Source organism: Eptesicus fuscus, chromosome 4 (assembly GCF_027574615.1).
Source record: "Eptesicus fuscus isolate TK198812 chromosome 4, DD_ASM_mEF_20220401, whole genome shotgun sequence".
In the NCBI taxonomy this organism is placed as follows: domain Eukaryota; kingdom Metazoa; phylum Chordata; class Mammalia; order Chiroptera; family Vespertilionidae; genus Eptesicus; species Eptesicus fuscus.
In genome coordinates, this window is record NC_072476.1 from 107,561,925 (window position 1) to 107,706,103 (window position 144,179).

Here is a 144,179-nt window from a genome sequence, read left to right on the forward strand (position 1 = left end):
CTCATTCATTTGACTTGTTTAAAACATGTAAGCAGGAATCTCATATTTTGATATGCAGACTTCCTTGGGGAATGTTTCTGAACTGAAGAGAAAAAGTGTTTCTGGTTAAGGAAAAAAAAAAAAAAGAACCTCTTTCGTTAAAAAATTCTTCCTTAAAGACGACCTCTATATAACCTTGATAGTGAAAAATCCTCTCTGTAGAATGGTCTTCCCTAGCTGGCTCTTTCGTGGTCCACAGTAAGGCCATGAGCACCCGTGCTAGTTGCTAGTCTTACATTTTAGTTTCTACACGTCTATCGTCAGTTGAGGCGTGGTGGGAAATATCCCAGCCCAGCCCAGGGAAGGGTAGAAAGAAGGGAAAATGCCCCCTTGTTGGGACGAACTGAGTGAAGCGATTGTGAGCAATTCCACGCCTCCTCTGGCCCGGGGACGTGCACAGCTGACATTTTGTGTACGGGACCTGGCCACCCGCGCCGCGGCCTGCCCCTCCTCAGAAGCGGTCATTCCCCCTCAACATCCAGGGGACGATGCTTGCTCCTGGATGCTCCCAGGGGCGATCGAGGACAGGCTCGTTCGTGATGCCGCAGGATATCCGGGCTACAGCGACCACGAAGGCGGTTAGGGAACTCACCCATTTTACAGATGAGGACACTGAGGCCTAGAGAGAACACGTAACTTGCCCACGGCCACGTGGACATGTCACTTTATGCACCTCCTCACAGCTGTGCTAGGTGTGGATTCATAGGGCCCTTCTACTGATAAAACACAAACACAAATCAGGACAGAAAGGGAGGAGAACCCTTCCGTCCAACTGAAAACCAAGGGCAGTTTATCAAGTTGTTCTGTTTTGATCCTAAAATTGAAGTGTGTGTTCTGAGGGACTTTGAAAGTTGAATTAAGCACGTGTTTAGCCTACTCTTTGTTTGACTCTGTAACGTATAAAAATATCACATTCACAGGATTGTGTGTCACATACACTTGCAAAATCTGATCAAGACTTTTTTTTTTTTTTTTTTTTTGTATCTCGGTACCTTCTTAGATAAGACCAACACGGAAAGACCTGGAACTTTCGGATGTGGGATGAACACCACACACGCTGGCCGCTGCCCAACCCTCCCTGGTGTTGGAAGCGCACTTGCAAATCCTACCGGAGTTGGGAGGACAAGGGAGCAAGGGGCTGGCGGGGGAGGATAAGCTGGAACGAGATGGACGCGTGTTGTCACGGGGGTCACACCCTGCTGCTCCCGAGAGCGTCTCCTCCTGTCGGCCTACATCTTGGTTTCACTGTCGATGGGCTTCTCCGTGTCGCTCTCCTGGGCAATCAGCTGGTAGGGCTTCTTCACTTCGTTCTCCTCGATCACGGAGTTACCCATCTCCACGTCGGGGCTCTTCAGTTCGTGGCGGGATAAGTGCTCCACAATGCCGGCGCCCAGCGAGTCTCCCAGCACGTTGGTGGTGGTGCGCAGGCGGTCCCTGCGGGGAGGGGAGAAGGAACAATGGGGCTCCATCAGGTGACGCCAGCTCGCATTTTGAACCCCCAGGAAGTTTGGAAGCATCTCTTAAAGTTCTGCTTGGGGTACCCCCCAACCGCCGCATCACATCACCTGTACGTCACCGTTATGATGGCAGTTATTAAAAGTGAGGAGGACTTATAGATGATTAATTCTCAGTTGTTAGGGTATCAACAGTGGGGAATGACCCTTCCCTTCCTCCTTTCATTTAAGATTTCTCTTGGATTCTCTTTCCGACAGCTCACCTTCCTTTACACCAGCGGTTCCCAAAGTGTGGTCCAGAGACCCCCTGGGCGTCCCTGAGGCCAAAACTCTTTTCCTAATAACGCGAGGAGGCTATGTGCCCTTTTTACGCTCATCTCCTCGAGAATGTCTGGCAGCGTTTTTGCAAAGACTATGCAACAGGACGCAAAAGATGCACCTGACTGAACACAGGAGCAGTTGGGAGGCCCCGGCTGTCCTGCAGGAAAGCCAGACATCAAGGCGATTGGTGCAAATGGGAAATGATACCATTCTTTCCACCTCACGTTTGGTTTGGAAAATGATTTTTCTCCTAAAAAGGTTATGTATGTTGACATGGGACGAATTTATTCTTGTAACCTTTAGATGAAAGTCAACATGTTAAGATTTTCTGTTTTTTTTTTTTTTTTTTCCTAATCTGCTACATATTAATGGAGAGGACCCAGACACAGGAAAGCTTTTTTGGTCCCCAATAACGTTCAAGTGTTGGGAGTCCTGAGACCCAACACCTTGCGGACCACAGCCGTCTGCGAGGAAGGGCCTCCCATCAGGTGAGTGCTGGCTGTGGGGTCACTGCCCTGAGTCCCCCCAGCATCACGGGGAGCGAGGAGGGTCGATGGCATTATCGTCCCCATTCACAGAGGAGAAACCAGGGTGGCTGGAGAACCTGCCCCGGGGCAGTGTCACAGAGCCGGGATGTGAGCGCAGATCCAAGTGACGTGGAACTCATGCTTGCAGCTGATCTCCCCCCGCCCCTGCCCCCATCCTGCCTTGGGCACACGGTGGGGCTCTGTGGTCATTAGACCTGGTGACATCAACCTGTGTTGACTATGCATGGACTGTATCTGTGCAGGCATTCACGTTGGGAACCCCGGGGAGGCATTGCTGCAAGGGGACGGGGACTTGGGAGAGAAAACAGGCGGAGGACGTCAGCTGGAAGGGTGAGGGCTGGGGCCTGGAGGGTACTGGTGGGCACCTCCCCCAGAGCCAAAGTCACTTCCGCTTCAGGATGCTACTCTCTCCCGGGGCCTGCTGGGCTCCGAGGGGACCACGTGTGCTGCCTCACGCCACTGGATGGGAAGCACAGGAGGCAGGGCCGGCCAGCATGGAGGCCTGCCGTCCTGCTCCCACGTGGGGAAGGTTGTGCAATGCAGGAGGGCCTCGCTGGCCGTGCTGGCTCTGCGGACGGCGGGTTTCCCAATCCCGGAGCGGCTTTATGGAGTGAGAAGGGCAGCAGCCACCTGTGCCCCACAGGCCGATGAGGGACTGGACGCACACGGCGTCTGGGGCTCGGGCTCACGCAATAAAGGCAACTGAATGGCTGGTCTGGCTGCCCCTCTTGGGGGAGCCCTTCTGGCAGGCGTGCCAGGTGCCCCGTGCCCTAGGCTGGCGGGGGCCCCGTGGCGGCGGGCCGGCAGCCCCAGTGTACTCACAGGAACCAGTCCACGGCGATGATGAGCGTGATGTCGTCGGTGGGCAGGCCCACGGAGGTCAGCACGATGACCATGGTGACCAGGCCTGCCTGCGGGATCCCAGCCGCCCCGATGCTGGCCGCCGTGGCTGTGATGCTGTTGAAAGAAGTTCCCGAACGGAAACCATTAGTACGAATCTCCCCAAGTGCCCTGCAAACACCCAGCATGCAATGTCCGACTGGCCAAGCGAACAGACGAGGGTGTGCTTTAAGAAAATGTGAGCCCGTAGGGAACCCGCTGAACTAGCCATCACATTCACCGACATCTCTGAAGGGCTTACGGGTGCCATCTGATACGCTAGACATGGCTGATCGCATTGGATCCTCACCCACCCTCAGGACGTCGGTCCCATTATGATTGCCATTTCTAAATGAAGAAACTGGTGGCTATAGACTTCTCACGTACCTGGAAATATTTTATAAGGTCTAAAATACTGTGTAGCCCTAACCGGTTTGGCTCAGTGGATAGAGCATCGGCCTGCGGACTCAAGGGTCCCAGGTTCGATTCCGGTCAAGGGCATGTACCTTGGTTGTGGGCGCATCCCCAGTGGGGGGTGTGCAGGAGGCAGCTGGTGGATGTTTCTCTCTCATTGATGTTTCAAACTCTTTCTCCCTCTCCCTTCCTCTCTGTACAAAATCAATAAAATATATTAAAAAAATAAAATAATGAAATACTGTGTAGTTCAATAACAAATTGTTTCTAAGAATTTCTCTGTCCAAGTGGAGGACTGTAAACATACTGAACTTGCATGGTTAATGAGGTCAGAAAAAAAAATCAGATTTATCAATGAAAAAGCGAAGTGATGATGAACTAAGTTCTGTAGCACTACAAATATTTTTTATGGAGAGAGTGTGGACCTGGTTTGTGAGGCACAATCCCTGTCTGGGGCTCAGTTTGTTAAAGACCTATTTGATAGGCGGGTGTGAGAACGTGGACATGTTTTAAAAGTAGTTAAGTCTTACGTAGGTGTAAAGTATTGATAAAGTGATAATAGACTGTTCATGGCTCCCCCACATTGGTCCTCTTTCACGGGATTGGGATTTGTAGCTGGTGTGTGGCTGCTCGGAGTGAAGACTACATTTCCCAGCCTCCCTTGGACTCCTTTAGACACAGTTCTGGCCAATGAGACATGCATGAAAGCGATCAAGCGACTGTGCGCCTCCTCTTCTTCCCTGTGGCTAAAATTTGGAGGTGGCGATGAGCCACCTTGGACCCTCTGGGTGAGGGTAACACCCCAGGGATGATGGAATCACAGGCCTGGGCCTGGTACACATGGGACACCTCCCAGCCTCGAGGGCTTGTGGAGCAGAGCCCACACAAGAGAAACGCAGTTCTGTCTCATTGCGTCACTGTTACTTCATTTTTTAAAAACTGAAGTGAGAAATATCCATGCTATCTATTCTGCAGAAAGATGTATTTTCCTATTTCTCTATATTACATATTTCTGTGTATTCTTCAGAGAGAAAGAGCGAGGTATACTTATAGATGATATGCTAAGAAGTACATCAATCAAGTGGCAAGTGCTAAGTGCGGTGTGATTCCATTAACCACAAATAAAAGGATGTGCATGTCTCCGCATAAGCAAAATTCTTTATGCACCAAACATGAACAGTGCCACCTACAGCATGATGGGGAGCGATGGTGGCAGGCACGTTTCATGGTTGACCTTATACATTTCTATATTATTAGAATTTCATTATTAACGAATGTGCACATCTGTAATTAAAAAAAAACAATAAGTAAAAATAACGAAATATCAAAAATACACCTATTCCCATAAACCCCGCCCTCCCATTTATGTGTGAGTCCCTTCCCACCAGTTTCTTCACCTGATCCCGGATCACTGTCTCATCATTGAAAGTGATTCTTAAGAAAATGTGTAGAACTTTCCTTGTACCTGATCGTAATAATCTGTCCAAAGTTCAGGTCGAAGTTGTTGACTTGGGCGATGAAAATGGCAGCCAGAGCCTCGTAGAGGGCGGTCCCGTCCATGTTAATGGTGGCCCCCACCGGGAGCACGAATCTGGTGACGCGTTTGTCCACGCCATTGTTCTCTTCCAGGCACTTGAAGGTGATGGGCAGGGTGGCCGAACTGGGGACAGTAACACAGGGCATGTCAGCTGACCAGCCTGACTGTGTGGACTGGGCCTGAGGGTGTGGTATTTTGGACACAGAGTTCCTTCCTGTTCAAGGAACCGAGTCAGCACCCATATACTTAGGGAAGCCTGGTCAGGAACAGTGGGGGTCCTCTTATTGGGTCCCCTGGCAACTCTCCCACTTCTGGACCCTCTGTGAGGCCTCATTTGTCATCATTTCCCATCACCACAGCCTGTGCCAGGTGATGCCATCTCTCCCTCCGGCCAGCTCAGCGGGAAGGAGAGTCCATTTCCATTTTGTGCCCCCACAGGGATATAGCCAGCCATTCCTTGAATCCCAAAGGGAGTCTGGTTAGCATCCGGAGTGAAAAAGTCAATTCCTACGCCTGGAGGTTTAAACCCGCCCTCCCCACCAGGGTCTCCCTCCACCCGAACCCCAGGATTCTGGCTCACAGTCCAGTCTGAGGTCCATTTCCTGACGGGAGTAGGCCACACACACCTGGAGGAGGTTCCCAGCGCCGTGATGAGCGCCTGCAGCAGCCCTCCGATGAAAACCCACGGGTTTTTCCGCGTCACCAGGAAGTAGAGGAGGGGCAGGACGATGACGGCGTGGATGAGCAAGCCGATGATGACGGTCATGGTGTACATGGCCAGCTGGCCCCCGATCACGCCCATGTCCTCCATCTCCACTATTTTGCCTGCAATCAGGAAGAGGATGCCCAGGGGGGCGTACCTGTGTGGGGGACACGGGACAGTGGGGAGTCTGGTTGCCAGCAGGCCGCGCTGCCGCAGGTGCCCGGGGAGGAGAAAGGGTGACACGGAGTTCTAGCCACACCTTCCCACCCAGGACGCCTGCTCGCACTGGGAGAAACTGCACTTCTTTCTTTTCTCTTTTAGACATAAATTTAAATGTAAACGCTGCGGAATCAGGCCTTCCTCTCACCCAGAACTTCTCTAGGCCAGTGCTCGGCAAACCGCGGCTCGAGAGCCACATGCGGCTCTTTGGCCCCTGGAGTGTGGCTCTTCCACAAAATACCACGGCCCTGGGCGAGTCTATTTTGAAGAAGTGGCGTTAGAAGAAGTTTAAGTTTAAAAAGTTTGGCTCTCCAAAGAAATGTCAATCGTTGTACTGTTGATATTTGGCTCTGTGGACTAATGAGTTTGCCGACCACTGGTCTAGGGCACATTGGTGAGAGAAGACGAGGACAGAGGCTTGGTTACCCGCCTCTTTTTCCCCAGATCATTCTCACCACCTGGGTCCCTTTCCCGGTCCTCGGATGCCACCCGCTGCCCTGCTCGGTGCTCTGAACCGCCGGAATCCACCCAGACCCAGACCTGAGGACACAATTCCCCCAGCAGAGCCCAAGCCCCAAGCGACAGCCAGAGGCGCCCGCTGCCTGTCAGTGTTTTAGACGTGCCATCAGCGCTCTCACTCCAGGACGCTTTTATTACGTCCTCCCACGTTACACATGACTCACACTATTACTTCATATTCGGCTTCAACTCTCGTACGCAAATTTCTCCTAAGAGGAAATGCTGTTACGGTGCAAATGGAAGACCAGGACCACCTGCCATAGGTAGAAGGCGACCATAAACCAAATCCAGAGCTACTGAAATTAATAACATGCCTGTATCCACCACAGCCAGGTTGCAGGTGTTCTCATTAAGTAATTATTAACCACAGGCGGCTGCGGCCACTGGAGATCTTTCCGCTGGAGACTCAGCAAGAACGGCCGGCCGAGACAAAGCATGACTTGTGCGTGTTGGAGCAGCCCGGCTGCTTAAAGGACCCGCTGCCCGGCATTCGACTCCCTCTGACGTGGGCAGCCAAGGACAACCAAACTCGCAGTACCCGAACCCGAGAGGCCAGTGCTCCAAGGAGAGGGGGCTGCTGGGAAGTGGGGGAAACTCATTTCAGACAGAAAAGCACAATGCTGCCTTTAGAAGCCCGTTAAAAACACAGGCCAGGGAGTCATAAGATAACCTGTGTGCAGAAATGTCGAATAACTCAACGTCGAACGTGCAGGCAAAATGCACAGCTAGAAACGCGCCCTGCGAGGTTCATGCAGCAGCCTTGAATGGGCTTCTTTCATAAAAGAGGTGAAAGGTGCAGGCATTTTAATAACGTGAAGATAAATGTCCACTTCCAGCCCTGCCAGGGTTTCAGAGGAGGGCCCCCAGGATTTCATTTGGGGGCTCCTGTGGCGACCGCATTCTGATCGCTCTTTGTGCCCAAGTTTTCATTTCCATCCTGTGGAAACTCCTGGAAAATGAATGTCCCTGGGCTTTGGTGGCAACACAGACAAAGAATATTTCTCATCATGTTGGGGAGTGTTTGTCTTAGAAACGGAGGGCTTCCGGCCTCAGGTGCCAAGCGGGCGTCTGGATTAAAAACAAAGGTTAAGCCAATCAAAGGGTTTTCTCCCCGCTGGAGAGAATTTACTTTCCAAGGTCAATGTTCCTTTGGATTTCGTCTTCTCCTTTGTCCCTTGCTCTCCACTCCATTTGAAGGACGTTTGTTATAAGCTGTGGCTCGGCATTCTATACGACTGCCCAGGAGCGCCTCAGGCATCAGCAGACACTGCATTTCTTTCTCAGGGCTCAAACGGAGCAGGGGATCGCAGTTTTTCTGGGGGTCTAGGGGTCTCGATGTTTGTTTCTCCCGCTACTGGGGATGCTCTTCCCCTGCTACCTGGCATGGTTGTCTTCTCCTGGTCACTCCGGTCTTAGCGAAAAAGGTCATCTCCTCAGAGGCCTTTTCAAAACATATTTGATGCCTCCTCCCCACTTTTTAATCACATCACATCAAACAAAACCTGCTGTTTTATTTTTTATTCACAGCACCTGTGACTGAAGCATATGGTTGATTTATTTGTTTACCTTCTGTCTCCCTTAAAAGAATGTACGATCCAGGATATTCCTACAGGTTTTCTTCATGGATATAGCCATAGTGCCTGGCATGATATGCTTGGTATATAGTAGACACTCGATAAATATGCCTTACATGAATAACTAAGGAGATTTTAAATTGAGGAATGAGAGAGGGGATCCCATCAGCACGGCATAAAGGAGTTGACACCTTTCAGAAACAGGGAAGCAAATTTATTAAGAGAGGCTTACAGATGAGTTCAAGACCACTACACGCCCAGAAAATCACTGATTTGCCCAGTGGGTGTGGCTTAGTGGTTGAGTATAGACCAGGAGATCATGGTTTGACTCCTGGTCAGGGCCCACGCCCAGGTTGTGGGCTCGATACCTAGTGGGAGGTGTGCAGGAGGCAGCCGATCAATGATTCTCTCTCATCATTGATGTTTCTATCTTCCTTTCTGGGAAAAAAAAAAAAAAAAGCCATTGCTTTTCTTGTACTTATCAGAATGAGATCATTGCAATGGCCATCCTGGCTGATGGCATCTTCCTCAGACAGAACCCATGCTGATGGCCACACGCCTCTTGAGCATCGCAAATACAGCAAGCGGAAATACGTACCACATGATCACTGCCACCAGCCTCATGATGGCCTCATTGAGAGAGTCAAAGAAGTCCTTCAGGGCTTGTCCCTGCTCCTTCATGTTTCCGATCACAAAGCCAAAGCACATGGAGAAGACAACCAGGCCCAGGGCATTGACCCCGTTCACAGAGCCTGGGACGGGGATCATCTCCTCTGTGATCTTGGAAAGCGTCTCCATGGCGTCCGACACGTTGTTGATCACGGCACCCAGGAGCGTTTCGTTAGACGGAACGGGCACTTTAATGCTTCTCTTCTCATAGTTGGTTTTAAACTTTAAAGGAAAAGGCACAGCAGGGATTAAAGGTAATATTTTTTCTTCTTTATACTTTTCTGTTGTCCAAATTTTATATTATATACATTACTCTGCATTCAAATAATAGTGTCATACAAAGTATCTGTTGCCTGGCTGGTGTGGCTCAGTGGTTGACCGTGGACCTATGAACCAGGAGGTCAAGGTTCAATCCCTGGTTAGGGCCCATACCCGGGTTGTGAGCTTGATCCCCAGTGTGGGGCATGCAGGAGGCAGCCAATCAATGATTCTCTCTTATCATTAATGTTTCTGTTTCTCTCTCCCTCTTTCTTCCTCTCTGAAATCAATAAAAATATTTTTAAAAGAATCTATTATCTATCTATCTAATCTCTGACAAACCCCTACTACTTCCTCAGCACAAACACACACACACACATACACACACACACACACACTAATACACATAACAAATCATAATAGGAAAGACATATCTGGTTGAAGATGTTTGACTAAACATACATATGTGCTTTGCCTTTATTCTGAAACCCTAATAAAATGAGTATAACAGCTTTAAAAAAACCTATAAACCCAAATATTCATAATACTGTATCCCTTTACTCTCAATGGATTCATGCTATGGGATTATGGACAAATCACCTAACATCCTTTTGCTCATGTTCCACAGCTATGGAACAGGGATAACTGCACAGGGTTGTTATGATAATTAAATTAAATAGAATATATGAGAACATCTCATAAATTTTAAAGTACTAAACTAATGGTGGCTAATGGTGTTCAATAACAGAGCCCTTCAGTGACTAGACTCAGTTGGAGATTTCAGGGGGTATTAAAATTTTTAAATCTCCAAACAACAGTCTTTAAAGCATCCCTGAGAGTACCAATTTTTAAGAATAGGTGCTCAATTAATAGTTGAACCCACTTCTCTGTCCATAGTGGTATTTCTGCTTTTATTCAGCTTTCAGGGCTTGTCCCTGCTCCTTCATGTTTCCGATCACAAAGCCAAAGCACATGGAGAAGACGACCAGGCCCAGGGCATTGACCCCGTTCACAGGTGGTCTTTCCCCATAGATTCTACATAAATGTTCCAGACAGGAGATGTCAAGTATATTACTAAATAAAATGTATTACCAAATAAAGCCCCCATCCCTCTATGATTTTAATGCGAGCAGAATTCCTGGCCTTCGTGGTGATGAAGAAATTGTAGCCACAGGCGATTTCTGACCTAAGACCAGAAATAGATCTGGGAAAATACATTTGCTTCCCCTTCAAAATCCTGTAAATGGAATCCAAAACCAAGTGCAAGAAATCTACACGAGTCATCAGCACTTTCCCCAGTGCTGCCAGAAACCAGCATTTTTGATGTCCCCCAGTGCCAGCTGACTAACTAGAAGAGCCAGCCCCAGAGTACTGGTTTGGCTGGTCAGATTAAAAAGTGTTTTTTATTTATGGTTACAGTTGTTTTTGAATAAAAGAAGTTAGATTTTGGCCTCTTAGGCTCTTTTTTTTTTTTTTTTTTTTAAAGAAAGGGTTCTGTTAGAATTTTGCAGTGTGTGCATGCATTACCTATTAAAAATAGTCAATAGAATTTTTAAAAAGGGGGAAAAAAACAAAGGGTGGCTTATAAGTGTAAAACTTGGTCCTCCATGAAGTTGGGAGTTTGTTTTGTTTGCTTTACCAATCCTAAGCAGAGAGGTTAGGGAATTATAATGAGGGTAAAATGACACCATCTGGAAAAATGTTTGGGAACTATTACTGAACCCAGAAAGTCTAATTATTTCCCTTTTAATACCTGGGCAACAAAGCTTTTTTCATTCAAGTGAGGTTAGAATGAACTTTATGAAGTGTATCCCCCTAATAGTAAAATACTAGAGGCCCAGTGCACGAAATTCATGCAACAGTAGGCCTTCCTTCCCCCAGCTGCTGGCCCCAGCTTCCCTCTGGCACCCGGGACCTGGGCTTCCCTTGCAGCCCTAGCTTCGCCCGGAAGGACGTCCAGTCTAATTAGCATATTACGCTTATATTATTAAGATATTTGTATTCAAAACACAGAGGGCCAAGAGTTGCTTGGATATCCGAGGCTGAAAGGAACTGGAGCTCACTATAGCCTCCAGGTGGGGTACCCCTTCCTCGGAAGCAGATGGTTGGAGCAGAAAGATGACAGAATTTGGAGTCAATACAGTGGATTTGAATCTGGGGCTGTCATTTACTACTTGTGAGACCTTGTGCCCATTATACATATAATCCCTGAGTTATCCTAGATGAGCTGCTTCACCAATGAAATGAAGACAAAGACATCCATCATACTTATGTGGCATTCAGTTCATAAAGATTCCATTTCTTTCTGATATGGTTACTTCTTTAGAATCCATAAGCCTTTAGCAGACTTTTAAAAAAATGGCCCAATGATTTTTAAAAAATCAAATCCAGAAACTTGAATAATCTCCCTAACCTTTAAAACAGCTTGTAAATGCATTTCATATTGGAGTTTGCCTGCTTGGTGGGCTTCTGTGTGTGGGATGTGGGGGTGGGAAGAGAGAGGGAGTGTCCTGATTAGCCTTCTTATAAATAACAGAGGCTCAATAAGCTCTTTGTATGTAAGACATGCAGTATTTGGCAACTAATAAGCATTCAGTGTAAGGTAAGACCCACCCCTGCTTCCTAAATTCATTAGAAAACTCTAGTATTTTCCCATCTGGTTGAGAAGTTCTTATTGCAGAGATTTGGACAAAAATAAAATAAGAAAGAGGGCCCCGCTGTGTTGGTATGCCATAGTTGAATCACTAAGGTAATTAGTAGCTGTAGAGAGTTTACCTGTTTAAAGCAGGCTTCCACCAGATTTGGAGGGAACATATTCCTGCAAAGAAAATAACAGTCACTGGAAAATTTTTCCAAATAAGTTAACGCCTTAAATATGCTTCATTCTGCCTAAGGGAAAGACTGCATTGATCTAAGCAGCAAATGGAAAAAGAGAAAGATTTTGGTGGGTTTTATGACTTAAAAAGCGACATATGATCATCCCTAAGTGTGGCCCATGTAGTTCATATTTTTCAGGGAAGTCCCAAATTTAACTCACCTGTCCTCTTGTCAGACAATGGGATTCTTCATTCAGATATTATATCATCAAAACCCTGTTCCTTGGAAGAATCAAAGTGAGAATAGAAATGCCTTTTGTCAAAAGTATTCTGGTTCATTGCAGTTATTATTCAGTAATGGCCATTCTGGTATGGTGCCATGTCATGGTCAGACTGTGGAATTTTGTTCTCCAAGAGTTCCTCCTAGAGGTCCCCTGGGGGATGGGACGTTGACACTGAATTGCTGGAGCTTGTGAGGCTCTTCTGTTGACTAATGGGAGGAAGAACCACAAAATTTGACCTTGAGGCCTCTGTGGTCAGATCTGTCACTTCCTCCGAGCAGTGTTTGAATTTATGGCAGGGAGAAGATAAGGAGCAACACGCTAGCTGAGGAGTCTTTAACCAGATGCGTGACCTTGGCCAAGTCATGGCACCCATTTAGGTCTCAGTGACTCATCTGTTAAAGAGGAAATTGGCTTAAACTATAAGAGCTCCAAGATTGAAGACTGTGGGGGAAGGAGACATGGCCCGGGCAGCTGTAGAGTCTAAGATTGTAGCCGTTGTATGCTGTCAAAGTCATATTTGAAGGTTATAAATTGTTATCCTTTTTTTTCCTACTGCCTAGACCATCCTGTTTCCTATCCCTTTCCATCTACACTCTATGGCTTTGCTTCTATACACCTCAAGAGAAATGTGAGTTCAGGAGATTGTAGGATGAATGTTTAAGCCACGTGATTGGCTGGGGACAGGTTAGTCATATAGTTACCACTGCAGCAAGGAAGGGCAGAACATATGGTACTCTGATGGCTCAATCAGATTGGGAATGACAAGATCCCAACAGTTCAAACAAGGAATAGAAATTGTACTGAAAGAGAATATATAAAATACTTCTAATTCAAACTACCTGAGGATAAATAGTTATGAAAAAAAAAAATGGTGAAAAGCCTTAATTAACTGTATGAACTAAATTAGAGATAGCTATTGGGTGACAACTTGATATGAAATTTATAGGGTATCTTGTTATCTTCCGATCTTTGCAATTAACGCCCTGTGGGGCTGGGCCATACAAAGTCACCCATTGTATGAATTGAGAAGTATGGCCAAAGAGGCCCTTTGTTCCCCAACTCTCTGTTGAATCTACCTGTCACAGACCCGGTTGCTGAGTTGGCATATGAGATAAAATCTCTAGGAGGATCCTTTTTCAGATGATCAATGGGGATCCCCATTGGGCTGGTATCTAGGATTGGTAAACCAGTTACTTAGCCAATAAGTTTGTAAGAAAGGGAGGAAAGGACTAGGTTTGGGGTCGACAGTCTGGGTGGGGCTACATGGTGGGTGGGGGATGCTAAGCAGGTGGGAATTTAGAGGCCTGTGCTGGGATATCTTCCATTCGCCCTTCTAGATCCACTCTCCATGCTGCTCTGTGCCCTGGGAGGCTGACCCAGGACTATAGCACGTGGGTTTTCTTATGGCTTCCTGTTGGGTTTGTCCAGGGGGACGCTCTGAAAGATCAGAGTAGGAAAGAGAGAAGTGGATGTTCATATTCTTCCAGCTCTCTCTCTAACAGGTTGGGCAGCAGCTCCCTCCCTCCACCCTAGAGCTATAGCTCCTCTCCCAAGGGCCTTTCCCAAGGCCACAGCTCTTCCTGAGTCCCAGTAACAGCTCCTGCCTTTATCCCTCAGACTTGAGGTAGTAACAAAACAGCTTCCTATCGCTGTTGGTCCCCTGGTGCCCCACCATCCCTCGTAAGTCCCCTTAACTCTGCCTGCACCGGTGCAAGCCCTTTTCAATGATCCTTTCGAAAATGCCATATGCTTCCTGCCAGGACCTGACTGATGCAAGGGCAGAGAGAGCAAGCAGGGGGTTCCAGGATCAAACTTTGACATATGTCATAGTTCCATGTAAGACCAACTCGATCACCAAGTTTGCTTCAATTTTAGATAAGACTCAATTATAATCCGTGTGTGGTTAGTGCATAAAACAATGCTGAAGAAGTCATCCTTTAACCTTTTATTACTGCTCGGCCAACTCCTTTCTCATAAACAGTACAAGAAGAAAAAAAGACCTTGAAATAGGAATGACTAGATGATCTCTAAAGTTCCTTTTGGAAAGAAATGGTTATGTGTAATGAATGATAATACAGATCACAGGTTCTGAATTAGGAGAGTCCAATAAACAGGCTACACTTGAATAAAAGCTAGCCTTAAAAAGCAAGACTTGAGAAAAGTAAGTAAAGAATTATTAACAGTCCAAGGGGAGCTGCAGGGTTGAGAGGGGAACTGAGCGATCAGATTTAAATCCTAAAAGCAGGGCTCTCAAAATCCATCTATGTCCACTCCTTGCTCTTCTTACCTCTTCCTCCTAAGACTGAATATGGACCCTAACTTTAAGTTCTGTTAGGACAAAGTAAAGATGTGACCATTTTAAGCCCAGCAAGGCGGGTTCAGTTGGATCCCACTTTCAGGGCTTGATTAGCTCCCCCAAATAAGAGGGGTTGGGTGGTCAGAATGGACCCGAGGGGACGGGCTCGTGAGGACGTACCTGATCAAGTCCAGGAAGGCGTCTGCAGCTGTCACTTGTATAACCTTGCCTTCTCGGTGCATGTTCTCCTTTGTGCCCTTCCCAGGATGGATGATGATGACAATGATTATGCCAATCACCACGGCAATGATGGTCGTAGTCATGTAATAGACGACAGCTCGCATTCCCATCTTCCCCGACGCCTTTCTATCTAGAGCCGCCATTCCTGGTGAAGGCAAACAGAAGGAGATTTTCAGAAAGTCAGTCCAGACTCCAGGGGATTCTCCAGCGAAAGGGAGTGGGAACAGTTTTCTTCTACACTTCTCTACGCTCATCCCACCCGGCAATGGGATTTCATACAGGCTATGAGAACTTGGCGCCCAATTTAATCAGGGCATCTCAGGCGAAGGGGGAAAGCCATAGGATGGCTAAGCGCCAGCTGCTCCGCAAACACACAATCACCCGTTCTCTGCCTGAGAGTTGATTTCACGTGTCTCTCGAATGATTTGAAAAAGCAATAAAATTCTTTCCTCGGTTACCACTACCATTGCACCAACCACTAGTAGTTGGAGAAGCTATGAGTGTGAATAGTAAGTAGTATGTTGTGTGTGTGTGTGTGTGTGTGTGTGTGTGTGTACGTGTATGTGCTCGTGGATGAAGAGAGACTTACAAACATTTTCAGGCAGGATAATCTAAGCATATCTCAAATCCAAGCACTGTGGTGACTCACACAGATTAACTGCCATTAAATTATTATTTTTAATAATATATTTTTATTGATTTCAGAGAGGAAGGGAGAGGGAGAAATAGAAACATCAATGATGAGAGAGAATCATTGCTTGTCTGCCTCCTGCACGTCCTCTACTGGGGATTGAGCCCGCAGCCCAGGCATGTGCCCTTGACCGGAATCGAACCTGGGACCTTTTAGTCCACAGGCTGACACTCTACCTACTGAGCCAAACCAACTAGGGTTCTTCAATTTGTATTTAAAGTACAATTGAATTATAAGGCCTAAGTTCTCCAATCACTTCTCTGCTGTTTCATTTCATCTCATCTATTCAAAACCTTTTATAAAGAAGTATTTGGGCCCTAGCTGGTTTGGCTCAGTGGATAGAGCGTCGGTCTGCAAACTGACAGGTTTGATTCCGGTCAAGGGCACATGCCCAGGTTGTTGGCTCGATCCCCAGTGGGGGACTTGCAGGAGGCATCCAATCCATGATTCTCTCTCATCATAGATGTTTCTATCTCTCTCTCCCTCTTCCTTCCTCTCTGAAATCAATAAAAACATATTAAAAAAAAAAAAGGAAGTATTTGGGTGGGGTTCTCATTTTTGGACCCTGCTTTCCATCACCTTGTTCCACAGGCCTGGAGTACCTCATGTCATGTAAAACATTCTTCTCACTTTCAGGACATGTTCACAGTTTACCTCAGGCAAGGTGTTATCTTAGGAGGCATGACTTATAAGGTTACCTGTCAAACGGATCATATCTCGATGCCTCTCTGGATGGAAAAAAACAATGCAAAGGACACAAACATCTCAAAAGATATTATGGGCTCTTCTGTTTCATTAGCTATTTTCTTCCTTCTTACTTTTTCCTCCCATTACAACAGTAAAATCCAGTTATAGGCTAACCAATTATAGTTCATTGTGCTATTTAAAATGGTGTTTCTAGAAATACATGAAAAGGTTATATTATAATTAAATGATCAGTATCAGATGCTAACATTTAGGTAGTGACCTGTTCATACCAAAATAGTTAGAGTAAGGTAAAGTATGAAAAAATCATGTCCATGATTGCCAGCTAACTGGCTGGGTTTGCCCCCAAATCTTAATACAATGGTAATGAGCTTGTGTGGGAATTGAAGCCAGGAACGTCCGTTTATGATTTCATTTGTATTTGAATCATATCACTTATACTTTCCATAGTAAGCACTTGCTTAGCATCTGATATATTCTTATTTCTAACCACAACCTATGAGGCAGATTGAAAGACAATTCGGTCACTCTCTGAGGCCTTAGTTCACACCAAGTGAAATGGAGTGGGAACGTGATCCCAGGTCTTACGTGACTGAGTTTACTGTACCCTCTTCCCCTGAAAAAACTAATTACAGCTCCCCCAGACCAGGAGGCCAACCCTGGCTTTAGTGTATGAACTTGGCTTCTTGAATCCTTGCCCTAGGGGTAAGTATTCATTTATTGGGATGACGCTACTTCAACACTTCAGCATTAAAAATGAGCTAATCTGTTTTCAGAGTATCCCATGCCCCATTTCATCCTCAGGTCTGAACCACATCTCAAACATATCTTGACTTCCCTCTGCTTCAAATACTTTCCGTCAGGAGGGGCCCTCTCTCCTTCCCATCACTGGCTGAGCTCGTCACCACTGAGGCCTGCAATTCTTCGGCCGGCGAGTGGCATGGACACGATAAGCTGCACATCTCTGCCGGGAGTACCAGGCAGCAGCACGTTCTTCCTCCGCCATGCGTTCTTTCCCTCCCACCTTCTACTCTGTGTGCCGGTCCATCCACACACCATCCCTTCTCTGAGGCTCCTGCCCACTGCTCCCGACCTAGAGCTATTCCGAGAGAGCTGGGTACTGGAGGCCGCAGTCACTTTGAAAAGACTGGAATGGAAGAGAGTTTCTTGATGCAAATGGGTTCATAGGCATTTGCCCTTTTACTGATGAAGTCAGTCTTTTGGCAATCAGTTCGTCACAACATATGTACACCAAATTCATGGTTTTTGGGGGGCGGAGACGGGGAAAGTGTTTCATAAATATATACATGGAAGTCTGCAAGTCTATACTTTAAGTCAGATTTCTTCTGATATAATATTTAGTATAATAGCTTCTTGGATAAATAAAATATGTATTCAGCCAAGTATTAAAGAATAATACATAAACATAATAAAGAGCTAATATGCTAATTAGACCGGACGGCAGAACGACCATCCAGACGACCTTCAGATGAAGCTGGGGCTGCAAGGGCTGAGGCAGCCGGGGCTGCGAGGGCTGAGCCCCTTGCACGAATTTCGTGCACCGGGCGGCCTCTAGTACATAAATAATGTCAAGTTCCCAAGGCTCTGTTATTTGTATGGGTTTTATTCTCCCTCTGCTAGAACCTATGTCCTACACACCAGTGTGTCTCGCTGTGTGCCCTCCAATGCTTCCTGTCCTGGCTCTGAAACATGAAATCTCATGAAGGCGCCGTCTGTTATGAACTGTCTTTCTCATCCTCACTGCGTTCCAGCACTCGTGCAGGGCCACTGGATCCGGCCCAGAAACAACGGAAGAGGGGGGATGGCAGCTGCTGGTTCCAGAATATTGTTCTGTTTCCGTTTTTATTTTATTTTAGATGTACTCCTTCTCCACGGTGGGCTTCTCAGCCGCTCATCTGATGAAAGCCGCCTGTTCTCAGCCCTCCTAGAATTTCAAGATGGCGGACTCACAGCAAGGGGCTCCAGGGTGAGCTCTAGCAAGTACCGTATTCATTTGAATATAAGGTGATGTCTTTTTTTTTCTTTTAAATAAGAAAGTTGAACTCTAAAAACACAATACACTTTACAGCTACAGATCGAAAACTGGGGTCTTGTGTCCTAAAGCAGCAGCCCAATGCTGGAGCAAGTGCACATGGGATCCTTCTGGAAGGTGAGTGAGCAAGAGGGCCCAAGGCAGTGAGTGGCTGGGGGTTGGGCATGAAACAAATCCCATGGAATCTCTGCCTGTAGCGTATTCTTCTTTTCACTAAAGTATCTCCTTCTGGACTCCTTATAGACTAGGTTGTAAAATAATAAAAAAGTCAAGTTCTATGATTCTATGCGTCTGGTACACAAGGCAAATCTTCAAAAGTTAGGTTAGAAATTGTTGGGAATAAGTGATTGTATCTCATCTCAATTTTGAATCACAATTTATAAGCAGGCGATAGCCTCTGGGCTTAATCTAAAAGGCAATATTTCAAGTTACTTCCAGCCAATCGCTGGCAATTTTATTTTATTTTTAAACCATCATATTAATGGCTGATGTAGCTATTTCCTCTTTTAAAATTTCTTTATTGATTACGGTATTTTAGAAGCACATTCTTTTTTTAAAAATTATGTCACCGTGATAAAGAGTTCAGGCTCTGAGGTTAGACTACTTGGATGCCGCTACTGGCCCTGGTACCGTATGACCTCTGTAAGCCTCAGTTTTGTGAAACATTATTTAAGCCGTGTGTGTGTGTGTGTGTGTGTGTGTGTATGCAGGAGTGTGGCCAGGTCACAGTGTAAATACATTTATATTTTATTTGTCGGTTCTGGTAAACAAAAAGAAAAGTTTGCGAACACTGATATATATACCCCATCAGTTAATAGTAGAGGCTTTAAAAAGGAACCATGAGCTCTGGTCTTTCTAGCATCTTCTCTTCCTATGACCTTGGGTGCTCAGCGCACCCAAGAAGCCGCCTTACTGCATCTCACTCGTGTAGACCAAAGACGCGCGTGCTGATCTCTGGTATCTGGTCAATTCATCTGAGCAGAAATTCTATGAACATTGTAACGAGGGAAAAAGTTTTGGAAAAGGTTTGCTTCCTGGAATTGTGGGTAATCGGTGATTCTTGGTGAAGAGAGTTAAAACCATGTCCACAAAGAGTAGAGAACGATTCTGTGGCATTCACAGTCAATTAGGCACAAACACTTTCACATTGTCCAAGGCTTCCTTCCTGCTGTGGCTTTCTCTAGCATCACAGACCTTGCCATTTCATCGGCCTCTAACACCTCTGGTTTTATGAGGTTGGATTGCAATGACCGGGAAGCCTCCTTACAACCTCACTGCTTGAGCTGGTCAGGCAAATTGTCAGGCAAACTGATTTTTTAATCTGAACCTTCAAACTTGTCAACAAAAGTCTCCCCTCGAGCGCTGGTGTTGGCGAGTGAAAAGAAGTGGGCGGGGAAGGTGAAGGGAAACGTTCGCTTTAGGAAGATGGTTAAATAAAAACATCAGTGGGGCGGACAGTTGTATTCGTGGCAGAAAAAGTCCCATCAGTCACCTTTTATCCTCACTCTGGTAGGACCAAGCAGACGATCCCTTGTCCCTGGCTACAGGCGTCCTTTGAAAATGAACTCTCCTACAGGGAGGCAGAGAGGGGAGACTGCCGTCCAAAGTCAACTGCTGGTACCTCCAAAGCAAGGAGCTTCGCCTTAACCTACAGGGTGGGTCACCGGCCGCTGAGGTCCTCTGAGCGCCCGGCTTTGCTTTTATCCACACTAGCCTTCATCCGTCAGACCCCATCCCAGCCTAACAGAGCCTTGCAGCGGGCCCAGCTTATCGGCCCAGCAGTGTGCCTGCCAGACAGCCCGCCACAGGCCTTCCTCCTCCTCCTCCTTCCTCCTCCTCGCGGCCAGCTCCCAGGCCCCGCGCAGGAGGCCAGCTCCGAAATGCCCTCGCACAGGCCACAGCTGCCCGCAAGCCGGCCGAGCGGTGGCTGAGATGCCCGCGGGCCCCGCACATTAGCCCAGCCTTCGCTCAGGGCATCGGAATGCGCTGCACAAGATGCTTTTCTGAAGAGGAGCCGGGAGCGATTGGTCTTCTTTGTGTGCGCTCAGCAGAGCAAGAGGGAGCGGCGCGCGGGCCAGGAGGAGCTGGCATCCCCATCGGCAACAGCTGCCAGCCGGGACGGGGACCCTTTCTTCGGTTACCTCATTGTCACACCGCACAAAGGAGGCACTGTCCTCCTGCCAAGACTCAGGAGCCCGGGGCCGCGGAAAACAGCAGCGCAAAGTGCGGCTTGGGCAGCGGGGCGAGGGGCCCAGCAGACCGGCTCCTGGCTGCACCGGGCTGCCTGGCTCTGGAAGGAGAGTCTGTGGGAAGACACACCAGCGTGTGGTGGGCCAGCCACCAGCACCCACAGGAGCAGCGCCCCCCGTGGGACAGTGAGGTGACTCCCTTCCCAGCAGGAAGAGCAAATTCCTTTGATTTAATGAGAGGAAGTTCTTGGAGGGCCAGGGACCTAACCCCCGCTTCCCTTCTCCCCCAAAGAATCACGATGTACAGCCAGCCACGGGAGGAGGAGTCTGTCAGCTCCCGAAGAGCCCCCGTGGCTTTGCATCGCGTTCCTCGCGGTGGAAAAGGCCTTTATGTCCGGGGCCTGCGGGATCTGAGGAAGATGATGATGGAGACAGCATGTCCTCGCCGCAGGATGCCGAAGGGACCGGACGCTCCCGCTGGGCCGACCTGTTCAGAGCTCAGCAAAAGGCGCCGCAAGTGGCCTGCAGAACGTGGCAGCCTCCAGGGGCGCCCGTTCTTCCGACGGAAGGTCTGTCTCTCACAGAAGGAAAGCCTCACAGCAACAGATGGACATTAAAGACCCATGAGGCCCGGCTAGTGTGGCTCAGTGGTTGAGTGTCGATCTATGAACCAGGAGGTCATGGTCAGGGCACATGCCTGGGTTGCAGGCTCGATCCCTGGAAGGGGGTGCGCAGGAGGCAGCTGATCCATGATTCTCTCATTGATGTTTCTATCTCTCTTCCCCTCACCCTTGCTCTCTGAAATCAATAATAAAAAATAAATTACACACACACACACGCACGCACACGCACCCCAGTGCAGCCTGGCCCTGATTCCCAGAAGAGCTAAAGCAGAGATCCCTGGGGCCAAAGGAGGTGCACACACTGTGTGACCCTATGTCTGCCTCCCCCCACCCTCCCAATTTTTTGCCACCAAAAGATCCTGGAAGAAGAACCAACCTGACAACTCTGAATGGACTGAGGTTAAGATTGTTGCCTGAAACGGAAATGGAGATATTTTTAAAAGACCTATCCTATCCTACCCTACCCTATCCTATCCTATCCTATCCTATCCTATCCTATATAATAAAACTCTAATATGCAAATTGACCAAATGGTGGAATGACTGGTCGCTATGACACGCACTGACCACCAGGGGGAAGACTCTCAATGCAGGAGCTGCCCCCTGATGGTCAGTGCGCTCCCACAGGGGGAGCACCACTCAGCCAGAAGCTGGGCTCACGGCTGGTGAGCGCAGCGGCAGTGCTAAGGAGCAGCGAGCCGGCTTCTGCAGCAGGCCTAAACTGGCAGGCGGACATCCCCCGAGGGGTCTTGGACTGCGAGAGGGCACAGGCCAGGCTGAGGGACACCCCCCCCCACCCCAAGTGCATGAATGTCGTGCACTGGGCCTCTCATTTCTTACATAAAAAGAGACAAGTGAGAATAAAATGTGCTCACCACAGCTATTTTCCAAATTAAATCCAGAAAGTATTTGTATAAAAGAATAAAATTTTAAAAATGTAAGTCCAAGTTTTGGCCAGTTAAGGGAGTGTGCAAAATTAAGTCTTTGAGGATAGAGTTGGAGTTGATCGGAGAAGGAAGAGAAGATTGTGGCGATCAGAGAGTTGAGACATTGACAGATAAGAGGAGAGAGGAAAGGGAAAGAGAAAGAGAAAGAAAGGGAGATTAAAGAGCAAGAGGTGTGGGGCGGAGAAAAGTTCAGTAGGTGCTTTCATCTCAGTCGGCATATTTATGGGGCTGTGGCCAAGAGCCCTCCTCCCTTTCAGTTCTGATAAGTTTTCTCAAAGTTTAAAAGTTCATCAGTTGTTCTTATCTAATCTTTAAAGGAATAGTTGCACCCACAGAGTGGGAGGTTACGCTCCCAGCCACCTGACCCAAACAATGAACACAGTCTCGCTACACAGAGTGGAAAGGTCTGTGGTAAACTCGGTTCCCCCGCTCCCCCCTGCCCCCCACTCCGAACCTTCACCTCGGCCTCACTGCAGGTGAGAGAACACTCTCCCGCTGCAACAGGAAAAGCTGCATTTTTGGCCCCGACAATGGAATGGATTATTCCTGGTATATTCCACCAGCAGTAGGGCAATGCTCACAGGTCTTTCCCTTCTATAGACAGGAGTTATTTTCACATATTCTCCTTTAGTTTTGTAATATTTATGTACATAGTTTCTATTTGAGTCTTAGCTTCATATCTTGATTTTATCACCCCAGGGGTATTTAGGAATTCCCAAAAATTCTCCAAAGAAAATTAGGGGCAGTCCCTTACATCAAACTTCACTTATCCTGAATATTCTTCAGGGATCGGGTGTCAGAGAAAGGATGTGGAAATGGTATTTGGTTGATGTGAGACTGATGTAGCATGGATTGGATTGGTAAGATTATTCTTTAACTTGGAATTTATGGGTAGGGTGGGCAATGATGCAGCCACCAGTGTTTGAAAACAACTAGTGGGTGGGTACATTTGAGGAATATCTGGAAACACTAAATGATAAGACAGAGAAAGAGAGCCCAGCTGGTGTGGCTCAGTGGTTGAGTGACGACCTATGAACCAGGAGGTCACGGTTCGATTCCCAGTCAGGGCACATGCCCAGGTTTTGGGCTTGATCCCCAGTAGGGTGTGTGCAGGAGGCAGCTGATCAATCAATGATTCTCTCTTATCATTGAAGTTTCCATTTCTCTCTCCCTCTCCCTTCCTCTCTAAAATCAATAAAAATATATATTTTTAAAATTAACTGCTTCTATAATTAATTTTTTTCATTTATTTATGCATCACTCTACTTTTATTAAGGAACTTCTCAATGCTCTGGCCAAAGACATGATCATTAGGGCCCTCGTGTTTTAGTGTAATAAGTAAGACTTAAAAAGATATTAGTGTGAAACAGCCCTGAACAAATAAAATTGCTTGAAATTATACAGCAGAGTATTTGGAATGAAACTGGGAAGAAAGTAGGGATATTTGTCTCCCAAATGTGAAATTGTTAGGAAATGGTTGAAATAACCTCGATAGTTTGCTTGGTTTGAACCCAGGCTCCCTCATGTATTAGCTTGGACTGGTCAAGATAGGTGACTTCTCAGTAAATGAGAGATCATAACAGCATTTACTTTATAGGGTTGTTCTGAGAATTAAATGAGTTCAACGTGTGATGCCTCAGAACAATACCTGGCACATACAGATTAGTCATGACGATGGTGATGTTTTCGTTTTGTAAAGAATTCTTTTAGCTCTGAAGGGCTCCTTGGAACACCGCTGTAAAATGTGGGAACTCGGTAAGTGTAACTGGATCCTATACTGCCAGGCACCAGCTGAGTGCTTTATCTCCCTTAACCCACCCAAACCACCTGCAGGTCGGGCCCAACAATGGTCAATCCCCATCGATAGACCAGGAAGCGGGGAGATCACACCACTTGCCTGGGATCACACAGCTAGTAACTGGCATTGCTGGCATTTGAACTCAAGTCTTTCCGCCTCCAGAACCCACTGTGTAAACTCTACACCTACTGCCCTGGAGATTCTTTATGAATTAAGTCTTCTTTGCACTGGACCTGGATCAGTTGTTGATTTGCATTTCATTCACCTAATGGGGAATTCTCGCAAAAATCTGTTCATTTCGTATTTGAAAGGGCCGCCACGCTAGAAAAGGCTAGTGCATGTGTTGGAAAGCAAAGCAATGATGATGAGTGGCTACTGTCAAAGCACGGGGCTGCCTGGGTTGAGGGAGTCCGACATCTCATTGAACCGGAGAGTCAAGACCTGCCAGCTTTTTCCAGAGGCTGCTATACTCATGGACAACCTAACGAAGAAGAAAGAAAACTCAGCAATGGGTCACCACATGTTGGGAGGCCGTGGGTCATTCCTAGAACCCCCAGGGCTCTTGCGGAAGCCACAGCACCCCTCCACACATTCCCTGCAGAGCGTCGGCTTCAAACTTCCGCTCAGCCTCCCCACGATGGCCCTCACCTTCGCCAATTCTAGCTAGTCATTGTTGGGCAGCTTTGATTTCTTAAAAAGAACTGAAGTCTGGTTCCTTATAACCCTCCTCCCCTGAGATAAACGTTTGCTTCTGGAGGAACGCAGAGTAAGTCTGGTCCACATTCCCAGGGGGACCTTGGTGTTCTTTTCTTCAGACTCAGCGCACCTCATTTCTTCAACTGGTCCTCACCCGTCATTATTTCCAGATGCTCCTCAATTTATAGTCCCTCCCACTGCCTGCCAGTCAGTGCCCTGTGCTCCGGTCCACACCTTCTTTCTCAGCTTCATTTCCTACTAAGTCCTACCCTACTCTTCCAGGCAGTCCAGACCTGCCGTGAGTTTCCCTGTCTCTGCCTCGTTGCTTTTAAGGATTCCTCTGTCCTGTGGAAATTCTACCGCTGGTCCAGCTCCTGAATTCCCACAGCACTTCTCTTGTGCTTCTTGGCTTCGCCGTCTGCTTCGTTTTACAGTCATGTATGTACCTGCCGGCCTCTCTCTTTAAACGTTCAACTCCTTGAGGCGAGACTGGCAGTCTCTTCCCATCATTCTCCTCCACACTGGTTAGCAAACGGCCTGCCCCACACCGGAGTCCAATAAATGTGTCTTGGATTGCATTCAACACCCTCTTAGCAGCTACTCTGCTTTGTCAAAGTTGCTCCTGAATGTTCTCGGAACTAAACAAATGACTCCCGATGCAGTGTGACCGGTACAGTGAACTATTAATTCTACCGAGGAAGCACACGACTGTATTTATTCTTGTTAGCCACCGCATCCCACTGTGGGCTCATACTGAGCTTTTAGTCCCAGGAACGGCTGCCAAGCTCAGCTGCTCCCCATCCTGCAATTGCGAAATCGCCTTTTGAGTCTAAAAGCGGGAATGAACGTTTACTCCCCGCTCAATTTCATCCTGTTGGTTTCCATCCAGCACCACAGCCTATTGAAGTAATTTTTAATCGTGATCATAGACATGTGGTAGAAACTACCTTGGGGGGACTGATGTCATCTAAAAACACCACGTATAAGCGTTATAAGGAGCTAGGTCTTTAAGTTGCTGATTAAAAAAAAAAAAAAAAGGAACAGAACAGGATTTAAAATAAATCCACCAGGTACTTTACCAGGCATCTTCCCAAGCTGAGATGGAGCCTTAAGCCCCGCAATAGGTCCAAATGTTCAGCCAGTTGAAAAATCTACTTCCCTGTTTTATTAGGTTCTATTTTATTGTCAAAGGTATTACTGAAGACTCAAATATTTTCAGAATAATGAAAACAAACTGTATCAGGAATTCTACAGCAAAATGTCCTTATAGGGAGTATTTAAAAAATAGAAAGAGGTTCCTTGTAGTCCGTGGTCTGGGAGCTCACCTGCATCTACTCAGCCGTCATCCTTCAGGATGATGAGGTGAGGGTCGGGGAGAATAAGATCCATGCCCTCGTTAAAGCAGCCGGTGTGAATGGGAGCCTTTCGGGCCAAGCTTGTCTGCAAAGGCTCTGGCCAATGTCAACATCAGGAGCCTCCTCTGTGAGGAAGGGGCTGGGGGACCTGCCCAGCAGCTGGGGCTGCACCAGCAGGCGGTTCTGTCTCCTCCACCCCAGCCGCCCCAGCTGAGGAGGACAAAGTGGAGGCAAAGAAAGAAGAATCGGAGGAATCTGATGATGACATAGGCTTTTGGTCTTTTTGACCAAACCTCTTTTGTAACACGTTCAATAAAAAGCTGAACTCTGAAAAAAAAGTAATGCCTTTAATTCATCGTTACTCCTTCCGCAATACCCTATCAGCTTATGGCTTTCCAGGTTCTAGTTCTTCAACTATAAAGACACATGATGGTCTCTATTTCTATATGCCCAGTGGCTATCACAGTAGAGACTCAATAGGTATTTGGAGAATAGAGGATGAATGACAAAGTCTGCAGATTCAGCGGGTGAGACTAATTAAGCAACTGTACCCAACCCACATATCCATGGCTTCTTTATGTAACATCTACTACAACAAGAGCTCATCACTGCCACTAGTGCTGGGATGCAAATACACTGAGTGGCCAGATTATTATGATGTCTGAACACATAATAATCTGGCCACTCAGTGTATATCCTATATAATAAAAGGCTAATATGCAAATTGTCCCCTCGACCAGGAGTTCGACCAGCAGGCAGGCCGGCCAACGCCCATGTCCCCTCCCCCTGGCCAGGCTGGCCAGACCCCACCCATGCACGAATTCATGCATCAGGCCTCTAATATATATATATATATATATATATATATATATATATATATATATATATATATAAGTCCCAGGAACAGCTGCCAAGCTCAGCTGCTCCCCATCCTGCAATTGCGAAATTGCCTTTTGAATCTAAAAGTGGAATCTGATGATGATATATATATATTATATATATAACTGAGTGGCCAGATTATTATGCATTCAGAGATCATAATAATCTGGCCACTCAGTGTATACTAACAGTGGCTCCCACCCTCAAAAAGTTCTTTTGTTGAGTAAAGAAGTCATATTCTCACCAAATAACCGAATGTTCAACCACACACGGCATAAGTTAAGTGCACAGTGTGAGAAAATTGTGGACCATACTTTGCTCATGTGGAGAATAGGCTTTTTATCAGAGGCGTAAATTAAGGCAACAGATGCACTTTCGCATTATAAACTGATCCCGTACAAATGGTGCCGAGGCCACACCCCATTAGGGGTTGCATGGCCTTACAGAGAGAGGGGGCTTTAGTGACAAACGGATCTGAGTGTGAATCCCGACTCAGCACTTGCTGGCAGGGAGACCTTGGGAAGTTTCCTGGTCTGTAAAACACAGATAATAACGATGTAGCAGAAGGAATAACAAGTATGTCCTTTCAATGAGCGGCCTTTTATGCTTACTAACTGCTAGCAATTCTCATGAAGGTGAAATTAAAAAATGTCACTGACCAATCAAAGAATACATCTGCAATTAAGATGATCATTTTGCTACTTTAAGGTGGGAGAGAGTAACACAATTAAAATGGCAACACCAATGTTCTCAGACACTGACAGCAAATTATTGAGAGTTACCATGTGCCAGGCTCTGTCCCAGGCTCAGGGAACCACGTGGCGCTGTTTCTAATTTGCACACATCTGGCTGCTAGGGAACCTTGACTGTAGAGACCATGATCCCACAGGGATCTGCAAACACCCTTGGAAACGAAGTCTGTTATCGAAAAGCCAGAATTAAATGCCTGAAACTGGGGCTTAGCCATGGCTGAGGAGCTCCAGGCTCGGAGAGGAAGGACACGAAACAAGAAGTTCAGTGATGCACAGAATGACACCAGTGGCTCGTGGTGAGGCGTGGCCGAATGAAAGCTTCCCCACGGCCTTCCGCAAAGCACTTTCAAGCTCTGCTCTAACACACTAACTCGAAACGGGTCCCGTTTATGACAAATGAAGTTCTCCCAGCCTTGCAACGTCACGAGCTTTCTTGGCAAATGGGTTTTTCTGTTCTAACACAGAAAAATATAGTGACCTCGACTGTTTCCTCGGGGTCATCTCCAAGCAGTTTTCTTGTCTAGAAACACTGACAAGCTGCCACGAGCATGACTTAGGGAGGAGCAAGTCGGCTGAAAGGAGGTGAACGGACAAGCAATGCGACCTCTGAAACAGGCTACCGATGAGTACAGAGCCACGGCTTGGTCAAGGAGAATGCCACCAGCTGACCTGGCCAAGATGAGGAAAGGATCCGCCCCAGATGGACCCCAGATGGACCCTAGATGCCCAAGCGAGAAAGGCCTCACACCGGATACTCTCTAGCTGGGAAGCCACAGGCCTTTAACCTTGATGTTGACAGTACTAAAGTGAAGCAAGAGTGGCAGCCATCGCTCACATTGGGGCAGCGCCTACCGTGCACCTAACCCCCCACAGCCATGGTCGCCACAGCTCCCGTTGGGGTCTCCCATTGGGCATGGGTGACAAGTGTTCTATTGCTACCACGACTATTATTTCCACTCCACAAATGAACCTTGAATGCCGGCGCGACTTCGACTTCCCCCAGAGCTAGTCAGTGCTGCTACTGTACAGACACGAGTCTGGAAAGTTTGTGATCTTGACCCAAACAGGGATCAGCACAGGCACATGGGAATGTTAGCTGGCGGGAATGTTCTCAGGCCTCTCCCGCAGAGGAGGGAGATCCAGGGCTGGAGTCCATGTTTAAGAGATTTGAGACCCCCTTCCTCAGCACCCAGCACCCTGCCTGGAGGGGCGCCATACTGAATGAATGAATGAATGAATGACCTCAACTGGACAACAGTGACCATGCGTGACCCAGAGCCGTGCAGTGAGGACACGGCAGGGAACGAAGCTGGAAAACACATGGCAGATGCCGTCAGGGCAAGCACAGGCTGTGCCAGGTCTGCCCGGAAGTAAAGGACGTGCCCCTGAGAAGTGTACCCAGCCTCGGGAAGCCAGCGCCCATGTGAATGCCTCAGGAATGCCGTGGACCACCTCTCCATGAGCAGAAATGCCAAGTATTTCCAGTAGGGAGGTCAAGTGGGAGAGTGAGATGAATGGGAGAAGTCCACGCTGCAGACACGCCCCTCCTCATGCTGTGAGGCCGGGAACATTCCCCCGGCCCTCACCACCACTCACTGCGGACCTGCTGTTTGCTCAGGGTTCTGGGAGATCCCAGCGGCCCTGCAGGGGTGTACGAGCCCCTGGGCAGTGAGTCTGACTTCTGACGGCGGAGCTGGTGAATAAGAAAACAGGGACCTTTTGCATTTCTCTTGGGTCACCACACCTGGCTCCTTTGAGACAGATGTATTGAGCACGTGCTCTATGCCAGGCCCAGGCGGGCCCGTGGGGAGCAGTGCGGGGTGGGGTGAGCCACACTCGGGGGGCGGGGCAGGAGAAGAGGGGGAGCGTGGGGGAAGGTAATCCCGGAGCCGTGTGAGTGCCCCTCGTCCAGCTTCCGGGGGGGACGGGAGCGCGGGGCTGTATTTTGCTTTCGGTGCCCAGGCGGCATTCTCGGTGACATTTCCTCCCCTGGCCTTGGCACCCCGAGTCCCTCCGGGGAGAGCAGGGAAGCATGTGACTCGCGTGTTGGTGACAGGCGCCGTCTCGGGTTCCTTTCCTGGAACTGGGCGCCCTGGCAGCTCTGGGACCTCGGGGTGGGGGTGGGGGTGCGCTGGGGTGCATCTCGCTCTGTGCGTGCCACCGGACACCTGCTGCCGATGCCCAGGATGGGAAGAAGCCAGCAGACACACGTTGTTCTATTTCTAAGGGCTGCGCTCAGTCCCAGGGCAGGCAACCATGCCCTCCCTCTCCTTGAGCCAGCGAGAGCCAGCGAGAGCCAGCGAGAGCCAGCTGTCCGGCTGCAGGGTAACGCCGGGGCCGAACTGGAACAGCTGATCTGCGGCCCGAGGGAGAAAGTGTGGAGTGTGTGCGTGTGTGTGAGTGTGTGAATGTGTGTGTGCGTGTGCATGCGTGAGTGTGTGAGCGTGTGTGTGTGAGTGTGTGAGTTAGTGTGTGAGTGTGAGTGTGCGTGTGTGCATGAGTGTGTGCATGAGTGTGTGCGCGTGTGAGTGTGTGTGCATGAGTGTGTGTGTGTGTGAGTGAGTGTGTGTGAGAGTGTGTGTGTGCGTGTGTGTGAGTGTGTGTGTGCCTGAGTGTGTGTGTGAGTGTGTGTGTGTGTGAGAGTGTGTGTAAGTGTGTGTGAGTGTGTGTGAATGTGTGTATAAGTGTGTGACACTGTGTGAGTGTGTGTAAGTGTGTGTGTATGAGAGTGTGTGTGTGTGAATGTGTGTGTGTGAGTGTGTGTGAGGGTGTGAGTGAGTGTGTGTGTGTGTGAGTGTGCGTGTGTGTGTGTGTGTAAGTGTGTGAGTGTGTGTGTGTAATTGTGTGTGTGAGTGTGTGTGTGAATGTGTGTGTGTGTGTGAGTGTGTGTATGAGAGTGTGAGTGTGTGTGAATGTGTGTGTATGAGAGTGTGAGTGTGTGTGAATGTGTGTGTGAGTGTGTGTGTGTGTGAGTGAGTGTGTGTGTGTAAGAGTGTGTGAGTGTGAGTGAGTGTGAGTGTGTAAGTGTGTGTGTGAGTGTGTGTGAGTGAGAGTGTGTGTGTGTGTGTAAGAGTGTGTGAGTGTGTGTGTGTGTGAGTGTGTGAGTGTGTGCGTATGAGAGTGTGTGTGAGCGTGAGTGTGTGTGTGAGTGTGTGTGTGAGTGAGTGTGTGTGTGTGAGTGTGTGAGAGTGTGTGTGTGAGTGTGTGTGTGTGTGTGAGTGAGTGTGAGTGTGTGCGTGCATACCAGTTGGAGCTGGGGTGCCGGAGCACATCTTCCCTCACATCCGGAAATGCCTATCCGGGAAGCCAACGAGCTGGCACCCAGGCCCTCTGGTGCAGGGCTGCGTTTTCAGGGCACACACGCCCTCGGCAGACCCGCATGCCATGGCGTCAGCAGGCACTCCACCAACAGGAACGGAAAGATTGAATCAGCGAATCTTTCCAGCAAAAGCATGGCAAAGCTCTCTCTGCCGAGTCAAAAAGAAAAAAAAAAAAAAGCCAGCCGCATCAATCGGCAGCAGGGTGCAATATTTCTCTACGTCAGGAGTCCAGATGTGGGCTCTTCTGGTGTGATTCTGCCCAGGGAAGCCGGGGCATAGTTCCAGGAGAAGCTGGGTCACCTTGCAACTGGAATCTCCTCTGCTATGCTAACCTCCCTGAAAAGTGCTCTGCAGCGTATCATAGGTTTTTACATGAAAGCGGAGGCTTCCGTGATTCTAAAATAACGGAGGATTGCCTTGACCCATGTGGCTCAGGTGGTTGAGCATCGACCCATGCACCACGAGGTTGCTGGTTCGATTCCTGGTCAGGGCACACGCCCGGATTGTGGGCTTGATCCTCAGTAGTGGTTCTCACGCATCGATGATTCTCTCCCTCTCTCTCTAAAATTAATAAAAATATATTTTCACAAGCAAGACAAAATAACCGAAGACTCTCTGGGGTCTCGGAAAATGATTGCTGCCAGTCCCAGGGGTGAAGTGCCCAACAAAACGGTCCTCTGCTTTCATGAAACTTACAGCTGGCCGGAGGAGGCGGGGAATGCCAGGGGACCCCTAAGTCCTGGGCTTGAAGGCTTCCTGGAGGAAGTGACATCCAAGGTAAGACGGGAGGGAAGGGGGTTCCAGGGAAGAGGAAGACATGAGGGGAGATGGTGAGACATGAGATGGAAAGAGAGAAGCAGGAGCCACACAAGACATGACCGGTACTCCGAAAGCAGTGTGGGGATAAGCTCAGAGGTGAGTCTTAGGAAGATCATATTGTTTCCATGTGAAAGCGCCCATTGGAAAAGGGCAAGTCCCTAGGGGAAGGGGGGAGGCAGGGAGCCCGGAAGGGAGCTGCTGCTGTAGAACTGGCCTGAGCTGCGGTCCGCACCAGGTGGAGGCGGTGCCACAGTGAGAAGTCAGAGTCAGGAGGTCCCATCAACAAGCCTGGGGGTGGGGGAGGAGGCAGGGCAGGCGGCCAAGTTCTCCCTTAGTCCCTAGTTTCTACATTTCCTTTGATTTTATAAAATCAGCTTTTCATATTTTTCTACTCTCTTTGTAAACCTAAAAACGCTGAATTCTCCTCCATATTTGTGCTCCTTCACCAGGAATACATTTATTCTACATGCACTCATCGTCTTCATAATAATGAACCAGCTGGTAAAGTCTACTCTATACCTTTATAGACACCAGTGGGTCCTTTCTAGGAAGGGAGACGGGTTTAGAATTATAAAGCCTTACGTGTATCTTTATGCCCATTTTGCAGACAATTCTAGTTACACATACACCTGGGACTCACCATGTAGCTCTGTCCCATTTGGAAACAAAAGAAAGGATTTTTGTGAGTCTAAAGAAGTTGGTCCCAGGGATAGAGAACAACGCTAAGCAACATTAGAGAAATGGAATCAGCAAAATCCAGATTGTGGAGAACAAATTGCAAAAGAAAAGAGATTGAGATAGAGATAGAGCTAGAGATGGAGAGAGAGAGAGAGAGAGAGAAAAGGCCTATAGATTAGGAGACTTAAAGGATATGTAAAGCAAACCCAACGTACAAATGAAGCTTAATTCAAACCAACAAACTAAAAGGAGAAGGAGAAAAAGAAATGGAGATTTTTGAAAGCTGACTGGATATTATGAAGGGATTATTGCTCATTTTCAAACAACGGATAATGGGGATTATGGTTATGTTTAGGGAAAAGAATCCCTATCTTTTAGACATAAATGACTGTAACAGAAACCAGACTTTCCCAACGACTACAGAAAATCCCTGTCCTGTATCTAGGAGAGAAGGCGTTCACTCTCACCCAGAGCTAGAGGTCAAGGTAGAAGCAGTGGACAAGTTCACCCAACATTTAATCTGGCTTCCCCATCTGCCTCTACACTGAGAGCTGGGGGCCCCAGATAACAGTGAGGTAGACGGACATTCCCAAACTCTGCTTTCCCGTCTGCCTGGCAGTTTATTCCTGAAAGTCAACCGAGAGTGAATCAACGTTTGAGTCCAAGTTTAAATGCACTAAAGTAATCCTTGTGGAACATCTTATAATTTTTTATTTTTGGAAAACGCACACAATTATCCTCAATTGGAAAGATACTTCTCCCTCAAGGATTGCAGAGTGGGGGGCATGAGTATCAAGGTATCAGAAAAATCTTTAGAATTCTTTGAAACCATACAGATTCTCTCCTCCAGACACTGGTAAAAACAAAATGAAAAGATTATATTAGCTACCATTAATTACTAGGCAGAGTGATTTTTATCATTCAAGAATGCTGGGACTAGAAAAATTTTGAGAACCATTGATCTAGACTTTTCTTTGGGGTATTTTCTCTAAGTGAACTATACCATGTCTTTCAACACAGGCAAGAACTGTTTTAGAACAAACTTATTGGGTAAGAAAAGTTCCTGGAAGAGGTAGAAATATCTTTCTTTTTAATAGACAAACAAGCTAGAGAAAGGCTAGAACCCTGCTCACTTTTCAAACTTGATCCTGTCAGCCAACAGAGGGCAAGATTGTGTTTTTCTTTGGGAGGACTAAAAATAGGAGTTTAAGCCAATTGTCCCTTTTTGTGATAGACATAATTAACTTTTCAGATAATCTTTTACCCACAAGCCAATCAGATAAACTCATTCAGCTAGGAGAGACTTTCATACTTACACACACATCCTATTTAATAAAGAGCTAATATACTAATTAGACCGAACAGCCAAACAACCTTCCGGATGTCCTTCTGGACGACCTTCCGGACGAAGCCGGGGCTTCGAGGGTCCTCCGAGGCTGCGAGGACAGAGCCCCATGCATGAATTTTGTGCATCGGGCCTCCAGTCAAGAGCTGAATTGTACAATTAGGACTGTTCATTTTATATAGTACTTAAGTGTATATTTGTGCTGTGTGTTGCTTTTTTTTTTTTTTTGGCATGTGTGTATTTTCTTTTTCTATTGAAATCTTAGTACCGCTTGAACCACAGGTTTTCAACATAGTCATGGGACATTAAATCCTATACATTCCTGCATGGACTCTTCATGATGTATGTGGCTGAAGGGAAACACAGAGAGAATGGCTATCCGTAAGGGCCAGTCACACACTGGGCCTGTTCCTGCCCAAACAAGTCCTTTTCAGGGCTCTCTCCTAACGAGGCTGCACTGTTTGAATGTGGACTTGGACTGTCTGCGCATGTGGGAAGTTTGTGTCAGTAGCTCAGTGTCCCAGGAGGCCAGAGGGTTTATCCTGCAAGACCACTCTGGGTGTAAACAAAGCCTATCCGAGTCTTAATCCCCCCCCCCCCCCCCCCAGGGCAGCAAAAGGGTGCAGAAGCCAAACGTCCACCCGATGCCGAGACGACAGCAGGAGGCGCGGGACACAGAGCATGTGCAGCTCGACCAAGATCTGACTACCCACGGGAGTGGAAATGGTAGATTTTTGCAGGCGCAAATTAATCTGTGTTCCAGATTACACGAGTCATCACCATGTTAATTTTTGTTCCAAATGATGCTAGTCATCAGTAAGAAAGGTTTATTGAAACAAACCTCAAATTTCCTTGAAAAGTTCCTAAGTTAAAGTTTTTAAACTTAAGACTGTTAATCAGAGTGGCATAGTCCTGCCTGTAGATAAAATAACTGAAATCCGAATCTTTTTTATTTCCTTTCAACACTGAGACAGTACCATCATTTTTAAAAACAATAACAGAAAGGTATTTAGAAAAACAAAATACTACTTCTTGCACACCTATGTGCTTGGCCCTAAAAAGAAAAAAAGGATAAATATTAACCAATGGTAAGCTTAATGCTAAGTAATGACTTAATTAAAAAAAAACTTAATTTAAAAAACAACAAACTTCTAAGTGATCACATAGAAATGCAGAATAGCTGATTAACCCACATGGCTCAGTGGTTGAGCGTTGACCTAAGAACCAGGAGGTTGGATTCCCGGTTAGGGAATATGCCTGGGTTGTGGGCTCGATCCTCATTGTGGGGTGTGCAGGAGGCAGCCAATCAGAGATTCTCCCTCATCAATTATTTTTCTCTCCCTCATCATTGATGTTTTTATCTCTCTTTCCCTCTCCCTTCCTCTCTGAAATCAATAAAAAGTATATTTATAATGCTACAGAAAATAATGCATGATCCAAATAACAGAATCCCAAAATACTCACTACAGCAATCAGAGCCTATTTCACTCCACATAAAGTTTGGGATCAATTAAAAACAAGAAACAAAAAAAGCCACGAAGTTAACGTGATAAATTGCAATAAAAGAAACTGCTCTCTTTTAAAGTATCATAAGTGTGACTGCTGCCTTTTCTCTAAAACTGATTTTAGTTGTAAAAATAAAATAAAAGGAATGACTGGAGTCTGGATGTTTGTTAAGAAAATAATAGTCTCTCAGTCAAAATTTGAACTTTTTCTGGTGCTAAAATCTATTTCCATGAAATACTTACTGATTCTATCTTAATTTTTATATATACTCTGGTGTGAGTAGACCTATGGATAATAGAGAGGAATAATGTACCACAGTAAAATTGATTCAATTTGCTTTAATACGTTTGATCTCTCTCCTTCCTTTTCTGAGCAAAGTTTGGAATCATTCTGAATGCCAAAGGAAATATCTATCCTACTTAACAAAAGATGTATTTGAATTTGAGTGTATCTTGATTGAATGTCAAAAATGAAAATATTTATTTGGAAAGGTTAGGTATGCTTTGCTCCAGAGAAATTCATGGCAGCTAATTCTGCCTTCTGTACATTGAAAATAATTACATTATTTCACTCAGTTCTCTTAATAAGTTGCATTATGGCTGGCATGTAGCTGAAAACAGAACCTGGTCAACAGTGAGTGTTTGCTGCATACACACAGGCTCCTAGAGTATTTTAAGAGGAAAATTATTAAATTAGACTCTTACTTGACGCTACAAAAGAAGAACTACACATTGCCAATAGGGTAATCAAAGAAAAACAAATGAAAACCTAAAACTTAATTCCTCAGAATCACGAAGCATTCTCTGCATCTCTCGTGTGGGAGCAGGAGGCGGGCGGAGGCCAATTCCATTACAACCCTTACAAGTGGGTAGTTTATAATGTGGTGTCAGATGGGATCTATATTCAGAGTAGATACATTTTGGCTAGTGCCAACCAGGGCTGTGCACAGAGGCGATTTCAACGAGAAACATCCCATGGGAGCAATTCTACCTCTGATCTTACATACAAACAGCATCCTACGGGACCAATTCTATCCCTGACCTCACAGCCAGTGGTATAAGGGCGGATACAGTGCACTTTTAAACTCCTGCCCATGCCTCTGCTCTGCTCACATGGTGCCACTGTACCCCACTGAGGCAGGAATTACTTATACCCACAAGGTTTCGAGGGATCTTTTCTTTTTCTCAAAAAATACCCCACTGAGCATTATTTGTGACTACTCCTGAAATAGAAATATTGAAACAGAAAGTTTTCAAAGACTTAGAAACCACTTGGAATTTTCTCCTTAAAGAGGCCACAAATATGATGCTGAAAATGGTTTTCCTTCTAATATCCAAACCCCATCTCCCCGGAGGGAGGCTAAATGGTCACCGTCCACGTATACGCAGCATCAGGCCACTGAGCCACCTACTGAGGAGCTGACTGCCAAACCCCATCAGAGGGGGACGCGCCTCCTGCCCTCATGCAGCTTGCTCTTGGAGTGGACTCTGGCCCCGAGCCACCAGCAGCACAGCAGAGGCGGGAGCACAGAGCCAACGCACATACCCGAGTGTGCCTCTGCCAATCATGGGAGGGCAGATATTACTGAGTAATGTTTAACATTTCGTTTTCCAAAAAGCTTGCGATATTTTGTTTATTTCTTGAGGTTTTTAATGTTATTATCCTTGCGTGGATTTCCACACAGAAAGGATAATCTGAAACAGCAAAATAAACAGAGGAAACCAATTGCTGGTGAAAAAAAAAAAGCCAGCCCTTGTTTGAAGACAATCTGTTATACTTTATTGGCGTTCTTTAAAATCCCAGCGTTCTCTTGGTCAGACCAATAATCCACCCCGTCCCTGGCACCAGCACCACCACTGCCCACCTTGGCATCAAATTCAGAAGACGCGAACGTCTTTAGCTTTCCTGACCAGGATAGTTTTGTTAATTTAAATACTAGTCAGTGGCTTAAATTTAGCTTACACCGAAGAGTCTTTAGGGGTTTTCTTTAATGAACACAAAGAAATGACTTGTAATCAGCTGGTGCATTAATTACATATCGGTAAGAGGACGTCAACATCAATGCAAGAAGTTGATTGGCTGTAGCCATATTTAGGTAGAAAAATCAGCAATCATTAGTACCGTGATAAAATAGCCCAAGAATTAAAAGTAAAACTCACTGCTGGGAATCCCAGACATGAGACAGAAGCAGAATGGATGAAAACAACAACCCCCAAATCACTGAGAATGGTCAGGGGCAAGCCTCACCGTGGCTCTCACTAATGGTCAGTGTGGGAGCAGGAGGCGGGCAGAGGCCAATTCCATTACAGCCCTTACAAGTGGGTATTTTGCAGTGTGGTGTCATATGGGATCCATCTTTTATCCAAATAGGTACATTTTGGCTAACGACAAAGGAAGTAGAAGTCATTCTTCAAAGATGCGGAGTTCAAGAATGGAATTCGAGGCCTAGCTAGTGCTTTCGAAGGCGGTGCCCTAACGGACAACGGGCGGGGCTCTTCCTGCCGTCACCCAGGTGCACACACCTAAGGAAAGCAGACATTCACCTTCTGTCTGAATTGGAAACAACCGACCTGGAACTATAGCTCAAAATAAAAAGACAATAAATACATATAATTCAACAGTATTGTAACAGACGTGAACAGAACTTCCAGCCCCGGGCCCTTTCTGTCAATTGAGATGTACCAGACCCCTGAACAGCTCATAAAATCCACTTCAGGCCAGTGAGATTTGTATCCGCACTCCAGTCTTAGCATCCACATTCTTTGGGGGGAATTTGAGCATGAAATCCAGAGGTCCTCTTGCTTCGCACTGTCTCTCCCCCACTGCCAACCCCACCTACCTCCTCGGGGCAACCACGGGGGCAGCTGAGAAATGTCTCAATTTCTAGAGATTATCTGATCACTGGCCTCAAGAACCAACATTCTGGATAACCCCAAGTATCTGTATACACATTTCCAAAAGTAAAATTAGAGAGAAAATAGGGGGAAAGCTAACTGATCTTCTTCCAAAGCTTTGTGTAAAAACTCGGTGGAAGGTTAGATTGATAAGCAAACAGCCATTTAGAATGCCCATTTCAAAGGAATTGACGTTAAAAATTAATACCCAACTTACTGAAAAAAAAGTTTAATTGTGGTAAAAAACATAAAACTTACCATATTAGTCACTTGTAAATGTACCGTTTAGAAGTGCTAAGTGTATTCACATTGTTTTGTCACTGCCTTATTTTTAACTTTTATTCACTATAAAAAAAATTAACACATTGTATTTTAATGTACCAAAAAGTTCTATTTTATGCATCTACATCTACATTTTAAAAGATTACAACAACTATTTTAGGACAGCCAAGGACTTAATATTTGAATTTTACCATTTTGAAACATAAAATGTAATTATAATACCCAGACTACATATCTTACGACTTCAAAAGTTTTAGCAAAACCACAAATTTTTATAGGGAAGAGCAAGAGTCCTCCTACACCGAAGACAAACAAAATGCCACTGTATTAGACAATGCCATTCAACTATTTCCTTTTTTGGAGGAAGTTTTATTTCAAAAGAATATACTAATATAGAACTAGTCATTTTTTACCATTGTTTTATCATTTGCTTAATACTTTGTAACAAAAACCTTAAAAGTGCTTATTTATACTGGGATTAATCACAGTAAAGAATCTTTCTCAAGAATGACCATAACTATGGTTTATGATAAGCTCAGAGTCATCTCTGTATATAGTCTAGTGTCCAGAGCTTTTAAGAAGTTCAATTTTCATAGATAAGACTCAATAATAAAAAGCCAACCCAATTGAAAAACAGGCAAAGGATCTGAACAGATGTTTCTCCAAAGAACACATAAAAATAGTCAATAAGCACATGCAAAGATGCTCAGCGTCTTTAGCTGTCAGGGAAATGCAAATTAAAACCACAATGAGGTGGCTATAACCAAAAAAGACAGATTAAAGCCAAGTGTTGGTGGGAATGTGGAGAAATTAGAACCCCATAGACTGCCGGTGGGAATGTAAATATTGCAGCCACTTTGGGAACTAGTCTGGCAGTTCTTCAAAGATTAAGCACATTTACTATAGGACGCAGCAATTCCACTCCAAAGTATATACCCAAGAGGAATAAAAACATATGTTCATGAACATTCATAGCAGCATCACTCATAATAGCCAAAAGGAAAAAAGTGAACAACCCAAATGCCCACTAACTGATGGATAGATAGATAAAATATGGTATGTCCATACAATGGAATACCATCGACCATAAAAAGGAATGAAATGCGAATACATGCAACCGCATGGATGATCCTTGAAGACATTATGCTAAATGAAAGAAGCCATCACAAAGAACCGTATACCAGTATAGTATGATTCTCTTTATATGAAGTGTCTTAAACAGACAGATCTAAAGAGAAAGAAAACAGATTGGTGTTTGCCTAGTGCTGGGGGAATGAGATTCGTAGGGATTGATAACTAAGGTGTTTGGGTTTCTTTTTAGGGTAATAAAAATGTTCTAAAATTGATTGTGGTGATAGATGCACAACTTTGAATACACTAAAAGCCACTGAATTATACACTTAATATGTGTAAGTTGTATGCATGCGAATTATTTCTCAATAAAGCTATTAAAAAATAAGTGCAATCTTGAAATAAGATAAATCTGTCTTGTTAACCAATTCCAAGAAATAACTAGGGAATTTGTATAAACAAAAAGAGCCTCTCTATTGTGAAATAGATCTCTATCATTCTAAGGAACAGAGGAGCTTAGCAGTGAATGGCAAATGTTAGTAACATAAGTATGTCTGTAGAAGTGGGAAGTCCGATGCGCGTGGCTGTGCCTTCGTCTTTCACGAAGGAAAACTGTGCTTATGTGATGCGAACAGCACTTTCCAGGCACTTGGCCTCGCTTGGTGGTGCTCAGATGTGTATTTAATGGGAAATTACATAGGGACTTCAAGCCACGTTCCCAAAGAACATCTGTGCTCTGGAAGCTCAACCACAATGTTTTCTGCTAAAACAAACATTGACACTAGGTGTCCAATTCAGAGGGAGATCATGAATAGATTAAAGTCAATAGAATGAATCTTCTCAATTTAAAGATTTTTCACTATAAAAACATTTTAAATGATTCTTGCCTTCTCTTCACCCGACTGACAGCAGAATAAGGGGTTAAAAACTATGAAATATTATATCGAAATAGTAGGAAAATTGAAATTGTCACTCATGCTTAGATGTAATAGCATATACTGTTCATGAAATGTGCTTATAGTCCTGCTCTTATTCTGCATAAGAGCCATATCCTCTCACAGTAAATGTGTTCCTGTGTCACACAGAATCCAATATGCAAACATTGTTTATGTACCTATAAGAGTGTTATGAATTTTTGGTTTTATTCCAAAACATGTTTAAGAACTACTACATGAATGTCCGGCTCTAAGATTACCCTGGGGGTCCATACCAAAGGAATGCTTTCAGATACGTCATGAAGCATGGATCCCAAGATTCCAGTACAGGAGCTACCAATGTTTCCATTTTTTCTTTCTTTCTTTTTTTTTAAATATATTTTATTGATTTTTTACAGAGAGGAAGGGAGAGGGATAGAGAGTTAGAAACATCGATGAGAGAGAAAACATCGACCAGCTGCCTCCTGCACACCCCCCACCGGGGATGTGCCCGCAACCAATGTACATGCCCTTGACCGGAATCGAACCTGGGACCCTTCAGTCCGCAGCCCGACGCTCTATCCACTGAGCCAAACCGGTTTCGGCTGTTTCCATTTTTTCTTAAGTACTTAGTGTGCGTAGGTTAGGTATGCAGATATTAAGAATGTTTTGTATGTATCACTATATTACAATTTGGGGAAATTTTGCAATATCCATCCAGGAAGATGGCTTTAAAAATAATAAAACTTGAGCTCTTACCACAAACACCTCTGAGGACAATGCATTCAAATTACAGCTTAAATAGAAATAATCTAGTTGAGAAACCTTATAAAAACACAGAAACAAATCCTGGGAAAGTTGTAAATTAAAACAGAATTACCAACAGTAGAGGCACAATCAGACTACAGTGCTTCTTAGGTTTGGAAGGACTTTGGAGAAAAGAACAAACATACAAAGCTGTGTGTGTACATACACACTCATACTGTGCCATAGTGAAAAACTACCCCAAAGTTTCATAGCCTAAGCATTTTATTGCATTATTTCCTATTAAAGGCCTATCATGCTCAGGCTGCAGGGGAGCTTGGGTAATTAATGTAAAGTGCTGATAGAGAAGCCTGTGCCATGAGTGGAAGGAAAGTAAAGAACTTGGTTGGCAACACTTTCCTCAAGTGACTGACAGCTGTGTGTGTGTGTGTGTGTGTACACAAACATAAAGTATATTAAAATAATTTAAAATATTACTCCTGTCTTATGTGTCCTGGCTTTTAGAAATGTAATGAAATATCTGGTATTTGCTTCAAAATAACCCAGTAGTTGGAGGGACTGTATGTGGGGGAGGGGGCCCAGGTATATTACAGATCAAACAAGATTGTGTGTGTGTGTGTGTGTGTGTGTGTGTATACATCTATATATACAGTTTTTTCCCCCAACAGTACTGACAAGTCCTGCTAATATGGATGTCATTTTAACAGGCTGTCAATCACCCTGCTCGTCTTATAGAATCATCCGAAGAGATGAGCCAGCAGCTCCTTCTGACTGTTTCACTTGCCCCAGAGTCACAGAGCTCAGGTACTAACTAGCCAATCTGAATCCAATGGCCTGCGAGAGGAACCCTCCTTAGAAATTTGGGGGAAGTTTCTTCCCTCTGGAGAAAACTCAGATGGAAATGCAAGCACTGGTTTAGAAAATTAAATAAACACAATGGTGGCCAGACCTCCTTCCCTCATGAGGAAGTCCAGGAAAGGAACCCCTGAAAGCAGGTCATATGGCCTGCAGCCTGGGGACCTGAGGTTATCGCGAAGATCTTCTCCACGAAGAAGCTCACGAGAAGTTGATCCTGCCTGGAGAAATGAATTTGCAGACACGCCCGTAAGACTTGGGAACCTAGATTCTATCCAGACTCAACCCTGGCTGGGTCGTTTCGGCAGGTCAATCCTCCAGCGGAGAATTCCACCACCAAAACCTTCTTGCTGCTTATCATGAAATGCCACTACATATGGAGCACAGGGGAGACAGGGCAGGCACTGTGTCCCGGAAACATATAATGCATGACGCTGTCACAGAAAGCCTTGTCGGGCTTTGAAGACCTCCTCTACCCCCCCTCCTTCCTCCCCCCGCCATCTCTCTCTGTCTACCTCTCTGTCTTTCCGCTGGTAGAAATGCCAGCATCTTTTTACTTGACTTTATGAGACACAGAGAAGCCTTTTATAATGGAATACAGGTTCCCAATAATTTCCAGGATAAGCAGTTCACCGAGCAGAAGTCCCTTTAAATCTGAGTCAACAGACGGGCATGTGTGTCTAGTCCTGTGGTTTGCTCTGCGTTTTCCTGTATTATCTCATTTATACAAGTGGTAAGCATTCATTTTATTGAAGTGATTTTACATAAGACCGTATGGAATAAATAATGGAGCTACTCCTTTGGGAGCATGTGTTAGTAAGTGGGGGCCAGGGGAAAGCCAGGGGAGGCTTCCTGGAAGAGGGGGCATCTGAATGAACAAGGACCTGAGCATTCCAGAGAACAATTCTAGAAAAAGTGTAAAATGGTGATTCTCAGGCCCGGGTGCACAGTACAGTCACCTGGAGAACTGTAAAGAAACATCGATTCCCAGGCCTCATTTCACACCAATTAATTGAAGAATTCTGGGGTTGGGGGGGGTGGGAGGTGGAGTCTGGGGGCTACATCCCATGTAGTGTAACGGACCGGAATCGGACGGTAGAAATTCTCAGGTGCATGCCAGAAGTGAGAGGCACACCAGCGGGTGGCTCATGCAGAAGCACCGCCCCCCCCCCCCCCCCGACCTCTTCTAGCCCTAAGCCCAGATCTCCAGTGAGTTCCCCAGGCAGCGCGCTCTCCTGGAAACCATTCTGTGTCCACAGAAGGAAAGCATCCCTTCCCGTCACTTCCCGCAGACCCGCGGTTCCAACAGCGGTTTGACGGAAACGATCAAGTTGGTAAAATCTTATCTTTCTTAGAGAATAATTCTTTTTTAAAGAAAACCTTAAATTTTTCTTTGTAATTTTTAAAAAAGAAACGTTGAGAAGTTTCTTTCAAACCAGAACCAATCAAAGCCACAGGCAAACTTGAAGCAGCTGAACCTCACGGATAAGAAATCCGGCTCACACAGGCCCACGCTCTCTGGAAAGTCTCCTCTCACACAGAGCCTGGAGCCCGGGGCTTCTGATCTTTCAAATCAACACTAATTCCATTTTTACCACAATTATTTTTTCCGTCAACATTCATGTCTGAGGGATGAGGTGACCGCAGGCTGAATCCTGAGCCAGGGGTTTGTGGCAGCTAATGCAACAGCCGACCCAACCCCAGCTAGTATTCCCAGAGGGCTGGGTCCAGGTCACTGTCCCGACCCAGTCACGTGACATCTGGGCACTGGGTTCAATTCTGGGAACGAAGGGGTGCGGGGGAGGGCAGCCAGGGTGGTGAAGGGCCTGGAAGACCTGGGCACAGGAGAAGGGCTGGGACACCTCGGCCGTGCTCAGGTGTGTGCCCCCGAAACCATCCAAAGAACTTCATTGTCTACTGCTCCCTAGGGGGCAGTTAGGACCACGAGTGGGCCTCATAGGATGCAGACTCCCGCTCAGGAGCCTGGACCATCTGAGGATGGAATGTTCAGGAGGCGGCTGACGGCCACCTTCCAGGCTGGGCAGGGGATTCCCACTCTGGGTGCCAGGTTACCTCCACCTGCCCTCCCCGTCACACAGCCTCAGGGCCCCGGCTCCCCCCTGGAAGGGAAAGTTTCTGTGGTTGAGACCCTGTCAGGCGCCTCTTCTCCCTGACTCCTCCTCTGTGAGGCCACACTCCCTGACGTGACTTTGCTGGGAACCCCAGCTCGTATCGCGTTTAATGGTGAAAGAGTCAGGGGTGAGAAAAGCAAGGCAGCACCAAAAAACCAAAACCAAAACCAACCGAACCCACAAAAGCTTTCTGTCTGCTAAAGAGCTGTTTCCTGACTAGGGAGCCGGAAAACTGGAGGGTCAGGAAGAGGGATGGTGGCATTGCCCCTTCTCTACTTCGGTCCCCACTGGGCCTGCCCTGCCTCAGTCACATGACCCTGTGCTATGGAATCACAAGTTGGTCACATGACCCTGTGCTATGGAATCACAAGTCGGTCACATGACCCTGTGCTATGGAATCACAAGTCTATCTCCCAACCACACTTACAACGTCTGGAGGTCAGGGACCTCGCCTTCTTCATCTCGGTACCCTGAGTCCCACAAAAGGGGCTGGTTCATAAAATAACTCTGCAAACGCTTGTTGAATGAGACTGTCTGCAATGGAAAGGCAGACATTTTCTGGGACAGCTAGACTTCAATGGCTTTGTCTACACCTCACCAAAGCCCAAATCCACTAAAAAAAAAAAGCAAAAAGCAAAAAGCAACAAAAAGCAAAACAATAAAAAAAACATAGAATCACCCAGATTTCCTTTCTACATGATATAAAAAGGCCAGGTGACCTCTTTACCCCTCAGATGGGTCTTCCCATTTTACCCCACAACCCCCCTCTCCGATGGCCATTGCTTGGCCTCCTCTCCCGTGTTTCTGCTCAGCCCTGGAGAGAAAAGAAAGCGGGACCTGCCTGGGGGCTGAGCTGCTTCCTGGCTTGTGTCCAGGCGCCACGACAAGTGCTGACACGCTGAGAGACTGGGTTTGTAAGGCTTTGGTGAGCCGGAAGGCTCTGCTCCCAGCCCGGAGGCAGCGCGTGGAATTTGCTGCCTGCCGTGTGGATTCCGGGGGCCACAGACTGGGGCTGCAGTTGCTCAGGATAATAGACTGGGGCGTTGCATAACCACTGATAGTATTTAGGGCGAGGCACTGTGACGAGGGGATCACACCCAGGCTGCAGGGCAGAAACCAGTCCCCTCCAGCAGGGAGGAAGGAATTCTCTGGCTCCCATGTTGTTACTGGATGAACTTCATGGTTTCTTCAATTTCCCTTTCACAAGGAAAGTGACGGCTGCAGGGATCACAGGCCAAGGACATGTGTGGAATCTGGAGGCTTACTTACACGCCCCTGAAGTGAGCTCTCTTCTTGCTCTAGCATTTTCATTTATCCGATGCGGACCACAGGACAGCTCCTACTGCAATATGCTTACTGCCAAAGCTGCCATCACCTGAGCAGATGCTATGTGCAAATCCTCACAACCCCATGACATAGGCAGTTTTCACCTTCATTTTACAGAGAATGAAAGGGAGGCTTAAAGAACCTCCTCCCTGCCCAAGAGAGGTACCCACCCCCCCCCCCCCCAATAAAATGTATGTGTGGGGAGAGGGAATAAACCGACAATTCCTTTCCTTGTACATAAGTGCTGGAGTATTTCAAGCAGGCCTCCGCTCTCAGCAGAGTCATGGCGATGAGTAGCTTATTAAATGTTTCTTCAGTTTTGGCAAGTCCTTAGCAAACCCTCCACATGTGCGCCAAGTAAGAATGGCCCGGCTCATCTTTCGCCCTCTCGTGTTAAATGAAATGACAAAAACGACACTCCTATTGCAAACGGTGTCTCTGCGAAGCCACGGGCCATGCTTTGCGGTACGCTTACTGTCTCTAGTTTTATTTATGGCGGCTTGCTGGCTTCCAATTCGGTGAAGCCCCACGTTACAGCTTCGGAAGGAAGCTGCAAAGGAATATGTGGCCCACCCCGGAGCCTGTCACACGGAGGAGGGATTACAGGCAGGCAGGCAGGCGTTCTGTTTTGTTTGATTTTTTTTAAAAAAATGTGTTTGTTTCATTTTGGATGCGGAAAAGAACTGTTGGAGTTTCCCAAGGACAAATGGGTTCTAACGAGCTCTTGTCCTTGGGAATGCTTAGGCAGAAGCCGGACCATGACTGGGAAGGGATGACTGGGCGGGATCAGTTTCCCCAGATGGAGTGAACACAGCGGCGCTTATTTATCTATCCTGGTTGGTGCAGAAACCCCTCCTTAGTTTAAAACCACACAGTGAGAGAGTCATTCGGAATTCTCATCCGCTCCTTTGGGTTACAGGTAAAACAGAGTCTTAATCTGGTGCTCATGTGGATTTCCCTCCTCATTCACACTTGCAGTTTCGCCCCCAGGTCTCAGGCCCCGAGAGTCTTTGGCGGCCAACAGCATCATCTACACTCCCGTTACACTGTGATCTATTGTCTCCTTCATCAGACGAGTGACAGGGGGTGTCCCTCTTCCACAATGACTTGAGGCCTCAGAAGAAAAGAATGTTGATTTAAAGAACATTTTCAGTAAATGATGGAGATAGCCAGGACTCGAAAAATCAGATTTGAGATCAATTTCTTAAAATCAATCAAACTGTCTCTTTCTTGATGGGAGTCCAGAGGCCCAGCCTTCCTCCCTCCCTTGTAGTTGTAATTGGAATTTACGTAAGTTGTGTGATTTAAGCGAGGCAGGGAAATTCTCCCTCCCCGCCCAGCATACATCATGCTGGGTCCTAGCCCTTTGTACTCATGTACGCTCTGTGCCTAGCTCAGTGTCTGATGTAGTAAGAGCTCAGAGAGTAGCTGTTAATGAATGAGTGAATGTTCCCAGGTCAACTTCATGCATTCCATAACCCTACCTCCTGTGTGCTTCCCACTGGCCCCAGACATCACTGGTGCTGTTGCCAGCCCCCTAGCAACCTTTTACTTAAAATTTGCCCAACTCCACAGTGACTGCTTGTCAAAAGGGATGATCCCCCCGTTCCAGAAAACCGGTGACCCGAAAGATTTCCTTGTAGGTAAGGGACTGAAGAGGAATGGACACTTAGAACGGGAAAGGAAGAGAGCGCTAGTTTTCAGAAAAGATTCAGGAGTAAAGAGGAGGCGATAATTCCGCCTACATAGCACAACCTGAAATGGAATTTAATTATCATCTAGTGGATTCAATCAGACGAAGCCAGCCAAACCAACTCAGATTTCTGGCACGAAATATCTAGCTTGGCTGTCCATCCCAACCAAATCAACGGAAACCAGTGCCAAACTCCTGTTTTATTGTGTGGCGTATTGGCATGGACATACTCTTCTTGTTAAAAAAAAAAATAAAAAATAAAATAAAAAAGGTGCTTGAGTACAAATCCAGCAGCTTCTGGAACGCTAACACACACCAACGATGTTGGGAAGGCTTGGGCTCCCAGCTTCAGGAGAAAGAGAACACGACATGCAGGGGCTTTCGGGCCACGACTCAAACATGAGGTTTCGAGGACAAAAACCTAACCCAGATTCCCCAGAGTCGAAATGCGACGTAAGTTCCATCACAGGTGCAGCATCTTCTCCAGCGAAACACCTGACCCCAGAGATGCGAGAAGGGCCTTGTGCGTTGCAATCTCTGCCTGCACAGGCCCTGGCACGTCTGACCTTGCGAGCACGAAGGCTGTTAAGCCCTTTCCTATTGGGAAGTACTTCCTGTGAAAGGGTGACCCTCTGAGTCCTTATGCTTGGGTTCCCGCCAGGAGCCGAAAAGCCCAGCACAGCCAGGACACAAGGCGTGGAACCCCAGAGGACAGAGAGGAGGGATTTCCCGACGGCTGTTTGTTCTGTGGCCAATGAACCTGGTGTTGAGTAGCTGATGTCATGTAGAGTTAAGCTTTGACACGGGACTGTCAACAGTGGAATAAGGTGACCGATGAGACTCGGTGCGAGACCCAGTGTGACCCCATGGATGCACGAGCTAATCAGTGCATCTCTGCTTTATTGCAGACACTCAAGCCCCGAGGGTTACACTGGGTCTGCAGGCGAACCGTTGCCTCGCAGTGTTCTGTTCTGTTAGTTGTATGAACACATAAAACTCTAGAGGTTCTTAGAACGTTCAGGATTTCGGGATCCTCTTGAAAACCTAGAAGACTGGGCCCTTGTTGACACCTGGAAACGACCGGCTGGAGCTGGTAATTTTCAGGTCCCAATAGTCGCCTGGCCTCCCTCTGCCTACACTGCTCTGCCAGCCGGGCCTCTTCCCACGTATCATCGCACTGGTCCGTGCTACTCCTCCTGCCGAACAGGAACACTTCTCTGAGTCCATGACCCCAGCAGAGTAGGAACCAAACAGCAGCCGGAAATGGCAGTTTCGTAAGTGGAGTCACCTGCTTGGCCACGGGAGGCATTTGAGCTTGCTTCTCCCGTTTAGAAGAGTGGACCCTGACTCTGTTCCCTCCTCCGCAACGTGTTCCCTAGTGACATCTCCCAACACACCCAGGGACCCTCCAGAGGGTGTGTAATTTGCAGAAGTACCTCCTCCCTCTCCTTCTTGCCGGGTGATAGCCCACTTTGGTGTAGAATCATTGTGCTTAAAACTGAAGGAAATGCTCATTGAATCAATCAGGCATTCCAATGAACCCTAAGTATCTAAGTTACTGTGTAGCTTGGAAATGACTTCTATGAGGCTGACACCTTAAAAGGATCTTTGGCAAACGAAATAATCATGCCCCTTGTCTTCACCCAGGCCTGGAAAAAGAGCTGCCACTTCTTTCTTAATGGCCCCAAGTGACAGCATCCCCAATGTGTCATTAGGTTACTTTAAAAAAAAAAAAGTTTATTGGATTGTAATGTTGTCTGAATTTACCACCTTTGTTAAAAAAGCCAACTCAGCCGAAACCTGTTTGGCTCAGTGGATAGACCATCGGCCTGCGGACTCAAGGGTCCCAGGTTGGATTCCGGTCAAGGGCATGTACCTTGGTTGCGGGCACATCCCCAGTAGGGAGTGTGCAAGAGGCAGCTGATCGATGTTTCTCTCTCATCGATGTTTCTAGCTCTCTATCCCTCTCTCTTCCTCTCTGTAAAAAATCAATAAAATATATTAAAAAAAAAAAAAGCCAACTCAAAGCTTCTGATGTAGTCTATAATTCCTCAAAGTCAGCAACTTATGGACAGCTTCAGCATCTATAGTCGACCTTTCACTAGCCAGACAAACTTCCCAAAATAATCTCAGTGAACGAGTCGTCTTCTCAAATTCTCTTGCTTTTCTACTTCCCTTTTGAATAACCTCCTCTGGAAAATAAACAATTAAAAGCCTTGCTGCATTAAAGCCATAGCTTTTAGGACAAGCTCCCTTAATGAATTTATAAAGGAAGGTAACAGCCTCTTGACTGGGATCTGGTTACATTTTAAAAGTTCATTTCATATGGGCTGTTAGCAGCTTAGCATGCCTGTCTCTTTAACAACCACATTATAAATATTGATGAATTCACTGAGCTTTACCCACAAATGTCCCTTTAACCATGCAAAAGGGATTGCATCATAATATTTTTTTCCCCAGCACGATTACTCAATGAAGTCTCTTATTCCTTCCATAAATTTGACGTGTTAAGTATTAGAAAATACCGGGAAATGCCACTTCAAGTTAACCATCAACTAGGATGGCTGCTGAGGGGAAGTAGTATTTTCTCAAATGCTTCCTAGTGAGGGCTTTCCCCTCATAAAGGGTAACATGGGGTGTTGAGCACAATTACCAGAAAGCGGAAACCTCGAAACACCGATGCCACCCTTGAAGAGAGAGGATCAAGGAACCGGGACGCCTCCGTTTGTGTCCAGGTGCCAGCCCGTGGGATGGGGCGGGGGGACTCCCGCTCCAGAAAATACAACGGCGGAGGTGGGCTCTGTCCACGCATTGCTGCGAAGTGCTTGTTCCCAGCTAACAGCGGCGTGTGGATACCAGAATGCGGCTGTGCCCTCATGTGAGCACTGACCTAGCCTCTGTGATAAGGCGGCAGGGGTCACCCCTGGTCAGCAGCGGGCCAGGCCAGTTTCAAAAACAAGCCTCCCAGGGCATCCTCTCCGCATGATCGTTTTATGGGCCAGTCTCCCTCCAACGGGAGCTCCCTGTGCGTGCAACCACTCGTTTAAATACCTGGGCAAGTGGGAGCCAGCATCGATCGGCCAGGCGTGGAGGAGGAATCTGACATAGTTTCTGTCCCAGTCATGGCCAGCCCCCCAAGGCATGAAGTGGCTGGGCTTGTGCCCCATGACCTTTGAGCTGTCCTGTGAAGTTCCCATTACGCAGATGTGCAGATGTCTTGCGAGGAGATTGTAAAGGAGATTGCCCCTGAGAACTCCTTGGGAGGGGAGAGAGGCGCAGAGCCAGCTCACCTAGGAGTGACTTACCTAAGGGGGGACCGTGAGCCAAGGGTGGAAGAGAGATCAGGGTGAGTAAAACCCGAGCTCTGGGCTTCAGCTACCGCCCAGAAACCACCCTGCTGGGCAGCATCTATGGACACTCCTCCTCCAAGTCAGGATGGGCGGTGGGGAAGGAGAGGAGTGGGCAGAAGGAACGGAGACGCTTCCCTGCGGCGTCTTGGCTCCGTGTGCGCTCACCAACCACACGCACACGGGAGGCTTGGGAGTGCGTGGTGAGCATCACCTCTCGACAGGGCTTCCCAGGAGGCTCCGCTCCCGTCCTGGTGGCTCTGAGAACAAGCATTCTGCATCAATAGCTAACAGGCTGGCCAGCCAGACGCTCTCTGGGTGGGATGAGAGGGTGAGAAAACAGACCTCTGTGCGCTCTTGTCACCTGGGCTGCGGTGGTCAGAGAGGTGCTATAGGGTTTAGCAGGGCCCCTCCTTCGTGGCCAGGCAGACCAGATTATGTGCCTGTTTCTTTTCTTTTTTTTGTTATTTAAATATATTTCTTTATTGATTTCAGAGAGGAAGGGAGAGGGATAGAGAGATAGAAACATCAATGATGAGAGAGAATCATTGATCGGCTGCCTCCTGCACGCCCCCTACTGGGGATCGAGCCCACCTCCCAGGCATGTGCCCTTGGCCGGAATCGAACCTGGGACCCTTCAGCCCGCAGGCCGACGCTCTATCCACTGAGCCAAGCCGGCTACTAGGGCTATGTGCCTGTTTCAGTGTTTCCTCTTGTGATCGGTAAAACACAAGGTGCTATCGCTCATGCATTACCAAAGCCGCCTTTCCATCATTTTGAAGGAACTTTTTTTTCTTTTTTTCCTAGAACAGAGCATGCACCCAGCAGAAACCCAAAGAGCGCGTTTCCCTGAGCAACCCTGGGGCACGCGTCTCACGACCCCGCCTCCGGTACCTGTGACCAGACTGGAGATGATCAGCGGCAGCACCAGCATCTGCAGCATCCGCATCAGGAGCTCCCCGGGGAAGGAGAAGTACTTGACCTCCCGGTAGGTCATTTTGTACGGCCGGAGGGTAAATCCAAGGATTGTCCCTACGCGGGGAAGAGAAGAAGAAGAAGAAAAACGGAGTCTTTTAGAAACCGAAGTCACAGTCCTAGAAAACGGAATAAGGATCGTCTGGTGATCATGCCGGTCGGACAAGAGTAACTTTATTTAAGCAACGAATAGGTGTGCCCATCTCTTCAGTCGGTCTGGGAGGGGAAGGCTGAACCCAGGGCTCCAAGTAGAACTTATGGGAAAGCTCATTGTCTGACTCAAATGCAGTGGAATCAGCTTGGACATGGCTCAGTACAGAGTTACAAGGATGGGGGCATAACTAGGAGACAAATGATGTATGTCCGAACAAGGCCATATAAAGAAACAAAAGCCTTAGTATCATGAAGTCCCTTCGTACAGCAGATGTTTAGAACGGCCGGCATAACGGCCTATAATGGGTGGTGTAATTTTATTTTTTCCAAAAGAAACCAAACACCTCCTCTCGTCCACACTGCTGACCCATTTGCATCACTCCTGTGCCCGCACACCACTCTTTCTACATGGTCTTGGCATCGCCTGGGCAACTGTATTGTACAGACTTGTTAGTTGCTGGCAAGAGAAGACTGCAAAGTGGGCAAAGACTTTTTTCCCCAACAATTTCCCCCTTAACCTTAGAGGAAATTAAGGGAAAGAGACAGCAATTTTCTCCTTAATTTTCCTTCCGCTCCTGAGACTTTAAAACATATGTTTAACATAATAACTTTATGTGTAAATCAAATTGCACATGCTACCTTTTGAAATACTTGGAAATGAACAAAGGTAGTGAGTAAATTTTACTACTTCTCCCTTGCCCTAATTTACGTTCTTTGCCCCCCAAATTTAGTTGTTCCATTATTGTAATTTTTTATTTTTTTTTACCCAGCTATTACTAAAATGTGTCTAGATGTAGCTATTCATGTAAGCTACTGATTAGGGGATTGGGAGAGAATACTGGGTAGACACAAGCTTTTCCAAAGGATGCAAACAGTCTCTCCAGGAAGCTGCACCATCCTAACTTCTTATGATACGGGGCACAAAGTTCATTTCCATTGTCACTGCAACTCCAATTTCAACTCTTGGCTCTCAGCAGCTATGAAGCATCTATTCTTTGATGACACACTCTGATACTCTAATAAGAGTCTTTATCTATGTGACTAAAACAAAAATCTGGCTCACTCAGTGTTCAGGGTCCTCGGGAAAACATGTATTGCTTTTTTTTTTCTAATGTAACAGTAATATGTTCGAGAGAGAAAGATTGATTTGGAAAATGTAGAAAAGTGTCAGCAAAAGTCTGCCCATCTTGGTTCCACCACTTACATAGCACATAGCTCATGCTTTACTGAGCTCTTAGTATATGCCCAGCATTGTTGGCTGTGCTTTACTTGTGTTAGACAATTTAGTCCTCACAAAACCCCCAGGAGGTAGGTGCTGCTTAACCACTAATTTACTGATGGAGAAATCTAATCACAGGGAACTTAAAACTTGTCCAATTCCAACAGCTACTCAATCTCAAAGTCAAGTAGCTACTCAAGTGGCAGAGCTGGGAGGTAAGCCCAGGTGGTTTGGGCTCAGACCTCACATCCTTTTGATTTTTCTGTGTTGTTTTTTTTTAAATTGATTTGACAGAGAGAGAGAGAGAGAGAGAGAGAGAGAGAGAGAGAGAGGAAGGGAAAGGGATAGAGAGATAGAAACATCATTGATTGGCTGCCTCATGCACACCCCCTACCTGGGATTGAGCCCATAAACTCGGGCATGTGCCCTGACCAGGAATAGAACTGTAACCTCGTGGTTCCTAGGTCAATGCTCAAACACTGAGCCATGCTGGCCGAGCAGATCTCACATACTTCCTGCCTCTTCACTTAAGGGAAAGACAACATGGTCATTTCAGCCATCACGGTCACTGCTTATATATATATATATATATCTTTTTTATTAGGTGGTTTCTTCAAGAGTTATAAACTTTCATTTCCCTCTCTCTCCCAAGTTTAATACATCTTTAATTCAGTTTTACTTCTTTGATTGTTTGCTTGCTTTGTTTTAAGATATTGAACTTTTCATCTTCCTGAACTTGGATTAGGGTAAGGCATGGACTTCGGAGTTTCAGTGTGCACAGGAATTGTACAAGACTCTGGTTATACCTGGGTCTTTCCTGCTTATTCATACCGAGGCTTTATCTTCTAATAAGAAAGTAAATCAATAAAGATTTATGCATTTTACTTTACTTCTAGTCACATGTAATTTCACTAGAATTCTGTTTGCTGGCCTTTATTTAAATGCATTAAAAACTTTTGTCATTCAATTATAGCAAAAAAATATGCACAGTGAACAAGGAAACTCGCTTTGGTCACTTGGAATTGGAACATACCAAGCTATCAGAACTTTTCTATATCCTCCAAGTAACTATTTAAGACCAGGTTTGGGTTTACAAGGTCATCTCTAAGTTGGCGATTACTAGAAATGTCTCTATTCATGTACAACATTTCCAAAGGTGAGTAGGACCCACACTAATCCAGAAGATCTATTTAAGTTATAATTTAGAAAAAATGGGTAGAATAGCTGCTCTACAAATGACACAGATTCTAGGCTAAGCAAGGGACAAGCCAGTGTAGATGGAGGAAGAGATTATTCTTTCTAAACACTAGGGGCACTTGATCCCAACCCCCAAGGTCCAATCTTTGCCAACACGGACTTTACTCCCCTCTACAACCACACCCGCTGCACGCTTCCCTCCTTTTTCTCTCCCTGGTGCTCCGTGTATCGTCTCTCCTCTTCCTCCATCAAACCCCACATTTACTCAGTGCAACCAGTTTTCGTCTAGGTGTTAGGAGGCAAAGTCAGCCAGCTCAGTGAATGGATTCTGGGCATCGCATGAATGATAAAGTCTCTTAACTCCCCAATCTGCCAAATAAATATCTAACAGACAACAGCAAGATAGTCAAGGAGCCAACGTCTCAAGAGGTGGTGAGACTTTTCTTCTGTCTCCTTCCAGTCAACAAGCCGGTTTGCTTGGAAGTACAGTTCTGATAGCAACAACTCTAGTCTGTCTCCGTTTCTTTACATTCTCCAGTGCACGAACCACATTTTCTAAAAGCTCCTATTTACGGTAGGGACACCAGAGGAGATATCACTTATTTATAAGGGCTAGTTTTAAGTCAAATGCTTTGAAAACAGGAGTTATTTAGACTAATAAATATTGTTAATACTTTAAATCAGTTTTGTTCCTGACTGTGCTTTGATCTGCTTACTATTTCTGGGTTTCCTAAGTGAGCCATGTCTACTCTTGGGGAAGAGATCATGTTGGGGAAGGGGAAGATTTATTGAGCCCTTAGTATGTGTTAATGGGGGGCATGATCCTCCTCGCAGCTGTATGACGTAGATATTATCATGTCTATTTTCAAGATGAATACACGAATTCATCTTACTCAAGGTTACAGAGCTAGGAAGTGGGGAGTCTAAACAAAGCCTTCTACAACCTTTAATGCCTCTTCAACACAAACACATCCTTGCAGCCTGAGTCTAGCTGCTGGGTGTTCAGCCTCTCTAGCCTCTGACCTGTGGGAGCGTTGGAGGGATCATCTTGGATCTGCTAGAGGTGTCCTGGGGGCACCCAGCACATCTGGAAACCCATTCAGGTCCTACACATGAGGACCTCAAAATGTGGCTATTTGTACCATGTCACTGTTTAAAAGGGCTACACTAGCTCCCCTTTTACGGAACGATTTAACTTGTATGAAACTTATTGATTAAAATAGCCCGCCTTTTCCCTCCACCGCACACATTTGAATTCTTGGAAAGCATCAGCAGCAAAGGTGGAAAGGACATTCCATAAAAACTTGCTTCAGGTTCCCGTGGGTAATGACAACAGCTAACAGTCCTCAGCACATGCAAGACCCCAAGACCTCACAAGGACACTGCCTCACAGATCAATGGAGGCCAGGACTAGGAGTGCCCAGGACCCACAGATGAAGGACCAGAGCCACTGAGAGGCCAGGTAAACTGCCGGAACCGCACAGATGGCACAGGCTGGAGCGGTGGTCCATGTAGAGAGGGGTCAGTCTGCTTCCCCAAGGCCAGGTGAGTGTCCCAGGTAGTCTTCACACCCACTTATCCAATCCAGGCCCCAGACACCTACTCACTATGGTCATGCTACTAACTGAAAGAGCCCTAGTGAGTACACCATACAATGACTGGCTTTTTGTTCTATTTTGAATTAGGTTAACTAACTGCAGAGCTTAAGCTGGGAAAAGGTTTTGTTGATCTTACTTAATGAAGTCAACACCTAGCATTTTTTCAATTCAAACAAAATACGCTTTTCTAGCATTTCCAATTCAAACAAAACACCAACTTCAAACAAAATACCTTTTTCTTGCCTGGCTGGCTAGCTCAGTGATTGAGCATTGACCTATGACTCTGGAGGTCACGGTTCAATTCCTGGTTAGAGCACATGCCCATGTTGTGGGCTCGATCCCTAGCGTGGGGTGTGCAGGAGGCAGCCGATCAATGATTCTCTCTCATCATTGATGTTTCTATCTCTCTCTCCCTCTTCCTACCTCTCTGAAATCAATAAAAATATATATGTTTTTTAAAAGACCTTTTTCTTCGGCTCTCTGCTCCCACCACAGCATTAGGGTGAATTCGGGGTGATGAGGTTGGCCGGCTATCAGCAGCCAGTCAAGAGGAAATGCTCTGAATGCGAATCTGCCTTTTTGGGTGAGCACTTCAGGATTCTGATCACATTCTATCCCAGAACAGAAAGCTCTACCTGAAGCACGTTCTCACAGCCTGATGCTCAGGCTTCTCAGAGCGCCCCCACCTGCCCTTCAGATCGATTCGAGGTGGTGGTGGGGGGGGAGGCAGCTCATGGCCTCTGCAGAGCGGAGCCCCATTAGTGGGCACTTACGTGCAGCACATTGATTGACGTTCCCAGAGCCAATGAAACCCTTTGCGGCCACCCGACCTTTAGAGCAAAAGAACGGATGCTTATTATTGATTACTCTGCAAAAATAACAGTAATACGCAGAACGACTTCCCAACAGGATTTGTGAGCGCTGAAGCTAACTGTGCTGAGTTTCCACCGTGGTGACATTATGCAATACGCAGATGTCACAAGCAATGAGCAGACTGCTCACGCTCAGTCAACAGTCTTCTCTCATTCTTGTTTCCACATTTTAACCAGATTTCTAGAATCTAGGAAATAACTGGACCGCTTAAGGTGATCAAAATGAACTCTGGTTGAATGCTACGAAAAAAGATGCATTTTTATTTAAGTACTTTCTCTCTCCTACTGTGGAAAGCTCAAGAAGAGAGTCCGCCAGGGGTTTCCTGTTTCCCGCGGGGAGTCTGCACAACAAACACTTCTTTGGGAGATTAAATATCACTCTGCTTTCTAAATAAGACACAATGTGCACGCTGGAGCCTCAGGGAGGGGACATCGTGGGTCTGCTGTTGCCAGCCACACACACACACACACACACACACACACACACACACGTTAAAAGCCAAAGACCTATTTTAAGCATTTGGTCCATGTTTAACCTGAAAAACAAACAAACAAAAGAAACACACTGAAAATATTAGAAAGTTATTTAAGAGTTAAAAAATGAGGGCAATTTGAAGTAAACTTTGGAGCAAATCACCCAATTTACCTTTTGGCAAAGGCTGGAGTTTGAAATAGTGAAATATTAGTAAAGTTCCTACCTCACCTCCAAACTGGGTCATGAACAGATTGGCAGACCAGTGCCTTCTAGAGCAATTATTCAGAATGCAAAATTCTCCAGAAAACGAGAGGGTGCCCCCGGACTGCTCAGGTGCCAGCAGAGCATCTAAAGGTAACGTGGCGTTGATCTCGAGAGGCCTCACGCTCCGAGGCTGGTCATAGGAAAACCACCAAACGCCCACCGGAGATGGGCCCACTAGCTCTGCCCGCCTTACACTGCCCACCGGTCAACGGGCATCCGAACGCTGACGCAGCAAAACTTGGCCTATGGATCTTTAGCCAGAAAGGGACCATGCTGGCCACTAGTATGCAAGACGGAAATACAAGTATCAAGCATGTTTGCTGATAGTGGGTCACTGGTTTCACATGACAAAATACTACTATTTCTCAGCTAGGAATTTCCCCCCCCACTTTTGTAACAACAACAACAAAACAAACCTGGCACTACTTTGTCTCAAGGTCACAACTATCACGAGATGCAATGTATTAGGTACGCTGTCTGATGTAGCAAAATCGCCGGAGTGACATCCATCACCTTTGCCATATTCTCTTGGTTAGAAGCAAAGTCACAGGTCCCGCCTACTCTGACAGGTGAGCTGCACAGAGTGGTTAGGGGCTGTGTAACCTGCGAAGTCTCTACGCCTATTCACCAAGCCGCTTCTCCCGTGATGTAGACAAACTCGTGGAGAAGATGCGCTCTAGATGTTTGGTGAATGAGTGATGTTGGGATTTGAGCCCCAGCCCTGCCTTTACCTTTCATGTGATCTTCTGTATGCCTCAGATCTCCCGCCTCCTCCCCGAATTTATAAACAAAGAAGGGTTTAAACATCACCCTCTTTTTAGCCTGGACTACTGTGGTACCTTCTAACTGGTTTTCCTGCTTCCACTTTGGATCCCCACAGTCTAACACCCAGAGGGACCCTTGAAAACCTCCTGTCTGCTCCCTCCACCGGCTCCGCATCTCCCGGGGAGTGAAAGCCTAGGCCACGCACCGTCTGTACCTGGCCTGCCTCCCTCGCCCCACTACGCTCCGACCTCATCTCCTTTGCCCCCTCACCTCTGCTTCAACACCTGCCTCCTCGTTCACACAATCCCACTTTATGGCCTTTGCACTAGCTCTGCTCTCTGCCTAGAACTCTTCCCAGGTAGTCACAAGCTTTACTTGCTTTACGATTTCGTTCCAATGTCATCTTTCTTCATAAGGTCTACCCTGAACTTTCTTTTCCCTTGTCTCGCTTTATTTCTTTCAGTAGTTGTTATCACCTTCCAAAATACAATATAATTTTCTAATTTAGTATGCTTATTGTTTATTATTATCTCTCTCTGCTAAAATATAAGCTCCATGAGATCAGAGATTTTCTTTGTTTGTTTTTTCAGTTTTGTTCACTATATACGAAGCCCTCAAAACAGTTCCTGGCATGGCAGGTGCGCAATCTATTGTTGAATAAATGAACTCAGGATGGCTGTTGCTGTTCAGATGACCAGTATGCAGGAGTGCCTGGCCCCCAGCTGGTGCTGAACAGTGTCCCGGATGGAGGAATCATTGTGTTACACAGTAAATCTTATTCCCCACTGCCCTCCGTGAGCATAGCAGCCTACACGCAGAAACACCCCTCTCTTCCAAACTGTCATTCCTCTCTCATGATCTGTGAAACTGGCTCTTGACTGAACTATGACGACTCATGCTTATATTTCTAGATTCACAAACGAGGAGTGATAGATCCCGATCCCTAAATCTCTCACAGACAGGTTTTTGTGTTTTTTTTTTTTTAAATGAAGGCCAGCAGGTGTGAAAGACCATGGACTGAGAGTCACAGAGGAGGTTTCTGGAGCTGATACTGCCAGTAAATTATGCCAGTAAATCCTTTACTGAAGTGACTGAACCTTCATAGCCAACCTACAGGATTTAATGTCATCATCTTGCAGATGAGGATACTGGGCCCTAGAGAATAAGCCATTTGTACGAGGTTACATGGCCACTGAGTGAGGCTGGCAGAATGAGGGCTCAAACTTTGATCTGCCTGTTTCCACAGCCCAATATCTTCAAGTCACATAATCATTTTTAGCTTTTTTTTTTTAAGTCTGAAAAACGGGAGGGATCCATAGGAATAGGCAATATCTAAGATCCTCTTGAAATTTATATTCTCAGCCAAATATTCTGAGTTTAAAGGAACCAAAGAACCATGTACACCGATTAAGCATTACAAAGCTTGGCTGCATTGTATGAGTTCATCTTGTTTCTTCTAATGAATTCTACAGTCCTTGATAATGTATATGAAAACACAGAAGTCCAAAAAATGCTATGTCAGTCTGTCATTACAGTAATTACGACAGGTATGCAATAACTCATTATTTGAGGGACCGAATAAGAGCGTCTGTTTCAGAACTCGGCTAGATTGTAGCCCATTTTGGAGACGTCACAAGCCTGCCTTCTCTCAGCCTAATGAGGCCGGTGGACATTAAAGCTCCATTGGATTGTTCTCACAAAGAGGCCAAGGGCATCGTAACGAATTTACCTGCAAAAGGAGTCTGCTGGCCCCTGGTCTTCTGTTTCAGCCCAAACTTCCAGGCATTTCCTGAGAAGCCACTGTCTGAGGTAACACTTCAACCCCCCACCAACATGCAGTTCCACATCCTTCAGAGTCTGGGCCCTGGCTGGCTCGTTCTTTTGTCCTCTGGTGTTTGCTGTGGCCGGCGGGGGGGAAGACCTGTGACAGCCTGTCCCAGCCGTGGTGCCCTGAGGAGCCAGCCCCAGGACTGACGGCCAAGGAGCGCAGGTGCAGGCTCACGCCCGCACGGGCGCCCTGAGAGACACGTGCGCCCGAGGGTCCCTGGAGCCTGAAAGGCCTGGTGCTGTCTTCCTAACGTGGCACTCACACAGGCTACGCAGAATGGAAATGTAATTTACCAATAACCCTACTTGTCTCTAAAGGCCCACGCCATTGTCATTTAAAAATGTCTTCTAGCCGAAGCCGGTTTGGCTCAGTGGATAGAGCGTCGGCCTGCGGACTGAAAGGTCCCAGGTTCGATTCCGGTCAAGGGCATGTACCTTGGTTGCGGGCACATCCCCAGTAGGGGAGTGTGCAGGAGGCAGCTGATCAATGTTTCTCTCTCATCTATGTTTCCAACTCTCTATCCCTTTCCCTTCCTCTCTGTAAAAAATCAATAAAATATATTTTAAAAAAAAAAAGTCTTCTAGCCCAGCCAGCGTGGCTCAGTGGTTGAGTGTCAACCTATGAACCAGGACGTCATGGTTCAATTCCCCATCGGGGCACATGACTGGGTTGCGGGCTCCATCCCCAGCATGGGGCGTACAGGAGGCAACCGATCAATGATTCTCTCTCATCATTGATGTTTCTCTCTCTCTCCCTCTCTGAAATAAAAAACATATATATATATACATACATATATATATATATATATGTATGTATATATATATATATTTAAAAAAATATATTCTATTTGAGAAATAATTATCAGAAATAAAATACTTGGAACACATTATCTTCCTTTGTGGTAAAAAATATTGTTCCGAGTGAGTAGAAGCTGGAAATGGAAGATGTGTAAAGTTCCCAAGTTCCCCTGTACCTTCAGCTTGTGTGTCGTGTGCTTGCCAGCCCGCACATGGCAAAGCACGCGCATCCTTACCTCTGCAGTGGCAACTGCGGGCCAAACTGTTTTCTGAATCCAGTACATGGCAACCTCCATGGGGTATAAATTAGCAATATTTATCAAAATTCCCAATGTGTATACCCTCCGTCTCAGCAATTTCATTTCTAGGAATGTGGCTCACAATCACCTGGATGAGATTACTATGATACAAAATTATTCACTACACCATTAAAACATCATACCTAGAGGCTGGAACCGACCTCAGTGTCCATTCCCTGGGAACTGCTCAAAGGCGACATGGTGCACCCGTGCAACGCGGCCCCAAGGCAGAACGGGGGCCTTTCCTGGGGTGACAAGGAACGAGAGCCAAGAAATGGTGCAAAGTGGAAACAGCAAGGTGTGAAGTGGGCTATGTACGCCATGCCCCCATTTGTGTACAAAAGGGAAAAAAAAGTGTGCATTTTTATGTTCCTAAAAGAACTCTAAAGGCACAGAAGAAACTGGTAAGAGGGTACACTGAACACCCGGGGACATGCGAGGGTGGAATACTCCCACTCTGTACCGTTTGGACCGTTTGATCTGGGGCAGTATACATGTATGCATTTCATAGGTAACATAACGAAAGAAAGAAGCAAAAAGAAATGCCCACACTTTTTAAAAAAATCTGACTGAAGTGTCTTCTACCTCTTTTCTGTTCGATGCTTTGGTCGTCCTAAAACGTCACTTTGGGTCTGGGCTGGCTTCTCCTCAAGGCCGCTTTAGTTTGCTTCCACAAGGAGTTTACTTAGTTTGGGCCATGACCGAGGAGAGCCACTAGTGCTCAGATTGGGGGTGAGTGAATCACTTTCTGACCAAACAGCTTTGTTTTCTGGAGACCAGGAAGTGGCTCTAAAAAAAACTTTGAACTCAATCATTACAGATAGGCTCATGGGCTGCTTCCACCAGCTAGCCGTTGGAGTTGCAAGGATACCAAGGCTGAGCACTCACATGGCAAGCCACGTGGCGGAGGTCTCCTGCCGGCTCACCATCCATCATATTGTGCAAAGCACCGCAACGCCAGGACTTACAGAGCCCTGGCGAGTGTATTGACTCTCAGCTTTGTTTACACGACTACTTCATTTGCCTTAACAAAGCAAACCTGAGAACACAAAAATAAATAAGTCGGTACAGAGACAACGTTGGCCAGAAGCAGAATCTTAAAGGACTCGTCACTTCCTTCTTGATGCCTTCGTCCTCACATTCGGTGACAAGCTGAAGACACCAGGGTTTTGCCTTCCTTGCTTTAAAGATGGAATTTCAAGAGATGCTAAAAGCAGGGGCCATCTTTTCGGAGGAAGAAGGGCAGCAATTGTCCATCGCCGCTCTCATTAGGGATAAATGAGCCTCATCTTACAAGATCCCGAACACAAAGCCTCTCACTAATAGCCCAGTGCGCTCTCCCCGGGAGGCAGCAGACTGCGGCCTGGCATCGTTGCGGGGAACTGGAGAAGTCTCTTTGGGGACAGGAAGAATGGAGCTGCCCTCTGTGGAGACAGAAACTCAGCCTTGAAATTCAAAACTCCAGTGCGCCTTTCAGCTTGCGGCTCCTCAGTTTACCCCGAATCTTTGATGGGATGCCCAGTGAGAAAAAGGAGTGCCCTTCCCCACCTTCTCTCGGTCCACCCAGGGTGTACCTTCCTTTATCTGGCTCTGGCGCTTTGTTCCTCTTCTCTGTTTGGTTTCAAAACCACGTGAGTGGAGCTCTTGATTGGGCATCCTGGTGGGAATGGTCTTGGTCTCCCTAGGGCAGTGGTCGGCAAACCGCGGCTCACAAGCCACATGCGGCTCTTTGGCCTCTTGAGTGTGGCTCTTCCACAAAATACCACGTACCCTAATCCTACATAATATCCTACATAATAATAGGCATATATGCAAATTGACCGCACCTTCACTACACCCAAGCCACGCCCACTAGCCAAAGCCACGCCCACCAGCCAATCAGGGCATGCATGCAAATTACCACAACCAAGATGGCGGTTAATTTGCATACGCCGAGGGAGGGAGGCGTGAAGACTGAAGACAACTCAGAAGGAAGAGGGAGGAAAATCGGAAAGCAAGGTGGCTGTCAGAGGGAAAGCCCGGGCGGGGCGGGGCGGGGCGGGCGGCAGCTTGCAGGATTCTTCCTGCAAGTGGGCTACTAGTTAAGTTAATAATAATGTACCTACCTATATAGTTTAAGTTTAAACAATTTGGCTCTCAAAAGAAATTTCAATCGTTGTACTGTTGATATTTGGCTCTGTGGACTAATGAGTTTGCCGACCACTGACCTAGGGAATAAGCCCTGGGCAATTTTGACAGCACTGACGCTTGACATAGCTCCTAATGTCTTCCCTCGGTGAGCGAGCGCAGTGACGGAACTTGGTGTCCTGAAACTCCCTGTGTGTTTCCCCATCTCAGGGCAATGATACTGCTCACCTAGCTGCCAGGCCAAATACTTGATGAATGATAGCATCTCCGTGTTCCAAAAATACCGAGTGCCCGGCACCTGGAATGTACGGCTTGGAAGCCGGTGCTTACATTCCAGTCGCTTCTTCCCAGCAGCGCAGGCTCTTCCTGGCTTGTTTACTCTGGAGCCCAGATGAAGGCCCGCGGCTTCTCTCTGACCGACGGGGGCCGGCCGAGGGCTGGAGGGCAGCAGTGGCCTCCCTCGTGTCCCCCAGCCGTGGCCATCACACCCAGAGGTCCTCGGAAGTCAAGACAAGAGAAACAGGCTGCTTGTCAGATTGGAGAGGATGGATAGGGGGGTGGTCAGTGTCGGAAGAAGGTCCCTCCGACTGTACAGGGTCCGACCCCGCACATTCTGCTGAAGAGGCGGGCTCATTGGACTTTGAATGGCAGAGTCCTGCAGCTGGAAGCCGACAACAGTCTAAATGCACTTCGCTGTTGGGAACATACGAGGCCCAGAGACTTGTCTGAAAGTGTAAGGTGAGGAGCTGATGGCAGAGCCGGGTCTGTAACCAGGACGGTAGGCTCAGTGCTTTCTCAGCCGCATCGGGACCCTCGCGGGCACCGATCCGCAGGGGGAGGGCGGGCCCGGACGCTTGCTGCTGTGGAGCGGGTGGGGGCGCTCTGCGGGGCCGGGCCACCACACACCCCGCCACAGGGGAGGTGTTAGTGCCGCAGGCAGCTCTTCTGGACACGCCTGCTTATTTGATTACCTCCTAAAGAGAAACACATTGGAAATGGCCTGCTCCATCTGCTCATTATCTGTGTTAACAGGAAGGAAACAGCCAAATAGAATCCAGAGGTACCCTCGGAACATCACGCCTTCAACATAACCTTTACCAACTGTGCTAGAAACCAGCAACATTTCCCCCAAAGTTCCCGAACCCCTCCTCGCGCCTGGCGGAGGTGGGGTGGGGGGGCAGTGAATGAGCTGGGGACACCGAAACTGGAGGGAAGGACACGAGGGAGGCACTCTCACCTGCCCAGGTGGCATGAAAGCAATGCACTGTGGGGCATGTTCAAGGTGGATCGGAGGCGTTTTCTCAGCCGCTCCCCGTTGTCCTGAGAGGCTCCGGCGTCCCCTCCCCTGAGCTGTCGCCCCCTCCCCTGAGCAGAGGTGGGGATCCCTCTCTGCCTTGGCTCAGGAGGCCGGGTAGGTGAGGGATGGAAAACGACAGTATCGCTTACTCCGAGCCTTTCACCTCTGCCTCTCGGAGCCCTTTACAACTATTAGGTCTCTTCCTACAACCCTCTTGGCTCTCTCCTGAGCCAAGGAAACAGAAGCCACTTCTAGACCTAAACCAGGGGACCGGCCTGTCCCACCCCCCCGCCCCCCGTCCCTGGGTCTCCGTTCCCTGCAGACCAGCCTCATCAAATCAGTGTGTTCTCACTCGACGCCAGAGCAAAGACGGAAGCAAAGGACCAGGGCTCTCCGGTTTCTGTGGACACGCCGCCTGCCCGGCGCGGCAGGCCGTGTGTAAGGTCACGTGGCTGTAAGCGGCCGCCCTGAGATATGCATCTTGGCAGAGGTGTTAGGATCGCTCTGTTTCACACATGAAGCAACAGGCGCAGTTCCGGAAGTGGGACATACACCTAAGTGTCCGGAATCCGTAGCTCTGATCCTCTCCGCAAGGCTGCATGGACCGCACCCCACCATAGGAGCACCCCCCACCCCCCAAGGCTTTATGAGAAGGTGGGAGAGAGGCTGGGACCCAAGGGTGCCGTGAGCACATGGCAGGATGGCTCCCCTGACAGCTTTTCCGGGTGCTGCCCCCGCGGGAGAAGCAGCGGCAGAGGAACCTTAGGCTCTAGGCCCTACACCCTGTTCCTGTCACTTCTGCAGAGCAGGGCGTCGCCATCCCCGCTTCTCAGCTCTGAGGGCCTGACCCTTCCCTCCCAGCCCCTGGCTCTCCCCCTCTCCCTTCCCATCCCCAGGGAGCGTGGGAGAAACCAGAAATCCGAACCCGGGGATCCGTTCCCTGGATTCCTGTTGTCCGAACTGTGTGGTGATGCCTTCTCTCCGCCAGCAGAGGGGAGGTCAGCTGGGTGCCGGGCTGTGCCCACACCACCGACTCAAGCAGCTGGCCTGTGGGTCCCACCACCAGTCGCTTCAGCGAGGCGCTGATGGCGGGCCAATCCCTGGGCCCGTGTGGCTGAGCTAACCGCCTCCCTAGAGAGCGCATGTGTCGGAGAGACACGATTCCGCGGTGGCATCCGGGGAGAGGACTGCTTCTAGTCATAAAGAAGGGCATGGGGGTCACACTGTTCTGAGAATAGACTTACTTACGGTCGTGTTTGCAGTAGGAGAACCCCATTCATGGGTCCTCATTCATTTATATTCAAAGACAGCTCCTCTCTCTGGCTGGAGGTGGTAAGAACACCTTCCAAATCCTCGTGGGGAGCCTCTTGCACTGCGTCTCCCCTGCAGTGGCACCCCACATCTCAAACTCAACACGCCCCTATCTGAGCGTATCAGCACCCACTCCCGTGTCTTCCCCTATGCTACCTCTACTGACGGCACCATCACGCCTCAGCCACGCAAGCCAGAAGTTGGGCCATCGGCCTGCAGTCCACCTTCCCTGTCAACACTCCCTGGCAGCCAATCACCCGGGCTCAGGACGACCCTCATAAAGAGGGCTCCATTCATCCTCTCCTTTCCCTCCCCCCTGCTCCTATGTCCATGCACGGCCTTAGCTAATTGCCGCAATAAAACAAGAGTGGACATCCCCTGAGGACAGCCACCAGCACCCGGGACAGTGTGGTGGCTGAGTGTGAACTTGGCGCCAGAATGGTGGACTGGAATCCCCGTCACTATGCTTCAGCTGTGAGATACGAATCTGAGCTTCAGTTTTCTCATCTGCAAAACGAGACCACGAATACCTCCCTGCCTGGCATGCTGTGAGGACGAAATGAAGCTAACATGCTACCAGCACTCACGGCAGTGGCGGCACACAGGGGAAGGGTGTGGTACGTATTATCCGAGCAATGGTAGATGAGGAAACCGAGGCTGGAGCCGTGCAACTCCTCCTTCAGGATCCCACAGCTACTAGATAACACTGCCGGCCCATGAATCCAGGTCGGAAGCAACATTCGTATTCTCTTCCACACGCCACGTCTGGGTTGTTAATAAGAAAGCGGAGCCTCTGAAGTGCCGATACAGAAAGACATTTGTAGAACAGCATGCAAACTATGATCTCATTACAAACATTTGGAGTTAATGACCAACTTCCCTAAAATTCCCTATGAACCTTGTATACTCCTTTGTCGTCTCATTTTCATCCATCTCTCCTGCTAAACTACCTGGGGGCAGACTCCCCGTTGCATAGCAGCAGAGGGCCAGTTATGCAGCACTTCATATTTGTTACATTGCTGAATAGCATAGAATCTTCAGATAAAAAAGAAACTTTTTATTTAGCAGATAACAGTACTAGGAAATAATATATGAAGGTGGTTAACATAGTCAAACTTTCAAAAAGTTTAGAGGCAAGTACTATTTCTTCCATCCCATTCCCCAGACACCCAGCTTCTATCTCAAGAGACAGCCATGGTGACTAGTTTCTTATACATATACTAGAGGCCCGGTGCATGACATTCGTGCACTGGGGGTAAGGGGGTCCCCCCAGCCTGGCCTGCACCCTCTTGCAGCCCAGGGCCCCTCGGGGGGTGTCCGTCTGCCGGCTTATGCCCACTCCCCATGGGCAGGCGGACATCCCCCAGGGGTCCTTGCTGCTGCTGCGGAGGCGGGAGAGGCTCCCACCACCACCGCTGTACTTGCCAGCCGTGAGTCCGGCTTCTGGCTGAGCGGTGCTCCCCCTGTGGGAGCACACTGACCACCAGGGGCAGCTTCTGCATTGAGTGTCTGCCCCCTGGTGGTCAGGGCACGTCATAGCAACCGGTCGTTCCACCGTTCGGTCGATTTGCATATCAGCCTTTTATTATATAGGATTCTTCAGAGATATTAGGGAATTGCAATGATGTCTTTGCAACATTAATAAATTTAAATTTATTGCCAAAGATGCTTTATGCACATGTAAGCAGTATGTTTTCTTTTCTAAAAAGACACCAATTTCTCTCAAACTCACAAAAGAATAACCCAAACATAAACTGTGTGTGTGTGTGTGTATGTGTGCGCACAGGCACGTGTGTGCATACCAACAGCAAAGGAAGGTGCTAGTTGTAAAACCAACATCCGATTCTATGCAACTCTATTTACAGATTCCCTCCCCTCCCAGCTGAGCTTATGATCCATTGCTTTGGCCCGAGATTCATTTTTATTGTGCTGTCTGTTCCCTGGACATGTAAAGAGTAGGCATTCTGTGACATGGACACGACACAGGACTTTCCATGTCTTTCAGCGAGATGTCTGAGGTTACTCCAACTTACTACAATTTGAAGCAAGAGAAGTGCTTCCTGGAGGGAGGACAGAAACCACTCTTCCCAGGTGGTTTTCGTCAGGCAGAGGTTTGCAACGGCACTGGAAGGCATCGATCTAACACTTTAGTAACGGACTTTTAAAGGGACTTAGCACTTGGCGCTGCGTTCTCTCAGGTTGCTAGCCTGCTCCTATTACGTGGGCTGTGTTACACGGCATGGCACACTCAGACTTGGACATCACTTAGAAATGACGTCAGAAACGTCATTGCTTAGAAAGACGTCACACCAGTGGGTCTATGCCTGTGCTTGCAGAGGAATTGGTAGGAAATATTTCCAACTCTCTGCTTTATTCTGAATAAAAAAGTCCCATGTCTCTACTCCTCCATAATATTTCCTAGTTTCCATTTCTACATACTAAAGGTACATTTACTTTATTTCGAAAAGACAAAACCAAACAGACTGAACAAAAAAAAATTTACCTCAATATATAGGGTTCCTGTCTTTTTTATGTTTAAGTGATTAAAACATAAGAATTTGAAAACTAAGTAACAGCTATAGTTCTTCTCATCTCATCTTTGGGGAAAGCAACTATTTTCTTCTTCCTCGCTAGTCTCTTTCCAGTTTGTTGCTAAACGACAGCAAATAAATTAGAGAGTTGATGTCTACAGTAGGTCCTCGGGTTACGTGGGAGATCCGTTCCTATGGCGACGTAAGCGATTGTCGCTGTAAGTCTGAACCCACCTCCATAAGCACCTACGTCACTCACATGGAGCACAGACACGGCAGTAATAATGTGACACAGTAGGAAAAAATTAAAAGAAAGAGAACAATTCCTGACCTTTACTTGTGGTAAATAAATAATAAAAAACATAAAGCACGTATGTACATACGTCGAAATGATGGCACTTTTTTTTTTTATAAATAAACGGGAGATGGCGACGTAATCACGAAACGACGTACGTCAAGTCCAACGTAACCCGAGGACTGTGTCCTTACTTTTTATTTTAAACTTTATTTTATTTTTATTGTTCCAATATGACTTTAAGAGCTGATGTTTAGACATGTCCTTTCCCTGTGATTTCTTTTAGGGCTGCTCAGACATGGTACCCTGTGACAAGCCAAATGGAGCCTTTGTGTCCAGGGGCCCCCCATGGGAGATGCACCCAGAGATAACTGACGGGTTCTTCCTTCTCTCCTAACTCTGTCTGCCACTAAGTTGTCCATTTGTGATTCCAAGTCTTTGCTGTAGACTCCGTGGTCGCTCTGACTGTCAATGAGCTCTTTTTATGTGTTCCTTTGTTAGTGCCTTCTTCTTGTTACGTCTGCCTCCTCAGTTTCCATTCGAAAAGCCAACCACCAGGGCATCCTGCCAAGTCATCTCGGCCAGCTCAGCCAACTTATTGCAGTTCTCACCAATCCCAGGAAAGTCCTCGTTGGGCTAGGAAATGGCCCCCGGCTCACAGAGAAGACGGATTCTCCAATTCTGACATTATCTTCTTTCCATTAGATACGTTATTTGTCTGTCATCATGAACTTACTTCTCCATCAGTCTGCTTTCTGGGCTCAGGTTTTATTCCTTTCCGTTCCCCTATTCTTTCACCGAAACATTTCTGTCCTAGGAACTGAACTCTCCTGGTGTTTAGAATACCATTTTGAATGAGCGTTTCTGCATCTTTTCCAAACACACTCCCGTATCACGGAGCTCTATTATTATACGTATAGGATTGCAAAATAAATGGGCATTTGTTAAATGAATGAGAGGGATGTGGTTGTAGGAGATTTAGAAGTTTTCTGCTGAATCTAAATGGGTAAGTCATATAGTAAAATGACAGTGCTATATGAATGCATTGGCACTGCTTGCGTGGCCTCCACCAAGACACCAACATTTCCCCGCCTGGCATCTCTAACGAGATGTCAAAAAGTCAGCAGAGGAGAACGGTGGGCTGGCAGGGTGGTGAAGAGAATGGCCTCCGGTAGGAGACAGCCTGAGTCTGACTAGCATTTACTAGCATTTATGAGAGAGCGCAAACACATATAAAGATTCGGCCCTAGCGTGTCTTGGGTCAAGTTGCTTGATGTCCCCTTGTTCAGTCTCCTCATCTATAAAATAAAGATCACAGTCCTCATCCCTACCCACTCACTTCAGAAGCTTGTTTAAGGAATAAGTAAGCTAACATACACAAAACAGCTAGAAAGTAGGTGGAATGGTACTATTTATAGCTGGTCACTATTAGTCTGCAGCTATTGCTTGTCTTGACAACGACCGTAATTCAAAGCAAAAAACGAGGTGAGCATACAGCATTTTACATCAACGTCCAAGGCAATGACACAGTGCTGGAATACTTCTTCCAGGAACATATTCGAAGCTGGGCGCCTACTAAAGAAAGCCATCACCTCCCTACCTCAATCTGGACACTGTCTTTGAACATCTCTACAATGAACTGAAGTCATTAATCACCAACTATTACTAACAGGAGCCAAAGATGTAATGGAATATGGCTAAGATCTTGTGACAAACTCCTCTTCCGCTGTAGTCCTACTTATCTGCAATTGAAGAATCCTATTTTGGGAGGGGAGGGGGAAGTTATAATTGTATTTACATGCTACAAAATTTTCTTAGTTTTTTATTGTCATTATCTCTTTATATTTGATGGGAGATCTTGGCAAACACCAAAGGTAGAGATTGAAATTGTAAAAAATGCCCATTTTATGGTGACAGATTATTAGAAATTTAAGTTAAAGCATTAAAATTTTTTTTTTTTTTTTTTACAGCATGGCATTGACTTACATGTTTATTGGCCAAAGGATTTCTATATGGGTTCAGTCAAAAGTTCCAAGTAGGTAAGTGGTTTTTTTCAGCTATATTTTAAAGTAGGATCAATGCTACCCATAAGTAACAAACTACTATTTCAGATGCCAATACATCAAACAAGACAATAATGTTTTATTAATACAAATTGCTATCAACCATTCTAAATTTGTAAGAGGCTGGGATGTTTCAAAAAGGTATAGCTATTTGTGGCCGACGCTTCAGGGCAATGAATGAAAGAAATCAACACTTTCCCCCATTTACCCTTCCTAGTCACTTTATGAGAGAGTGAAAACACATTGAAAGATTCGGCCTTTACGTCTAAAAGGTGGCTACTCAAATCAGCACCAGTTAGAATATAATTACTCTTGAGAGACGTGTATCTCATTTTGGGTGTACTAACTGTATAAATCGGTTTCAAGTGAAAGTGACATTGTATGATGATCACCTTTTGGCCAAATCTAGCATGCTTGCCTTTTTTTTCTTTCTTTTTTTTAACTTGTTATTCAACTGCTCAGGCCTGATGATTAAATGATTACTCTTTTGTCCTTCTATGAGTTGGGAAAACATTGGATTTACTTCCCTTCCACACAATCAATCAATCGATTTTCAGAATGCCTAATGACGCTTCTTTCAGATTCCCATGCGTTTATTGCTCCAAACATGCCAAGGGACTGTCATTTACTGGGGGTGGGGGGTGGGGGTGAGGGCGGGAATCTTCAAAGCCAGAAGGGCGCCTGGGCTATCAGGCTGAATACCTACAATCAGCCCATCTGATAGCATTCCCAGGCCGCCGGAGGCCCCTGAGAAACAAGATGGAGTCTTTTGGGTTGTTATCCAACGACTTACCCACAATGACTGCGGTGACGGTGAGCAGCACAAAAGCATTCCGAAAAAGGTAATTTTTGACATCCTCCTTGGTGATGTTCTGCACTTTCTTCTTGGCCAGGAGTGTGCGCTTCCGGACGCCTTGCTGGAACCTCTGCATCCTGCCGCCCGCCCTGGGCTCTTCCCCGTTGCTTTTCGTCATCCTTTACTTCTCCAGGAGGGTCTCTTCTTTGCACCCTCAACGTCTCGGAATCAGCCCCAGAAAGCCAGGCCCCTTTGGGGTTTGAGAACACACCTAGAGCGAGAGAAAGAGACAAGCGTTACATCTCCGGCGGGGAGGTCAGGAGGTCAGCGAGCTGGGCACCAGGAGGAACGGGCAACCCGCACAATCTCAGCAGGAATCACCATGGAGGCACAATGCCTGGGCTGTGCACACCCGCCGGGCCACGTGTGGGAAATGTGCATACATGCAGAATAAGTGAACAGAAACCTGTGTTCTACTTTTAAGAAATCTGTCTTCCCCCCTCCAAGGAGGCTACAAAAGGGCTGATGAGAGCTGGGATGACTGAACACTCCTGCCCCCACCCTATTCCCCAGAACCTAGCTGAGTGCTTTGCACAACGTTCGCCCTCAATAGATGTCCAACGGAATTGAATGCACAGGAAACACTCAATAATTACTTGCTGGCTTATGTGGTAAGCATGGCGAAGGCATAACCAGGTCAATCAAGTGAATTGAGGTATTGATAGTTCACCGTTGGAGCTTCCTGTTATAAATAATGAAGCAGCTATTTTCTTCATTTTAAAAAAAAATCATCATAAATATCAACTAGTACACATGGCCATGAAAAGAACACAAGTGGCCACAGGACTTGGCAACCACATTTGACTATTTCACAAGGCAACTTCTGAATTTCTTTTTTTTTCTTTCTTTCTCTGTAAAATAAGAAAAGTACTCTGGGCACATCTATCCACCACCTGCAGTCATCGTCAATTCCCACGTTTGTTACAAGTGCAAGTGCAAAGCAGTCTTTGTCTTTGTGGCAAAGGCACTGAGGTCTTCTGAGGAGACCATCCCGACTTCCGAGTATTTTAAATGTCAGGATTTCTAGAACAGACGAGAGGAGTCCAACTTCCATTCCAAACGCGACGGCGTGCGGTTTCTCCTTTCTTCCCAGCGTTCCCCGGTTACGAAAACCCGAGGAACTCTTTGCAGAGGTGGGAATCGTGTTTTTTGAAAAATCAAAAGGGATACCTCCCGCTGCTTTACAAGATTTCTAATCTCTAATCTCCACCACGGATCAAGCCAAGAAAAAAAAAACACCAAAAAATAACCAACCAACCAACCAACCGAGCCCGTGGACGTGAGTCTGGCAACACCAGCAGCCTGCGTGTGCGACCGCGGGGGCGGTCACTGGCAAACCCTCGGGCGCTTCTGGCAAACCCAAGTGTGGAAAGGGAAAAAGAAAAGAAAAAAAAAAAAAAGACTTGCTTCACCGCGTTGACTTTTAAATGCAATCACAGGGCGGCGTCCGCGGTAGTAAGACCTGCACGTTGAGGAAACGCCTCCCAGCGGAGCGAACGCGTAGGGAGAAGGGATGAAGAGGGGACGCCCAAGACCAGACTTTCCCCTCCGGACCTCCGATCGCCTCCTCCAGCCCGTCGCTGCCCCGCAGAGCCGCCCAGCCCCGATCCCGTTCCAGATCTCCAGCCACCACCTGCCCGCCGGCGCCCCGAGGGACCGGCTCCAAACCCGCACTCGCGTCCCGGCACCGGGAGACGCCACGCGCGCTCGTGACAGTCAGGGACCCGCGCGGACTGGACCTGACCCTCGCGGCTCCTCCGCCGGGGAGACGGGGCATCCCGCCAGCAGGACGGAGCCCGGGCGGCCGACTTACCTTGGCGGACCCTGTGGCGGGCGGGAGGGCGCCCAGGCGGTGCCCGGGGAAGCCCAGCAGGTAGGAGCGGAGGGGCGCGCAGGGAGCCCGCGGGCATGTGCTCTGGGACCGCGAGCGGCGCGCCCGCCACTTAAGGAGCGGGGCGGAGTCTGCGCCCGGAGCGCGGCGGGGCGGGGCGGGGGCACCGGGCCGGAGCGGGAAGCCCGGGGGTTCTGCACTAGGGATGCATCGGGGCGCCCCGGCAGCGGGCTGGCTGGCTGGGGGTGGCCCCCCGAGACCACGTTCTGGCGCGGTCGGGTCACTCTCGTTAGAAATGCAAACGGCGGCGGGGAGGCCGGGCCGGGGAAGCGCGCGCGCGCGCCGCGGGCTGGAGGGCTGGCCGGCGCGTTTGCAGGCAGCCCTTTCCGAGGCTACAGCAATGACCTCGCTCTATTCCCGCGGGCTCCCTCCCCTCGGAGAAACCCGAGAGCGTGCCCCTTGGCCTGCTTGTACCACTGTTAGGAAAGAGTCCCTCTCTTTGGAGTTGGGGACGTAACTGGCATTTCTTGGGAAGATCCTGAACGCAATCTAGTGGGGGGTGGGGGTGGGTGGGGGGGATGCTTGCTTACTACAATTCTCCAAACGTGCCTCAAGTCACTCAAAACACAAGCTGAGACATGCCCCTATTTGAGCAGGTTCAACTCTATGGTAACCAATCTAACGTAGCTCAAGGTGCCTGCCTTGCAAAGATTAAAATGGTGACCCAAGGAGACCAGGTTATTTGCTAAAAACTACAGAGTAGAAACAGTTTTTATGACCCAGGGTGTAAGTACACACTTGAAGGTTTGTGATTGCAAAAGGTAAGTTGCTGTGCAGATGGATGCCTCCACTTTAAAGGATGCTACATGTCCGCCTCCGCCCCCATCGTTTTTAGGAACGAGAAATTCCTCATTGCCTTCAGAATATATCTGGCACGTTCAGTGCACTTTTCTTAAGAAGGAAAATCGATTGTGGAAATAGGTTTTAAGACCGGCTCCGCTCCAAAGCTTTGACATTGTTTAACACGAAGAAAAAAGTTTTAATAGGAGCAAAAACCCACACCAAAACTAACAGCCAGGGGTCTGCATTCCTGCTCATTGACTCGCATATTCACCATGCAAAATCTGCTCAGATTTTGTGTCCGTCACCCAAGAAGAAAGGATGTCTTTTTCCTTCGTTAGTAAATTCAGGGGGAGAGCCTGAAGCTCGGTCCCCTGCCTGCTTCCACGGCCCTTCGGAACAGCTGCTGGCTGTTATACTTGCTGCTAATTTGTCATTTGAAAGCCGTGGTGAATCACGTAAATGCTTTCAAACGACAAATTAGCAGCGAGTATAACAACTTTTAAATTTGGCATCATCTGGAGAGTTGATTGAAAATACATACTCTTGAGAGTCTCGGCCCTCAGCAATCTTTCTCTTCCACTCACATCCCAGGTCACTTAGCATCTGTGCCACGTTGTCTGCCACTTACTTATACTGTCGTCTACTGCTCCTTTCTCTTAAAAATCCTGTTACAGTTTGGCTCCTCAACCAAAGTATAAGTTCTTGGAGGACAAGGACCAGTCTTATGCCTGATGCATAGTAAACACTAAATAGCTCCTAAGTGGATGGCATGTTGTAAGGGTAGGAAACAAAATGCTTTTCAACCTTCCGTGTTCAAACACAACCACTGGATTTTATGTTGGCGCTTCTGGTCTAAGCGTGTGGAGCAGATGCCATTTCCCAATACGGTGACTTCATTTTACAGCGTTTATTTACTATACTAAATCCTTCCTGGGCCATGGGTTTAAGGCTAATCCATCCACATTTCTCGAGGAAGTGACCTGTATTTCCAGGGAATTTAAAGAGAAATCTTTAAATTATTTTAAATGGAATTTCAAGCCAAGGGGCATTTCCGCTTTTTAATCCTGGTTTCCCCCTCCCTGCACCTCCACCCCCACCCCCCAAAGCCCCCAGGGAAGAAAAAGGACCAGAAAAACCACACTTCCGTTAGTATAGAGATGAGAAGATCCAAGTCCCCCCGCCCCCGCAAGTTTCTCACTTTCTTTCTAATCCCTAAAGCTTGATTAAAAACCATTTCATTATTTTGGTTGCACAGACATTATGGGAGTCTGGTGTACCCTTGAGAAGGGAAGTACTTCGCTCCTGAAAGTTTCGTTGGCTGTACTAAAACCTAATGAGAAAACGAGATGCAAAGAGTCTCAGTTCAGAGTTCATCTGAATGACAAGGGTCTAGGCCAGTGGTCGGCAAACTCATTAGTCAGCAGAGCCAAATATCAACAGTACAACGATTGAAATTTCTTTTGAGAGCCAAATTTTTTTAACTTAAACTTATTCTAACGCCACTTCTTCAAAATAGACTCGCCCAGGCCGTGGTATTTTGTGGGAGAGCCACACTCAAGGGGCCAAAGAGCCGCATGTGGCTCTCGAGCCGCAGTTTGCCGACCACAGGTCTAGGGGGAATACTGGGAATGACTTTTTTTAAGCACCACTTTCCCTTTTGAAAAGCTATAACGATAGTGCCCTCGGGGCGACCTGGGTTTACTCAGCTCACATTTCTACCTTTGCCCCTCCTTTATAACTAAAACCCGTGAGTGTAAAACATTTTCTTTCCCTTCACAGAAGTACTGAATGAGCGAAAGATCAAGAAATTATAACAAGCCTCTGTAGACTGCATGCCATTTAAAGCTACTCTGGGTAGGAGACAGAGCCAGGAAGTCATATTAATTTTGGTATTTCAGAGTGGAGAAAAACTCATGTTGGCATTGCTGCTCCTTTTGAAAAATCTCTCAAGGATTTCCTTTGAATATACTATTATTAAGCATGTTATGGGTAATTTTTTTTTTTTGGAGAAAAAAAATGTCACTATAACAAGATACAACCACATCCAACCTAACCTTAGATTGACCCTCCCATTCATTAGTTTGAAGTGTGAGGGATCATGATTAACAAGTAAGTGCTGTGCCCTGGCCCGTTTGGCTCAGTGGATAGAGCATCAGCGAAGGGTCCGGGGTTCGATTCCGGTCAAGGGCACATGCCTGGGTCACGGGCTTGATCCCCACTAGGGGGCGAGCAGGAGGCAGCTGATCCATGATTCTCTCTCATCGATGATGTTTCTCTCTCTCTCTCCCTCCCTCTCCCTCTCTGAAATAAATAAAAACATATTAAAAAATAAACAAAAAACACACAAGTGCTGCCCTGACCGGTTTGGCTCAGTGGATAGAGCGTCAGCCTGCAGACTAAAGGGTCCCAGGTTCGATTCCGGTCAAGGGCATGTACCTTGGTTGTAGGCACATCCCCAGTAGCGGGTGTGCAAGAGGCAGCTGATTGATGTTTCTCTCTCATCGATGTTTCTAACTCTCTATCCCTCTCCCTTCCTCTCTGTAATAAAATCAATAAAATATATTAAAAGAAAAACAACACAAGTGCTGTAATATAGTACAGAATAGTCAAATTTCGAAATTCAAAATAAGGGAATTCTGGAAGTTGAGAAAGAAAATGGGTTGGCAGAACTTTTAAAGTTTATCACATATTTTTCACTTTTACTTTTCATTTCATAAGGGATTTTGTCATTCCTTGTTCAAATAGCTTGCCTTTAGGATCATCATGAAGTGTGTCAATTCTCCTTCCAGAAGTTGGAAATTACAGAATGTGATGACAGTGGATGGGACCAGGTTTAACCCACATGGAAGTACTCCAAGTAGTAGGACTCAAAGTAGCACTTGTGATAGTTGGTCTTTTGTTTTGTCTTAAAAATGTTTTCCTTTCTGGGTTTGAATGTAAAAACAAACAAACAAACAACAACAGAAAAACCTGTAGTGAACTGTGGTGAGTTGGATTTTTAACTGACTGGGTTTATTTTAGCCTATGTGAAGCCTGGAAAACCCAAATAGAGGTGAACTATAAAGAAGTTCTATTTCACTCATTCATTCATTTATTCATTCAACAAACCTTAAGCTCCAAACACCAGTCCCTTTCCTCAAGGAGCCCAGGAACACACCTCAGTATGCAGTGTGCAAGGGGAGGGCCCCGCAGAGAGTTACGGCCCTCTGAGTGAAGGCCTATTTACCAGGTCTCCCTACAAGACTGAGCGCTCCTCCAAGGCACTGTGCTTGGCTCAGCATTATATGTGCAGCAGACCCAAAACACCGAAGCAAAGAACTTGAACTCCCAGTCAAGGCAAGAGGGAGTCACAGGATTTAAGCACAGGTGTGATTTTTACTGTTAGGCAAGAGAGAGGAGGAGCTTTTGCTAACTGGGATAGTTCACACTCACATTTAAAAAAACAAATCCCATTGGAAAATGCCGGCAATCTCACAATATTGAGGCCCTTCAAGGGACAGGCTGGCATGGAGTCTAAACTGCTTCCAGGACAGGAGGTGTGTACTCTCCAGGTCACGTGGCCTGCCCACTTCATTCGTCTTAGTCACCAGCATGATCTCCTGGTACATTCTAATGTTTTGACCTCTGATGGGGTTTAAAGAAGCAGTCTGAGCAAGGGCAGAGGCCTGGGGATCCCTAACATAAAAGGGAAGAAGAACAAGAGGAACCTCTAAATAGATCTGCAGATGATGAGAAGTTATACCAACCATTTTATTGCAAGTTAGCTAAGTGTTGGACATAATGGTGGTTTAAAGAAATTTAACTCATTTTCTCCATATTAAAACTAAACGGGTCTACATTTTAATGAAGATGTCATTGTTATTAATTATGATTATACTAGAGGCCCGTTGCACGAAGAGATTCATGCAATAGGCCTTCCTTCCCTTGGCTTCCAGCACCAGTTTTCCTCCAGCACCCGGGACCCAGGCCTTTGCTCCGGCCAGAGTCTGCCTTCTTCGTCTTTGCTGCAGACTCCGGAATCTGCAGTCTTGTCTTTGCTGCGGCACTCCGCTCCTATAGATCCCTTCGCCCCCCCCCCACCCACTCATAGCAGGCATCCTGCCCCGCCTGGCCACTTCGAGCCTGGAGCAGCTGGGTGGCCGCCATCTTTGGCCTTCTAATTTGCATACTCACTCTGATTGGCTGTGGGCATAGCGGAGGTACGGTCAATTTACATGTTTGTCTATTATTAGGTAAGATTGGGAAGTGGCATTTTCCCCAGTTACTCAACATGAGCCAAACCTCAGAAGAACTAGAATTTTGGTTTAATTGGAAAAGATTGTGCAGGTTAATTGGAATTAAAGCCTTCAGCAGAGTGCTAGCAACAATAACAGTCAACATTTTTATAAGGCTTTATAGTTTTACTAGTGGCTTGGTGCATGAAATTCATACACATTAAAGGGGAATTAATTAGAGGAAATATTTTCATATTGCTATTTGTCCTTTCTCTTTAATAGAAGTGTCCAGCAGGCCCCACCCCCATTGGGTGACACCAAGACCTAGCTGGCCCCACTCCCATCAAGCCCCACCAGGCAGGAGATGCAGCCTCACGTCCCGGTGCCGGAGTGGGGGACGTGGCCTCAGGTCCCCCAGCCCTGGCCTGCACCATGCAGCCTCACCCAGACCTGCTGCACTATGAGATCCTAGACCCGCCGTGGCACGGGACCCAACAATGCACCTCCTGGTGACCGGTCGTTTGGTCATTATGGATGAAAATAAAGTCATGCACTGTAGAGGGCCGCCTGGGAAGGCACATGGACATTCTTTAAATTGTTGTCAGCTGAGCCTGAGGTGACTGGCAGAGCCGCGTCTCCGTTACACCCTCCCCAAGAAGGTGGGGGGTGTTATCAGTTCTGACTTCTTACCTTTGTCCAGGTGTCGGCTTAGGGGACTTTGATATATAAATCCAGTCAAGCACCAGGAATGCTCGGGCCTACTCAAGAATGCAAATAAGCTCCTTTGATCCTAAGTTTTGGTGATACTTCCTGGTATTTGGGGGTATAAAATAAATGTGCTGTGTGGGCTGGTCGTCGCTGCCTCTCCATCAGAGAGAATGGCGTCCCACCTGGCTCCCAGCTTTAAATCTATTTCTGCGTCTTCTTTCTTTCTTTCTATTATTTCTCAATCCCTGGCCACCTCCACTTAGAACCGGTTTGTTCATCTCTCTTTCCGTGCTGGACGCGGAAAAGGGAGATCCCCGCCATATCTGGCCCCCGCGCATCTGGCCCCCGCAATGCACTTAAGCATGCACATTCACTTTCAATGCCTGATTTGTCTATGTTCTCTAAATTGCAAAATAAATAAAATCTTTAGCCATATAGCATCATAATGCCAAGTTCTTTATATAATGACACATACCATTCTCTCCACTCAGTATGCTCCATTTGAATGGATTAAATGTATGAGACTCATATGAAAGGCACTGTTGCTTGCTCTTAATAGAGGAAGCATTAGCTCATTACCTAACGCCATAAAGTGGTTTAAATGGCATATACTGACTTGAAGAACAGAAGGAAAAATGACAAAAAACAACGTTCAGTGCTGTGGTCAGCAGAATCCTCTGCCTTTCCCTTTGTTTTTCTGCTTTTCCCATGAACTTACTTGCGCTCTGCCTCAAAATCAACACAGAAGACAAAATTAGATGCTTTAATCTGCATTTTATAGTGCCATTTGAGTACAAAGAGGTGCTTTTTAATCTTCACTTTTTTTTTTTTTTAATCAGTGCAGCTTAAACTTCCTCCCAAAGTTCCAGGAGACAGGCCAATGTGGCTGTGCGGACACACCTTTGCTAGGTGCTGTCAGGCTTCAGGGCTGGGGCAGGGAACATGCCAGGTGTTGCCGGGAACGAATCAGCTCTCCTCTCTACATAGCAGGCGTCTTTTCATTATAAAATGCAAAGCAGCAGCCGTTTTCCATTACCCCCATCCCCAGCCCTCCTCGCCCAGGGGCGTAGGAAGGGGCTGGGAGGATATTTACTCTCGGCTCTTTGATTTCTCTTATTTAACTGAGCCCAGTGGCAGCTGCTTCTCTGAGCACAACGCCAGCCGGCTCAGGGCTAGCTGCACCTGGAAGGCAAGCGGCAGAGCTGACCAGGGGCTTTGACCAAGCCCGAGCTGGGCTTGGGACATCGGGAGCTGAAGGAGCCGGTGTAGGAAACCAGGGTGTGTGGTGGTCCCTGGCACGCTGTGTCGCACAGCAGAGCTTGGCTTCCCTCCACTCCTGCAGCTGGGGAGAGTTGAGGCTGGGAGTTGGTGAAACTCGCTCACCTGTCGGAACCCGGATTTGGGCTGGGAGCAGGGCCTGGTGGCCAGACAGCACGGGTCACAGCAACCTCGGCAGGCGGCAGGCGGCTCTCCCGACGCCACAGCCAGGGGCAGGTGTGGGGGCTGCTCCCGAAGATTCTAGGCCCTCCCCCAGCTCTGCACCCCTGCTCTCCCCCTTTCACCCACAGGTGCCAACAGCATGGTGTGCCCCAAGGCTTGGTGTGCAGACGCCAGGGTTGCAGGTTCAAGATGCTCCGCCTCCCTCTGACACTTTGAGCCGTAAGCGCCAGCAGGGACCTTTCCACTCGATCTTGGTCTTTGGCCACTGCTGAGGTTGTAGGGAGTCTTTAAGCCTGGGATAGCCAGGACCTTTGCCTCTGACCAACACCATGCCTGCAGCCTGCCTGGGGTACCCCCAGCCCCAGGAAAGTGTGGGGGCATGGCCGGCCTGGGTGAGGGGCTGTGGGGGAGGGTGGTTGGCTAGCCGCTCCACCCTCAATTGGGGTGGGAGAGGCTGATCAGAGGTGAGGCTAGGGGAAGGGCTGGGTTCTCTGGCACCTGTGGATGCGCTGTGCACACAGCCCCGCCTACTCCTCGCTGCGCACATAGCCTGCTGATCAGTCATTACATGATGGCGTCCCAACCAATTTGCATATTACCCTATTATTAGATAGTTTAGAGGTCTGGTGTAGGAATTTGGATATGGGTGAGGTCCTACCAGCCCGCCCCAATCAGAGGGGTGGGGGTCGATCGGGGTCGGGGCTGGCCCAGGGCAGGGGTCGCAGGCGGTTGGCCGGCCAGCCCCGCCCCCTGGTCAAACTCCTGGTCCAAATCCTGGTCAAGGGGACAATTTGCATATTAGCCTTTTATTACATAGGATAAGCACTTTTACTTGTGTTATCTAATTTAATCTTTGTGACAATAGAGGTACACTCTATTATTTACTAGGCCAGTATATCCAGATTTGACATGGAGCTTTACAGGGATTAAAGAATTTGCCCAGGATTCCAGTCAGTGAGTGACAAACGTTAACAGTTTTTGAATCTTTGGTTTCTCATCTTTTTCCAAAAGAAGTCCCAGTAGCTTTTATTAAAGACAGATAGAAAAGAAAGTAAGGAACATTAAAAGGAAGGTCTACCATCAGGTATTTCTTCTGGGAAGTCACTTCTAAACTTCTTCTCCCTGACAGGTTGATTGCCCCTCCTATGTGCACCCAAGGCTCCCTCCTGGGCTTACGTTCCCAGAGTGGCTACCACCCTGCTCTGTGGCTCTCCATTTCTGGACTGTGGGATCTTCGAGAGCAGAGCCTGTGCTTACAAACACTGTAAACGCGGTTACCAGTACAAAAGGTGCTCAGTAAGGAGTTGCTGTATGAGCCGAAACCGGTTTGGCTCAGTGGATAGAGCATCGGTCTGCGGACTGGAAGGTCCCAGGTTCGATTCCGGTCAAGGGCATGTACATTGGTTGCGGGCACATCCCCGGTAGGGGGCGTGCAGGAGGCAGCTGGTCGATGTTTCTCTCTCATGGATGTTTCTAGCTCTCTATCCCTCTCCCTTCCTCTCTGTGAAAAATCAATAAAATATATTAAAAAAAAAAAAAAAAAAAAAGAGTTGCTGTATGAGCCACAAATACGAGAGTTCATCAATCCATCTCCAGTCCTAAGACTTGGAGAAAGGACCTCCGTAAACATCAAACTTTAAAAGGGGGGAAGAAAGCCCTGGCCGGTGGGGCTCAGTTGGTTGGATATGGTCCCCTGCACTGAGAGGTCACCGGTTCTATTCCCAGTCAGGTCCTATGCCCGGGTTACCGCTCGATCCCAGTTGATGCTTCTCTCCCTCTCTCCCTCTCCTTTGCTCTCTCACTAAACTCAATAAAAACATATTTTTTAAAAAGGGGGATAGTGAAGAAAGCCAAGGAATTCCCTTTCCAATTATTACAAGATAAAATAGACCCAGATAGGGCTGCTCTAACGGACTAGGTGGGAGGTGGGATCAGCCTAGCTCAGGGTTCCCTTCTTTCTTCCCTCAGGTGGGCCCTACGGCACTTCATCAATGCATGGATTCAACCCATCTGCCTTGAAAACACGCGTGAATGAGGAGTCAAGCTGTCTTGTGCCATGATTCCTTAGCGCCAGGTCCAGGCTTCGAGCTTGGGTTTTCAATCACGAAACCACACGTTTCTCCCTCTGAATTTTGAATATCGTCTGTAAAATGAGGTTAGATAGATTATTTTTCTCAAGTCGCTTTTCCTATTAGCACCCTGTGATTCTAAATCAAGTCATGCCAATAACGGGCTTGCCCTATTCACTTTGGTTTGTTTAGTTAAAGACACAGATTTTTATATGCACTCAGTGATTAATGGCTTCTCATTAGATTTCTCTGCCACAAATTAAACACCAACATATAAACAGTCACCAAAGGAAGCTTACTGAAGGGACCGAGTTTTCTGAAGCACAGCGATGACATGAATCTTTCATAAGCGCTTGCTCATATAGAATCATAATTGCAGCAATCATGACAGATACACATCTTTTGTAAGGGAAAAAAGTAATTACAATTTAAAAGCACACAGCGCAAAGTTGCCATCACAAAAACGACCATTATGGCAACTATTTCGCATTTGGACATTTTTTTGGCAGGAGGTCTGGGCATTGTTTATTGTGAGTCAGAAACAGGCACTGAGAAAATATGCAAATTTTTTAAGCAAGAGAAAATGCAGCTTTGAGTTGAGAAAACAGGGTGAATGGTAGAGGCTGTCTGGGCCTTGAACACAAACCAACCTTAGTGGCTGAAATAACTTTTGGTCATTGGACGTTATTATAATAATCTGGGGTGAGGTCAGAATAAAGTTAGTGTATGCTTTAAAACACACATTTGAGATTTGTGTTGTGCTCCTGAGTTAACTCCTTCTTCTGCTAATGTGTTGATGGACTGATTCGCAGTAGGAGGACCAGGGAAGAAAGCCTCCAGCATCCGTACGGGATGCCATCTTCCCTGGTGGGGCAGAGGCACTGCTGCCCGGTGCGGCAGGTCACCTCTGGGTCACAGAAGAGGCAAAAGCAGCCCTCTTCCTCACCCACCTGCCCTCCCACACAAGTTCACACCTGCTCATGTGAAATTAACTCAGGGTGACCAGTTCATTCCTGTCAACAGGCCTCAGTTGTCAAAGGGTATTTCTATTAGTAAGTCCAATAAGTTTTTCTAAATCTCTTAAGATTAACAGGTGAATGTAGGAGGTAATAGCATTTTGAATAAAAATTCACTGAGACGGAGTTGTGTAAGTTTGGGCAAATGTTGTGGTCCTCCCATCTAAATAAACGTGAAATAAGACCTTGGTTTCAAACTTTTAAAAAAACCATCTATACTAATAAAAGGGTAATATGCTAATTAGACTGGGTCAACCAGACATCTTCCAGATGTCCCACTTCCTTCCAGACAAAGGCATGGTGGCGGGGGTTGAGGCAGAGGCCGTTAGGGGAGCAAGCAGTTAGGGGTGATCAGGCTGGCAGGGGAGCAAGCACTTAGGGGCGATCAGGCCTGCAGGTAGAGGTGGTTAGGGATGATCAGGCAGGCAGGTGAGCTGTTAGGAGCTAGCGGTTCCGGATTATGAGAGGGATGTCCGACTGCCGGTTTAGGCTCAATCCCTGGATCGGGCCTAAACTGGCAGTCGGACATCACCGAGGGCTCCCCGATTGGAGAGGGTGCAGGCCAGGCTGAGGGACACCTACCCTACTCCCCGACCCGCCCCCCCCCCACCCCCGCCGCCCGCTGTGCATGATGAAATGAACAGCAATGTGGCATATCACGGATAAGCCTAGGCCAGGGAGCCCAGAGCCTCCAGATTGGCCTTTCCTCTACTTTCCTTTCCCTGTCCCTCTTCTCTTACCCTTCCCTTCCCCACCAGCATCTGGACCTCCCTCTGGAGTGGGTGCCCAGAGCAAGATGGAAACGACTAGATCAGGCAACTCAGATTCTAAGAATAACACTCTCATAAGCTGGAATAAGCTCTGAGGAAAAGACAGAAGGTGTAAAGTAGACTCTCAAGACCCCACAGTATTGGTGATGCCTCAATTAATCCATTTTATAGAGGTATGAGTTGTTTAGAACATTCAGCCACAGGTAACCTGTGTGGGTGTCTGTGCCACAGGTCGCAGGCCTAGGCCTGGGTGTGTGGGGATGGTGGTGGTGATAAGACAAGACTGGACTGAGGGACAGTCATATTTTTTATGACCTTGTGACCCGGCTAAGCCACAGGACAAATTAATGGTTTGTTCAAAGTCAAGTAAGTGGATGTGCAAGTCAAGACCAGAACCCAGTACGCACTTGCAGCCCCAATCATTTTCAGAGACACATGTTGTCCGATAACACCCATTATATTCAGTGAAAGCCTGGAATGCTTGGAGTCAGTATGGAGACAGATGTTTTTAAATCTAGTATCGGAAAGCTGTGCTGTCCAACATGGCAGTCACTAGCACGTGTCGCTAGTGAGCACTGCATGTGGCCAGTGCAAACTGAGATGTGCTGTGAGTGTAACGCACACGAAGGAATTTGAAGGGTTAATAAAAAAAAGTAAATATCTCATTCATAATTATTTATATTGATTACATGTTAGAGCGATAATATTTTAGATATTGATTAATTAAAATATATTATTAAAATATAACAAAACCAATTTTGTCTGTTGTTTTTGCCCCCCTTTTAAAATTTAGTTTTTAAAATATATTTTTATTGATTTCAGAGAGGAAGAGAGAGAGAAACATCGATGATGAGAATCAGTGAATGGCTGCCTCCTGCACTCTTCCTACTGGGGATCCAGCCCACAACCTTAGCATGTGCCCTTGACCGGAATTGAACCCGGGACTCTTCTGTTCATAGGTTGACGCTATATCCACTGAGCCAAACTGGCTAAGGCTCTTTTGCCTCTTTGAATGGGACTAGTAGAACATTTTAAATTACATATGGGACTCATATTTCTATGGAATAGCATTGTTCTATAGTGATTACTCTTTACAAGTATAGAGGTATTTGCTCTTTATAGGGGAATCCTCGGAATTATCAGAGCTAGCAAAATCCCTCTCCAGTTAATTCTCTCCCAATTTGTTTAAATAGAGTGATATGCGGTGAGAATATTTTTGTGTCTGCATAGAGATTTAGTGCTAATGGTAATAGCAATAATAATAATAAAAACGGCTACCATTTATTAAATCTTTTCTATGTGCCAGGCACTATGCCAAGTGCTTTACATTTGCCTCATTTACTTGTCACAACAACCCTATTGTTACTAAGTTTTATTATTCCCAGTTTACCAATAAAGGAATTGGGGTTCTGAGCAACCGGCCAAGGTCATAAGCTGGTTAAGTGGTTGGACTGGGACGCCACCCCAGGCCGCTTGCATTGAAAGCTCGGGCACTTGAGTGCCACACAGATCTGCTTTACTGGAAGTCCCTCTCCCAATGAAAATACTGCCCTCAGAGCTCTACAAATGCCCATATGCTTGAAGGCCTAGAGGGAAGTGGAATACACAGAGAAGGGCCAAATAGTTGCCATCTTCAAGCATCAGAGGGAAAACATATGTGAAATATGTGACAAAACAAGACCTGGTGAGAGATTAAAAAGTAAAATTCTCTAGGCAGATAGGAGAAAGATTAATTTCAGTTGTGGGGGAAAGGCAGGGTTTTATGGAAGAGGCAGCATTTCAACAAGAACTCTGAAAACGAGGGAGTTGCCGAAACCGGTTTGGCTCAGTGGATAGAGGATTGGCCTGCAGACTGAAAGGTCCCAGGTTCGATTCCGGTCAAGTGCATGTACCTTGGTTGCGGGCACGTCCCCATTGGGGGGTGTGCAGGAGGCAGCTGATTGATGTTTCTCTCTCATTGATGTTTCTAGCTCTCTCTCCCTCTCCCTTCCTCTCTGTAAAAGATCAATAAAATATATTAAAAAAAACATTTAAAAAAACAAAAAACAAGGGAGTTTCTCCACAGTTGAAAATAGCTAGGGAGAGTCATTGCAGGTGGAGGAACCAGCAGGAGCAGAGACGCAGAGCTGTGTGAGGGACCAGCAAAGGACTCCAGGTTGGCTAGTAACACGTGGCAAAGGTGAGAGAAAGGACGGGAGACACAGAGCATGCCATGTTTGGACAAGTAGAGAAGTTGGAAACAGCATTTCTTCAGTTGAAAAAAACCTTCAGGTGGGACTTTCAAAATCAAAGGTAGCCGTATTTTAATGTGTTTTGTAGAATGCTAAATTCTTTTTTTTCTAGAATCTGTCCTAACAAGCAATAACACCAACCACAACCAATTCAGCCCCTAAAATCCTCCAAGAACTACCCACTCTTCGTGAACCAAAAGGAATATACCCAAATGTCACAAAGACGTTAGGGGAGCAATTTCCTGGTGGCCCACAGTCTTCGTATTCCTGCATCTCCATCAGCAGGAACAGAATGCCTTCTTACCTCCCTGCCCCCACCCCAATCCACCCTCTGCTCAAAATCCTGGCATCCTTCTATTCCATCAGAGGAAAATCTGTTTCAGGGCAATAGCTTCACCAAGGGATAACAATTGGTAACACGTACGAGGCAGGTAGCAAAGATGAGAAAAAGCAGTTTTCACCAGACACAGAAGAGGTGACTTTTATTAGATAATCTGCTGGGATCCCTTGTCAGACGTCTTCCGTGTTTTTAAAATGCAATATTTAAGACAGAGCTCACTCCTCATGTCCTGGACACGTGAATGGAGTGTCCCCTTTCTTAAGGGCTGCTTATACTTGCATCTTTTCTCTACCAAATCCACTAGGACTCAGAACTTTTACTGCTGGTTCTGTTTTCAAATTCTTCCAGGAAATTGGAGTTAGCAGGTGAGGCCCATTCTGGGCAGTTTAGTGCTGAGGAGGGTGGGAGATTCGTTAGGAGCCTCCTGAAAAAGCATCAGTGAAAGATGCTGGTGGTTGGGCTTAAGGTGCCTAACCAGGGAGGTGGTGAGAAGTGGCCCCATTTGGGGAAGTATTTTGAAAGACAATTGTCAGGATTTGATAATAAGTTGAACAAAGGGTATAAAAGAAAGAGAACAGTAAAGATAAAATTAAGATTTGGGGCTTGAGCAACTGGGTAAACAGAGCTACACTGAAATGAGGTGGAGAGCCAAAGGTTCAGGGAGGAGGCTGGTGAATGAAGAGTTCTGGTGTGGATCCTCTCAGATCTCCAAGTGCAGATGCCCAGCTGGCAATGGCATTCAAGATAGAGAGGAAGCTGGAATCCCGCATTTGGGACTTTCCCCACACATGGAATTAAAAGCTACAGCTCTGCATGAGAGCATCGAGGGAGTGCGTGCATGAGCGTTCATGAAGACAGAAGATGCATAATGGAAATGGAATGGCACTAAAACTAAAAGAGTCACGGTTATTTTGTTTAACACTATACATGCTAAGTACACTATTGCAAAGGGTACTATGACATCATTACAAAGACTAGAATTATATGTAATGGAATTGCTAAATTAGATAGCCACATTTTTTTAGGCTTTTTTTTTGGGGGGGGGGCAAGGGAGGGCTCAAAAAGAACAGTAAGGTGTTTTGTTTGTTTTTTGGGGGGGGGGGGGTTTGGCCTGATAAACTGTAAGACTATAGTTGTAATTTGCTGATTTGGGGAAGGCCAGGAACAGATATGTGTGGGGTGTGGCCAGGGCAGGAAATCAAAACAAGTAAAGCTGCGAAATAGGCTGTCAGATGTAAGGAAGGAATTCGGGGAGAGGTCTAGTTTGAGAATAATTAGCATCTAGACAGTGTTTAAAACGATTGTGGTTTAATGTTAATGAGGTGGATGTCATCTTCACCGCGGGGAGTGCAGCCAGAGGATAGATGATGAGGAAGAGATCATCAAGGGCTGGCCCTGGGAGCTCTCCAATGTCTACACATGGAGAAGAAGTGGAGGCATTGGAAGAGAGACAGTGAGGGAGGGGAGGAAAAAGCACAAGTGTTGCCCACTATGTCAGATTATCTTACACATGACGAGTCCTTCAGATGTCTGCTGTGTTGGATTTTATGTACTTACATGTTTTATTTTATTCTGAGAAAAGACCTCATTAAATTGTCTGAAGGAACCATGGCGCAGAAAGATGGAGAGCCCCTGCTGTCTCAGATCATCTCCACACGCTCCCCTTCTCGGCACCACGAAATTCTTCAAGGTGGGATCGTAGTCTGCTGAGTATCTTGAGTATCTTAAGGTCAAAGACATTACCTTTGTTCATGGTGTCTTTTCTCACCTGAGGTTTTAAATCTTAGACGGTGAAACCGGATGTTGTTACTTTTTTCTCCATGGCCTCTGTGAACTGGTTGTACCCCCCCATAGGTTGGAACGCCAGTGCTTTCTCCCCACGCAGGTGATGGAGGGGTGTTAATCCCCTTTATTGAAAGACCTTTCCCTGTTTAAAGATATAAAAGTACTATAGTCTCCAACACAAGGGCCACATACTAGACCTGACCAATTTAGGGGAGGCCTGCCTGGCAGCCTTACAAATTTAGGACCTAAAGTAACAACATAGGATGGTGTGACATGAAAACTTTCCGTTAGCGTCGGCATTAATGAAAGAGAGGGGAGCAAAAGTGGCCAAGCTTAATTAGGTCGGAAGCTACAGCTTCACAAACTCCAGGGGCCAGCAGCATTGCCCCGCCATGGGGATTAACACCCCCATCACCCCCACCCCCACGTGTAGGGAGGAAGGACTGGCTTCCCAATCTACCTGGAGTACCACCAGCTCACTCCCCTGGACTGTGGGGGAGAGGTTTCCTCTGCTGGGTGCATGCCCAGGAGAAGCCAAGATGGCACAGGGGGAGGTCCGCTTTGAGGAAAGCTCAGTGGGAACCCAGCGGGAGACCATAAAGAGGAGGAGTCTAGTCTGGGAAAGAGGCCGGATTAGCTAGGGGGAGGGCCCAGCACAAACCCGCAGAAGGATTGGAACAGAGATTGGTCAATTGGAAAGCCTGAGGTAATATAATCAAAGCGTAACCAAGGCTTCTCTCTTGGTAACTGTGCTCATTCCCCCGTTGTTTTCACTTGTTCTCTCCCCATAGCAGCCACGTGGGCCTACACGGGGCCCCGTGCAGGCTCCAAGCGAGAGCCTGGGCTGACCGGTAAGCTAGCCCGAAGGGACCGGACACCGAACCCAACTCAGCTGTGGCATGGACGGAACCGGTGGCACGGAAGTTCTGGCCCCTGGCCCTTCTGGGCTTGCTGAAGACAGGGCTGGAGTTCTTCCACAGCAGCTGCAACGGAACCGCCTGGCTGTGGAGGAGACCCAGACGCCAGGCACCTGGGGGCAGTCCCTTGTTTTCGCTCCAGCTTTGAGAAACCTTACCACCACACCTCATCCTCCCATGCGTGGGTCCCCAGAAATGCTTTTCTTGGGACCCCATTTCCACTGCCAACATAACTAAAAGGAGGTCGTGGCAGGTGGTCACCTCCTGGGCAGGTACCTTTCTTGACAAAGGTCAATCTTTACCTTAACTTGAGTTTGCCTACTGTCATGTTGCATCTGTGATTACACACCTTTTTGAAATGTCAGGGTCATTTCCTCTCCCAGACCCCTCAGGGCACAATCTCCCAACAGAGTCCGAGCCCACAGAGCCCCTCATTGTTATTGTTATCAGGTTAATTGTTGACTGTTAACTATCCTAACCCCACCTATGTAAAAGAAGTATGTGTCTACTTGTTTTATTTTTTTATCCAATTACAGAGATTTCCCCACTTTGCTTTCTTCTGCCTCCATAATCTATGACCAGTGAATTTCCTATAACCCCCTTAAGCCTCCTCCTTTGAATGTAATGTATAAAATAAGGTGCAAAACTGCCATTCTCTGGAGCATGTTCTCAACCCCTTGAGATTTTGCTTCCAGGAAATTGTCATCAGTTTGGCTCAAATAAACTCATAAAAATTCTTACAGGTTTGGACGTTTCCAACATTTTTATAGGGTTTTGTTTTATTTTATTTTTCATTTAGCACTTAGATCCAATTGGAATTGTTTTCATGTCTGCTGTGATGTAAGGATCTAATTTTAACTTGTTCTCCTAAAATGGTAGCCAAATATTCCAACACCGTTTATTGAATAGTCCGTGTTTTCCTCGTTTACCGTATTATAAAAGCAGCTTTACTGAAGTATTATTGATATACAATAAATTCTTCGTATTTAAAGACTACAAATTAATGCTTTGATATATGTCCACAATCAAGATAGTGAACTATTTTTTATTTTTTAATAGTTAAAACAATTTTAAAAAATATATCTTTATTGGTTTCTGAGAGGAAGGGAGAAGGAGAGAGAGTTAGAAACATCAATGATTAGAGAGAATCATCAATTGGCCACCTCCTGCACACCCCCCACTGGGGATTGAGCCCGCAACCTGGGCATATGTCCTGGGCTGGAATCGAACCTGGGACCCTTCAGTCTGCAGGCCAACGCTTCATCCACTGAACCAAACTGGCTAGGGCTAGTTTCAATTTTACATACTTATCTTTTGAATAGTGAATACATTCACTTGGGTCAAATATTAAAGACACAAAGCTGCTGAAATATGGTAAACAAAAGGTTGACTATTCAAAAATAGAAATATTTGTATATATAAGCAAATATATGTACTGTTCACACACGCAATAGTATATAATACACATTGTTTTTCACCTTCCTATTTTTCCCTAATATATTTTGGACATCATTTCACATCTGTATTTAAAGGGTTCTTTAGTCTCTTTTATTTCTACTTAGAATTCTATTCTATGGATATAGTCGACAAATACTTATTGAAATACCATGTGTGAAGCACTTCTCTAAGCTCTGATATAGCAGTGAACAAAACAAATAAAAATACCTTCCCTCATAGAGCTTATATTTTAATAAGACTTATCATATTTTATTTAACTAGTTCCCTAATAATGAATATTTAGTTTTATTTTTTATAGTAGTATTTTTTCTCAATTTTAATGCAATAAAATGATTTTTTTGTAAAACAAAATAATTCATGGTTTTGGTAACATTTTTCTCAATTGTAATGCAATAAAATGTACATCTACATTTTATACATAATATCTAAATATAATGTAATATCCTTTATTAATACTCACCAGAGGATATTTTTTCATTGGTTTTTTCAAATGAAATCTTTATTGTTGAAAGTATTACATATGTCCCTTTTTTTCTCTCATGGACCCCTTCTAGCCTGTCCCACCCCACCCCAGTCCTTTTCTATCCTATTGTCTGTGTCCATGGGTTATGCACATATACAAGTTCTTTGGTTGATCTCTTCCCACCCACCCACTCACCCACCCTCTGATTTCCTTCATGCTTCTATGTCTCTGGTTCTATTTTGTTAATTATTTTATTATGTTCACTAGAGGCTCAGTGCACGACATTCATGCACTTGGGGAGGGGGGTCTCCTCAGCCTGGCGTGGGCCCTGAGGGCATGTTGGACATCGTTAGCACTGCTGCAGAGGCGGGAGAGGCTCCTGCCACCACGCTCACCAGACATCAGCCTGGCTTGTGGCTGAGTGGCGCTCCCCCTGTGGGAGTGCATTGACCACCAGGGGGAAGCTCCTGCTTTTAGAGTCTGCCCCCTGGTGGTCAGTGCTGTCATAGCGACCGGTTGTTCTGCCGTTTGATCGATTTGCATATTACTCTTTTATTATATAGGATTAGATTCCACATATGAGTGAGATCATGTGATACTTGTCTTTCTCTAACTGGCTTATTTTGCTTAGCATAATACTCTCCAGGTCCCTCCATGCTGTCTCATAAGATAAGAGATCCTTCTTTTTTACTGCTGCATAGTATTCCATGGTGTAGATGTACCACAGCTTTTTTATTCACTCATCTACTGATGGGCACTTGGGTGTTTCCAGATCTTAGCTATTGTAAATTGCGCTGCTATGAACATAGGGGTGCATACATTCTGATTGGTGTTTCTAGTTTCTTAGGATATATTCCTAGAAGTGGGATCACTGGGTCAAATGGCAGTTCCATATTTGATTTTTTGAGGAAACTCCACACTGTTTCCCATAATGGCTGCACAGTTTGCATTCCCACCAGCAGTGCACTAGGGTTCCCTTTTCTCCGCATCCTCCCCAGACTTGTCATTTGATTTGTTGATGGTAGCCATTCTGACTGGTGTGAGTGATACCTCACTGTCATTTTAATTTGCATCTCTCATATGACCAGTGACTCTGAGCCTTTAAAATATATATTTTTTCATTAAAAAATACAGTATTTTTGGCCATAAAAATATATACATATTTTTTTTATTGATTTCAGAGAGGGAGAGAGAGATAGAAACATCAATGTTGAGAGAGAATTATTGATCAGCTGCTTCCTGCATGCCTCTCACTGGGGATCAAGCCCGCAACCTAGGTATGTGCCCTGATCAGGAATTGCGACCTCCTGATTCATAGGTTGATGCTCAACCACTTAGCCACACTGGCTGGGCCTTTTAAGCATTTTTTCATATGTCTCTTGGTCATCTGTATGTCCACTTTGGAGAAGTGTCTATTTAGGTCCTTTGCCCATTTTTAAATTAGATTGTTTGTCTTCCTTTTGTTAAGTTGTATGAATTCCTTATATATTTTGGATATTAACCCTTTATCAAATGTATCATTGCCAAATATGTTCTCCCATACAGTGGGCTCCCTTTTCGTTTTGTTGATGGTTCTTTTGTTGTGCAGAAGCTTTTTATTTTGATGTAGTCCCACTTGTTTACTTTCTCTTTAGTTTCCTTTGCCCTAGGAGACGTAGCTGTAAACATATTGCTGTGAGAGATGTCTGAAATTTTGCTGCCTATGGATTCCTTTAGGATTTTTATGGTTTCATGACTTACATTTAAGTCTTTTATCCATTTTGAGTTTATTCTTGTGTATTGTGTAAGTTGGTGGTCTAGTTTCATTATTTTTTGCGTGTATCTGTCCAATTTCCCCATTTATTGAAAAGACTGTCTTGAATCCATTATATGTTCTTGCCTCCTTTGTCAAATATTAATTGAGCGCAATGGCATAGTTTTCATTTTCTTTGCTATTATAAACAGTGCTGCAGTTATTATAACACAGTGCAACACCTTAAATATTTTGCACATATGCAAATATATTGGTAGAATACAATTCTAGAAGAGGAATTTCTGGGTCAAAGGATGTACACACTTATAACTGATATGGTCAAATTTTCTCGGTGGAGAATGTATTGACTTTACTCCTGCTAATAATATATTGATAGCGCTGGTTCCTCCACATATTGTTCTATGTAGGTGTTTAATTTTTGCCATAGCGATAGGCAAAAAAATAAAATAAAATAAATAATTGTAGAGTTATTTACATGTTTCTCTTGATGAATGATACGGGGCATCTTTTCCTACCTGTAAGAGCCATTTCTATTTCATATCATTTACCTGTTTATCTATTGAATTGTTAAGGGTTTTGTTGGTTTGCTTTTGCTATTGAAGAGAACCAAAGTTTTGCCACCCTGAAGCTGCCTTTTTGGGATACAGATTTTAAGTTGTTTATTAAGAAACAAGATTCAGAAAGAACCTTTGACGCTCTCCTTATTCCTGCCCAAGAGATTCAGACAGAGAAATCTGCTCCAGGAAGGAGACTTTAGGATGCTGCCTTAGCCTAATTTGAAATAGAAGGCTTCAGGCAGGCACCTGTTGGCTAGATACCCCCTGCGTCCCATGGTTTCTGAGTTGACTAGTAAGGATTTTCTTGCCATGTATGGTCCCTTCTTCCTCAACTACCTGTGAATCGCCCATTTTTACTTCTGAAAACTATTACTCTGACCCACCTTGCCTTTCCTCCTTTGTGCAAAATGCCTTCTGTACCCAAAGTTGCCTCACTGCCCTTGGCATTTTCATGCCCAGGTGGATTCCTGTGCTCATGTATGAAAACCTTGATTTTTCTCCTGTTAATCTGTCTCTGTGAATTTGATGATTAGCCCAGCTAGAAGAACTCAGAAAGTGGGAGAGAAAATACTAATCTATTTTTTAGCCCCCACACTGTTTTATAGAATGGATGTAACAAAAAATGGGGAATTTTGCTGTTGAAGAGTGAAGGGTTGGAAAGAGCCCTTGGAAGTTACCCTTCATAGGAAAGGAAACAGATTTTCCCTTCTGATGATTCGATGCTGGTAGGATTAAATTATTATTTCACTGTTTAAGATGAGAGGCATAATACACAGATATGTTAAGAAGAGACACTGGAATGTTTATCTTCTACCTCAGTTCATTTCATATGCAAAGCCTATTTGCCTTCAACAAATCCCCTACATTAATGATGTTGGTATATTCTCTCACCCAATGTAAACATGAAAAAGCTCATAAATATGCATTTCTCCATTGGTGTTTTCCCTACACTAAAAAGATTTACAAATAATCCTTAATTCAGTCTCACAGACAAGTGATCTTCAGCCCAAACTTCAACCACGTCCAGTTAAAATTCTGACATTGAGTTCAACTTTTTCCAATGCTGCTTATTTCAAGACAGCATCATCTATCTTTCCTGGCAACTATTACATAGCTTGGCTCTGCCTGACTCTCTCACCTCACATGAATTAACCTCCAAGTGATACCACACATGGTTCCCTCTACACCGGGTGTTTTTTGTGTCCTTGATGGTATCGATGGGATTATTGCTGTGGACCCTAAAAGTGGTGAGGAGGAAGACCCAGCATCCTCCCTGAGTTTTTGACTTTGAGGCCAGGGCAATCGTCTACTCTACATCCATTCTACTTCTAGCCCATGAGATCTGGCTGCAGAAAACTGACTGCCAGTCTGTCAAACATGCCTCTTCGATAATCATCCAGCTCCTCCTGATCCACATGTTCCTCGAGGTGGTCAATCCATCTGACCTCTCCAACCCTCGCCCCTCAGCCCTGAGACACGGGGCTCCAGGGAACTCCAGGGCAGGGTGTTATTCTCAAACATATGTTCTGAAACAAAATAATGCTGACTTCAAAAAAATCCTTTACTGTTGAAAGCTTTGCATATGTCTCCTTTTTTCCCCATTGACCTCTCCCCGCCTGCTCCCACCTCCCAACACATGCTCTCACCTCCCTATTGTCTGTGTTATTGGTCAAGCTCATATGCATGGATACAAGTCTTTTGGTTGATCTCTTACCCCCCTCCCTCCTTCCTCCCACCCCCCTCCTTCCCTCTGAGGTTTGATGGTCTGTTTGATGCTTCTATGTCTCTGGATCTATTTTTGTTCATCAGTTTATGTCGTTCAGTGCTGACTTTTACTACAGTAGGTGCTCATATAAAAGAAAGAATAATCTTCAATGTATATCATTATTGGAATCAAAAGGGAAGAGTGAATTTGTCTTTGCGTGTACTGATGAAAAGGCATTCCGCTTTATTGCATAACCTCCCAAACAACTAATGCAAGCCATGAGATTACAACCAGTTTTTATGGTCTCTCTCTGTCTCTGTGTGATGGTTTTTATGTTTTACTTTTTGGTTTTAAAAGTCATTCTCTATCTTGAGGGCGACTGAGTTCAAGCACACTCCGCGGAAGGAGCTCGTTCATGCTCATCCCAGCATCTGGGCTGTATTTTGGGAGGTCCGTAGAACTTAATTAGAAAGAAAGTTAGTTGGCTCTAATTTCGTCTTTTAGTCCCCCCACTTGAAAAAATAAAGCCTGGCTGTTTGAAGACCCTTTTAAAAAAACCATTCTTTAGTTTCCTCTTGATTTGTGTTTATTGCTACAAGTTTTCCCAGGAGAGGGCTGACGGCAACCCCAGAACAGTTCAAGCGTTCTGTTCTATTCCTTTTCTATTGAGGGGCTCCAGATAAGAGCCCTGAAGAAGGGAACACATTCAGCCCTCCCAGCAGGACATGCGTGCTTCAGAATAACCTCTCCCACAGCCCCAAGCTCTCAGCACTACTCACTTTGTACTAGGACCCTTAACACAGCACAAAGGAAGACTTTGAAAGTCCCTGGACCCCACATGCCCGCTGAGAGCCCAGGATGCAGGATACTGCACAGCAGTCTTCAAAAAGTCCCCTAATTTTATTTCCATCTCTAATTTCTGGGCCAGAGTCTTCTGCTGGGACACGGGGAAGAACAGCTGTGTAAATAGATGCAGGTGACTGCAGCAGGCCGGCCGCTTCCCCGCACTGCCTGCTATCCTCACAGAGGCTCTCTGTGGGTTGTGTGTAGAATGGATACAGACACGGACCAAAGGTGCTGAGATATATGGTCCGAGAGAAAACTGTCTGGAATTAGCCCTTCGGAGAGTGTTCTGTATAAAACCGGGATGCCGGACTGCTAACGAGCCAGGAACAATTGTATCGTATTATTATACTTAGGGGCTTTCAGAAAGACTGTTTCCCTAAACCCGATCAATCATTCATTCAACAAACGTATATTGAGTATCCACTACATACAACGCGTTTTTTTCTAAGTGTTTATGTGGACACTAAGAAAATCTCAATGAGGTCTGTCTATGCCTTATGGCTGTGGATCAAAGCAAAGGGACAAGTAGTAATTAAAAGTACAATTTCTAAAATCAAGTGGACAACATTTGAGCTCTAGCTTCACTACCTACTAGCTGTGTGGCCGTGGGCAAACTGCAAACCCTTTCTGAGCTTCAGTTTTCTCATCTCTCCTATTCTCTTCCTCATAATATTGTAAGGATTAAATGATGTGGCTACAATATCTTCCACATAATAAACTCTCAATGTAAAGATGAGCTATGACGTTAGATAGGGTCTGGATGGAGCTGCTGGATATAGCAAAGAGACCCCCAAATCCAGTAGCCCAAGCATATTAGAAGCTCATTTTCTCTGTCCAGAGGTAAAAGGTCAGACTCTCATTCATTTTCGTCAGACTCTCATTCATTTTCAACATGTAGCTCCATCTCTGAAACCAAGATAGTGCTCCAGCCCTTACCATGTCCCAGCCAGCAAGAAAGGCAAAAGGCCAGGGGAGGGCATGCTTGGTCCTTTTAAGGGTATAACCAGAGGGCACATACCGTTTCTGGTTATATTCCTTTTTCCAGAACTTACTCACATGATGTGTCAAGCTGTATTAGAAGGGTGGTCTAGCTGGCCATGAGCTCACCTAAAACTCCTAACATTTGTTGTATGAAATAGTGGGCCACAAGCCAACTCGGCAGCAGCTGTCATTATGCCTTAGCCATAGGTCTAGTGTCTTAGAGGAGCCTTGGCAGTTCATAGGAGGTGGACTCCTGGACACGTAGGGTAAGAAAAGGGCACTTGCAGTAGAGGGATGGAGCGCTCAGAGGCATCAGAGAGTCCAGATTCTCCGAGTGCAGTGGGCAATAGCAGAACTGTGTAGGAAGAAAGCAGAGCATGGGCCAGCAGCGGCCAGGAAGGGCCTGAGATATCTGGACCGTATGTCTTAGCCACTGGAGAGATAGTACAGGTGTTTTGTTTTGTTTGTTTTGTTTTGTTTTGTTGTTTTGTTTTGTTGTGAAGCAGGGGAGGAAAAGACAGCGCTGAATAGGCAAGGAGGTGAATGACCAACCGGGGAAGTCATTTCACTAAATCGGGGATGAGATTTTGCGGGCTTGACCTGGGCCTCGGCGGTGGTGGGGTCAGTAAGACACAGCCAGAGGCGAGGCACCTTTGGGAATAGAATCCACAGGATGTGATCATTGACTGAGTATGGATGTGAAGAAAATGGGTCAAGAAGGACTCAAACTTAGCAGTCTTGGTTTTTGTCAGGACAGTGACACCATCAAGGACAGGGACGCTGGGAAAAGGGAGGAGAAGAGCTGGGATGGGGGAGTGTCTTGTGACCCAGGGGAGGAGAGACTTTCATGGGACGCTTATGATTGAATTTATGTTTTTGGATGATTGTTTAATGGCTGCTCTTCTCCACTAGACTATAAACCCATCTATTGCTGCTTCACAAACTGTCTCAAACTTAGTGGCATAAAACAGACCCAAACAGTCATTTATTATTATGATTTCTCTTGGCTCTTAGGGTTGTCTGAGCTAAATGAGGTGATTATCAGTCAGGCGCTCTCATTCAGTTATGTCCAGACAAAGGCTTAGAATTGGAATCATCTCGAAAACTCACGTGTCTGGCAGTTGCCGGTGACTATCGATTGAGACTTCAGCTGGGACTGTTGGCCAGGACACAGGTATGTGACCTCTCCCTGTGGCCTGGTCTTCTTCACAGCCCGGCGACGGGGTCCCAAGAATAAGCACCCTAGATGAAGCCAAGGAGAAGCTGTATTGCTGTTTATTGCGGAGTCACACAGTGGCATTTCTACTGCATTCAATTCGTCACACGGTCCGTCTCTATTCCAGGGTGGGCGGAATGTTCAAGAACATGTGTAAGCCACCATGCTCTGGGAGTGACTGGAACCTGACCTGTCATTTTTAAAACGACGATATTGTAAAAAGTCATATTCCTGCAGGGGACTGTTTTCTTCTTGTAACCGTGGGATAGCTTTTTTCTGCTGCATAACCAACCACCACAAATGTAATGGCTTAAAACAGCGCTCAGAGTTCCGCAGGTCAGAAGCCTTGGGTTCTCTGCTCAGGGTTTTACAAGACTCAGATCAAGGTGTTGGTCAGACTGATCGCTCACCTAGAGCTTGGGCTCCTCTTCCAAACTCACGTGGTTGTGGAAAAATCCAGTTCCTTGTAGTGGTAATACTGAGGGCTTCGCTTCCTGGCTGGCTCTCAGCTAGTCACCACTCAGACTAGAGACTGCCTGCATTCCTCGCTTTGTGGCCCCTCCATCTTCAAAGCCAGCGATTGAGACTTTCTCATTGATTACCTCTCTTAGTGATTTAAATGTCTCGGACTTCCTCTGTCTCTGATCTCTAGACCTAGATTTAAAGGGTTACCATGATTAGGTCAGGCTCACCTGCGTAATCTCCCTCTTTTAAAGTCAGTTGACTCAGGAATTTAATTATATCTGAAATTGGTGTTTGAATAACTGGGAGTTCAAGTGTGAGTGTCTGAATAGCTGGGAGAAGGTGTGTGTACAGCAGCGGCCAGGAATCCTAGAGGCTATTTTAGAAGTCTGCCTTCCACAGTGGGAAAATCCCCAACAATAAAGGTGTATGGATGGTTCCAATGCCAGAAAACAGAACTTTACAGATGTTCACCGCAAGAGGAAAGAGGGTATGTGAAGATTCAGGAAAACTACAAGGTAAGCATCTGAGACTGAAGTTATGGATTCCAGTAAGAAATTAAATAGAGATGAACAAAAGGAATGCAAAGCCGTGTTTGAAATCTTGGCTGAGGTTGGATGCAGAAAATATCAATAGAGGTTCTTGATGTTATTAATTAATTTCTTAAGCAATTCACTGCAGCAATGAGCATAAAGAGATGGAGAAATTGCGTGGAGATGTTTGCACAGCACAGGGCTTGGCAAGGCAAATGGAGCTTTGGCCATGGAGGCAAAGGACCGCAGAAAGAGCATCATTTCAGGGGAAGTAGTGGGAGCCTGAACTCTCTTTGTTTATCTATAGAGGGAGGTTTTGCAATGGATAATGGCCAACCCTTAGCACTGTCGTATCTACGTATCTACGGTTCTATGTTGTGGCCTGGGGCCCTGCTGAGCTGGAAGGCAAGGGAGCAATGCTGGTAGAGTTGAAGCATAGGGGCTGGGACTCATGGTGAGGACAAAGACTGGGTTGGTTCATTAGGATTTGATGGAATAAGAAAGTATAAGGGTAAGAGGGTTAGGTAGGAAGTCGATTTTATACTACTGCCCTTTTAAAAACTTTATAGCCATATACTAGTACTTCCTTTCTTTATTTTATTATTGTGATGGATTTTACTCCATATGGTATAAACCTCAGAGTACTTTTTTTGTTTGTTTGTTTGTTTCAAAAGTCAGCTATCATTTAAAAACTCTAAATATTAAAAAGGAAATATCTTTTATATTTATCTTCATATTTACCACTTATGACACTATTCATTATTTGTGTAGTTTTCCTCTTTTTTTTTTTTTACTCCAGCTCTTGAGTTGGGGTAGTTCTTACTGGTGAAGGCAGGACCTGAACTAGAATTTGGGAAGGAGGTTTGGAGGAGGCAAGAATGGGGTGCAGGCAGCTAGAATGGCTCAGCCTCTCTCACTTTCCCGTGTGCTTTCTCTGAGGTATTTTCTCTTTTTTAAAAAATTCTGGTGATGCATCTGCCATTTTCCTGGGAGCAATACTTTTACAAAAGCTTTTATGGTGTCTTTAAATAAGTAAACAAAATAAACAATAGAAATATGTATTCAGTATAGAGCTCTTGAAAAATATTGAGCATCCTTAGAAAACAAAAGCTATGCATACTTCCACTAGCCAAGGACAATTACCCTGGATGCTATTTCCTTTTAATAAAATAACTAGTTGGAATAATATAATACATAAAATTGTGCATCTGATTTCAAAAACTTGATATTATAATAAAAACATTTTTCTAGAATTTCCGGCTCTGCTTTTACTTGTTGTATTAGCTTAGGCAAGTTAGTTAACCTCTGTAAACTGTAGGAATCCCTTTCCATGTCCTGCATGGTCCAGGGTTCCGGTTCAGGGTTCGAGTTCTGGAGAAGGGCTGCACACAAATGAAAGGAGACTTGAATAAATTCAATTTGGCGAAATGGGGGGCCAGGCGGTAGTCCACCTCTAGTGGGAGAACTACCCACTGCTCTGGCTCTGCCAACCCTTTTATTGAGGTTTTGGGGAAAACATCTTAGGCAAGATAAACAGAAATATACATGTAGCCCTTAGGCAGGAAATAACTGAAACTTACATGGGACAACCCAAGGTGGAAGCTGCTTCAGCTAACAATATCTCAACTAAAGGGTGAGTGGTTAGAGCAATTAAGGTTGTTGACCAGCCTTCCTGGCTTCCTGTCAAACATCTCTCTTTTAGTGAAACTGATTTGTTTCTGGCAGTAAACCTCAGTATCTTCATCTATAAAATGGAGATAATAAAAATAGTACTGCCCTAGCCGGCTTGGCTCAGTGGATACAGCGTCAGCCTGCGGACTGAAGAGTCCCAGGTTTGATTCCAGCCAAGGGCACATGCCTGGGTTGCAGTCTCAATCCCCAGTAAAGGATGTGCAGGAGGCAGCCAATCAATGATTTTCTCTCATCATTGATGTTTCTAACTCTCTCTCCTTCTCCCTTCCTCTGAAATCAATAAAGAAATATATTTTAAAAAATAGTACCTCTGCAAGGTTTCTGTCAGGACTAAATAAGATTATATATTTCTCTATATAATACACACCTATCCTACCTAATAATAGACAAATATGCAAATTGACCGTACCTTCGCTATGCCCACGATTGGCCAGGAGGCGCGCGGGGGGGGGGGGGCGGGACTCGGGGTGGCCGGGGTGGCCAAATGGGCCGGCGGGTCGCTGAGCTCGTGTCGCCAGAAGCGGGTGCGAGCTTAGCGTCTGCGCCATGGCTGTGCTACAGCATAGAAGGGGCCTCTGGGGCAGTGAGCTCACGTCCCGCCGCGGACCATCAAAAGCGTGGGAGCTGGGTGCCTGTCCGCTCAGGCACCCAGCTCCCCTGTGATCAAAAGCGAAAGCGTGTAGGGGACCCTACATGTGCATGATTTAATCATGCACTGGGTCTCTAGTAAGATTATATATAAATATCTACATATCTATATCTACATCTGTATCTATACAATCTATCTATATCTATCTTAGTTTGTGCCTGGCATATGCTTAGCACTCATTAGCTATTAGCTAATGTTAATATTTGTCATGGCTTCCTGTCCTTGATGAAGTCACAGTCCAGTAGCGAAATAGAACAAAAAGTTGTATTGTCATATTGTGACAAGAGCTGTAATAGAGGCTGTTACTGAACCCCATGGAACGACAGAAGGGGTTAGCTGTTATGTTTTCAATGGTGCTGGGTGGATGGGTCATATTAGCAGCAGGTCCCCTTTATGTATGAGCCTGGTCCTGAATACTAATGAGCGCTCTCCTGTCTGTCTTAATAGATATCCTTAAAGCAAATACTGTTGAGAATCTCCAAGATGGGAGAGGGGAGTTGTTTATAAGGAGGAAGAAGCCATTGGCCTTTCCTCCCAGACAGTCATGAAGGAAGGCAGCTATGATGGTACTTGGGGCTGTGGGAGGTGGGAGCGTTTCCACAATGAGTGTGGGAGAGTGAGGAGTCGTTATTCCCCAGAGATTTCGGACAGTGTTCTTTCTGCCTTGGTGGAAAGAACCCTGGGTTTGGAGTTGGAGGGGCCAGTTCACGGCTGTGAGCTTCAGTAAACAGCCAAAGCCACCCTTACCGGGGGATCATGCAGGGAGAGCTGGAGTATCTCTCAGACACTGAAGAAGATGGTCCCTTCTCCCTCCCTTGAGCCACTAGTCTTTTAGCCTCAGTTTACTCTCCCTGAGGGTGTGCATTGAATTTCTCCGGAGGGAGTACAGGTACAGTCCTGAGTATGGAGGTATTGGCTCTGGCAGAGCGTTACTGTGGTTCTGGAAGGAGGAGGCTATGAGCTGGGGTCGTAAGGAACAGGCTTCTCCAGGAGGCTTTTTAAGGAAGGTTCTGGCACTTGCCAGGGAGCTGTGGCCCCTGGCAGAAGGGCACGGTCCTGCAGCAGTTGCTGGAACAGGGCCTGGAGCTGTGGTGGCCGTGGCGAAAGCTCTCCGAGGAAGGGGAAATGGAGCAAAGGGGAAGGGGGACAGTGTCAGCTGACCACACTGCGGCCCAACCCCGCCCAAGTGCCACAGGGGTGAGCACTCAGGCAGCGTGGGGGTCTAAGGATGGGGGTGACCACTCCTCAAGTGCAGGCCACCAACTCCCGGCGAGAATGTGACCAGGAGCTGCCATCACTGTACCTCTGTCCCTCCTTGCTCTAGCCCAAAGGGAAAGCTGTGTTGAAAGGGCTGGGAGAAAAAAAAAAGTAGGGCAAGGGAAAGAGAAACCAGGCGGGGGTTGCCAGGACACTGGTGTTTTGGTCTGGGCCGGAGGAGAGTGCCCTGAGAAGTGCTGGGCTTGGTCAGCATTCAGACCTCATACAAGATCCAAGCTGACCCCCCAGCACCCTCCTTCCTGCCACCCGACACACAGAGAGGACGCCTTCCTTTGGTGTAGGTGCTTTGAAAACCACGTGGAAGAGAGAAGGTGGGCTCAGAGCGAGGGGACACGCAGGCTATCCTAGGGTGCTCCCTCTCCCAGGGCTCCAGGACGGGGCAGGGGGTCTGCCACACGGCAGGGCAGTGACTGGCATCTCCGCGTGTAGGGCGCACTTGCTCGTGCGTGGAGGAGAATGGGTGGCGTGTTTTGAATGGAATAATATTCGCAGCACTTGCGATGTGTTGTTTTGGGATGTGTTCACATGCCTGCTTCCCACACAGCAGATTTCTTTCTGCCCCAGGGCAGCGAGGTGCCTGGTGAGACCCCTGGGGGAGGCACTGCCAGGCTCGTGCCCACAGCAGGGCAGCATGGTTAGATGCTGAAATCATGGACTCTGGAGCCACGTTCTCTGGTTTGTGATCCGGCTCTGCCCCTTGGACAAAACCGAACCTTCCTGGACTTTAGTTTCCTCGTTTGTGAAATGGGGTCAGAGCAGTGTCAGCGGTAGGATGGTTAGAGGATCAGATGGGTTTACTCAGGTGAAGCACCGGGAAGGTGGCCTGGCGCCTGGCAAGAGCGGTGATGTGCCCACTGGCATGGTGATGAAGCCTCTGGCTCTTAGATGGCGCTCAATGAATGTAACTGCTCTCGGGAAAAGTATCGCATCCAATGCTCCCCGAACACCCAGTGGATGCTCACTCATGGTGCGGGACTGAAGACACGTTTTCTGCCCAGGAGCTTACTTTTTGAGGCGGGTCCGCTGATTTGGACACACACAATGAGTGGAAGGATAAAATGGGAATAAGGCACGAAAAATAACACATCAAATGTGAGAGATCTGAGCATAAGAAGCCAACCCAAATTGGTGTTGACTCTCGTCATAATCTTATTTCTTACTGGTTGGGTTTTGAAATTGGTTGATAGGTCACTTCATAGTAGTTAAACAGTCATATGCCCACCTGGAAGAAGGTCTCCATTAGAATATCACAGGAGTCATCCTTATCCTGGGGCACAGTGTTCCATAATAATATTTTATTAACTATTCTAATAAATGATAAGCAAAATACTTAATGTTGTAATATAATAAATATGCTTATAGCAATATTTTCTTTCCATAATAAGCTATTTAGAGGTATACCAGCTTTTATGGCACTTAGTCATCCCAAAATCCTGTGATGCAAAAATATTATTATTCTCATTTGGCAGATGAGTAAACTGAGACATAGGTTGAAAGTCCATCTATAATAACAAAAGCATAATATGCTAATTAGACCGGACATCCTTCCAGATGTCCTTCTGGACAAACTTCCGGACGAAGCTGGGGCTGTGAGGGTTGAGGTGGCCGCCACGGCAGTGGGGACCGAACCCCTTGCACGAATTTCATGCATCGGGCCTCTAGTATAGTTAATAAAAAGGTAGAGCTGGTATTTAAGTCTACAACTATTTGAATTGAAACCTATGTTCTTGATGACAAAGAATCCAAAGCTAATAATTGGATGATCAAAAAGCTCTAAAAAGAAATGGAGCTATGGACTGAAACTAATAAGATTAGATAACATAGAGATAGATGGAAAATTCGGAGTGTACCTTCATAAAACCAGCTGTTTGAGCTTGAAATGGAGAAACTATGGCTCAGTAAGGGTTTATGTGAAATACACTTAGGTTCACTTCTTTCTTTTTTTTTTAGATTTAAGTTTGATGTGAGCCAACAAATATGCAACATGGCTCCCCATCAAAGCTAATTGCTGCGGTTGCAGCAATGGAAGTATTGTCTGCAGAAATACTACCGTAAGGGGGCAGGAATTGGCGATAGAACACTAAGAGAGCACCATGACAGTGAAGGGTCTGGAAATATGTTGGTTTCTAACTATTTCAACAATGAGGAATTGTTGAAGGGATCGTAGTGTTGTTTTTATTTTTTCCGGAAAGCAGTAATAATCATAATAATTATATCTAATTCTGGTAAGACAGTTCCCTTGATCCAGGCATGTTTATACGTATTAACTCTTTTATTCCTTACAACACCTTCATGCATAGATCTATTATTTTCCCCCATTTTATAGATGAGTAAAATTTGTTATGCAGCATAGATAACAAGTGGAGTAACCCTTTACCTTGTGCTTTTAGCTTCTGCCATGGGCACATTGTAAGACACATGCACAGTGGACAGTTTTTACGTTAACATGTGGTTACCTCTCAAAGAGGACTAATGATAACGGATATCTCTTTCCCAGATGTTTCCAGGTGCAATGTAATTAACCCCGCGTTTTCAAGAAGAGCATGCAGAGGGTTAAAGGAAATGCATCCCCCCTGAGCTAACTCCCTTTGCTCTTTGACAAGCGGCTGCCTCTTCCGGCCACTTGGTCAACCAGCCAGCGGTGCACAGAGAGATTCACAAAGCTGTGAGGCTGTTCCTTAGGGAACATGGGAAATTACAGGTTAGGTGTCGGATTTAAAGGTTGAACAGTCCTGAGACAGATCAATATGCAGAAAAAAGTAATGGTAATGCTACTTAAAAATTGTGCAACACGTACTTTTAGCATCAACAAGCTCAAAAGCAAAAGCTACGACAACAACGTAAAGCCAAAGACTTGAAAGAGCATATTTAATGAAAAATAAGGTCTCGAATGTTCCTCTCTCAAGAAAGTTGATAACAAATACAAAAGCGGCACAAATGGTTGCTGACATCCCGGGTTTTAGTGACATCACTAAACATATAAAAAGCAGAGACACACATCTGCCGAAGAAGCAACAGCACCTACTTCAAAGTTAAGAATTATTTTAAGAGGATTGTGGCCAAAGGAAACAGCATTGCAGCCCTGGAAAGGTACCATTTACACTTCACTCTTTGAAGTGTGGCTTTTCATTTCGATCGAGTGTCTGTTCTTCTAAATTAATTTCAGTCGTTTTCAATTTCAAGATTTCCTGTGCATGTCCCAAGCAATGTTATAGTGTTGCCTTCATTAGCAATAGAATAATTTTGCAAAGAGTTAAATAATCCCAGTTTTATGTCAAGGTCATCAGATACTTCAAATAAGAAATCAGTCAAGTTAATGATTCAATTCTTTTTCCATCTGACAATTCATGAAATCAAAGTAAAGCTTTCAGAAGTTCATCTGTTGACGGTGAAACATCTGACATCATTGTAATACTGTGATAAATTCAGTTAAAATTCAACATTGACAATGAAATTATTTGTTGCTATGATGATATTATGAATATAAATTTTGACAGAGCCTGGAAACATGGTAAAAGCTATGTTCTAATCATAACTATGGAGCAGAATTATATGGGGTGTCCCCAAAAATGTATACACACTTTGAATAATTATAATTTCCAATAGTTTAAATCTGAAAAGAAAAAAAAAAACATCAATTGAACGATCAGAAAAAAAGCCAATGAACAATTTTTGGGGACACACTATACTTAGAATTAATTTTGGTGCACATGTAACTCCTAATTGCATCCAAGCAAATTTCTGTATTTTTTACCAATTGAAATAGAAACTGATAGTGGTTTAATATTGCAAATATTTTTGTATGTACACAGAATAACTGCATTATAATTTTGTGTGTGTATGTGTGATGAAGCTGATGTTAAAAAAAAACAAACAAAACTCTAGCATGACAGCATGTACTTTCTCTTAGTCTGCATCAATTAAAATCTTATAAATGTTTGAGCTTTTTGAAGAATTACATGGAAAATCAACTTAAACGTCAACCATGGGAAATAAATCCTCTACATTTTATTGCATTTTGTTAAAAAGTTAGTTGGAAATATTCAATCAAATTATTCAACAAAGGGAACAACCAAATTCTTTAGCTTTTAAAGTTTATGGCACATAGCCCATGGACATGAAGACCTGGTGGTGAAGACCTGGGGGCGGAGGTGGGTAGGGATTGGCAGAGTGGGGTAAAGGGAGAGAAAATGGGAGACATCCATAATACTGTCAACAATTAAAAAAAATAAATATTTATGGCAAAATGATATTTATCCATATAAGTGAACAAAATTAATGAGAACTCAAATGGTGAAACAGCACAACATGTGGGAAAAAAACTTTTGATAAAGATTTTATTTTATTTTTTTTATTGTCTAAAGTTTTACATATGTCTCCTTTTTCCCCAATTGACCTCCCCCCCCCCCGAGATTTTATTTTTAATTTGATACATTTATATTCCATTTTGGAATGGATTGAAATTGAGAAGGCCTGTGATATTGCATAATCTAAATTTAATGAAACATTTAGAAGAATTATAAAGGACAACTTTTAAAATAAATTTTACCTCATAAAAATATTTGTTGAAAAAAGGACTCTGGGGTAAAAGAAAAATGCCTGTAAAAGTATTTAGGTTGAAAAATTTCCAGATCTCAATTTAAAAATTACAATTTGGGATAGGCTCTGTGTAGCAGACTTTGCTCAGAACCTCCAGCACCTCTAGAGAGAGATTTCTTAAATAAAAATATTATGGTCAAAAGAAGGAGGGTCAATTGAAGCTGTCATGAATTTCAAATTTATTAATCATATAATTCAAAAATGAAGAACATTTTGGGCAATTTTATGAGAAAATTAAAAATAACAATTTCACATTTTAAAAATTCTTCACAAAAACACCAGTGACATGGTATTATAGACAGAGATAAAAAAAAATACTCAATAATTAAATATGTGCCATGAGTAATTATTTCACTTTTATTATTTTAATGTTCAGATAACTAATATAGAGGTTTAAAAGTTTTGTCATAAAATACTCAGATTTATCATTTTAACTTTTTAAGAAGAATTTTGTTTTTGAAAATAATTTTTGATAAAATAATTTACAAGTTCTCCAGTAAAGTGACACTGATTTGTTGGTCACCTAATACCTATTTAAGAGACTATATAATTTTAATCATTCATGTTCAGTTTTTACTTGTATACCATTTCAAACTTACAGAAAAGTTTCAAGAATTTTATAAGAAGCTTCCATGTTCCTTCACCAGTTTTCATTTTGGGTCCATTTACTTTATTTTATGTATTTATTTTTTGTTTTTTCCTGCAAAAAGCTTTATTGTTGCATTTGGTCCGATGCCCGGGGGAGGGCTCAGGTGGTCAGAAGAAGGGCAGTAGTTTGGGGAGAGGCTCAGGTAGAAGCCAGACCCCAGGGGATGCAGGGGGCCCCTCAACGGCCTCTGGGCTCCGAGGGCTCCTGGTCCACTTGGGCGCCTTTCGAAGAGATGCTCGCCCAGCCCAGCCCGGCCGCAGCCTGCGGTGGGAGGTAGGTGGGCCCCTCTCCTTGATGAGGGTCACCTGCTCGCCCCGGAAGTGGTTCTGCCGGAAGTCACGGCACGGAGGGCCTACGCGGGAGAACCAGGGCCTGCAGCTCTGAGGGGCCTGTTCAGCCCCTCTCCGAGGCCTGGGGGGCTGCCCCGCACCCGCATTTGGCCTCCTCCCCCGGGAGGCTCAGCACGGGCGGCAGAGAAAGCGGCCACGGCTGCTTCCGCCCCCGAGAGCCGCTCAGAACCTTCCAGCGTCGCCTCCAACTCGCGGGAGGCCCCAAGAGGTGGGTGGGGGACAGAGAGAGGTGGGTGGGGGACAGAGAGAGGTGGGTGGGGGCCGCAGAGGCAGGGCCAGGATAATGCGGACCCATTTGGGAGCTCGTGGCTGCTGAGCAGTGAGGACTGAAGGTGGGAAACCCGGCTGTGGGTTGGTCTCCAGGTGGCTCTGCAGGTGGGGACTGGGTGAGGCACAGGGGAGGTCGGGCTGGAAGAAGGGGCGTCCCTGGGTCTGTTCCGTCCAAACACGGGGAAGCAGGAGAGAGCCAGGACGCCGAGGGCACTGCCTTGGTCCATTTATTTTAGCATTTTCCCTTCTCTCGCTTAAATCAATGTGTTTTATGTATGAACATTATTTTTTTTTCTGGACCATTTGAGCATGAGTTCTTGACAATACAGTCCCTTTTCTACTAAACCATTTCATGGGGGTTATCTGAAAATAAGGACATTGAATTCAGAAAACTTAACATTCCTGTAACACGAGGACTAATCCATAGTTCATATCCAAATTCATCTCTTGTCGCAGCCATGTTCAGGATCCAGTCCAGCTCTCACACGAAGCAGGACTTGTCAGGTCTCTGGTCCCTTCGACCTGAAATAGTTGCTCTCGGTTTTTCTTGTGTCACTTGACCTTGACATTTCTGAAGCGAACAGGCCAGTTGCTCTGTAGAATGTCCCTCCGTGGGGGTGTGATTGATTTCAGGCCCTGCCTTGTTGGCAGGGGCGAAGTGTTACGTCCTTCTCAGTGCATCACGCTGGAGGCCCAGGCTACAGTCTGTGCCAATGTTAGTGATGTTGACTTAGCTCTGCTGGCAGGTGTGCTCACCAGATCTCTCCCCTGAAAGGTGGAGATACATTTTGTGAGGATTACTTGGAGATTATGTAAATCAAATTTTTACCCATTATATTTAACATCAGTTGATTTTATCATTTGCCTTAAATACGGTGAATGGAAATCCCTTCAAACTGGTCTTTGTTCTTTTGATATGATCTTGTATTCTTTAAGCATTTCCTTAAATTTTCACCACGAGGTATTACAAAAATCCTCTTGTAATCTTATTGCTCCATGCCTGGAATCGGCCTTTTCTCTAAGAAACCCTGGCTTTTTAGTAAATAAAGATATTTATAAACCAAGATCTAAGAACCAGGTGAGTTTGTTGTTGCACACATGTCATTGTTTGCAGGCCTTCTCAGTGGTAGCACTAACTCACACTCATATATACATGCACACACACATGTACATATACAAAGCTCTCTCTCTGTCGAGCCTCAGAGGAAGACTTAGGGAGGGTGGATAGGAAGAGATCAACCAATGAACTTGTATGCATATTTGCATAACCCCTGGCCACAGACGATGGGGTGGGTGAGGGGCTGGGGTGGGCGGGAGGAGGAAAATGGAGGAAAAAGTGGGACTTATGTAATACTGTCAACAATAAAGATTAAAAAATAAAATAAAAAAATCGCTCTTAAAAGAAAACAACAACAACAAAGTTCTCTCTATCTCCAAGAATTATGCAGATACATCCAGTTCAATCCAACACCATAGGATACATTCTAGTGCCGCCTCTATAATACATGATGACTCATTTGCCCACATCTACAACATACAGAAAGTGGCTTCAGAATTGTTCTACCATACTATTGTGAGAAACAAACTTACTAGAGTTCAACATATATTTGCAGTTTCATTAGTTAAAAATGACATATAATGAATTGTAGAACCTTAAGTGTACAATGTGATGGGACTTTCCAAATGGATAGACCTGTGTGACAGCCCTTATCAAGACAGCATTTCTGTCACTGCAGCAAGTTCCTTGATGCCCCTTCCACTCCCTAAGTCCCTCCTGCAATACAGCAATCCTCCAATAACGTTGTTTCATTCTACTCTGCTTCATTAAAATGTCAATGAGAGGCCCTAGGAATTTAACTCTTGTTTATGTCAATTAGCTTATAGTAAAACTGGTTTCTTTATACACTATTTATCTTAAAGTCACAGAACCTGTCAACAATGTTAAGTGAGGATTTACTGTACACATACTCAGAGTTTTCTTTTTCTTTCTGATTTTTTTTTTAAAAACCACCGTAGTTTAGTTTGACCTGTTTTAGAACTTCATATGCAGGTCACAAAGATATTTTCCTAGCTCCTCCAGGATGCTTCACAGTTTTAGCTTTTATTGCTAGGTCTGTGATCTGTAAAAAATTAACTTTTGCGAATGGTGGGATAGAAATTGAGGGTCATTTCTCCCTCATACATATTTAGAATCATCTTGTCAGTGTCTGTAAAAGTAACTGCAGGAATTATCAATTTGTGGAAAATTGACATTTTTAACAATATTGAGTTTTCCCATCCATGAACATGGCATATTTTTGCATTTACTTAGGCCTTTCATTTTTATCCTAGCATATTTTGTAGTTTTGACTGTAGAGGTCTTGCACATTTTTGTTAAATGTATTCCTAGGTATTTTATATTTTTTGATACCATTGTAAATTAAATTATTTTTAAACTAGAGGCCCGGTGCATGAAATTTGTGCACGGGTACAGTCCCAAGGCCTGGCCTGTGATCAGGGCCATCTTCCCCAGCTGCCTGTAGCCACCCCCCCCAACCCCCCGCCACCCACCCCCGGTTCCCCATTCGCCATTGGGTGATTGGTGCCTGACAGCCAGGAGAAGGGACCCAGAGGTCGGCTGTTCCTGCCCACTCACCACCCCTGCCCCCACCACAGGTGGCCATCAGGCAATTGGAGCCTGCCAGCTGGGGAAAGGGACCAAGAGGTGGTCAGTGCGCCTCATAGTGACTGGTCCAGTGGTCGTTCTGGTCATTCTGCTGTTAGGGTCAATTTGCATTTTACCCTTATATTATATTGGATAGAGGCCTGGTGCATGAATGGGGGCCGGCTGGCCTGCCCTGAAGGGGGCCCTGGATTGGGGTGAGGGGGCGGGGCTGCCGGGGCAGGGGCCACGGGTTTGTAGGCCAGCTATGCCCCCAATCATATGGGGCCAGCCTGGGCGAGGAGCCGGTGATGGTTTGCAGGCCGGCCATGCCCCCAGCTTTGTCAGGCCTTCTCAGTGGTAGCAAGGATGTCCAGAAGATGTCTGGTCTAATTAGCATATTGCCCTTTTATTAGTATAGATGTTATTTTTCAATTGTTGGCTGATGGATATAACCAGCAGGAAGAGGAAGGGCAGGAGAAGAGTGAGGTTGGGGCATTTATTCCTGCAGCTTTCTTAATGGGACACTGAGGATTGCTTGTGTCTCTGTCCCTCTACCAAAGGCCACTGCTCCTGTTGGGTAGCCCTCTCATTCGGAGACTTCTTTAGGTTCTGGTATCTACTCCGTTCCCTTGCCCTTTAGGCCTCTGTTACTCTTATGGTATTGCATTTTCTTGCCTATACAACTTCAAATAGTCTCCTATTGACTGTCCTCAAGTGACATGTGTGCCATCTCTTTGTGTCAGGACTCTGACAGAGACACTCTTCTCAGTTAGGATGTGTGTATGGGTTGCAGTAGTGAGCAAGTTGCAAAGACCCGAGGAGCCTTCTAGGGGAATTATAATGGAGACTTCCAGTGCCTTCTGTTTCACAGATTAATGTTAACAGACCACCTCTCTGGTAAATTGAGGGGGCTCAGACTGAGGGTCAACTGGTGGGTAAGGGACATTCACCGTGAGGGACAGGAACCAAAGTCAGGAAAAGCATTGGCTGGGAGCACAGCACGTGGTCAGGGCTGCAAGTTCTTCCTGATGCAGCCTTCCTGGCACCGTGACACACCTCCAAAAACAGGTGTGTACACTCATGTAGAACAAGCCAGGTAATTAACAAGTGTGCCCTTGCTGTGTAGTCCTGACAGCAAAGAGATGGCACACATGTCACTTGAGGACAGTCAATAAGGAGACTATTTGAAGTTGTATAGGCAAGAAAATGCAATACCATAAGAGCAACAGAGGCCTAAAGGGCAAGGGAGTGGAGTATTGCCGACCTTAACATTTCTTTCTATTTTCCCAGGTTCTATCTTGAGAAACTCCTGCCAGACTAGTGGCATAGCTGTGGATTGCTATCCAGGTCCCTTTCTTCAGTGGACTGATTGGTGGCCAGCACAGGTGTCACAAGTTACCACTGTTCTCGCAACAATGACCGAGTATTATGCCTTAACTATCGAACCACCCGCTTTCCACAGATACTCCGTCAGCAGCAACTGCCACAGATCCTGGCACCTGTCAGTGGATGGACTTCTCATAGTTTCCAGCTTTCGTCCACCACGAGGAGAATAACCAGGACCAACCTCTTAGGTGAGTAAGACTCGCTGGTTTTTTCTCTCTTGGAATGGGAGGTGAGACATCCTGAAGATGGAGGCATACTTTTTCACAGTAGAGGAATAGGATGCATGGTTATTGAATGCAAATGTTAAAAAAGACAGCCTAATTTTATACCCCATGTTGGGAAAGAAGAACATATCAATCACACAAAAAGGCTAAGAGATTTACCCCAAACCGCAGGCAGCAGAGTGAACAGGAACTCTAGCACTATTGCCTATGTTATGTTCTCTCTCAATTTTGGTGATTTTAGGCAGAAAGTTTTGTTGAGAATATATTTACCAAGTGGATGCAATCCTCATTTCATTTGTATAAGTCTTCTTGAAAAAGGTAGAATCTTAGAATGTCTTATTTTTCCTGGTATAAATTTGGGCTTGGTTAGATGTTGCCACCAATGATAAGGATGTTTGTGTGTAGAAAAGAACATTGAGAACTAAATTTAATGGTTACATTTACTAGGAGTTGTTGTTTTTGTGATCTGTTTTTACTCTGTTTGGGTCAGTATATTGATTTTGAAATGTTTATCTGCCCTTGGAGATTTCAGTGATGAGAGCATTTTAAGAAGCTCTTTAAAAACCTGTGTGGTTCTTTAAATGCAATCACCTGTTGACATGTGGTCAAGGCAATTGACAACGAAACATTTGTCCTTTGAAATTAATCCATATCCATCAAGCAAAAGCTTATCTAGTCAGTTGCTTTTTCCAGAGGTCCTGTTGGGGAGACTGGCTGCCTGTATAGAAATATATTTTACCTTAAAATACACACTAAAGTTTCTTTTGCTTGCATTATTGATTTTTCAATACAAAACACTTTTTACACACACATCTCATTTTCCTCTGTACAGCGGTGCTCAGATGAAGAAACTGAGGCTCAGAGGTAGCAGGCAGATACTTAGGCTTGTGCAGACAAAGTTAAAAAAAAAAAATAAAGCCAGGGAAGTGGGCCTGCAACGGGCCTGCAGAGTGAACATAGGCAGAGTGACTATCAGAGCTGAGAGGAAGAACAGCGTATTGATATGGGCTCACTGGTAAGCGTCAGAAGCATCAGAGTATTGCCCCGGCTGGACTTCCACCTGTGTGGGACTGTGTGGCACTGGGTCCATTTCCACAATCTCTTGGCTGTCCTCATTCAGTCCCACTATTAATGGAACGTGTCCTCTGTGTTTGGTTAGAAACCGGGGCTATGTAGGCTACATGAGACAGACTTTCCCCTCCAGGGGCTGGGAAGGACAGATGTATAAACTCTTGACTACAACAGTCCCCTCTTAGCCGTGGTTTCACTTTGTGTGGTTTTACTTACCCATGGTCAACCTTGGTCCGAACATATTAAATGGGAAATTCCAAAAATAATTCATAAATTTATTTTATTTTATTTTCCTTTTTATTGAATGTATTGGGGTGACACTGGTCAGCAATGTTATATAGGTTTCAAGTGCACAGTTATATAACACATCATCTGAACACTGTATTAAGTGTGCACTACCCCAAGTGGAGTCTCTGACCACCCCTATGTTCATTGCAGCATTATTTATAAATAGAGGCCTGGTGCACGAGATTTGCACTGGAGGGGGTGTCCCTCAGCCTGGCCTGCCTGCGCCCTCTCGCAGTCCTGGATCCCTCGGGGGATTGGGCCTAAGCCAGCAGTCAGACATCCCTCTTGCATTCTGGGGCTCTCGCAGTCTGGGACCCCTCGCTCGTTACCACCCGCCTGCAGTGGAGGTGGGAGAGGCTCCAGCCACTGCTGCTGCGCTCGCCAGCCGTGAGCCCGGCTTCTGGCTGAGCGGTGCTCCCCCTGTGGGAGCTCACTGACCACCAGGGAGCAGCTCCTACATTGAGCGTCTGCCCCTTGGTGGTCAGTGCACATCATAGTGACCAGTCTTTCCACCATTCAGTCGATTTGCATATTAGCCTTTTATTATATAGGATAGCCAGGATTTGGAAGCAGTCTACATGTCCGTCAAAAAGAGCTGTGGTACATTTACGCAACAATTAAAAAAATTAAAAAAAATATTTTTATTGATTTCAGAGAGGAAGGGGGAGGGAGAGAGAGATAGAAACATCAATGATGGGAGAGAATCATTGATCTCCTGCCTCCAGCATGCCCCACAATGGGATCAAGCCCATAACCTGGGCATGTGCCCTGAGCGGGAATCAATCCATGATCTCCTGGTTCATAGGTCAGTGCTCAACCACTGAGCCATGCTGGCCAGGCAACAATTCAGAAATTTTAAATTGAACTCCATTCTGAGTAGTGTGATGAAATTTCACACAGTCCTGCTCCATCCTGCCCAGGATGTGAATCACCGCTTTTTCCAGCATCTCCACACCATATACGTCCCCCACCCATTAGTTACTTAGTAGCTGTCTTGGTTATCAGAACAACTCTTGCAGTACCACACTGCTTGTGTTCAAGTAACCCTTACTTTACTTAATAATGGCAAGAGTAATTCAGATATGCCAAAGAGAAACTCTAAACTGCTTCCTTTAAGTGAGAAGGGATGTGTCTATGGGGAAAAGCACAGTATATATATAGGGTTGGGTACTGTCTGTGGTTTCAGGCATCCATTGTAGATCCTGGAACATATCCCCCACAATAAGGGGGGGGGGACTACTGTATACACACCTGTTAATTTAAAAACAAAGTGAAGAATAATATACCTTGGGAATAGGGAAGAGAGAATAGTTAATATTGTCTAAGAGTTCAGTCAAGAGAAGATGAAGAAAGGATTTACATTTGAGCTGAAACTTGAAAAGGCTAAGGAGACCTTCCCCAGGTAGGAAAGGAGGCAAGGAGGTTGCAAGTGTTGGGAAGAGCGAGAACAAAAGCTTGGACATACCAGGACGTATACAAGGATGTAGCTTGGATATTGCAGCATTATTGGTTGGTGTAAAAGATGTTACCAAGGCTAAAGCCCTCCAGGTGGAAGGATGGACATTATCACCATCTCTATGGAAACTATCAAAGACAGGCCAGGGAGGATGAGCAAGGGAGGGAACTCACAGACTGCCTCATTCAGTGGTAGAATCATCTGGATTGCTGACACCTGTGTGGCCCTAGCCTTTTACATGATCTCTTATGTCCCACAGATTCTAGGGGAGGTGAGAATATTAGATACGAGTGAAGAGTTGGGAAGTGAATACCCTCTTTTTCTCCTGACCCTGGAGTCTGGACAGGGCTTCAGGCAACTAGCTTCCTACGGGTTGCTAGGTCACAGACACCATGACCTTGGTGTTACGTGGGACTCAGAGGTTCCCAGCTCCCTGCTGCAGTCAAGTATCCAGGAAAAACTGGGTAGAAATAAAGTGTTTGTCATTTGTGAGAGAGAGGACCTCAAGAAAAAGATCGGACCCCAGTTCACCTTGAGAATAAGTAGGGATGAGCAGAGAAAGTTCATGTTCAGGCACAGGTGTCAACATCAACAAGATACGTTGGTGGGAGAGGGTGATACCGGCCTCCGATGAACAGGACTTTATGTTCTGGACAAGCTCCTGTCAGAAGGGCTGCTTATAAAGCATTTCTATCCCGTGGGGGGCACTGCAGGCTTCTGAGCATCGGTAGTGAAAGTGACTTAGGAAAAGTATTCTGAGGGATGGAGACCTGGGAGTTTTTGATTTTGTATATACATTTTCAACTCCTGGGTTCTTATGACGTGGAAGGAAGCTTTCATATAATTTTTCTGATAAGCCAACTCAGATGACATTCGTCAGCTTCTTCATCACGATGGAAGGTTCTGGAGTTTAGGGTAAGCAGCAGAATTAGTTAACGAGATATGACCTGGAGCCTGCGGTCAGCGGCTGACATCAGCGGGCATGTTATCATCTCTGTGCCATGCCCAGTGGCTTTTCCCGAGTGTTTTCTTTTCTTTCTTTTAAAAAACGTCTGTGTTTGCGTCAACCTCAGGGCACAGTCTGTTCAGCAGTCACCAGAAGGGATACCTTCAAAAACTTTGCTTGGATGCGGTCCACTCATGTGGTCAGCAGTGACCTCATCTTAGTGCTCCGGGGGCCCTGGTTTGGGATTTGATATCTTGAGTTCCTTCTTGAATAGGAAGCAGAGAGGGCCAGCCTTCTTTTTAAATCCTCTCATTTTGAAACTCATCAGAAACCACCAGTCAGCTTGTTAAATGTTTTTCCAGATTAAAAAAAAAAAATTTAAATACTTTAGACCAGTGGTTGGCAAACTGCGGCTCGCGAGCCACATGTGGCTCTTTGGCCCCTTGAGTTTTTAGCAAAGGCCAGCTTAGGAGTACCCTAATTAAGTTAATAACAATGTACCTACCTATATAGTTTAAGTTTAAAAAATTTGGCTCTCGAAAGACATTTCAATCGTTGTACTGTTGATATTTGGCTCTGTTGACTAATGAGTTTGCCGAGCACTGCTTTAGACCATTGCACTGCTTACTGTCAAGAGTCGTTAGAGACAGCCAAGTTATATTCTTTTCACAAATAAACACAAAGGGGAGGTTTGGGGAGGGGCAGGGGTCGGGGACTAGGGCCCTTCACTTGGCTGGCACAAAATTCAGAACTGTAAGGAAAGAACATTAGAAATCCTGCTTGAGATTTTCCTAAACTAAATAGCAAACTTGATGTTTCTACCAGTGACCGTGATACTCACCTCATGCAAATGTTCATTCTTCTCTTTCTTTTCTGAGTCTTCAAATCGGACAGCCTTCAGAGAGGGCTCTGTGTACCTCCCCCCGCCTCCCATCCCTTCGTTTGCTCTTGAAAGCAGGCTCCCTGGCTGACTCCCACAACCCCTTGCAGGGAAAGCCTGTGTCACGGCACCTTTCTCCAGCCCTGCGCAGCGGCTGTGGATGCAAATCCAACGCCCTCAGCTATCCACACCTCTCCCCACTCGCACAAAGGTGTGTGTACATTCAGTTAGAATAGCAGTTGTGGGGTGGTCAGGAAGGGTTGGGAGAGATTGGGGACTGTCTCGTGTTACAGCCCCAAAGAGTGAGGCTGTGCACGGCACTGGACCTGCTTCCAGAACAGGCCCCGCTGGCAGAAGCAGTTCGTTCCCTGAAGAGCCTCTGACTCATGCCTCTAATAGGGCTGCTATGGTTTCTGGCTGCAAAGTTGTCCTTGGGAAATGCAGCATTAAAAAAAATATTTTTATTGATTTTAGAGAGGAAGGGAGAGGGAGAGAGAGAGAAACCAATGAGAGAGACACATTAATGAGAGAGACACATTAATCGGCTGCCTCCTGTGCATCCCCTACTGGGGATGGAGCCTGCAACCCGGCATGTGCCCTGACAGGGAGGCAGATCTGGGACCTTTTGGTCCATGGGGTGATGCTCAATCCACTGAGCCACACAAACCAGGCAGCATTTTTTTTCTTTTTGAAATTGAACTTCTGAATCATCTATATTGATTAATTTCACTGTTTCATGCTCTCATGGGTCCTTTTTGAAGCTATCTTCACAATATGCATTTGTGCAACTAGATTTTAAACTTTACATATGCAAGGACTGGGTGTCTGCTCTCTTCACTACTGCATGTCCAGTATCTAGAATAGTAAATGGAGCATGGAGGCACATGATCATTGTTGAATGAAGGAACAAATGAATGAATTTTTTAGAAAACCTGCCCCTTTTCTTTGACATGGGTGATGATAATCATATCCTATTTTGTTCTTACTTCACAAAACATAAGACGAGATGTTTCTCAGTGGCCATAGCTTGGCCATCCTTTAGAGAAGGAGAATCTTCTATTTGAACTCAAAAAGAGTAGATGCACATTTGTATCTGAAATTTTCTTCAATCAAAAAAAAAAAAAAAAAAGGAAAAGAAATAAGTGATGCTGAGAGTAGAGTGGAGATGCTGAAAAGTGCAGTTCTTGTTTTGACACAGTTAATGAAGGATTAGAGGCATGCAGCAGGGAAGGGGCTGAGGAATTTTATCCGGGCAGTGGCGTGGCGGGTGTCTGCTACACGAAGTCCTTTTTATGTTCCTGCCACAGTGGACAATATCTGCTTCAGATTTCTCGGTAAGAAGAAAAACACTGCATGACTCAAGCCATAAAAAGGTGTACCTATTCCAGAATTTAATATTTGAGGGCACACATGGGTTTCTCTTCGTCTGTGCGTATTCTAAGCCGGCACCAGGTTGTCTAGCTTGAGAGATGCCACTCAATAAACACCTGAAGGAAAATATAAGCCAAGCACTGTTAATGCAAAATATCAAGAAGCTCTTACATTGAAACTATTATTGGAAAAGGATTGTCATCAATTATGGTCAGGATTCTGATACAGAAATGGGGGCTGGGAGGCCCTGCGCCTCAGGATTGGACAGACACTGAGGCATCAGACCGAATCCCACAGGCCGGGAGGAAGCTCCGTCTGCAGGGGCGACTTCCAAGGGCGTGATGGTCAGGTTGGTGGGATGGTTGGACCAGAACAGAGTCTCCATTGCGTTAGTGCCCTTCTCAGCTTCCTCCCCCGCCTGGTGCAGGCCTAGCTTTCTGTAAAGGACTTCTTCCTCTGCACACTCATGTCTCCAGGACCCCTCTGTACTGGTCTCAGATTTGTTTTGTAGCATTTTCTTGGGATTGTTACAGCTCAGTTTTGCCGATGTTATATTCCCTCCACCCTTTTTTGGTGACCTTTATCTTATATTAGCTCCCTACGTGTTTAGTATTTTCCACACACCGATCCAAACCAAAGACACTTTTAGATTTTTGTTGAATCATCCCGACAGCTCTGGGGACAAACTGTGCCCCCTTCCAACCATGGGCCCTCTTCCAGTGTGGACAAACGGGAGCTAAATGCCTTTAGGTTTTGTTGTCAAACAGAAGGATGAAATTTCCATTTCTACCACGGAGTTTCCTCATCTGCAAGAAAAAAATGGTAAAAAAAAATGTAGCTGGCTATGTAAGGCGCTGTGCCACAAACTTTAAACATCTCATTTAATCTTTATAAAAATTCGGAGGTAGGTACTATTATTACACTCATTTTGTTGATGAGGATATTGAGTCTTAGTGGGGGTTAAGTAACCTGCTGAAGGTTATACAACTTGTGAGTGAAGGAGTGTGGTTTCTCTCACCAGCTCTGATTCTAAAACTTAAGCAGTACAATGGTTGTGAATTTTACATAAGAAGGTGTGTATGAAGTGCTTATTTGCTAGATAGTATTTTAATATTACTGAAGGCAAACCTCATATTTCTAATTCATTCATTCATTCCTTCATTCATTCGATATTTATGGAGTCCCTGTTATGTGCTAAGCTAACATTCTGGCACGGCAGTGATGAGCTGGAAAAGGCTCCTGTCCTCATGATCTCCTAGGGGGAGGCAGACCAAAAATTGGTGGGAATTATCTCAGAAAATGATAAATTATATGGAGAGAATCAAGAGTGACTGGGATGGTGGTGAGGACTGTTATGTACATTAGATCAGGTGGTTTGTGAGCCTGAGGACATGTGGTAGACAGAATAAAGATCCCCAAATATTCAGAACTTGTGAATATGTTACCTTAAATGGTAAAGAGGGATTAAGATTGCAGATGGCATTGAGGTAGGGAGATTAGTCTAGATTATCTGGGTGAATCCAATGTAATTACAGTGGTTCTTAAAAGGAAAGGAGAGAAGCAGAGGGTGATGAATGTTAATTAAGCTTATTGTGATAATCATTTTACTATATGTATATACTTATGTCAAATTGTTATGTTGTCTACCTTAAGCTTAGATGTGGTATGTCCATGTTATATCTTAATAAAATTGGAAAAAAAGAAAAGGGAAGGTTAACTGATGTGCCACTGACTTGGTTACCCAGGTAGCAGCAGCAGAAGGCTGGTGGTATAATTTGGATAATGTCCCTGATCACAAGGTCACAGGTAAAAAATCCTCCCCACAGTGATATCCTTCAAGGACGACATTCCTCTTTAGCTCAAACTAGCTTGAGTTGATTCTGTGATGTGCAACTAAAAACATTGAATGATAGAGCATCCATGACGCTGGATAAGTGATGCTTTGCTATATGATCCTTGGCTTATGTTATTACAAGAAATTAAGACCAGATAAATCAATGTACTATCAATCAACTTTTAAGATTATGAGTAAGGCCTCATAACAGTAATTGAGTACTGCATGAAACATTCAAAACAAGTATTTCTTTCTTTCTACTAAGAGTCTGAAAAGGCGGCCTGATTGGTCAGTGGAAGGAGTTCTTTGGACACAGGCCCAAGAAAAGTCTTTCTTATTAAATCATTTCTGCTCTTACAATTGTGGCTCCTTGTAGCTCAGGTTGATTGTTTCACTTGTCGGTATGTGCCAAGTACATTACACAAAAGGTGAAATGCTTCAAAAACAAATCAAGGCACAATGGCTCTCCTTAGAGGACTTTATTTTCTGCTGAATTCTGGCTCCTTTTCTAAGAGTGCAGGGTTCCAGAGAGCAACCAGAAGTGGGTTTTATGATTGAATCTTTGATTATAGAACCTCACCCATTCAACACGAGAGTGCAACCTGGTTTTGCAGATTGAGAAACAGAGCCCAGGGAAGTAAAGTGACTTGCTTGAGGTTTCACAACTGATTCAAGGCTGAAGGGCAGCAGACCATGCCACCCCAAATGTGACTGCAGGAGTCTAGGACACCCCACCCCAAAATATGCTGCCTTGGTATATTGATTACTTTAAACTGTAGGCATTTGAAGAGCGGTGCATGCAGGAAGAGGCTTTCTCTGATATCCCCTATTTGCCAGGAGGCAGATCCTCCGGAAGGAAGTCAGTCTTCATAAATCCTCTCCTCGGGAGTCTCGTCAACCAGGAGGGATTGGCTCTTTTCACAGGAGCTGAGACGAGGAGCCCACACCACACCCAGACAAGCTTTGTCACAGACTCTTACACCGCTCAGCTCTTCTTCCAAGGGCCCATTCACCTTTCCCCAGATTCATTTACTTTCCCCTAAGAGGCCTACATTCCTTCTCCCATTTCCGTATTAAGATGGTATTTAGTCTGGAATTCTAAAGCCATCTCTTTGATTTACTTATTTTCCCTGGGTATCTCCCATGAATGCATGAGGTATATATGTGAATAAATAAACTTTTCTTTCTTTCTTGTGAATCTGTCTTTGATTACAGGGATCTCAGCTGAGAACTCAGGGTAGAGGGAAAATGACCTTGTACCCCACAAGGCAGATCTAGATTAGAAAAACCCTGGTGCAGCATTCTTTCCACAGAAACATCTGCTGTTCTAAGAGAAGCAAGTGCTGTCCTGTTCAGCATAGGGGACCTTTCCCTATGGCAAGTCTTTCTACCTGTAGCTCCCACATGAGGGGTTTTACCAATGAAACAAGTTGACAAAGAGAATTAAAAATGACCTTTGGAAGGATATACTATGCTCGTGGATTGAAAGGGTTAATATTGTTAAACCATCCTTACTACCTAAAGCAAGATATAGATTCAGTTCAGTCCCTATTAAAATATCAATGCTATTCTACTCAGAACTAGAACAACTAAATCTAAAATTTGTATGAAACCACAAAAGACCCTGAGTAGCCAAAAAAAAAAAAAAAAAAAAAAACACAAATCTGGAGAAAGAACAAAGAAAGAGATCAAAACACTATGGTACTATCAGAAAAAGATATATGGGCACATGGCATATTTGTCACCTCAAAAAAGTTTCCTCCTGCCCCTTGGTAATCCATCCCTCCACCCTCTTCCTGTCCCCTACCCATGCATCCCCACCACCACTCCCCAGGCAACCACATATCTTCTTTATCTCATATTAGATTTGTTTTCATCTTCTGGAAATTTATATACATGGAATCATACATATGTACTCTTTTTTGTCTGCTTTCTCTAAGCATAATTATTTTTAGATTCATCATTATGTCATATTCATAAATGATATATCCAATAAGGGGTTAATATTTAAAATGTATAAGAAACTCATACAACTTAATTCCAAAAAACAATGGACAGAGGACCTGAATAGACATTTCTTCCAAACTGGCCAACATACATGAAAAGATGCTCAACATCACTAATCATCAGGGAAATTTAAATTAAAACCACAATGAGATACCAGGTTACACCTGTCAGAAAGCCTATCATTAAAAAACCAACAAATAACATGTGCTAGTGAGGATGTGGAGGAAAGGGAACACTTGTACACCGTTAGTGAGATTGTAAATTGGTACAGCCACAATGAAAACCAGTATGGCGTTTCCTCAAGAAATTAAAAATAGAGCCAATGATATGACCCAGTAATACCACTTGTGTGTATTTTTTGGGAAAAAATAAAAACACTGATTTGAAAAGATATATGTACTCCTATGTTCACCGTAGCATTAATTACAACAGCCAAAGTATGAAAGCAACCTAGGCGTCCATAGATGAATGGATAAAGAAGAAGTGATATACACGTATAATGGAGTATTACTCAGCCATAAAAAGAATGAGACCTTGCCATTTGTGACAACATGGGTGGTGCTAGAGGGCATTGTGCTAAATGAAGTAAGTCAGACTGAAAGACACACATGCGTTCACTTATTTGTGTAATCTAAGAAAACAAAACAAATGCATAAACAAAACAAACAGACCCACAGATACAGAGAGCAAGCTGATGGTTGCCAAAGGGGAGGGAGATGTGGGGTGTAAAGGAAGAAAAGAGAAAGCTATAGAAATAAATTATTGGAATCATTTGTTTTTTTGGGAAATCAACCAACCAACCAATCAACCACCCAACCAATCAACCAACCAACCTAGGCGGTCTGACTCCAGAGCATTGTGCTCCTCCACCACGCTATATGTGACCCCTGTAAGGATGGAAGAATGACTATCACTGTTATTATTATTCCAGAGCTGTTAGGAATGGTAGATAAGATCTGGGAGATAAAAAATCTCCTATATAAACTATGCAATTAAAATCTATAAAGTAGCTGTTATGCCATCCTATATAATAAAAACCTAATATGCTAAGTGTCCGGCAGTTCGTTTGGCTGTTTGACCAGTTGCTATGACGAGCACTGACCACCAGGGGGAAGACGCTCTGACCAGTAGGTTAGCTAGCTGCTGGGGTCCAGCCGATGGGGACTGGGTGAGACGGGCCGGACACGCCCTGGAGCCCTTCTGCGGTCCTTCCCCAGCCCCAGTCGTGCACCAGTGGGGTCCCTTGGCCTGGCCTGCACCCTCTCGCAATCTGGGATTCCTGAGGGGATTTGGAGAGCCGGTTTCGGCCCGATCCCCTCAGGCCAGGCCAAGGGACCCCACCTCTAGTGTTGCTATAAAGCATAAAGGGGCATAAATGTATAATGTCAAATTATTATGGTCTATACATATGTATAAAAATATAAAATATGGCATAAGCACCTGGAAAACAATATAAAATATTCTCTCCGCTGTTTCTGTTTAATATATTATGCTCTTGACTTGAGCTTCTCCCTGTGTCCCTGAGTTGCTGAGAAGGACTTGCCCCAAAGCAGGAGTTTTCTAGTCAATGTTCTCAATCAGCAAGCAGCAGTTACTGCCCTGGCTGCAGCGAGGGGGGGTGAAAAGAAAACCCTTTGCCCTGGAAAGGGGGGAGTGCACTCTGCCCAGCTTCAGGTTTCTGCCTGGAAGTGGCCCCCACATTGCAAGAAGTTGCCTTTCCTTGCTCCCCGTCCCCTGAACTCCAAATTCAGTCGTATTTTTTTTTCCTGTGTCCTTTCAGTTTCTGCTTAATGAGATGGGTGGTTGCTGAGTGCTTGATTGACACTTGGTATGTACAGCTTGTATTCATCTTCCTGAGAAAGGCCACTGCACAATGAAGGATTGCCAACGGCAACCAGGGTGGCATTTCTGGGAGCCCCAGCAGCTCTCCCAGCAGCTCCGTTCCCCACCCCAGTGGAAGGAAACATTTCCTCGGACCATAATGGAGGGAGGCGTGATTTCCCAAGCAATTAAAATATTCCTTAGGTTCTTTTCACCCATCAGACCTCTTTACTTTTTATCCACGTACAGTCCTACTAATTTCCAGGACACCTAACCCAAGTTTAGGCTGGAGGGAAATACTTTTGGAGTAAAATCAAATCAGTTATAAATGGATTACAACATCTCAATCACCTTAATAGATCAAACGAAACTTCACTGTGTGTTCCAGACACCCGAACTGATCCCCTCAGTGGACTCCCCCAGATTTAAAAAAAAAAAAAAAAAAAAAAAGCAGATCTTTGGACTGCCTACAGCAAGATCCCAAGCAGTGCCCCTGCGGCTTAGCTGGGACACAAACTTGAATTAGAGTTTGCTGAGCGCTGGCCCGGCCAGGATGGTGTAATAGCAAGCTCGCTGAACCAGCCCTCCTGCTTGTAGCCAGGAGGGAAGGGAATGGACTTCACTCAGTGTATTGCCTAGGGAGAGGGTGGGCAAGTAAACAGCTTTCTGTGTTGGTAGCACTATGGCAGCTCCAGCCAAACCTGCTGCCGACGCCCTCCCTCTCCTGTCCAGCCTCCCTGCCTGTTTTCCCTTTAGAACAGAACTCTGTTTCTGCACACAGAGATGCATACAGTAGGCACTTAGCTCCTTGTTTCAAATGGGCCTCGGTTTTCTAAATATAGCTGCATGGTCCTTCCAATTCAAACTTTAAACACAGGTATGCTGAGTTTAGATCTATAGAACAACCCTGCAAACTGGAAAAAAAACCCAAAAACAACACAACCAAGCCAGTTTGATTGATGAAATTTGGTTTACCAATTGACATAAAATAAAGTGTACAATTTCATAAGTCTAGACGTACGTATATACACACAAAACCATCACTGCAATCAAGATAGTGGGCATATTTGTCATAGCAAAAAGTTTTCTCCTGCCCCTTGGTAATCCATCCCTCTACCCTCTTCCTGTCCCCTACCCTCCCCCCACCCACCTCCACTCCTCAGGCAACCAATGACCTTCTTTCCCTCAAATTAGATTTGTTTTCATCTTCTGGAAGTTTATATAAATGAAATCACACATACTCTTTTTTTGTCTGCTTTCTCTAAGCATAATTATTTTTGATTCATCTATGTTCAATGAACTTTATTGATTTGTATCTTTCAAAGAATTGTCCATTTTATTTAAGTTTTGAATTTATTGGCATGAAGTTGTTTATAATATTTTTTTATTCTTTTGATGTCTGTAGAATTTAAAATGCAGTCACCTCTCTCATTCTTAATATTAATTTTTGTTTTCTCTGGTGCTTTTTTCTGATAATTGTGCCTAGAGTTTCATCAATTTTATTGATTTTCTCTAGTAAGCAGGTTTTGATTTCATTGATTTTGGTATTGTTTTTATGTTCTTCTATTCATTGATTTTTGCTCTGGTATTTATTTATTACTTCCTTCCTACTGCTTTACTGTATTTTCTTGGTTCAATTTGCTTTTCGTTTTTGTTGTTTCTTAAGGTGGAAGCTGAAGTCATTGATTTGAGAACTTTCTTATTTCTAATACTAGGGGCCCAGTGCACGAATTTGTGCACCTTGAAAGGAACTGTGGGCCACGAGGCTGTGGTAGCCCCAGGGGCAGGTCTCGGCCCATCCTCCATGCCCCCACCTGGCACCTCCCACTGTGGCCCCCTGATCCTCTGTCTGCTGGCAGCCCCGCTCCCACCGCTGCCACTCCCACTCACTGACGGCACCGACCCCGCTTGCACCTGCTGACAGTGTGGAGTGATTGGGGCCGGCACCATCAGCGGGTGCGAGTGGCGGCTGCTGCCCCGATCACCCCTCAGGAGCAGGGGGAGGTGGAGAAGCCCTCAGGGGCCGATCGGGGTCAGCAGCCGCTGCTCACAACTGCTGATGGCGCTGAGTGATCGGGCACTGGCAGCAGGTGCGAGTGGGGCCAGCGCTGGCAGTGCGTGTGAGTGGTGGCTCTGGCACCGGCAGTGGGTGCAAGCAGGCCCGGCATCAGCAGCAGGTGTGAGTGACAGGCAGGACCGCGGCATGTAGGAGCAAAGAATTTTCGAGGCTTGCCCCACCTTGGTCTGGTGCCCCTGCTCACCTGCTCTACCATCCCACTGCAGCCAATGCCTGCCATGTTCCGCACATGCCCCCTGGTGGTCAGTGCATGTCATAGCGACTGGTTGTTTGGCCATTTGGTCTATTTGCATATTAGCCTTTTATTATATAGGATAGGCAGTTACTGCCATAAATTTAACTTTAAGTACTGCTTTAGCTGCATCTCATACATTTTGATATGTTTTCATTTAAAAATACTTTCTAGCCCCGGCTGGTGTGGGTCATTTGGTTGGGCAGCGTCCTAGTCACTGAAAGATTGCCAGTTTGATTCCCAGTCGGGGAACATGCCCAGGTTGCAGACTTGATCCCCAATAGGGGGCATGCAAGAAGCAGCTGATTGATGTTGTGCTCTCATCGTTGATGTTTCTCTCTCTCCCTCTCCTTTCCTCTCTGGTATCAATAAGAACATATAGAGGTAGAATCTCCTTCGAGAGCAAAGTGAAGTTTGGCTGTTGTCTGGTATAAAAAAATATGTGTCCCACTGGAGTCAAGGCCAGGCAGGTTTGCTTGTTGGCCATTATAAGATTCAGGTTAAGCAGCCCTCTGCAGGTGCAGGTGTTACGTGGCTCTCTTTTTATTGCCTTGTGGGAATTTAGGCTGTGAAACTGGCACAAATATTCTGATGTTTATGCTGTTTGCTGTGCCATAAGTAATAAAGTCCTTTGTCTATTAAGTCTGTTTGTTAGACTCTTCTCTGTGTTCTTTTTTTTTTTTTTTTCTGGGCGACCCAGAAAGCATTTGTTTACCACATGCTTGTCCTTTCTCATCTGCCTATGAATTGCCTGCATTCCCGTTGAAGCCCCAGACCCCTGCTTCCCTCTCCTTAGTCCAGAATGGCATATAAGTCTGATTTGCCCCTGGGTCCCCTATTCTTATGGAATCTCCAAATCCATTTGGTTATTTTTTTCCTGTTAATCTGTCTCATGTCAATTGGATTATTAAACCAGACAGAAGAACTTAGAAGGGTAGATGAAAAATTATTTTTCTCGCCCACACTGACAAGACGTAAACCCCTTTCATGCCATGTGGGTGCTGTACATACGGTCAGATAGGACCCACAGTTAGTGGGAAAGGAACTCTTGCCAAGGACAAATCTCATGTGCCTATTATCAATAACCATTCTGCCTGGGATAAGGAAGATAAAATACACAAGTGCAAAGGGCAGATCCCCCAACCTTGGGCATAGGGCCAAGTGGCGGGCACCTCGAGGTTGCTATTGGTGCCTTGTCCATATCCCTCTGGTGTTACATGGTACTGTCAGATTTCTTACTCCTTAGGTCTTTCTCTCTCTTAGCAGGTGAGGAGTGCCTGGGGATTAGTCCCACTTGCCCACCCAGCAGTCCTCAAACAATGTCTGATAAAAATTGGTGTGTAAATCCTTTAGGTCCCTTGCCCCTTGGGTTTGGTAACTTTGAGGTGCACATTCTAAGAGACTCTCTGTGTTTGCAAAGGGGCCCATGCTCCAGTTATTCAGAGCAGAAATGGCCGCTGTCAGGAACTATTTATTTGCTTCCTTCTTTCTGTCTCACTTCCCCTCTCTTGTTTCAGTGTTTCCTGGGAACACCTTCCCCAAAAGCTTTTTATACTTGAAGACTTACATCATATCTGCAACCAACTAAGCAGTTAAAGGGAAGGGGGTATGGCCAATGAAAAATCACATTTGATGTAGTGTTCCATTAAAATCAGAACATCAAAAGAAAGTAGAAAAATCCGCTCAGTGAGGCCCTGAAGCTAAACTATAATGCTGGCAAGAAAAATGGGTTTTTAAAATGTCCCTTAAGACAGGGATATGAGACCTTTGAAGGAGAAAAATGTCTTGAGAAATCATGGTGCAATACTTGCTCAGGAACATAAAACAGATGCCTTTCAAACCCTATCAGTGAGGCTGGGAGTCCCGAGGGCTTTGATGCTTCCAGCCCTGTGCTTTATTTGCTGGCAGGCTGCTTTAGACTTGCAAGCGCTCCTGGGGTTGCCATAGTATTTGCAAACAAATCTCTGTAGTCAACAGACTCTGGGGTGGTACAATGCTAAGGGAAGTTTTGGGGAGGCAGGGTTCTCTTGTTGGGAAACACTCTTGAAAATGACATCGTAAAAAGGTCACATAACACAGAGAAATGGGACTGGCCGCTTTGTTGACTGGGATCAGGCACATTGACTCAGTTCCCTCCCTTCTTTCCTCATCCAGCACCCCTCTTCTCTGCAGATTCCTCCATACATAGAGAAACAAGTTAATGAAAATCAACGTAGTCAAGCCCTCTGAGCAGTTCAGAGCTGCTTGCTGTTCTCTGTCCTCTAAAGGATATTGACTCCACAGTGATCGCACACCTACAAAATGCCAAGCCTCGTGGCAGATACTAGGAAATATTCAGATGATTAAGATATAGCTTCTGTCCTGATCAGTGGGGGACACTCCAGGGTGATGAATGTAATGACAGTGGCACTAGGCACAGAGGTCAGCAGAGGAGGGAATGAGTAATCAGCTGGCTCCTTCTTGAAGGGCAGGAGTGGCTAAGGACAATAGCATTCATTGAGCATATGCTGTGTGCCGGGCTCCAGTCTAAGTATATACATGTATTAACTAATATACAGATGCATGAGACAAGTACCATTATTACCCCCAGAGGAGTAAACTGACCAGTTAAGTGACGTGCTTGGGATCACACAGCTGATTCAGGCGTTGACGCCCAGAGCTGACAGTCTAAATGAGTGCGCAGTGCCGCAGGAAACCAGCTGCAGGGGCTGCTCTAGGGCTCAGAAGAGGAAACAGGTTTGAACCTCTCACAGGGGCCTTCATATGCTTCATAGGTGCTCTGGTAGTGTGTAGACTCGAGTCCCATACGTAAAACTAGAATCTAGGATTTTCCAAGGACAGCCATTCAGAGACATATACACACACACATACATATATATGTACTGTACATATCTATACTAATAAAAGGGTAATATGCTAATTAGACTGGGTGACCGGACATCTTCCGGACGTCCAACATCCTTCCGGACAGTTAGGGGGCGACCAGGCTGGCAGGGGGCGAGTGGGGGGTGACCAGGCCGGCAGGGGGTTAATGAGGGAAGACCAAACAACTAAATATCAGGCTGCAAGGGGCAACTAGGTTGGCAGGGGGGCAGTTGGAGGCAACCAGGCCAGCAGGGGGGGGGGCAGTGAGGGGGCAACCAGGCTGGCAGGGGGGGGCAGTTAGGGGGCAACCAGGTTGGCAGGGGGGGCAGTTAGGGGGCAACCAGGCTGGCAGGGGGGGCAGTTAGGGGGCAACCAGGCTGGCAGGGGGGGCAGTTAGGGGGCAACCAGGCTGGCAGGGGGGTTAGTGAGGGACAACCAAACAACTGAATAAGCAGGCTGCGTGGGACGACCAGGCTGGCAGGGGAGGCAGTTGGGGGCAACCAGGCCAGCAGGGGGACAGTTGGGGATGACCAGGTCGGCAGGGGGGGCAGTGAAGGGCAACCAGGCCAGCAGGGGGGCAGTTGAGGGTGACTAGGCTGGCAGAGGGGGACAGTAAGGGGCAACCAGGCCGGCAGAGGGGGGCAATTAGGGGCAACCAGGCCAGCGTGGGGGGTAGTTGAGGGTGACCAGGCTGGCCGGGGGGGTGGCAGTAAGGGGCGACCAGGCTGGCGGGGGGGGGGGGGGGGGGCGCAATTAGGGGCGATCAAGCAGGCAGGTGAGTAGTTAGGAGCCAGCCATCCTGGATTGTGAGAGGGATGTCCGACTGCTGGTTTAGGACATCCCCTGAGGGGTCCCGGATTGGAGAGGGTACAGGCTGGGCTGAGGAGACCCCCCTCCTGTGCACAAATTTTGTGCACCAGTCCTCTAGTGTGTGTGTGTGTGTGTGTGTGTGTGTGTGTGTACACACACACACACACACACATATATATATACACACACATATGTGTGTGTGTATGTATATATATATATATATATATATATATATATATATATATATACACACATATACATATATATATTTAAATGCCCACAAAGTTTCTATTTCAGGTAACTTCTTCTAGAACCTGTTGAGAAATCTCTGGTCTCCCAAAGATGACAACTAGGGTTCAGGTAGGCAACTTAAGGGTTCTGCGTTAAAATGAAAAAATGAAACAGGATTCGTTTAAAAAGCCATGATTTGCTCTACCAGGCTTCCTGGTGCCAGATCAGTGTCTTTGTCTTGATAATCGAGAAATGTGAGTTTTGGAGTCGAAGAGCCCCAGACAGGACCCAGCGTGCTAGAGCTGGCCTGAAGCAGAGCTGGGGAAAAGGCCTTTTGCAGAAGAAGAAATTCCTAGAAAGGACGAGCGTATATCTGAACCGGAATGTGCTTTCTGACAACAGAGAGCCTGGGCAAACTCCAAGCTGGAGGAGCTTGAGCAGAGCAGGCAGAAATGACTGAGAAAAAATGGCTTCTAGCATGTTGGTGGCAAGGAGTGTGACTTAGCCTTTGATTTCAACCAGCAGGCCTGGGCCAAGCAGGGAAAGGATCTTCTCCTTCACAACCCAGGTGGAGCTAGGAGTGGCCTCAGCCTTGGCCGGAGATATGGCAGTCAGCTGTGCTGGCCAGAGGCACAGGAGCCTTGAGGATCAGGACGTCCAGTAGGGCCCGTGGCCTGCCAGAAAGGAGGAGGACAGGGAGTTCCTGGATGGACCTGTTTAAGTGCTTTACCGGAAGCCAAGCTGCGAAGTCCCTGCCACGGAGCTCCCGTTCTCACTGACGTTTCCTGTGCTGCCGCAGGGCTGGCTCTGGATCTGGAGCTCACAATGTGTCCTGGACTTAGAAAGGCCGGGTCCAGAGAGAGGGGAAGAGGGGAAATTGGCCCTTGCCATGCTCCTCGATGGTGAATCCTCACTTCTCACTTTCCTCCTTCCTTTCATTAAGGAAAATAAAAGTAATAAAAGCACACAGTGTAGGGGGTTACAGAGGTCTTTAAGACCTGTTAGGTCAGAGAAAGGCAGCCAATTGTCTAACATGACCGTGCTGATAGGGGCTTTGGGAACCTGAGTCTAAAATACAGACTTTCAACCACTCCAATTTATTTCGGCGATTTCATTGAGCCCCACTTTCAGACGTAGCTGTTGCTGCTAATTTCTAAGACTTTGGGGGATTTCTTGGTGTAAATCAAACTGGTTCTCAGCTTCTGGCATGGGGAATATGTTCATGTGTTTTTTGTCTTCCAGAATCTTGCTCTTAGTGCCCCCTCTCTTGCTCTGCCAGCCTTTAGGTTTATGTATTAAGAAAAGGAAATCTTTTTACTGGCATTTTTAGTGGTGTTTTGGGAGGGGAAGGAGGTAGATGGCTATGTTCAATCTGCAGATTTTCCCTAAAGTCACTTTCCTCCCCATTTAAAAAACAACAGCACTTTAGTTGGTGACTATGAAAAATAAACTGCTGAAGTCAGCACAGGTGGGATGTGAGTCTCTCTAGTTAGTCGGCCAGTGTGTCAGTCTGTCCATCAGTGTGTCAGGATCTCCATGCTCAAGGTTCATCGTCCATATTAGTCATCACACTTTTTCGTTGACCTTGGCTTCTAAAGAGATATTAAAGGACATGGGAAGTGGGAGTGCAGAGTAAGATGACCCATTCATTTTAGGGCCAAGTAGTGGGTGGGCCCCTAGACCCCCTTGTATTTTGAAGCAAGCATTTCCCTACTGTTTTTCTGGATCCAGACCTTAAGATTCATATCCTCACAGGCTCCCCAGGAAGCAGAGCAGCAGGGGTAAAGGTATCCACTGGCTGGATTCCTCCAGGTGAGGGCAGAGGCCTAACAAAGAACTCCTCTTGCTGCGCAGATAAACGCATGCTCTGTTACCTGTTAGAGAGGAGCGATAAGAGGTGGCCAAGCAGCAGCCCTTTCTTCAATACGTTAGAGAGCGCAGACGTTCGCATTTGTGTGCTGACAGCAACTTGGGGAAAGAAAGAAAACGCCCCCATCCTTCACATTTTCCATAACCGATGGCTCCCTGTTTGGGGACACAAATGTGTCCTGTGCCCTAAGAGGTCCTTATCCAGGGCGTCCTCTGGGTCCAGGGGAGGTGGAATTCGGGGAGGGCTGGTGGCGGGGAGGGTTCTGCGAGGCCCGATGACAAAGGAAAACCTGCCCCGCATCCCACGTGTGTTGACAGTTGGCGGGCCCTTGCAGATGCCCCTGGGCCAGGGCAGGACAGCTCTTCCGGGGGCGGTGTCACATGTGGGTTGGCTCCCAGCTTGAAGGCTGTGGAGTGCCAGGGAGCAGCCTGGAAGTGGAGCATCCTTGGCTTGTCTCAGCACCTCGTGTCACATGCCCCACGTCACAGCTTTCGCTGCCAGGAGTTGGGACGGCTCAGGATTGTCCTTTCTCAGAATTAGTCAGCCCTCCTAAACAGCCACCAGGAAGTTCAGCAGGAGTGTCCGGTCCAGGTGTGGGAGCTGGAGCTGGAGCTGGCATTACTAGGACTTATCCCCGTACTCTGAGGTCGTTGCAGAGATTTGGGGCAGTATTTCCCGTGGAATAGCAGACTCGGGGATCAGCTGGGGCTGCTGGTTAGAAGTGAAAATTCCAGGGCCCAGCTCAGATTTCCATATTGAATGTATTGTGTTAAAGTGGGCATGCCTAGCCATCTTCATGTTTTAAAACAAGGTTCTCAAGTAATTCTTATACATAGTAAACATTTGGGAAGCTTCAGGCAGTGCTGCCCAACTTCCAGATGACAAGACTCATCTATTTTCTAGGCTTCTTCCCTACGATTTGATTCAGAGTTCTGGGATGGAGTGTGGGAATTGGTATTTTCAGCAGATACCCCAGGTGATTTTACCAGGAAAGCTGGAGACACCCTGCCCTAGGCTGTGGGATGTGAGAATGATGAAAGGCTGGTCCAGGGCTTCTGTACCTCAGGAATTACCCGAGGGGTTCAAGAAGTATACACACTAGCCCACTGTGATGACTTGGACTCAGTAGGCTCCTACCCAGCTAATTGTAGTTACTATGCACACATCTGGCTAGAAGCTCCACCAATCCCCTGCTTCAGGCTGACCTGATTCCCACAGATTGGAGGATGGATTTAATCACCAAGAGGGAAGCATTTGAAAAGAACTTTTTAATTCTGGAGCAGGAATCCACTTAAGAAACAATGATGGCACATTTATGTCAATTTACAATTGGCATCACACCTTTGTGCGCTTTATCTGATTTGATTGTCACAATGTAGGTTGTGATGTGGATATTTTCATTCTGTCACTTATGGATGTGGAACTTGAGGCTCAGAGAGGCTCAGTAACCTGCCCAAAGATCATAGCCTGTGTGTGGGAGCAGTCCTCTAATCCTGGTGGCATTTAAACAAGTAGACAGATGTAAGCAAGAACATTTATACGGGGGCATTTGCTCAGGGGGGTGGGGTAGCATGGATGTGGGTGTCATCTGTGGGTGAAAAGCCAGCCAGGGCTTGGGGGGAGAAGAAGGAAACAGTTTTGATGCTAATGTGCTCGCTTTTATTTTTTCCTGCTGGAGCTACTAGCCCTCAGAGGGATGTTTCCTTTGAAGTCTCCCTCCTCCCTGTCTCCCAGGATGAACATGACCTAAACCAGCCTACACTCTGTCTCAGCCAGATGGAGGCTACACGCTGCAGCCCTTGACCTTGGTCGGGGTAGTCAGGCCGCACAGCACGTTATTTCTTTGTGCAAAGCCTGTTAGCCTTGGGGACTGATCCTTGACTTCATTAGCAGCATGAGTGCTCCCAGCCCAGACCTCAGAAACAGGGACGGACTGTCCACGGCCGCTCAGCTGTTCAGGTGCTCCAGGACGTTGGCAAGCTTTGGGGGAGGTGAGGTGGACTTTTTTCTCCCGTGGCTCATCCTTGGAGCCCGCACCAAGTCGCTGAGGGCCCAGTGTGTATTGAACAGGAGGTCGGAGCAAGGCCCTGTGTGTGCCTAACCACCACAGATGGGGCAGGGAGACCCTCTCATTCACAAGAGTGAGGCTGGGTCCCATGGGCCGTGCCTGGTGCTCTCATTCACACGAGAACAACCACAGCCAGGGAGGTCCTGGGGAGAAGCAACAGGGTCAGAGAAGAAAGGGTGCCAGGGCCTCGGTTTGCAATCCGCGTATAACTTGTTTGTTGTTCTAGCGGAGAAGGAAACAGAGTAAGGGGTGAAGTGATCCAAGAGTGGTGGGCTCCCTGCAGGTTCCATGGGGTTGGCCGGCATTTCTTTGGCTGACAGCTTATTTGGATCTGGAAATGGTATGGAACTCCTGGCATCAGAATTCCCCTTACCACACACCGGCAAAGAATCCCAAGCCGCTGGAGCAGGATGGGTGGCTGAGGTTTGGCTAGGTAAGGGGCGAGAGGAGCAGAGGGTGCCAGGAATGAAAGAATTCAGAGTCAGGGGATCCAATGTCTGTTTTCCAATCTCTTTCATCCATGAAGTCACAGGCCCCTGAGTGGGCATGGGGGAGGGAAGAATGAAGGCAGAGGGGAGAGAGCGCGCGAGAGGGGAAAGAAATCCATAGTAGGGAAAGGAATCCTGGAGAGAGGGAGAGAGGGATGTGGCTTAGCTTTCATGCTCACAAACCCCCTCCCCCAACCCGCGCACAACACTCTGCCCGCTCCCAGCCTGCAAGTTAGCCAAGAGTTAACTTTCAGATGGTTCATGTTAACCATCTTCTGTGAAAGCATGATCAGCATTGATTTTTTTGCCTTATGAGTCCCTTTCTTTAAACCACATTAATGTGTTTGTACCACATCCACAGATAATTTCATGTTTCCTTATTTTTTTTTAACCTCATCGCCACACTTCTGACCTCTAATTGAACATAATGACTTTCATGGCAGAGAAACTACTGTTTCATCTGTTTCTATCCCCCGACCCCTGTGGAAGCACGCCCCTCTGCACACCAGGTACCTCATAAATGTGTCCTGGGCCCGTCCTCGCAGGAAGAAGGGTTCCTGGCTTTTCTGGGCATTGTTCGCGAGGGGCTGGACTCGGCCAGGGGTCCAGCTGCAGTGCTGCCTGTGGGAGCCTTGCCTTGGGTTCTGGAATGTTCAGCTGGCATTAGTTACCTGATCCTGTGAGGTTCAGCATCTTCTCTCATCATGGATTCCCCGATGGAGCCTGGCTGTAGCGTGGAACCCTGCAGTGTTGCTGCCCTTGGGATTCCTTTTCCAGGCCTGTGTTCTGAGTGACACTGTATTCGCACGCAGTACTTCTGGTACTTTCTGCTAATCTGACGTCCTTGGCTGGGGCCCAAAGAGAAAAGTCATGTTGTAGCAAAGCTCCTGTGAAACGAGAATACCCCACTGAATGCTTGAGGAGTTCAGGACATTCTGTGAGTCTTCCAAGCTTGCCATATGCTGAAATTTGTTTTTCTGCCAGCCCCACCCACATTGATTAATGAGATTCTGCGTCCAATAGGAACCTCATTCCAGCCTCCCCCCATCTCCTGAAGGAAAGAGAATGCATACCTGGTTGCGGTCACACCTACTAGGAGTGTACACCCCAAAGAATTCCTAAGGAAACCTAACAAAAAGGTAGATAAAAGGAGAGGCTCAGGCAATTGGGTTCTTACAGACTCACCACTGAGATGTTAAGAAGTCCCAGTCTATTTAACACTAACGTAGGGGAAGGCTGGGGCCCCATTTGGTACCTCTATGGAGGACCTGGGAAGTCTTACGTTAGATTCTGGGAAGTGGTAAATGCCAGTGCTGATGAGAGCAAGCCACGTCTGCCTGGCCAAAAGGCTGCTCGCAGAGATTCTGGCTGCGCAGTGCTGACACCCACCTGGGAATCTGACGCAGGAAGTTTAAAGACCGCGCTCTGAGAAACCCACCACTTGCTAATCCCAAGGGCAGACGCTGCTTCTCAGCACTTTTCATCACCCTCACCACCATCACCACCACCACCATCTGAGGAATATTCATTGTCTAATGGTCCAGGTTCAACTCACTGCAAAGCCAGCCAGCACATTCCTTGCTAGACCACGTAGATTCCAAGGACCGCGGCATCGGCGAGATCCGTGTATGGAGCATGACTCAGAAGCTCCTGAAATGTGGCAGTGAGACTGAGGAACTGAAAATGTCATTTATTACATTTTAACTAATTTGAATTTAAAGAGCTACAGGAGTCCGGTGTCTCCTGTGTTGGGTAGAGCAGAACTGAATGGGGAGGGAGGGAGAACCTGATCAGCTCCTGGTTTCAGATCAGATCACCGTTTCCAATTTCATCTCTATTGGAAAATGCCAAGTCTCAGAGCCGGGAGAATCTGGACATACACTTGGAACAACTTGGTGATATGTGAGATTGACCACTTGTCCCACCCCTCTCAGTAGCCAGCATGGTTTTGACCGTGACAATCACCAACCTGCTTCCGCTCTTGGAGGACCTGTCCTGGGAGGACCTGCTGCCTTTGTCAGTAGGTCTGGAAGAACAAGGAAGGGACTTTGTGGCACTGAAAACAGGCAAGTTTAAGGGTGATAATGATGCCAACCTTTGGGGCTACTATGGTTGGATGGTCTGACCAAAGCCCGCATTGTGGTGTGTAGTGAAGCATCGGGGCCCTGAAGCCAGGGAGCCTGGGTTGCATCTTACCTCTGTGACTCAACATCGTCTGCATAACTTTGAGAAGATTGCTTAACTTCTCTAACCTTAAACTTCTTTATCTGTAGAATGGGGACGGTAACAATAGTTCCCAATTCATGATGCCAGCAGTTCTTAAACTCTTTGGTCTTCTTTAAACTCTTAAAAATTAATGAGGACCTCATTCCCCCCCCCCCCCCCCAAAAAAAAAGACATTTTTTTTTTTTAGTTAAATCTAGCAACATATATTGTATTAGAAATTAAAAATAAGAGCATTAAAATTTGTTTAAATATAATGAAAATAAAGCCATTACATAGTAACATATTTTTATGGAAAATCATTGTATTTTCTAAAACAAAAAGTAATTAGTGACAAGTATGAGATTGTTTTACAGTTTTGCAGATCTTGTTCATGTCTGGCTTAGTAGAAGACAGGTAGGTTGTCCGCTCTGCTTCTAAATTTTATCAGTTACATTATGTTGTTTTGGTGAAGTACATACTGGAAATCTGGCCCCAGGTATTTAATTGGAAAAGAGAGGAGTATTTTCATAGTCTTTTTAGATATTTGTGGATTTAAAAAAAAAATACCTATAGGGTAGGGTAAAAATAAGTTTATAGTTGTTTGTAAGGAAAATAATACAGTAATCTATAATAATAAAAGCATAATATGCAAGTCAACAGAATGACCACCCAGACGACCTTCCGAATGACCTTCCAGACAACCACACTATGACATGCACTGGCGCCAGGCCAGCCAAGGTGGGTGTGATGCATTTGGTCAGGGGGCGCTGCTATTGCCCCACGATTGCCCTGCAGAGGGAGGCCCAGGCCACCCTCTGCTCTGCGATTGATCGCGGAGCCCCGGCCAAGTGGGCAGAGCCTCCCTCTGCTGGGCGATCCATCAGGGAGCCCCGCGCATGACATCGATCGCTCCAAAGAGAGAGGCCCAGGCTACCGGGAGGGCAGCCACGGAGGGAGGCTCAGGCCAGCCAAGCAATCGCACCTCACACCTGTCACCTGCAGAGGGAGGCAACTGGTGGCAGGGGAGAGGGGGGCAGTGCCGCACAGATGGCAAGCAGCGGCATGGGCGGGGCCAGCTGCCTGCAGCTGGGGGAAGGAAAGCCCCGATAGGCCCTGATCGCCAGCAGGGCCTAGGGATCCTACCCAAGGGGTCCCAGATTGTGAGAGAGTGCAGGCCGGGCTGAAGGACACCCCTCCCCGCCATGCACGAATTTCGTGCCCCAGGCCTCTAGTTAATAAATAATAATACAAGGATAAACTGTGTTTTGTATACTCACAAAGGTAAACCTACTTTTGCCCCATGCTATATGTTCACATATTACACAAGCAGCTGGTGTGTTGGGAAGCTGGGACAGTCTAAAATTGCAGCTGATGTCTGGCCAGCATGGCTCCGTGGTTGAGTGTTGACCTATGAATCAGGATCATGGTTTGATTCCCAGTCAGGGCACATGCCTGGGTTGTGGGCTCAGTCCCTAGTGGTGGGAGTGCAGTAGGCAACTGATCAATGATTCTCTGTCATCATTAATGTTTCTATCTCTCTCTCCCTCTGAAATCAATAAAAATATATTTTAAAAAATTGTAGCTGATGCTCCAGCTCAGAGGCAGTACTCTGTGATAATGAGGTGCCATGCTTTAGCATGTGGTGTATCTATTAAATCATAGACCTCTACGTGATGCTATGCCACCAATAGGAAGAACCAATAGGAACAGGAGTGGTCCCACTGGTAGATTTTGTGCTTCCTGTCCCTATAAACTCTTGCCAGGGGACATGGCAGGGTTCTCATTGAACTACAAGTTACAGTTGAGTTGTGTCCAGGTTCCAGCAGGCAAGAAGAAAGTCACCATACCGACGGGTAATTGACTGTTAGTCTGGATCCTCAGAGAAGCAGAAACCAATACAGAATTAAACATGTAGGGATTTTATTGGAACGAAAACCTAGGAAAGAAAATGAGTCATTCCAGGCTGAGAGGATGGTCAGACTATGATGCAAATCTGATACCACATGAAGTGAAGAGGGAATGAAGGTTGGGTGGTGGGAGTGTCCTAGACTGCTTTGCAGTCCTAGGACATTTCAACAGGCCACTGGGGAGGCCTTGACCCAAAGTCAACCATCAGAGGAGTCCCAAGTCTCCTCGGAAAGCACCCACCATAGTAACCCTGCACTGCCTTCTTATTGGCCAGGAGCACCCTGTGGGGAGTGCGGCCTCAGATTTTAGAGCCAGTACCTGGGGCCCTTGTCAGTGGCCGTCTTTGTGGTTGGAATTCTGCAAAATGCCTTCTCTGCCGTGTGGAACCTGAACAGCAGGAGGAGGTGGGCTGCTTTTATTTATTTATTTATTTATAAAATTTAATATATCTTTATTGTTCAGATTATTACAATTGTTCCTCTTTTTTTCCCCCATAGCTCCCCTCCACCAGGTTCCTACCCCACCCTCTGCCCTTACCTCCCCCCACAGAGTCCTCCTCCATAGGTGTACACTTTTTGTCCAGTCTCTTCCCGTACCCCCCACTCCCCTTTCCCCCCAAGAATTCTCAGTCTACTCCCTTTCTATGCCCCTGATTCTATTATATTCACCAGTTAATACTGTTCATCAGATTTTTTATTCACTTGGTTTTTAGATTCACTTGTTGATAGATACGTATTTGTTGTTCATAATTTTTATCTTTATCTTTTTCTTCTTCTTCCTCTTCTTAAAGAATACCCTTCAGCATTTCTTATAATTCTGGTTTGGTGGTGATGAACTCCTTTAGCTTTTTCTTATCTGTGAAGCTCTTTATCTGACCTTCAATTCTGAATGATAGCTTTGCTGGGTAGAGTAATCTTGGTTGTAGGTTCTTGCTGTTCATCACTTTGAATATTTCTTGCCACTCCCGTCTGGCCTGCATAGTTTCTGTTGAGAAATAAGCTGACAATCGTATGGGTGCTCCCTTGTAGGTAACTAACTGTTATTCTTTTGCTGCTTTTAATATTCTCTCTTTGTCTTTTGCTCTTGGCATTTTAATTATGATGTGTCTTGGTGTGGTCCTCTTTGGATTCCTTTCTTTTGGGGTTCTCTGTGCTTCCTGGACTTGTAAATCTATTTCTTTCACCAGGTGGGGGAAGTTTTCAGTCACTATTTCTTCAAATAGGTTTTCAGTATCTTGTTCTCTCTCTTCTTCTGGGACCCCCATAATTCTGATGTTGGTATGCTTGAAGTTGTCCCAGAGGCTTCTTACACTATCTTCAACTTTTTGGATTCTTTTTTCTTTTTGCTTTTCCAGTTGAGTGTTTTTTGCTTCTTTGTATTTCAAATCTTTGACTTGGTTCTTGCAATCCTCTAGTCTCCTTTTAGGTCTCTGTATAATATTTTTTATTTCAGTCAGTGTATGCTTAATTTCTAGTTGATCCTTTTTCATATCCTTGAGGGTCTCGTTAAATTTATTGGCCTTTTCTAGGAAATTCTTGAAAAACCTTATAATCATGGTTTTGAACTCAATATCCAGTTGTTTACTTTCCTCCATTTCCTTCATTTTTGGCCTGCCTCTTTGTCTCCACATTTTGGCTGCTTCCCTGAGTTGATGGAGTGGCTTTGTGTGCTAGGTGTCCTAGCAGGTCCCAGTGGCTCAGCCTCCCCAGTTACATGAGGTGGACACTCTTGGTGTGCCCCTTTGTGGGCTGTGTGTGCAGTCTTGTAATTAAGCCTAGATTGTTGTTAGTATCACTGGGGGGAGTTGACCTCCAGGTCAATTGGCTGTGAGGATCAGCTGTGTCTCTACTGGGAGAGCTTCTGTGCTTAGCTTGGATGGGGCGGAGTGTCAGGGCTGAGCAGACAGCCTTGGTTTCCCGTCACCTCTGCCCTATGAGGCCCCTGTGTCTCAGTGTCCTGTGGCAATGGCTGCACGCACCTCTGAGAGAAGGCTGCCCTGAGTTTCACCTGCTGCCAGACAGTCCAGTTTCTCCCCGAATGAGTCTGGGTATTCAAAGTCTCACCTGGAACTGGATTTCAGTGCAGTCGGGAGGTTTTGTTTCCCTCCCAAACGAGAAAGCTAGCCACGCACTTGCTGCCTGCCCTCTCTGAGCGCCATGAGTAAGTCAGCCGCGTATTCAGCCACCCGCCCTTTCCGTGCGCATGGGTCTCTGCACCTCTGTCCTCCATAGCTCCTCTGGGTCCTTTTATCTTTCCTTCTAGTTGTAGAATTTCCACTCAGCCAGCTTTCCGGTGGTTCTGGACGATGTCCGCTCTGTCTTCCAGTTGCAGTTTTAAAAATTGTTGTGCGAGGCAGCAGTATAGGTGTTTACCTATGCCGCCATCTTGGTTTCTCCTCAGGTGGACTGCTTTTATACAAGGAGGAAACAAGGAATACATGTGTAACCTTCTGGTACTTTCTTGTCTCATTATAACTGAGAATATATAAATATATGTGTCAATAATATATCTGTATAGGATTATAGGGCCATGAAGAAAAATAAGCAAGAACATAGAATTGGCAGATAATGTTGATGTGTTGACCCAAGCCCATTCCCAATCCCATTCTCCCTAGTCACTTTCCAGCCAGGGATGGCCATGTGACACAATTGTAGCTTAAGAGATGGATGGAACAAATAAAATGGTTATACAAAAAAAAAAAAAAACCAGACAGAGTCGGACCTGCATTACCACCATTTGTCCACCATCCAGAACTGAAATGTCAGTGCTGACATGTACACATAAGGAACTGTTGGACATTGAAATTGGGTCTCAAAAGAACTGTTGGCCCAGAAAGAAACTCACTACAGACCGATTCATTTGCCTGTCACCATAACCATTATTGCTTGTCTCATTTTCGGTTCTTATAAGTGTATTTCTAATAGCACATGATCTCACTCATCTAGGGGAAATGATGAACAACATAGACTGATGAACAAGAACAGACCCCGAAACAAGGAGGCATGGATCAGACTGTCGGGCCTCGGGGGGAGGGTAGGGAAGGGTGGGGATAAAGGGAGAGATCAACCAAAGGACTTGTGTGCAGACATATGAGCCCAACCAGCGGTTAAGGACAACAGGGGGGTGGGGGCATGTGTGGGGAGGGGGGTGGGATGGAAATGGGGGGACGAGGACAAATATGTGATACCTTAATCAATAAAGAAATTAAAAAAAAAAAAGGAAGGAAGGAAGGCAGGGAGAGAGAGAAAAAGAGAGAAAGAAAGAACTGTTATGGTCTAGGAAACTTCAACAAAGGAATTGAAGCCAAACAAAGATGAACTTCACTTCCCACTCTGGCTGGCCTGTGGTTATTGCTGAGGAAGGGAACTTGATCTGACTGGCTGTATTCAATAAGTTGTGCTAGAAAAGAGATGCATCCCATCTTATTAAATGAGAGCCTGGTTCAGAGACTTTTCGATTAAGTCCCGTGGCCTCTGGTGTTCTGAGGACCCATCACGGTTGGCTGTGTGCACTAGGGCTTTCACCACCTGGGGTGGCTGTGGCTGATCACCCTCAGCTCTGGCCACCTGATGTGGTTTCTCTGAACCCTGAAGAGGTGACTTTGAGGGGGATTGGGTAGCAATTATTGCAATACTCATGTCCTGTTTGGGAAGCAGTGTGGGGCTGTTATTGGAGTAGGCAAAATACAGGGAAACCATCCCCACATGTCCCATATAACCCACCAATCACAAATGTATTCACCCTCTCTTTTATTGTGAAATATACATAACATTTACAATTGTGACCTTTACGTGCACAGTTCGGTAGTATTACATTCACATTGTTCCATCTACCTCTAGAATATTTTCATCTTCCCAAACTGAAACTCTGTACCCATCGTCCTCTTTTAAAATACGTAACTGCCTTCGTTGAGATAATAATCAACATGCCATACAGCTCACCCATTTGAAAGTATATAATCCAATGGTTTTTAAAAATATCTTCATGGTTATGCAACTATTCATGAATTTTAAATTTTAAAACATTTTTGTCACCCAAAAGGAAACCTGTTTCCATTAGCAGTCACTCCCAAGTTCCCCAAACCCATGGTCTACTTTCTGTGTCTATAGATTTGCCTGTTCTGGACATTTCCTATAAATCAAATCATATGGAAAAAAAGAAGAAAAAGAAAGAGAGATGGATGGAGAATTCTACTGGTTGTCCCGGCTCCTTCCTGCATCCTGACTCGGGTGTGGGCTTGATGCATGACATTGCAGTGACCATCTTGAGACCATGAAGGAAAGGCTAAAACAATTGTCCGTAGCACTAGCTATTCAGTATTTCTTTGTTTTCCTTTCCCCAAATACAAGGACTTAAAATACCTCTTCCCATTTTGCATGTTATTGTTCCTTAGTATTTTAATTTAACTTGCTTTTGAGTCTTCCAAATTAGCTCTTCTTGTTGTTGTTTTGTTTCAAGTCAATGCTTATTGATTTCTCTGCTCATCATTTCTTCTTGCTTCATACTTCTTTTGGCATTCAATTTGGGCTTCTTTCAGAAACATATC

The 144,179-nt window shown here is 46.1% G+C and overlaps 1 protein-coding gene across 1 annotated transcript; it reads right to left on the bottom strand.

Moving 5' to 3' along the window:
• Positions 1 to 1,004: 1,004 nt before the first annotated feature.
• On the bottom strand, positions 1,005 to 73,225 carry SLC1A3 (solute carrier family 1 member 3). The gene is made up of 10 exons (XM_008154829.3): positions 73,140 to 73,225; positions 71,264 to 71,537; positions 51,299 to 51,436; positions 14,711 to 14,915; positions 11,910 to 11,952; positions 8,806 to 9,098; positions 5,819 to 6,052; positions 5,121 to 5,315; positions 3,185 to 3,319; positions 1,005 to 1,473 (listed from the first exon to the last, which is right to left on the bottom strand). Exons 2-10 carry the CDS (start codon positions 71,442 to 71,444, stop codon positions 1,269 to 1,271), a joined length of 1,629 nt encoding a protein of 542 aa, XP_008153051.1. The 5' UTR covers positions 71,445 to 71,537; positions 73,140 to 73,225; the 3' UTR covers positions 1,005 to 1,268.
• Positions 73,226 to 144,179: the final 70,954 nt, after the last annotated feature.

What these genes read in the sequence shown, in the direction of transcription:
- SLC1A3 (XM_008154829.3), bottom strand. Translation starts at nt 71,444, where the DNA reads ATGACGAAAAGCAACGGGGAAGAGCCCAGGGCGGGCGGCAGGATGCAG. An exon ending in CATCTCCAGTCTGGTCACAG is followed by an intron (nt 14,916 to 51,298) that starts GTACCGGAGGCG and finishes TGCCTTCACCAG; the next exon opens with GAATGGCGGCTCTAGATAGA. An exon ending in GGACAGATTATTACGATCAG is followed by an intron (nt 3,320 to 5,120) that starts GTACAAGGAAAG and finishes TTCTTTCAACAG; the next exon opens with CATCACAGCCACGGCGGCCA.